At 44.4% G+C, this 144,179-nt stretch overlaps 1 protein-coding gene and 2 pseudogenes across 1 annotated transcript; all 3 read right to left on the reverse strand.

The window, feature by feature from the left end:
• Window positions 1–4,232: 4,232 nt before the first annotated feature.
• LOC125532925 (uncharacterized) lies at window positions 4,233–4,905 on the reverse strand (annotated as a pseudogene).
• A 17,347-nt stretch (window positions 4,906–22,252) lies between these two features.
• LOC125531390 (putative RNA-dependent RNA polymerase 2) lies at window positions 22,253–91,596 on the reverse strand (annotated as a pseudogene).
• LOC147991776 (uncharacterized) lies at window positions 39,767–43,285 on the reverse strand. The gene has a single exon (XM_087539211.1). It carries the CDS (start codon window positions 40,893–40,895, stop codon window positions 39,846–39,848), a length of 1,050 nt encoding a protein of 349 aa, XP_087395337.1. The 5' UTR covers window positions 40,896–43,285; the 3' UTR covers window positions 39,767–39,845.
• Window positions 91,597–144,179: the final 52,583 nt, after the last annotated feature.

Below are 144,179 nucleotides of genomic sequence, written 5' to 3' on the forward strand. Positions count from 1 at the left end.
GTGGTGTTAGTAGGTTTTTGCCCGGTGGTAGATCTTTCGATAGCGAGCATCTGCAGCGGGTTTCCTACTAATGCTCCAACTTGCCTATCCCCTTTCCCGCCCCTTCTCTTTTGGTTAGTTGTAATACCTGGATGGATGTACTGAATATTTCCGTTAAGCAATTAATGAAAAGGGGTGTGAGCCTGGTTGGAAAGAAAATGTTGATCTCAGGTTACTAGTGATCGATAAATGGCAAATTGGAAAAGTAGTAGGCAACCATGTAACTCATGAAGAAAGAACATGCGCTGATTAACGAAGCACAAACTGTCGCACTTCCATAGCTAGGAATTCTCGCATCTCTCCCTCCATGCACTCTATCTGGTTGGGAAAGTTATATTGGACTGATAGCCCACTTAATCTGAAAGTGGCGTTTCATTCGTGCAATCCAGATGATGCGGCATGGAGGAAGCATGGACAGACAGCTGCACCCACAAGGTTCAGACTTCAGAGTTCAGACATCACAACCGAGGGAACCTGCTACCTGCTCCCATTTAAACTTCTCGGTTCAGCAATTTCTCACAAGTCACAACCATGTGAAAGTTGCCAGTAGGTGCAAGGTTACAGGCAAGCACAAATATGTGTCTCATCAATTAAGCACAAGACATGCTCCCTCCATCAATTTTAATTTTAAATGGCACCGGTTGGGCATTCATTCATAGTGCTACCGTCCTAAATAAGATGTCAGGGGAATGTCACGTCGTTGTTTGGTGATAAGCATAGGTAGCAGCAACTGAGTAAGCCCGAGCTAGCTAGCTAAAAGATTCTTGGACGGTCATGCGTATGATGGGACATATATGTATCACCTGAGGGATATATATGTTGCTTATGATGGCACTTCTAGAAGTTCTTATGGGCAAGAAATAATACATTGCACTGCTCCCAAAATTAAAGTGGTAGATGCACTTTCTATTTCTAGATCCGGTGATGACACTTCTCCCAAAATTAAAGTGCTAAATGCACTTCTCCCAAACACCAAAAATTCTCTTCTACAAATCCACCGTCATGCAATCTTGCTGCCTCTTGTCGTGGTGATTTTTCCACACTTCCGTCCTGTATAAAACTTCCTTATGGTTAGACAAGTTCTACACACAATCGAGTCGAGTGAAGATTAAACGAAAGTCACATGAATTAGCAAGGCAGCAATGGAGGGGGGACGAGCTCGCAATATTGGGATCCTAGCTCCCATGAAAATACCCATGCACATCATAGAAATTATGTGATGTCTCCTCTGGAATCTAGATCGTCGCCTCCATCGTATCTCCTTCCCCCACTTGTATAATCTCCCTCCTCCTCCCTCCCTCCCCACACCAAACAACATGCCAGAAGTCCACCCCCAAACCGCCACCGCCCTAGAGGGAGTCTTCCTCCTCCATGCCCTGGAACTTCAGCGGTGTCGCCCGTACCTCCTTCCTCAATTTCGAGAGCTGAGTTTTAGGACCACGGCTCGGCCGCACCTACGGTCAACACCCTTGGATGTAGTATACCTCCCATTGGGATATGGGCCCTATTAGCATTCAAATTTTTGTGATTCAGTACTCTTTAAGTTAACCCATCATTTACGTTGGCATTCAAACAGTGAGTTTTTTTTCATATTGCTTGTAGGCCTTCTCAGGCTAGACTTCCAATGTGGCACGCCTTCCAATAACATTGTAGCTCACAAGCCCAAGAAAGAAAATTTAAAAATAGTCATGTTCAGGCTTCTCAATAATAATGTAGCTCAGGGTGATATGTATGCACGAAAAAAAACATAACAGAAAAGAAAAAATAAAGGAAAATAAACAAACAAAAAGAAGAAAAATGAAAAAAAAACGGAAAACAGAAGAATAGCAACAGTAGCAGCTACATTACCATGCTCAAGTTTTGATTCTCTCTGGAAACTATTGCTGCCTTTTTTTCTTTGCTCTGATGCATAGAAATTTGTCTAATTGAAACATTCAAAAACTGATTTAGCTTGATATACTATCTGCAGCGATTGTTCAGGCATCCATGCAAGTCTGGGCCCATAGCCATTGTGCATCATGAAGCAATAAAGAAAGTGTATGGACCAAACTTGATTATTTTAGCGATTATTTTATTCTAGCATGCAGTAGATCTTATTAGAATCTATAGGCCTGCTAACTATCTTTTGACCATTCCCGCCATGTTTTACCTTGGCCATTAGGCACAAATCCCAAGGATGGGGCCCAACAGATGTGTGGCTTTGAGCGTAGGTGCGGCTGCACCATGGTTCTATCCAACATTTTTGCTCAATTTCGGGCAGTGGCCGGCGAGGTAGGAGCAGCTTCCAGTACTCCGGTGGGTTGATTGCTTAGTCCCAGACCAACATCCTCAGATTCTGCTCGCTTTCTAGATCCGCCCCGGCTGCTGCTCTGCTATGAAGAAAAATCTTCGTTTTCCACAAACAAAAGCACTTCGTTGTTGCACGGTCGAGTACTAATAGCAATTTATTTTGGCAATAGCCAGGGGTTCAATTCAACGGATGCTCAGCTCGGCATGTGTTTTGTTGTCTATTACCCTCAACAAATTTTGCAGAACCTCATTTTCTGTCAGTTTGACTGAATTCCCCATGCTCTACATCCGGAGCCCCACCTTCTGTGGGCGGACTCGCCCGTCGCCGGCTAGCTAGGGAGTGTTTGGATTCGAATCATGCCGACGAATTCTGCCGTTTTACTAGTTGTTCCCGAGGGATCTGAGCTTTTGTAGCTATGATTCTTGTCCATGCTGAAGGTGGTTGTGTATTTATCCGAGTTTCTGTGTCTCCAGTTCTAGGGCAAAGTTTGAGCTCCATGTAGCTGTAATTCCAGCCACGCAGCATTTAGTTAGCTTAGTGATAGCCACAACAGCTTTGCAGCAGGGAAGTTTTAAATGTTGCATGTTTGTCATATATGTACAACTAAATAACTGAATATAATCCTTAGTAATTTTCGTTCTTTATTGCCTTACATCTTAACTAATAATGGCAATGTACGCAAATTAGTACATAGTTCATTATTGGTATTTACTAATATGAACATACCACGCACAGATGATGATGTTGTTAGCTGATATTCTAATTGTAGAATCGAAGCTCGCTAATTTACTACTTTGGCTGATAGTAATAGAGTTACAAGTTATAGCACCTTTTGGTTATTTGAAGTTTGTTCCGTACTGCACCTTCTGGTTTGATCTTGGGAAGGACTTTCACTTTAATTTTGGTCAATTCACTGAGAACTATAAGCTGAACTTGTATGTGTATGCACATTTTAGAACCTGTTAGTGCTATTGTGGAAGTTCACATTTAGTATCAAAACTTTACAACACCAGGCATAATCAAACTTATAGTGATCTTGAGATTTTATGAGGCATTTTGCACAAGCAATATAGAAAAGAAAAGTTTGGAATTTAACGTGTTACAGTACTTCTTTCATTCAAATTTAAGTTGCACGGAAGGTCTACCTAGTATAAATGCAAAAATGAGAACTTGCTTCACATATAAATCCATCAATAATATTTTAGTTTGGAATATACATAATTATTAAGGTTTTGATAACTCAAGGGTAAGCAAGTTGTTATGGAATCCACTTATGAATTCATGGGGTTGCAGGGACATAGAGTTTGTGCACTGGTTCTTATTAAACTGATTAAAGAAATTTGCCGGGTTAACAACTTTCTCTTCCTTCCCGTTTGCATGTTCCATAAGCTTCATTTGTTGTGATGCCATCCATGCTATGGTCTACATTCTTTATTCTGGCAGTATGTTGTAAATTGGCAGACTTATGCGCATTATTTCCAGGAATTGCAACTCCACCATTATTTCTAGAACCAATGTCACTTTTAGTTGATAGGTTTTAAAAAGGACGAGGTATGGAACCTTCAATTTATGTCATATTAGGGATGAAAATGGAGTGAAAACTTTCCGCTTTTCCGGAGAAAAATGAAACGGAGAGGAAATGTGAGAACAGAAATGGAAATTTGCAAAACGGAAATGGAAATGGAATTTTTTATGCGGAAACGAAAACAAAAATGAAACCGTGATTTCTGGTGGAATAGACGTGGAAATGGAACTTTCCGTTTCCGTGAATATGGAATTTTTGTTTTTACTATAGGCCTATGGCTGCATTGTAGCCCAACCACCAAACAACACACAATGACACATTGACGAGAATGAGCAGAATAGATAGTCTGAGGCCCAACTTCTACTACCACATACGTACTCAACTAGACCCTACACGCAATTGTCCAGCACTCCTAGAATACTATGCTAAGTTGCCGACGTAATCATATTATTTTGTAGCCATGATAACAATTCTTTAAATTTGTTTGTGTTGTGTGTATTTTTCTATGGTTCAAGGGGATTTTAACTTCCGGTAAACGACCACTTCTGTTTCCGGGTCCCCTTTGTATTCGCTCTATGTTTGTTTCCGGTATTATCCGTTTCCGGGGTTTCTATACTTGTTTTCTCTTTTCGATGCTGCCTGTCGATGATGTTGATCCCATCATAATACTGCGTCTCCACTACTCTTTCCCGTTCACATCCCCTCCGTCCAGCACATGCTTCTGTGCACAAGAACGCAACACGCTTACATCGATCGATTCAACAGTCAATCAAACATCAGAAATTTGAATTCCGGGAAAAAAGAGAAGAAGGCGTCAACCTGGGGCTTGGCCTCGAGATCGCGGAGCCTGCGGACCCCCGGCGGGTCATCTCCAGTGGCCACCTCGACAGTCCACACAGCCCGCGCCACCGTAGGACGGGTCGCTGCGTGGCGGCTTGACCGGGCATCTCAGGGCGACGCTATCGAAGTGCCTGCGCGCCTGGGCCTTCACCCGCGCCGCCTCCTCCAGCGGCAAGTGCGGTTCACTCCGCGCCGGCCACGTCGTCGCCATGGCTTCACTCCTCTCTCGTTGGCTCGCTCGGTGGTCACCTGGAGTCTTCGGTTCCAACCTGACCGAAAATGCCAAACGAAGGCCGAGCTCCGCAAACACAACGACTTTAATATTGCAAAATTTAAATTCATACTTGAAATTTTAAAATATACACATAATTAAAGACATAGCATACATATGTGCAAATTATCATGATGCAATACTTTAAAATGAGAGCTACACAAAAAATAGCTTTTCAGCACATGTATTCTTGATCCTCATAGTTCATAAAAAAATTGCGGCTTGCAATTCAAGATATTTCATCATAAAATTAGACACACATATACATTAAATCCTTGCATACTTGTATATTTTTTCAGAATTTTCTGAAACTTAAAGGTACAAAATTTTGAACTTTTCAAAATAAAGACCTCCATCACTACTGGAATTGAGTTATACACCGAGTGCCACGGACACTCAGCAAAGGGCCTATCCCCGCCGGCAAAGCCTTTGTCGAGTGCTGGACTCGGCAAAAGCCACCTGGCGTACACCTCTCAGGCAAACAGGAATTTGCCGGGAGCCAGGACATGGGCACTCGGCAAAGAGTTTGCTGAGAGTCAAACAATACAACTTGGCAAAAAAGAAGTGGCTAACGGACAACAGATGGGGACAGCGGTTGCCACGTGGCGCATCTTTGCCGACTTGGCTCTCGGTGAAGACCCTGACACCCAGGGTACATGAAAACTCCAGTAGTGCATGAAGCTCGGCCTCCAAAACACTCTACTTGTGATCGTTATCCTAATCTGCCCTTGTTATGCTGAGATTGGGACGGCTAACACGTGGTGAGCTCGGGAGGCGAGTGATTATTCACGTGGGTCGGTCGGTTCATCCAAAGACACTAGTAGAAAACAGGGTTTTAGTCCAGGCCGGGTCAGCCCATTAGTCCCGGTTCAGTCTAGAACCGGGACCAATGGGGGCATTGGACCCGGTTCGTGGGACCAGGGGGCCGGCCGGGCCACGTGGGCCATTGGTCCCGGTTGGTGGGACGAACTGGGACCAATGGGCCTCGCTCCTGGCCCACCACCATTGGTCCCGGTTGGTGGCTTGAACCGGGACCAAAGGCTCCCCTTTAGTCTCGGTTCATGCCACCAACCAGGACCAATGAGGTGCCTATATATACCCCCTCGCGTAAGAGTAGAGCACACTGCTTTGTTTTTTTCTAGCCGAGGGGGAGAGGGCTTGGTGGTGCTCTAGCTCACCTCCTATGCACACAAGGTGTTCGATGGAATGCCCGAGCCACACTACTTAAGATTTCTCCTCTCCAAGCTCGACCTCCAATCTCCATTTTCCTCAATATTTGTCTAGGTTTAGCGGTCCATCACGCCCCGTCCCCGTCTTCACCGCCGTCGATCACCCGCGCCGAGCTCATCGCCGGCACCACCGTGGTGAGCCTCTTGTTCTTATCTTTTTTCTAAAAGGAAAAATATTCTTACTTGTATGTTTACATAGATACTTGTATTATTTTCTTACTTTTATTATTGCATCTTATATAGTGCGATGGTTTTGGTATCCGCCCCCGTCGTCCCTCGTCCTGTGTATGATTCAGATGTGGTATGTATATTATCTTTATAACTATTGGTTCATTTATAGTTTATGAAAATTATGCCGACCAACGTGACATAGATTTTATTTATGTAGGATGTATGTGAATCGGAAATGCCAACCGACCCTATTGTCGAGAGGTTAAATTTAGTTGAAGAAGAAAACAATTTGTTGAAGGAAAAAATAAAAAAAATTGAGGAGGAGAAGATGATATTGGAGTTGCATGTTGCGGATGTCGTCGATGATCACAAGATCAAGATGGATGCAATGCGCTTGAAGATTAGAAAGATTAGAAAATATGCCATTCATACCGAGGCTTGGTATCATTATGCCATTGGATCAATTGTTACCTTGGTTGCGATTATGATCGCATTTGTTTTCGCATTAAAATGTTTTACATAGTTTCAATGTATGGTTTAATTAATTAGATGCTCTGGAGAGCTATATGTTGTTAGATGAGAACTATGTATGCACTTTGGTTTTAATGTGATGATGAACTTTTATTAATTTGGACACTTAATTATATATAATGCACGCAGATGAACCGGCAATGGATGTACGGTGACAGACACACCTCCGAGTACATTAAGGGCATGCATGAGTTTCTCGATGCGGCTGAGGCAAACAAGCAGAATGGTTTTATGTGTTGTCCATGCACTGAATGTGGGAATACGAGGTCTTACTCTAACCGGAAAATCCTTCACTCCCACCTGCTTTACAAGGGTTTCATGCCACACTATAATGTTTGGATGAGGCACGGAGAAATACGGGTTATGATGGAAGACGGCGAAGAAGAAGAGTACAATGACAACTATGTGCCCCTTGAATACGGCGATGCTGCAACGGGGGGAGCTGGTGAAGATGAAGAGGAACCAGACGATGTGCCCAATGATGCTACAACGGGTGAAGCTGCTGAAGATCAAGAGGAACCAAACGATGTGCCCGATGATGATGATCTCCGCCGGGTCATTGTCGATGCAAGGACGCAATGCGAAAGTCAAAAGGAGAAGCTGAAGTTCGATCGCATGTTAGAGGATCACAAAAAAGGGTTGTACCCCAATTGCGAAGATGGCAACACAAAGCTCGGTACCGTACTGAAATTGCTGCAGTGGAAGGCGGAGAATGCTGTGGCTGACAAAGGATTTGAGAAGCTACTGAAAATATTGAAGAAGAAGCTTCCAAAGGATAACGAATTGCCCGACAGTACATACACAGCAAAGAAGGTCGTATGCCCTCTAGGATTGGAGGTGGAGAAGATACATGCATGCCCTAATGACTGCATCCTCTACCGCGGTGCATACAAGGATCTGAACGCATGGCCGGTATGCGGTGCATTGCGGTATAAGATCAGACGAGATGACCCTGGTGATGTTGACGGTGAGCCCCCCAGGAAGAGGGTTCCTGCGAAGGTGATGTGGTATGCTCCTATAATACCATGGTTGAAACGTCTGTTCAGAAACGAAGAGCATGCCAAGTTGATGCGATGGCACAGTGAGGACCGGAAGAAAGACGGGAAGTTGAGAGCACCCGCTGACGGGTCGAAGTGGAGAAAAATCGAGAGAAAGTACTGGGATGAGTTTGCAAAGGACCCAAGGAATGTATGGTTTGCTTTAAGCGCGGATGACATTAATCCTTTCGGGGAGCAGAGCAGCAATCACAACACCTGGCCCGTGACTCTATGTATGTATAACCTTCCTCCTTGGATGTGCATGAAGAGGAAGTTCATTATGATGCCAGTTCTCATCCAAGGCCCTAAGCAACCCGGCAACGACATTGATGTGTACCTAAGGCCATTATTTGAAAAACTTTTACAGCTATGGAATGCAAACGGTGTACGTACGTGGGATGAGCACAGACAGGAGGAATTTAACCTAAAGGTGTTACTGTTCGTGACCATCAACGATTGGCCCGCTCTCAGTAACCTTTCAGGACAGACAAACAAAGGATACCACGCATGCATGCACTGTTTAGATGACACTGAAAGTATATACCTGGACAAATGCAGGAAGAATGTGAACCTGGGCCGTCGTCGATTTCTTCCGACCAACCATCAATGTCGAAAGAAAGGCAAGCATTTCAAAGGCGAGGCAGATCACCGGAAGAAGACCGCCATGCGTACCGGTGATCACGTACTTGCTAGGGTCAATGATTTACACGTAATCTTTAGAAAGGGTCCCGGCGGACTAGCTGTTTCGAATGACGCTGAGGGACACGCACCCATGTGGAAGAAGAAATCTATATTTTGGGACCTACCCTACTGGAAAGACCTAGAGGTCTGCTCTTCAATCGACGTGATGCACGTGACGAAGAACCTTTGAGTGAACCTGCTAGGCTTATTGGGCGTGTATGGGAAGACAAAAGATACACCTGAGGCACGGGAGGACCTGCAACATTTGCACGAAAAAGACGGCATGCCTCCGAAGCAGTATAAAGGTCCTGCCAGCTACGCTCTTACGAAAGAAGAGAAAGAAATCTTCTTTGAATGCCTGCTCACTATGAAGGTCATGACCGACTTCTCGTCGAATATAAAGGGAATCATAAATATGCCAGAGAAAAAGTTTCAGAACCTAAAGTCTCATGAATGCCACGTGATTATGACGCAACTGCTTCCGGTTGCATTGAGGGGGCTTCTACCGGAAAACGTCCGATTAGCCATTGTGAAGCTATGTGCATTCCTCAATGCAATCTCTCAGAAGGTGATCGATCCAGAAATCGTACCAAGGCTAAGGAGTGATGTGGCTCAATGTCTTGTCAGTTTCGAGCTGGTGTTCCCACCATCCTTCTTCAATATCATGACGCACGTCCTAGTTCATCTAGTCGAGGAGATTGTCATCCTGGGCCCGTATTTCTACACAATATGTTCCCCTTTGAGAGTTTCATGGGAGTCCTAAAGAAATATGTCTGTAACCGCGCTAGGACAGAAGGAAGCATCTCCATGGGCCATCAAACAGAGGATGTTATCGGGTTTTGTGTTGACTTCATTCCTGGCCTTAAGAAGAGATGTCTCCCTAAATCGCGGTATGAGGGGAGACTGACTGGAAAAGGCACTCTAGGAAGTGACTCAATAATATGGAGGGACGGATATTCTTGGTCTCAAGCACACTACACAGTTCTACAGAACTCTACCTTGGTGACCCCGTATGTCGATGAACACAAGAACAGTCTGCGCTCCAAACACCCGGAGCAGTGCGATGACTGGATTACATGTGAACACATCAGGACTTTCAGCAGTTGGTTGGAAACACGTCTCAGAGGTGACAACACTGTTTGTGATGAGCTGTACTTGTTGTCCAGGGGACCATCTTTGACTGTATTGACTTACAAAGGATACGAGATAAATGAGAATACATTTTACACGATCGCCCAAGATCAAAAGAGCACCAACCAAAACAGCGGTGTCCGCTTTGATGCAGCAACCGAGAGTGGAAATGACACATATTATGGTTACATAGTGGACATATGAGAACTTGACTACGGACATGATTTTAAGGTCCCTTTGTTTAAGTGCGAATGGGTCAATCTGTCAGGCGGCGGGGTACAGGTAGACCCACAGTACGGAATGACAACAGTGGATCTGAAAAATCTTGGGTACCCTGATGAACCATTAGTCCTAGCCAATGATGTGGTACAGGTTATCTATGTGAAGGACATGTCTACCAAACCGAGAAAGAGAAAAGATAAGGAAGCAAATACATCATACAATGAGCCAAAGCGCCACATAGTTCTTTCAGGAAAAAGGGATATCCTGGGAGTGGAGGGCAACACAGACATGTCTGAAGATTATGAAAAGTTTCATGAAATTCCTCCCTTCAATGTCAAGGCTGACCCAAGCATCCTAATAAACGATGAAGATTATCCATGGTTACGGCGCAATAAGCAAATGACACAAGCGAAGAAAAAGTGAAGACTTTCTCCTGCAACTATTATGATGATACCATGCCAACTTTGTAACACACGAGTATGCTATGCCAACTTTTTCAGAGTTCATTTGGAAATTATGAATTTAGGTCGAATTTTATCTATAGGTGCATCTATGTTCATTTTTTTAGTAAAGTTAATCACAAACTTGTGATTCACACAAATTTCAAAAAATTCAAATTTTAACTATTCAAATTTGAAAACTAATGGCACTAACAGAAAATTTATAATTTTTCTAAAACTAATTGCACTAACAGAAAGTTTATAATTTTGCTGACCTAAAAGCAAAAAGGATTTAAAAATAAAGCAAAAAACAAAAGAAAATAAATAATACAGAAAACAAAACAAAAAAACTGAAAAAAATAAAAATAGCAACATTAAGTATTTTGTTGTAAGTAGAAACAAAATAAAATAAATAAAGCAACAAAGAAAACTAAAAAACTAAAAAAAAAATTCAAATTTGAAAACTAATGGAACTAACACAAAGTTTATAATTTTTCTAAAACTAAAAGCAAAAAGAATTAAAAAATAAAGCAAAAAACAAAAGAAAATAAATAATGCAGAAAGTTTATAATTTTTGTGACCTAAAAGAAAAAAGAAATCACTAAAAAACTATAAGTATTTTGTTCTATAATATTTGTTATGACTAACTAAAATTACCAAATTGAGTATAATGATAAAACACAGTAATATTAAATATCAGGAAAAAGAATGACTCAAAAATCAATTTTTATAGTAAAGTTATTCATAAACTAGTGATTCACACAAATTTTAAAAAATTCAAATTTAAACTATTCAAATTTTAAAACTAATGGCACTAACAGAAAGTTTATAATTTTTGTGACCTAAAAGAAAAAAATCACTAAAAAACTATAAGTATTTAGTTCTAAGTAGAAATGAAAAAACAAATAGTAAAAAAATGCCACCTACTGGGCCACCACAGCCTGAATACGACTAGAAGCCCATCCATGGGCCAGGATTCAGGCCTGCAGAAGGCCCAGCAGGCCCACAGGCAGAGCGGTGTGAGATTAGGCCCAAAGGCCTGCAGTTCTGAGGAGTTCAATGAAGAGGGCGGGGCAGCGCTTATAAACAGGTGCGACCGCTCCTCAGCTAGCAAGGTGGGACTAAACATCCCATCGCACCGCGGCTTTGGCAGATGCAGGCCTTTGGTCCCGGTTGATGGCACCAACCGGGACTAAAGGGGGCATTGGTCACGGTTCGTGGCACAAACCGTGACCAATGCCCCCCCTTTAGTCCCGGTTGGTGCCACCAACCGGGACCAAAGGCCGCCGATTCCCGCCCTTTGGGCTGCTGAAAAGAGGCCTTTGGTCTCGGTTGGTGGCACCAACCGGGACTAAAGGTGGCATTGGTCCCGGTTGGTGCCACGAACCGGGACCAATGATCTTGGTATATAATCAGGATTTGTGAAAATTTCAGTTTCTCATCGACCATTTGCCCCCGACGACGCCGCCAGGCTGCCCTGGCGCCGTCCGCCGTCCCTGCAGTCGCCCCCGACCGCACCGTTGCCGTCGCCCGTGCCTCGCCGTCGGCCGTGCCCTCGCCCGACGCCGCTCGCCGCCCTGCCCCAACGCACGTCGCACGCCCCGGCCCGCCCATCGTCGTCGCCCTGCCCCGCCCATCACCGTCGCCCCGCCCCGCCCGTCGCCCCACCCCTGCCCCGCCCGTCGCCGTCGCCCAGCCCGCCCGTCGCCGTCGCCCTGCCCCTCCGTTGGTCCGGCCCCCTGTTTTTTTCATATATTATATGCTTGTGTATATTGTGTATATTGCTTCTTTGTGTATATTATGTATATATGTCAGTATATATATTGTGTATATTGCTTCTTTTCAGATTTTTTTCATATATATGTTTGTATTTTGTATTTTGCTTTTTTATAAAAATGTATATATGTTTGTATGTTCTCTGTGTATATATGTTCATATATGCAAAAGTTAGATTTAAATATTTAGAAAAGGATTATCTATATATGTTCTCTGATTTAGTACATTTTAGGTTAGTTTCATTTCTAGAAAAGTTTTATATATTTAGGAGAGGAAAAAGGAAAATAAGAAGACAAAAAAGGAGAAGAAGAGGAGAGGAAGAAAAGGAAGAGGAGAAGAAGAGGAGAGGAAGAAAAGGAAGAGGAGAAGAAGAAAGGAATAGAGGAGAAGAAGAAAAAATAGAAAATCTTTTTTTCTTCTTTTTTTTCTTCGATCTTCTCCTCTATTCCTTTCTTCTTCTCCTCTTTTTATTTCTTCTTCGTATTCTTATGTTTTATCGGATCTGTCGTCGTCGATATACCCCTCCCGATAACTTCAACACGAGGGAGGGGGGGTCGATATACCCCCTCCCGATAACTTCAACATGAGGGGGGGGGTCGATATACCCCCTCCCGATAACTTCAACACGAGGGGGTCGATATATATACCACCTCCCGATAACTTCAACATGAGGGGGGGTCGATATACCCTAAATAGCAAGTATCGTGGGTGTGAGAAACATGTGGCCGTTGGTGTCGGACACTACATCCACTTCCCACAATTGACGCGCGACCCGCGTCACCTATGGGAAGTGGATGTAGTGTTCGACACCGACGACCACATGTATCTCACACCCACGATACTTGCTATTTAGGGTTTCCTCTACCGCTCGGCGACCCTGACCCTCGACGACCCTCATTCCCGATAAAAAAAGAGGAAGAAGAAGAAAAAAAGAGAAGAAGAAAGAAAGAGAAAACCCTAAATAGCAAGTATCGTCGATGTGAGATACATGTGGCCGTCGGTGTCGGACACTACATCCACGTCCCACAAGTGACGCGGGCTTTGACGCCCACGTCACTTGTGGGACGTGGATGTAGTGTCCGACACCGACGACCACATGTATCTCACACCCACGATACTTGCTATTCAGGGTTTCCTCTACCGCTCGGCGACCCTCGACGACCCTCGTTTCCGCTAAAAAAAGAGGAAGAAGAAGAAAAAAAGAGGAGAAGAAAGAATAGAGGAGTTCTTACTCCTCTACTCTTTCTTCTCCTCTTTTTTTATTCTTCCTCTTCTTTTTTTATCCTTGAAGCATTGTCGTGGCCACCCCAAACCCTAGAGAAGCAGCGTCGAGGCCACCCCAAACCCTAGAGAAGCAGCGTCGAGGCCACTAATTAATATTACTTCTACGTTTGCCACTAATATATTCATCTATCATGTTTGAATAATAATTGCCATGTTGTAAATATTTGTAGAAACTATGGACACCGCCCGAGACGAAGTACAAGAAGAGTTGTTGGGGGACATAATCGCACGAGGAAGTGATGCCGTCTGCTCGTTGTTTCTCAACGACACCGATGGTCTGGAAGCAGCTGGCTATGATTATGATGGCTCCGGTGACCTAATGCCGGTGCAAGGAGACCGTGAGGACGGCTCCGGTGACCCAATGCCGGTGCAATAAGGAGACTGTGATGATGTCTCCGGTGACCGAACCGAGTCTGGCCAGGTATATATATTAGTTAAGCTTCTGCTGACTAGCTAATTGATGCATTCATTGTTTTGGTATGTACACATATTAATTAAGTCTTTATTCTTTTTTCTAGCCCTCCGGATCGAACACAACTTCGGTAAAGAGACGAGGCCCGAAGAAAAAGTTGAGCTCGGATGAGAAGTTTGAGATCATAGCAATCGCGCCCGACGGCCAACATATTGAACCCCTCTGGACAAAGAGCGCATTTGTTGCTCAGTGCGGGGTTTTGGTTAGGGACAAGATCCCGATCAGCATCCAGCAATGGTTAAAGCCGGCTAGAGAAGAGCCTGAGGTGTCTTATGTCAATGATATGCAGAAAAATGATCTTTGGACTGAGCTGAAGTCAAATTTCACCCTACCGCCAGAGGATGATCCAGAGAAGCCAATTAAGGAGCAATTAATCAAGTCTTTTGCTCTTAAGAAGATGGCAGAACTATTCAGGAGGTGGAAGAAAGAGCTGAATAAGTTTGTCGAAAATAAAGAGACACCAGAATTCAAGGGCAGATATGAGAAGATCAGAGATCACTGACCCGCATTTGTGGCCCACAAGACATCGGAAAATAGTAAGAAGATGTCGGCGACAAACAAGCAAAACGCTGCGAAGAAGAAGCATCACCATCGCACGGGGTCAGGTGGCTACCTCGTAGCCCGGCCTAAGTGGGCCAAGACTGAGAATGATCTGGTTGATAAAGGGATCGAACCAGAGACAATTAACTGGACAAACCATTGCCGGACTTGGTTCTTTGGGGCTGGCGGAACCTTGGACCCTGTATCAGGGAAGTGCATTTGGACGAATGATCAAATGGACATACCAGTCAAGAAGCTTCAGCAGTATATCGAAGCAGCGCAGCAAGGGACGTTTGTTCCACACAGAGAGAACGACGAGATCACAATGGTCCTCGGGAATCCTGAGCACCCTGGACGGACACGAGGCACGCCAGGCTCCATTACGTGGAAGGTTGGGTTTCCGGACGCAAGCGGTTACAAATGCCAGGAGAGGAGGAAAAAAGTGCAGCAGACCCAAATGCAGGCGCTGCAAGCAAGGGTACAAGCGATAGAGGAACGAGAAGCAAATCGCAGCAAACGAACTGCCGAAGCTTCCCCCGAAGCTACCCCGCCATCTCAGCGGAGAAGCAGCGTGGCTTCCACCGAGCTGCTTTAGCCGGAGCATGTCTTGACGGCTCCTTCCAGCTATCCCGTGGATGCTATCACGGAGTCTCAAAATTGCCACCTTATGACGCAATGGATTAATATGAAGGTCAAGGCGGCTGTTGGCTCTGTTTTTCCTACTGAACCCAGCGCAACTTTTCACTGCCGGCCGATTCCAGAAGGATATGCTAGGATGATGATGGATGAAATAACGGAGGGATTTGAGGACCTCCAGCTTGACCACCCTACCAGTGAAGGGGAGACTCGGCTGGGTTCTGCTCTGAAGACTCCATGCCTATGGCGGAAGGAGCTCATCAACCTTCCGAACTGGACGCCTCCACCTCCTCCTCCTCCTCCGGTGAGTTAGGGCACTCCGCCTCCTCCACCGCCTCCTCCTTCGAAAGTGACGATCAGGGCACTCGGTCGGCTCCTTCTCCGGTGCGTGGCGGCACTCCGCCTCCTTCTCCGCCTGCACCGGCGCGCCCGAGCAGCCAGCCTCCTCCTACTCCGCCTGGTCAGCAAGGGCAGAAGAGACCTGCCGCCACTCCGGCTGCTCCGGTGCGTCGTAGTCCTTCTCCTCCACTTCGTAAGCAAGTAAAGAAGACAACTGCTCCGTTTGCTCTGCCGGCGTCTTGCAGTACAGCCAGAGGCGGGAGGACATACAGATTCGGTCCTTCTCTGAAGACTCCAGATAAGTTACCATACGAGAGGACCCCGGAGGAGAACGCCGGGATCACGCGAGAAGAAGTGAGGAACTTCTTTGAAGGGGTGAAAGCAAAGAAACATCCACCTCCGGAGGAGAAGGTAGATCCGGTGAAAGCGAAGCGCACTCTGGCTTCCTGACAAAACCACCCAACACTAGTAGAAAAGGGGGCTTTGGTCCAGGCCGGGTAAGCCCATTAGTCCCGGTTCAGTCCAGAACCGGGACAAATGGGTGCATTTATCCCGGTTCGTGCGGCTAAGGCATTAGTCCCGGTTCACCTGGGCCCTTTAGTCCCGGTTCGTGCCATGAACCGGGACTAAAGGGTGCGATGCCCATTAGTCTCGGTTGGTGGCACCAACCGGGCCTAAAGGTCTAACCTTTAGCACCGGTTGGTGCCACCAACCGGGACTAATGGGCTTTGAGGCATTAGTACCGGTTCATGGCACGAGCCGGTACTAAAGGTCCCATTTTCAAACTCCCCCCCCCCCCCCCCCCCGTGGACCGCCTTTTCAGTTTTAGAAAAAACAAAAGAAAATGATGGAAATGTCAATAAAAATAAAATAAAATAAGTTTCACATGTGATATGTGGTCTAGTTGTTGGGAAAATTTACAAATATGAATTTCGACTTTATTTACAAAATCTCTCTGGAATTTGTAAAATGGGCATAACTTTTGCATACGAACTCGGATTAAAAAGTTTTTTATATGAAAAATCATCTACTCGAAAAGTTACATCCGATGGAGACGGCCTATGGCCGGTTTGCAAATTTCTAGAATCCTCAAATTCCAAAAGGAAAAAAAGTTATGCTCAAATTTCAGTTTTTTTAAATTTTCAGTAAATCTGGTCAAACTATGGTCAAACTACTTATTCAAGAAGTATTAGTGTTACTAAATAATTATTCAAGAATATTAGTGTTATTAAATAATTATTTCACCTTTTTTTTAATTTTGGTCAAATCTGGTCAAACTATGGTCAAACTGTGGTCAAACAATTGTCAAACTACTTATTCAAGAAATATTAGTGTTACTAAAAAATTATTGTTTTTTAGAACAATAGTTTTAAACTCAAACAGTGAAATATGTGACTTCATGCTCAAGCTAAATTCCTGAGGGTTAATAGGATTGACATCTTACTATTGTCAGGAAAACAACAAGTGCAGACTTGGAAACGAGGGAGAATAGAACCCGAAAGTTAAGCGTGCTCAGGCTGGAGTAGTGCGAGGATGGGTGATCGTTCGGGAAGTGAGATGATTTGGAACGATGAGGGATGATTAGAGATTAAATTGAGCAGTGATGAGGGGTGATTAGAGATTAGAGGTTAAAATAATTCAGAAATTTGAAAATAAAAAAAATTCAAAAAAAATTAAAAAATTCAAAAAAAATATTCAAAAAAAAATTAGGAAATTTCCTTTAGTACCGGTTGGTGTTACCAACCGGGACTAAAGGTGGACCGGCCACGTGGAGGGCCTTTAGTCCCGGTTCTGGATTGAACCGGGACTAAAGGGTCATGGCATTAGTACCGACACTTTAGTCCCGGTTCCAGAACCGGGACTAAAGGCCCTTACGAACCGGGACTAAAGGCCTTTTTTCTACCAGTGCAAGTCTCCGCCGAAAGGAAACTATGAGCGCATTATTGGAAAGGAATTTGCCGAAGCGGAGCGGTCGGGAAGTACTGTCAGTGATCAAAGGCTGAAAGAACGACGAGCTGGGAAACAAATTGCCCAGCTCGGCGAACAAGCGAAGCAATCGTGCCCCCCGCTCAAGGTGCCTAGCGACATCGTCGCTAATGATTCGAGGATGGTGCCCGGTTATAGCAATCTTGGCGATTACCTGCCCGACGATGTACATTATGATTTCATGGAGGTGCAGATACAAAGATACGAGTACGGGAAGCCTCTCGTCAAAGATGAAAGATGTCTATCAACGATGATACGAAGATTGCATGATTGGTACTTGAAAATCTACAGAGAGTCTGGGGGGAGGAGTACTTTGTATGTGAGAGTTAAAAAGGAGCATGACCTCGTTGGAATTGAACTATTGCCTGTTCCATTTGAGGAGTTCTTTCAGTTTTTCAATCAATTGGCCCTCGATAAAGCAACGGTCACCTGCTACTGTCTCTAAGTAGTACTACTTCTGTCATTAAGTCTCTCTATATAGCTCAGCTCTTTCATTGCATGTATTTATAATTATCCTCACTATATTATGTAGATTGAAGATCGCCGAATTGAAGAAAAGACAAGTCGGTGATATTGGGTTCATTAACACATATCTCATAGATGCAACTGAGGTTAAATTTCATGCTGCAGATACCGAGGCCAACTTGCTACGATCGTTGGTAATAAATGAAAACAAAGATATAATACTCTTTCCTTATAACTTCAAGTGAGTGTTACTGTCTTGTGCGTATTCGGTTTCCCTTATATATTAGTCAAGGTTATAGTAATGTAACTGATGAGTTATGCATGCGTGTGCAGTTTCCACTATATTCTCCTAGAGATTAAGCTTGAGCAGGGACTAGTAACCGTCTTAGACTCAAGACGAAAAGATCCCCAGGACTATGCGGACATGACTCAAATGCTCGAGAAGTAAGTTAAATCGATCATTATCCACCATATCAGCAACTTTGTTCATTTCCTGATATATCAAGTAATTGTTTTCTTTGTCTGGCAGGGTTTGGAAAAAATTCACCAAAAAAGCTCCAGGACTCCCGAAGAAGCTGCAATTTAGACACCCGAAAGTAAGTACTATAGTAGCATGTTCCGCGCATCTCCTATTGATTCAAGTGCTAGTTTCATCAATACCATTTGGCATTCTTGCTTATCAGTTTGATTGACCTCTATTTCTTGTAAAGTGGTTGTGGCAGGAACAAAGGAATGATTTCTTTGGATACTACGTTTGCGAGTCCATCCGCCACACGACCCGTGAGCGGGCTACTCTGACGAACAATATGAAGTACGTAAATAACAACATTCACAATTTTATTTTATTACCATCATTTGTGTTGAGTTTCATTCATTCATATATATATATATATATATATATATGTATTGACCCCCTTATTCAAATTAGATGTTTCGGAAGCGGGATGAACTCCTAGCACCAGCTCGCATGCGAGCAATTCAACAGGAATTGGCGGCATTCTTTCTTGACCACGTGATCGCTGAAGACGGAGAATACTATGTGGACCATGAGTCCGTATGTTAGGAGATTATATTTGTAAAAGATAATTATTGTATATATGTAGCCGGTAGTGTCGGATAGATATACGAGAACTTGTTGTTCGATCAATCTCTCGGAGAAGGAGAGGTGGTCGATATCACTTCTCTCTGTATGCATATATGTTCATGACGATCTTCTATTTCCTTCGTTTGCTTACTAGATAGCTAGCGTGTCTGGTCCTCTCTATACGTATGTATAGTACGTAGCATCGACCAAGCACGGACATAAGAAAGGACACTTCTCTCTATTAATTATAGCTAGCTAACACAATATATGAAACACCTAAATTAACCCCCCAAAACGCCCAAACCCCCCTCCCCCCTTTAAAAAAAACAAAAACTCCAGCCACAGAAATGCTGACGCGTGGATGCCTATTGGTCCCGGTTGGTGCCACCAACCGGGACCAAAGGCCCTCCTGCCTGGACTCCGTGCACAGGCCACGTGGAGGCCCATCTGTTCCGGTTCTAGATTGAATCGGGACTAAAGGGACAGGGCATTAGTACCGATCCTTTAGTCCCGGTTCAGGAACCGGGACAAAAGGCCCTTACGAACCGGGACAATAGGCCCTTTTTCTATTAGTGAGAGTTTCCTATTCAACCGTAGAGAAATATAAAAATAAAATGCTTAAAAAGAAGTAATGTTTGTTTTCCTGCCGGACAAAGTGCTTCGTCCAACCTTACACGCCCCCCTCCCTTTTCTATCCGTTTTGATTTCCCCCACCCTGGTGTTAACACAACCGACCGATATAGTGTTAGGACCATATCTCTCTTATCACGATTATGTGGATACATGATACAAATCTCACTAGAAATTGAAGGAGATATAGTTTAGGATGGGAGGAGCACAAAAAGGGGTAGGCAGCAGCGACAAAGAGGAGGGATCCACTCGTTTGGTCATGAGGCGACCGAGCAGAGCCGAGGAAGAAGACCATGCTTTTTTTTAGGGGTGCTTCTTCAGAAAGCTGCTCCTTTTTGTCCTGTTTCAGCATTCAAGGACCATTAGGGCATGTCTAATGCTGGGCGCTTCTGGAGGCGTCAGGATTGTTTTCCAATCGATATCCCGGTAAATTGGCACTTAAGGGTGACAAATCCTGGCATCGGACGCAACGGCGCGCAAAAAGCTGCGTCCGACGCTTCCTTCCTTTCCTTTCCGTATGCACCATATAGGCAGTTCAATTAACGCACAATTAGCACCTATAGTTAAGCACCTGGCGTTGGAGGGTTGTGCTCTTAGGTATTTTTAATTTAATAAAACTATTTCTTTCCTCTATAAGCGCCTACTCTGACGCCTAGCATTGTAGAGGAGCCCGAGCCAATTCATGCGTTCGCGGTGTATCGCTTTGCCACTTACCAGGCTACTAACACGATACCAGCGAAGGCCCATTTTCTGGCTTTCAGCAAAGGCACCCGCCAATAGACACTAAGCTGAACTGCTGAAGCTCAGAATATACCCAACAATCATGCCCCAGAGTTTTAGACTAGCCATAATGGGAGTAACTTCAACAACAACATCGAGTCCAACTCAGCAAAATTGCTTATGTGACAATGAGTTAATGATGAGAGAGATAGTTTAAGTAACTGAGCTACTCCCTCTCTCTCAGTTTACAGGGCGTGCGCGTACCCTTAGGTCATCAATTTGACCAACCTAATACAAGTCATATATTACAAAAAATATACCAATATAAACTTTAGATGTTATATTTTTAAAAGGGATAATTTTTGTGTTATATAGTTTATATTAGGGTGATAAAATTGATAACCTAGTCACTGTGACTAGTCTTACACTACATACATACATACACTAGTAGAAAAAGGGGTTTTGGTTCGGCCAGAAAAGAGTATTAATATCGGTTGCATTACGATTCGGGACATAAAAAAACTGCGGCAAGGGCACCGTACAGGCATTACTCCTGGTTCAAATTGGACCGGTACTAAAGGGTGCAATGCCCATTAGTACCGGTTCTTTAGTACCGGTTTGTGCCACGAACCAGTACTAATGGGGTTGAGACCTTTAGTACCGGTTCGTGCCACGAACCGGTACTAATGGTGCAATTTTCAAATCCTACCCCCCCCCCCTCGTGTATCGCCTTTTGCATACGATGTCAGGAAAAAACGTAGAACGAAAATCCGTATCCGATTTTGATAGGCTACAACCTGTTTGCAAATTTTTAGAATCCTCAAATTCCAAAAGGGAAAAAAATTATGCTCAAATTTTAGTTTTTTTTTTAATTTTCGTTAAATCTGGTCAAACTATGGTCAAACTACTTATTCAAGAAGTATTAGTGTTACTAAATAATTATTCAGGAATATTAGTGTTACTAAATAATTATTTCAGTGTTTTTGAATTTTGGTCAAATCTGGTCAAACTGTGATCAAACTATGATCAAACAATGGTCAAATTACTTATTCAATAAATATTAGTGTTACTAAATAATTATTGTTTTTTAGAACAATAGTTTCAAACTCAAACAGTGAAATGTGTGACTTCATGCTCAAGCTAAATTCCTGAGGGTTAATAGGATTGACATCTTACTATTGTCAGAAAAACAACAAGTGCAGACTTGGAAACGAGGGAGAATAGAACCCGAAAGTTAAGCGTGCTCAGGCTGGGGGAGTGAAACGATGGGTGACCGTTCGAGAAATTAGATGATTTGGAATGATGAGGGGTGATTAGAGATTAAATTGAGCAGTAATGAAGGGTAATTAGAGATTAGAGGTTAAATAATTCAAAATTTGGAAAATCAGGAAAAAAATTCAAAAAAATTCAATTTTTTTATTAAAAAATCCTTTAATACCGGTTGGTGTTACCAGCCAAGACTAAAGATGGACCTCCAGGCAGCAGCCACGTATACATACATACACATAGCAGCGGTGCAATCATCACACATATTGCCAGTGACATATGTGCGGTTACCACTTATTAAATCTTCTTGCCAACTCCCACTTACTTGGCCGGCCAACGCTGCAGCCCCTCAGGAGTCGGGACTGGGGCCCTGCCGCTGCCTGCGACGCTCATTGTATTTCATGATCTTCAGACTAACCACAATGGGTAGTAATATAGACTATAGTAACATGCTCATGTTACTAATCTATATTACTACCTCTATAGTGAGGAGTAATATATATATGGTAACATGAAGCACTTCATTTATTAGGCTATAGACACATCTTGCCATGATATGTATGATGTTACTCATACTAGTAATAACTAGCTATGTTATCACATTCATCTTTTTCTTCATTTATTACATGCCATATCATCTATTTAATCTAGATATGTGTGATGTTACTATCTATGTTACTCTTATTATGGGTAGTCTTCAGCAGCTTGTCACAGATGATCCGCGGGAAGCTCCAGAACTGCTGCTTTTCCAGCCAGCGGTGGTCCGGGCGATAGGTCACGTGGTACCAAGCCTACGCCCTCCTTGACACGTCCGCTTTTGGTTGGCTTGTGAACCAACCCCGTGCCTCCCTATGCAGGCCCTTGACAGAATCGATGATGCGGTCCTTCATCTCGATGTACCTCTTGTTGTCCTTCTTCAGGTACAGGAGCCTGCTCCGCATGTTGTCAGTCAGGATCTCGTCCTCGTGTTCTACACCGTAGTAGCGCATCAGGGTGGCCAGCGTACAGGTTGTAGCACTCTGCAGATTCCAGGAATTCCTCAAAGCTAGGGACCACCACGTCCTGATCGAATGCGGTGTTCGGTTGAGCAAGGACAAGAGAGCAGGAGAGCTCGACATACGACTCGGAGCTGCTCGGTACATCTTGCCGAGAGCTCCATTGGAGATATACATTGGTTTGTCCCACCGTTCCATGAAATCTGGGTACTCCCTTGGTCACAATGACCGGGGCATTTTAGCTGGAGCTCCTGACTTGGCCAAGCAGCTAGCTGGAGAGACCCAGGGCTCCGAACTTTCATTGGATGACGGTTCGCGTGGATCAAGTGAGCAGTTGAGATTGCACCGGGCGAGTCATTTATCATGTAATTGACAAAGAACTTCTGAATAGACAGTAGTTCATCAGATGTTTTGGTAAGATTTCAGGTATACACATGTCAGACGAGGAAAATACATATATGCTGAAGAGCGTTTTAAAGCTAAGACTGGTTTGCATAACTGAAATAAGCATTTCAAGGAAAATTATTGAAAAAAATCTCGAACGAAGGAAAGCTGCATATAATTGCATCAAGAAGAAATGTAGATACGGTACACACCCACACATACCACGACAACAGCTATAAACCTGACACACCACGAGCAATAAAAGAGACGACCCACACTCAACCCATGACCAAACTAAGACTCTTCCATGATCAGTCTGGCCAAGCCTTTGGCGCCAGCCACGAAAGTTATTAATTGTACATTGTGATCATATATTTGTTTCAAAGCATTCAAAGTTTTATGTTGGCTGTTATGCCATCCTGGCTGATTTCGACACTCGTAGGCAGTTCTCTTTGGTCATGTTGCTATATCGCATGTTTCATGAAGTGCGTGCACTTACCACCTAAGGCATTTTCTTAGTTTTTGCTCTGCAAAGGTTTTAGAAAGATGTGAGGGGCCTCAAGATAATAAATACTACTTTTTTTTGCGAGGAAAAGGGGTTTCATTCATCAAGCAGCAGCCAGATCTGTATTACATAGGTCCGGCACCTCGTCCGGACCGGATCGAAGCCACACCGCAGTGCGCTTATTTATTCTACCATAGTTCGCTAAATAATGGCTAACAACGTTTTGTTCTCTCCTTACATGCTTGACTAGATATTCCCCACGTTCCTGTAGAAGCCTAGTGATCTCACGAACCATCATCAGGTGCTCCGACCTGTTTACTCCACCTTCCTTCACCAGCTTGGCCACATCTAGGCAGTCCGTTTGAACAACAATTGGTAGTGCAGACCATTGAGAGGCTAGGGAAATGCCCTCCATACATGCTGCAAGTTCAGATTCCAGCAGGAACGCACACTGCCTTAACTCTCGGCTAGAAGAGAAGATTATAGCTCCATGTTCGTCTCGAAGAACCATACCCGCCCCAGCACTCCCGTCCTTGCCACAGAAGGAGCCGTCAACGTTAAGCGCTGCCCATCCTTCTGGCGGTGCCTCCCATCTTGGAGCCTGCTCCTTTGCCTGGCACGCATACGATATTGGTTTCCTCCTGACATGGTGGCCAGCCACCATCTTCCCTTTCACATGATCGCCAAGGGGGTCTGCCTGAAGGGCCAGCAAGGAGCTAATATAGCTAGACAGAAACCTTGTCGAGGCCTCCACTGGTGGTGGCCGTTTGTCGTGGACGATCTCATTCCTTACGTGCCAGCAGCGCCAAATCGTCATAAGCGTGTACATGCGCTCCTCCTCCGGCAGGTCAGCAGGCACATGGAGGAGCCACTCCGGTCCTGTGTGCACTAGCCGCCGGACGTCTGGGATGTTCCACTGCTGCGCCATTGACTACTATAGGGCGACCGCTTGGGGGCATCTACAGAGAGCATGGAAAGTGTCCTCCAGTTCCGTGGCACACACAGGGCAAAGATTAGACAGTTCAAGATTACGAGAATGTTTATTTGTCCAAGTGGGAAGACAGTTTGTAGCTACCCTCCAAGCAAACACACGCACCTTTGGAGGAGCAGGGCACCTCCATAAAAAAGATATTAAATACTATTGAAATGCTACAGTTGTAAAAACTGATATTTCGATTATATTTGCAAGTATAAAGATTGATATTAGTCAAATAAAACAATCTTCGGTAAAAATTAGCAGCAAAAACCTAGGCAGAGAAATTAAAACGAATAAACTGTCAAGAATATACCTCGAGTGTAACAACATGATCCATTATGGGTGGCCTTGCTCCAGTGTATTCCATAGGTGTATCAACCTTCTCTGGAATCAGTTTCTCATCCCAAGTGATAAAATAGAGATCCCTGTCCAAATCGCCTCCAGAGCATTCATTTGGATGAGGCCTGATTGTCAAAGATAAAAGTCTATATGGACAAGGCCTTTTGAACAACAAAGATTAATTTAATGAGAAAGCAATAATTAGCAACATCCATCTATTGGACTTGTATAAGTATGTAACATGGCTGGATGCCTGGATATCAATCTAACATGGAGACGAAGCTGAGAATATGAACTCTAGATGGCCGCCTTTCAGTTTCAGTATAACTTACGGTATTACCTTTCTCCTCGTTGAGGGAAGACAACACAATCAACCAGGTTCTTAGCTCCATGCTCATATACAGCTTCAAGTACTCTGATGTCACCAGGATGGAGACAAGGATTTTTCTTATATTGCAACTTTTCCAATAACAATTGTTGTTTTCTCTTTCCCATTAAGTATGACCTGACCATTTTCCTTCTGCTCTTTGCTGTTTTTTGTAATTCTTATGTACACTTGACCATATTCTAATCCGTCTGTTTCATCCAAACAACCAATAAGAACACGGCCTTTTCGGAACATGAATCTTACATCTACTTCTTATGTTGGTCAGCCTATTATCTTGATGGGCCTTAAAAATCATCAACGGGTATTCATAACCTTGCAGTAACATTTTAGATGATGTCTTCGTTTCGACACTACCAATTTTCGCCAGAATAGAGAGAGCAGATAGAGTAGCTTCTCTGTTCGTCCACATTTCAGCTAATTCATGCATGTCATCTTGTTGCAACTACTCAAATATCTCATCTCTTATTCCCAAAGTTGAAAGGAGAGAGATAATTTCACAATTCATATAGCATGGCTAGCTTTGCTCCAAGTTGTAATGTTAAAAATTGTGCTCTTAGATTCGAATTTCTTCATGCTAGGCCACAGAGAAAGATTACGAAAGGAATCGGAGTCGACAACAACAACTCCTTTGTAGCCACCATACCTTATTTGAAAAGCTGAAGGAGGGTTAGTACTGTCTACTCCAATTCGGTGAGCCATTTATTTGGCAAATCTCTCAGACATCTTCCCAATTCCATCAGAAAATATGTGCTTAGTGCCATCAGTTGTGACTTAAATATTTGGAATCTCTTCCACATCCCGTGGTAGGATTTCAATTGTTTGTCTGGAGGAGTTGAACAGCTGGCCCATTCTAGCCGCACACTTATGTATTGAACAAATTTCTTCAAAATGGTCCATCCACTTTCTTATATCCTCGGCCTTCAGGGAATCATTAGAAGCAAGCATCCAAACAGAACTTCCACGAAGTTGACTTGCTGAGAAGGCCAGGAATTCATACTTCTTTGGACCAATGGAAGATCCCAATTTCAGGATGGATAAAATGCGATAATACATGCCACTTTTCAAGGGTTGGGAAAAGAACCCTCATCCAGTTCTAGTAGAGGTAGCATCTAGAAAAAGCTTACTCCAGTCTTCGTCAACAAAAGTAACTCTAGCAAAGTTAGAAGCATACATTCCATGATGCTTGACCACATAATTTGAAACTTCTTTCTCAGGTCCCAAGTAGTATATTTTGGAAGGCGTAATGTGAAATCTGTAACACATCATTAATTTTCGTTCAACTTCAGTCCTACTGGACACCAAAGTATTGTGGCTCCTTTTCCTGCTATGAGCCTCCTCCTTTTTTTTCCGAAAAGGGGCCTGGATGAAGTGCAAATGTTCATAGCATGTAAACTCTAACTTGCTCATTTTCTCGAAAATCCTCCTTGAAATATGAACTGGTATTTCTTCAAGAGCTTTAAACAGATGAGCATTAACATGTTTGGCAACTATTATTCACCATGTGAACAAGAGAATTGAGACGAAAAGTAACTTCAGAAGGCACTGAGTAGCCACCCAGGCAGTCAACAAGAGGAACCAACGATGGGCCAACAGATTTCATTAATGATATGGAAAATTCCCCAATTCTCCTGACAAAGATAAGTTGTCGACAATAAATGACACTGGTATTGACTATGAGGGTCAGAGTTGAACACTTCCTGAAAGAGTGGTTAGGTGTAAAATCTAGTGCTCAGACCTAGGTAAACTTCGCATCCTCCGTGCATACATGAAAGCGGTCATCTGGGAACCTTGAATAAACTGCAGGCCCAGAAATTGTTGTACCTATTCTTGGTGCATACATGAGCTGATGCAAACATTAAATTGACATTGCTCAAGATGATATAGATTTTTACCAGCTTCAGAATTATAGAATGAATTATAAGAGTGTTGTGCCTGACCAACTAATAGTCTAAGAGGTATGACAATCGGTAAATTTAGAAAAAGTATCGGTGATGTGTATTCATCAGATAAGTTTTAAATTCGTATCTCTACTTACTTATAAAAGAGCAAACATAATCTTTTTTAAACTCACCCCACAAGACCTTTCTTGCACATAATGGTTTGGCATCAACTTAAATTTGAACAAAAAATACTGTAACACGTTAAATTCCAAACTTTTCTGGTCTATATTGCTGATGCAAAACGCCTCATAAAATCTCAAGATCAGGATGAGTTTGATTATGCATGCTATTCTGAAGTTTCAATACTAAATATGAACTTTCACAATAGCACTAACAGGTGCTACAAAGTGCCATACCCATACTATCTTCAGGTTATAGTTGTCAGTGAATTGACCGAATTTGAAGAGAATGTCCTTCCCAAGGTTAAAGCCAAGAAGTGCAGTTAGGAACAAACTTCAAATAACCAAAAGGCGCTATAACTTGGAACTATTACTATCAGCCAAAGTAGTAAAATTAGCGGGCTTTGCTTATATAATTAGAATATCAGCTAACGACATCATCACATGTGTGTGGTATCTTCATAAGTAAATACCAATAATGAACTATGTACTAATTTGCATCCATCTCCATCATTAATTGATATGGAAGGCAATAAATAACTAAAACTACCAAGGATCATACACTGTAGGCGATTATTTAGTTATACACGTATGACAAACCCTAGCAACAATTTACTACTTCCCTGTAGCAAAGCCGCGGCTATTACTAATAAGCTAACTAATGTTATTAACTATTTGCAGTTTGCAAAAAAGTAAGACATACTGGTAGCTTCATCTCAACACAAATTAAGCATAGCTAGACAAATGCAGCTTCATCTCAACACAAATTAAGCATATAGTTATACGAATATGATATACTTATGGCTACTAAGCTACTCCCATGGATTGCCGAAAATAAACACTGTATGAATGCATTGTCCATAGCCAAACCCAGGAGAATAATAAGTGCACTGCCTGTGCATGTTCAATTGGCCTGCATTCGGCAAAGGAAGTTCCTCCTTTTACTCTTTGCTAGGAACTCTTAACTTCTTAAGGGATCCTTGTATATCCCTCACCAGGTCAAGGAACTTGAGCCTAGAAATGCACATAGGGGGAGAGCCCAGAAATGGGCATAAGGGCCAAGCTGGAACAAGGCATATCTTAATTGCATAAGTGTTGGTGATTTCAAGATCTTTTCTTGTGGAGCTGCCTATTTGTCTCCATTCCATTTCAAGGCTAACTTTGTTGTCACGAAATGCCCCAAAGCCCAAGACAAAACAGATCATCAAGCGTTAGTGATTTGTGTTGTTAGGCTCATTTACACAGCGTTATATGCGACCTTTTTGGGTATCAAATGATAAGGGGTACTTGAGGAAATCCAATAAATGGGTTTTAATAAAATAATAAAAATATCATTGACATCAGTGTCCAATCAAACAGTAATGCTACGAAATGTGTGTAATGTGATATGGCCGTATGAGCCATCAAGCAACAAGTTATTTAATGTACAAAACATTTATAACATAAATCTGAATTGGGAATTGTAGCCCATGGAAACTCACTGTTTTATTCCTTTCAGATGCGAAGGATACAGAAGTGGTACGTACACATAGAACCCAAGTACCCAACCTTGTTCGATACATTAATCATACAAAACTTAGTCGTTCTATGTGTTCAACCTTTGGTCTGTGTTATGCGTTTTCCATGCGTGCATCTGACCGGAATCAATTAAGCAGCCAGCTTGTGCATGTGCGTACGTATATGGCGGCAAGAATACATCCAGCTGCTTGCTTCTGACTTGCCAGTTTTGTCGAAGATCAATCAACCTTGTACATAGCATGCACTTGTGCGTCGATTCCCAACAACCACATGAGCTCGAAAGGCCACCGTTTGCACCTCTACCGGTCGAAAAAACAAGGCCGTCAAGACTTCTCCTACAGTGATATCCAAACAATCACTATGTGTAGCTTGGTAGACACATACTGTACAACAATCACTTGATCTTGCACATGGGACCACATGGAGAAAGCATCAACACCGATATGCTTGATGAGGTCATTCTTCACAAGGTCACACGCAATACTAATATCACCTGCACTAGCTAACAAAAGAAGTCGGTGTAATGACCAAAACACCAAAATCCTCAAGCAACTACCATGGCCAAGTCACCTATATTGTCGAAAGAGCCATAGCTCACAACTCAACCTATGCCGCAACTTGTTTCTTAATCTTCTAGCCAATCAGAACCAGCAAGAAAAACACAATAAGAAGAAATCGATTGTCGATGTAAAGGATCACTGTCCAAATAGCTTTCGAATATGCATGAAGCTGTAACAAACTGGAGTGTGGAAAGAACCTCAAGGAGGCAGCTGTTAAACCCGAGTGGGAAACGAGACATGACTCTGGATGTGAACTATATATAGGAGATATCAGAACGAGTGAAAGCTAGATAGGCAAGACTCCCAACATGATGGCAATAGCTAATCTGGACATAAAGTGGCTCACCATCGGAAGCTCGAAGGTGGACATTGAGGTCCATTGCAGTCTTGGTAGCATCCTGAAGGGCAAGAGAAGCACAAGCAAGATGATCCTTGATGTAGGTAGTTCTTGTAGGTTATTTGTGTGTTTGAGAGCGTGTGAAGCATATCTCAAAAAATAGTGGAGTTTGAGTGATTCAATTCAAACACTTATTTCCTACAAATTCCTTAAAAAATTAAAAATGTCATCTTCATAAAAAAATTTGAAGACCTGGGGAAGAAGAAATATTGCCAGAACATTGAAATCTCCGTCGTTCGAGACGTTGTAAACCATCGAAATCTCTGTCGTTGTAGATGTTGTGGGACCCTCGTTCTTTTCTCAAAAATCCCCCGCGCACATGTGTCGACGCTGAGCATGACCTCCCACTCATGCCCATCAGGGTCTGGAGCGATCTCTAGGAGGTCAGCCTTGCTGAAGAATGGGCCCTGCAATGCAGTGTTCAAGCTGTGAAGCCCGCATAACTACCTCTCTCCTGTAGCTCATGCTACATCCCTATGTTTTGCCCCTCCTGTCCTTCATTGCTCCCATCGTTCTTCAACACAACTCTAGAGACTCTCTCCTTATCTCTTCTTGACTCAATTTTGTGAAGAACACATAGCCTGACCAAAGAGCCATTTTAGAGTGCAGGAGCATGGAAGGAATAGCGCTAGGAGATGTCCCGGGGTTAATCGAAGATTGGGAGGTACACTTGGGTAGCACCTGCTTGTGGTCTCTCTAGTGGAGGTGTGTGGCCGTTCAATGTTTTCCTTTCCTAGAGATGAACAAGAAAACATGAGTTTGGAGAGGATCTTGGGGGTTTGGAAGAAGTGCATCCAGCACACAATGTCATCATTGGACCTTGAAACTAATCTTGGCAACCAAGCTTTACAACACGAACACCGAGCAACACAGCCCATTCTTTCGCATGGCCAGCACAAACCTGCCACTCATGGTACAATATGTGTTGCTATACCTCCATTGAGAAATGCATCTACGGTACTCAAACTTGTCTCAAGGCTGCACTTTAGTCAATGTACACTGGAAACCTCAATTTACAGTCATCAAAGACGCTCGAAGGGCCCACCTATGGTCATCGCCACTCATATCGTACGTATTTTGTTGACATACAAACCATTGACCATTTCACTGCCCATGTAGGTATCTAGCATGACCTAGGCCCTCGGTTGTAGGTTTTCTTTTGCAATATAACCACTTAAATTAGCACCTACCCCATGACACTTCTTTTGAAGGAAAAAATTAGCGACAACTTGATGGTCCTCAAGTTGGTCCACTCCATCATCTTGCTTTCTGGCGATCCACGCTCACGACTATGTGTTGTCACCGACCATGCCGGTGGCCGCAACCCTACGTGGAACACCACGCCTTATTGTGTTGTCCCCACTTTGTGATGAGATCCCTTCACATCTTGCTTCGCCTTAAGTGTGCCCTCAATCACGCGACATTCGCGAGCTGATCTAGGCTGTGTGCTACACTAATAGTGCCGCCCTATTCACCGACATCCGCTACCTTTGCCTTGAAGGTACGATCTTCGCATTTCTCTCTAGCTTTGTAGATCCGCCATAATTCTACATCGTTTGTGGATACGGCCCGAAGCTAGATTCTGGAGTTAGTGATATGGGTTAGACGTCCAAAGTATAATTTGTTGAAAGATCCAACAAATTGTTTGCTTCGATTGATGTTTAGCAGGAAGCAGCGGGAGATAACATGGTGGCGGTCCAAAGGTCAAGGAATAACTAAAAGAAAACAACTAATAAAAGGCAACCCTATAGGCCAGTGAAAACTAAAAGTATCTCTCACGTTGGATCCCCAAAAGGGGGCTCAATGCATTTTGCTCCAGCTAGTCGCCATAACTCCATTGCTCGTCTGATGGTGGCAACAATCTCATTTTAGAAATCTTGCCCCTGAATGTGCACTTGTTCCTTTCTTGCCAAATCTCCCATAAGACCAACATGGTCAAAGATTCCACTCCCTTATGGCCTGGCACAACTATGTTGATGATGGCTTTGGACGCCAATGCTCAAGGTATTCATATGGCATGGCATCTTCACCCCCACGTCAGCAATGCCACCCAAGTTGGCTAGCACCTTATTGCACCTCACTATTCAACGGCACGGGTTGGTTAGGCGATAGCTCCAGTGTCATGAACTGCCACTGTCGCCAACACCTCCGCTGCTTGGAAGTAGTGTGCCCACATGTTCATGAGGTGTTGGATAGTGGTGTAACTCGTTAGTGGTCTGGTCACCAAAGTTAGTTCATGTTTGATTAGACCGGGAGGGGAGTAATTAAGTGATGCTACTTGCGATGGTGTGGGCTAGTGTATCTGTATCCGTTAGAGCTAGCCAAGTATGCATCAGAATTTGCTGTGGCTGGTACACGACGACCAACAAACTCACCTTTAGTGAAATGATCATCTTCAACAGCGTGGCTAGACAAACAGCTATTACTACCAGCTATGCCCGCAAACCCTCAAGACCGTGTGACACCTTTTCTGGTGTTGCCATGTCTCCTGGTTTGTTTGGTCCATGGTGACACAATGGAGTTGCTGCACCCCGCTCGGCTAGTTTGCATGGCAAACGATGCACTGCTCCACGGATATTGTCATGTGGAATAGAGTTCGGCACCTCATACCAATCAAGGCAATGTATTACCCTCACAACCAACTTCTCATCTTCTGCCTTGCCCTGGTCTCTTTCTTGCAATGTCTGCCACATAACCATCGGCACCTAACTTAAACCATTTGTTGATTCAAGAACATCAGAAACAACAACTGGCTCATCCTTTTCCCAATGCATCTAAAAGTGAATTAGGTCATCATCATGGAGACAAGTGGCTGCTGGACAATGTAGGTAGTTATCACTTGAGTCCTTATTTGCAGCCTTCTGTATCATCTTTACGTTAGTTCTTACCCTGCCCGAATGATCAAAGCAAGGGCACTGATCACTTCTACTGAATGTTGCTTTTACAAATATTTCACTCCTCACAACTTTGTCAGCCCTCTCTTCTAACTAGGCATGCATTTTCACCAAAAACATGCATTTGAGGTCCAAGACAAAATTACCACATCCCCCCATTTCCTTTGGTGGGTAACTTATGTCACCATCACTGTTTGCTCTCCACAGTTATAGAGGGTAAGGTTTGCTAACATCAGTAAGGGAATCCATCTTACTCCTCAAAGGGACACTACGATTCTCACCGTTTGAATGTAAATTCTTGCCGAAAATATAGTCCTTTCCTCTATTCTCATATTGCACGCTCTCCACATCTTCTCCTCCAAGGATCTAACCTTTAGAATCTCCCGGTAGAAAATGAGGCACGACAATAGGACTTGCGAGGGAGGCAAAGTGTGCCTCCTGATCTGACCCTAGTGCGACAAGGTTCTCTTGTCGGATATGGGCACCTAAATTGCCACCCAAAGAGAAAATACAAGGGGGCAACCCTCATGGCAGCGTGAGTCGCCTCTGCTTCTCTGGCCCTTAGAGATGTGAAGTCGAGGAATATGTCAGGGAAGGAGATTGAGCTTCTGACAATGTTGCCGGTGATGGTGAAGCACAGGCGCACTCCAACCATAGCCATTGGCTAACACCGTCATTACAGAGCCCGCAACTGTGTTGGACTCAACCTACAACTAGGGCAGTAGCGCGTATGTCGCATCAGGGTCGTGGCACCACAAGCTCGCCATGTTGGGGAAGGAGCCACACCCAAGCCAAGGTGTGCCGTGGAATCGCGACGCCAAGGCCCCATTGGCCCAAGTGCGTGATGCATGCGGTGCGACAGGGGAAAACATGAGCTCAACGCCATGGCAACTAATGGGGCTCCGGCCATGGTGACCACCACCATGCGTTGCCGCTTCTTTTCCAACCCCACACAGTGCACTTGCCGATGCCGTTTGAATCTTGCACATATATCGCCGTTGCAACCGCCACTGGCATCGTCGCCACTTGCCATGGGTGGGTAACCGCAATTGGCGCGAATGTGTGCGAATTGGAGTTGGCTGCTTACTAAAAAACATGTTAGTTCTTCTCTGCCATTGGTGAAATGTATGACAACTCAGTGAAATGCATGGGCTATCGAAACAAGTGATGGCAGATGGGCCTCAGGAATTGTGTCTTTAGTTATTATAACTTCAGGTTTTCAAAGTATAGTGACCAAACTGTGGGTACAACTCAAACTTCAAGTACCGTGAATGCATTCTACAGCCCTGCTCTTTCAATACAATTGTTGGGACTTCCTCAAGAATTTTCCTCAACTCGTTTGTGTGAAAACACATAACTCTAACCATAGGGCAGTTTTATGGAGAACGGAAGTTTGGTGCGCCGGGGGGGGGGGGGGGGGGGGGGGTGGCGCTGACCTACAAATAGCTTGACCCCTACTCTACCTTCTGAAATGTAACAAGAAGCCCAAGAACCAACATGGGCACCAAGTTCACCTTCCAGATTGCCATCAGTTATGCATCTTCAGCAAGTTTTCTTATTAATGTCCTGAAAATATCTGTATTCTCATTGAAAATTTCGCTCTACCAGATATCTAATGAAGAAATTCCAATGGGTTTAAACCATCTGCAAAAAGAATTTTTGATCACACTATATAAGTTTTAACCACCCAAGCATTCACCCGTCCCCTCAACACTGTCAATATTCAGTGATTTATGTCTAGTCCAGCTAGCACAAGCAGTTTGTTGTAGAAACCTTAACATGCTATCGTTACTTCCTGCATTAATCATCATCATCATTGGAGTTTAGAAATGGGTTGTTGCACCTTCTTTAGAAGATAACATCATCATCATTGAATTATCTTTAGAAATTTGTTGTTGCACCATCTTTAGAACATCACGAAAGACAATCTTAACTGCCATGATTGAAGTTTTGTTGATTGGTAGATTGTTCTGAATGAAATCTCATAAGAATTTGATAGATAATCAATCACCATAACACTTTAGATTTGGCATGGAATTTGGAATTAGCGCTATCTACAAAATGCTTGTTTGGCACCATGCAATGCCAGATGAACTTCATTAGCAAACTCCTCCTTGAGTAATGGTCTGAGAACAGATAGATATATGAAAGATACACACTTGCCCGTCATGTTTAAGAACTCATATAGTTGATGGCTTAAGCTAACTAGCATGGTGAACAATTGCTTACCGGTCCATGGTGCATCATGAGTGTGTATAGATTTATCTATTGATGGCTCTGGTGTTGGCAAAGAGTGAATGACCTAACATCTGAAGTTGTTGAAGTTCAGTTTTCTTCAGTAAGACCTCTCGAGCTTGTTAAGAAATACTCCCTCTGTCCGAAAATACTTGTCATCAAAACTAAAGTATTTTCGGACGAAGGGAATACACAACAGTTGGACATTCATGAGTTAATTTTTTTCTGAAAAGGGGGGACTCCCCGGCCTCTGCATCAGAACTATGCATACGACCAACTTTATAAATAAGCAAATAGGTTCAACAAGGTCTTACAGTCTGAAACAAAGTAACGGCAAGCTCACAAAGAGCCACAACGCCGAAAACACAAAAGCCAAGAGGCCACAACCGGCAGGAATAACAAAGATAGGAAAACTAATCGCCTATCCAAACCGGTTGAAGATATCTCATGCTACCATCTCCCACCCGATAGATCCAGTAACCAAACGTTCCCTGACCTCCGTCAGAGTGAGTAACGACCACATATGGATCAGCGCAGTGGCTCAGAATATAACCTACAAAACCTGAATATTTGTTGTTCTGTTAAAAGCCAAATCATTTCTGCAGTTCCAAATAGCCCACAACAAAGCACATACTCCTACGCGAATGTGTCTAGATATTTCGGACTCTATCCCAACAAGCCACGTTCCAAATAACGTACTGACAGAATTCAGAGGAGTAATGTTAAAGGCAATGTGTACCGTCTGCCACAAAACTTTGGCCAACGGGCAATCAAAAAAAGGTGCTTGATAGTTTCATCCCGATCACAAAAACTACACCTAGTAGATCTTGTCCAGTTGCGCTTTACCAAGTTATCATTTGTTAATATGACTTGTTTATGTACAAACCACATAAACACTTTAATTTTCAAAGGCACTTTGACTTTCCAAACATATTTGGAACTAGGACTGGTGCTAGAATTGATGACATCGATATACATCGATTTAACTGTGAACTCTCCAGACCTAGTAAGCTTCCAGCACAACTGATCGGGCTGATAAGATAGCTGAACCTCCATCAGTCTACTCACTAAATGAAGCCACGCTTCCCACCGGTTGCCAACAAGCGTTCTCCTAAAATGAATATTAAGGGGGATGGACTGCAGTATCGTTGCAACATAAGCATCACATCGTTGAACAATACTATATAGGGACGGATACTGAAGCGCCAGCGGCGTCTCTCCAAGCCAAGTATCCTCCCAGAGGCGCGTGGTAGTGCCATTACCGATTATAAACTTTGTCCTATTGAAGAAGGCTGCTTTTACTCTCATGAGCCCCTTCCAAAAAGGCGAGTCCATCTGTCTCACTGTCACCTGGGACAAAGTTTTGGACTGCAGATACTTACTACGAAGAATCTGCGCCCACGTGGCATCAATCTCAACTGATAACTTATGTAGCCACTTACTGAGAAGACATCTGTTCTTGACTTCAAAATTCTCAATGCCAAGGCCCCCCGGTCCCTTGGTCGATAGATGATATCCCATTTGGCGAGTCTGTATTTTCTTTTTAGTTCATCACTCTGTCAGAAGAATCTGGATCGATAAAGTCCAGCCTTTTTCCTAACACCAACTGGGACTTCGAAGAAAGACAAGAGAAATATAGACATACTTGTGAGCACCGAATTATTAAGAATCAATCGGCCTCCGTATGACATGAGTTTTCCCTTCCAGCAACTCAGTTTCTTCTCAAACCGATCCTCGATACACTTCCATTCTCTGTTTGTCAGCTTACGATGGTGAATGGGTATACCTAAGTACGTGAAAGGTAAAGTCCCCAATTTGCATCGAAACAATTGACTATAAGCCTCTTGTTCCTCATTGGCTCTAACAAAATAGAACAACTCGCTTTTATGAAAGTTAATCTTCAACCCAGTTAATTGTTCAAATAAGCATAACACGAGTTTCATATTTCTCGCTTTTGCCAAGTCGTGCTCCATAAAGATGATCGTATCATCAGCGTACTGTAGGATAGACACACCTCCATCAACTAGATGAGGCACCAAGCCACCCACCTGACCAGCCTCCTTTGCCCTACCTATCAAAATTGCCAACATACCAACCACAATGTTGAACAAAATAGGAGACATTGGATCACCTTGTCTCAGGCCCTTGTGTGTCTGGAAATAATGACCTATGTCATCATTCACTTTAATTCCAACACTCCCTTTTTGCGTGAAAGATTCTACCTGGCGTCGCCAGGCTTCATCAAAACCCTTCATGCGTAAGGCCTGTTGAAGGAAAGGCCATTTGACTTTATCATACGCTTTCTCGAAATCCATCTTGAAAACAACTCCATCTAGTTTTTTCGTGTGAATCTCGTGGAGCATTTCAGGAAGGACCACAACCCCTTCTAGGATGTTCCTGTCCGGCATGAAAGCAGTTTGGGAATGCTGCACCACAGAATGCGTAATCTACGTGAGCCTATTAGTCCCGACCTTGGTAAAGATTTTGAAACTAACATTAAGAAGACAAATGGGCCTGAATTGCTCAATTCTCACAGCCTCTGTTTTCTTAGGAAGCAGGGTTATCGTTCCAAAATTCAGTTGAAATAGCTGAAACTGTCCAGAGAATAAATCATGAAACAACAGCAACAAACCCCCCTTAATAATATGCCAGCACTTCTTATAGAACTCTACCGGAAATTCATCCGGGCCGGGAGCCTTATTATTTTTCATCTGTGATATGGCCTCAAACACCTCTTTCTCAAAAAAAGGAGCAGCCAAAATATCATTCTCAAAAGCACTAAGTTGAGGAACATCCAGAAGCCTAGACTCATCCAGAGAAACACAGTTATCCTCTGGTGGCCCAAACAACTGCTTGTAATATTTGGTTATGTACAATTTTAGGTTCTCCTGTCCTAAAATCATTCCTTCATCTTGCTCAAGCTGAAAAATCCGCTTTTTCTGTGGTTGCCATTGGCGATCGTGTGAAAGAATTGAGTGTTCGCGTCCCCCTGGACAACTCGTCGGACCTTGGCCCGCAGCGCCCACTTTAATTCCTCTTCACGAAGAAGCTCTTTCAATCTCATCTCCGCGTCAAGCTTGGCATGAAGCTCCGAGGCCGGCAGCACCCTGGATTCTGCTTTTACATCTAGGGACTGAATAAGGGTAAGGAGCCTTTCCTTTTCGACCTTGTAAATCCCACTAAGATGCTTAGCCCACCCACATAGGAAACTTCTCAAATGCATGATCTTATTCTGCCAACGCTCAAGCGCAGTCCTGCCTCCTACATCCTTAGCCCATTCCCTGGCTACGAGATCGAATAAGCCGTCTCGTTCAAACCAAGCCAGCTCGAACGAAAACGAGTTTTTGTTTCCCAAGTGGGTAGCCTCACCAGAGTCTAAAAATAAAGGCGTGTGGTTAGAAATACCACGGGAAAGTGCCTGAACTGTTACGAAGGGAAACTTCTGTTCCCATTCGACGCTAGCTAGTACTCGATCCAGCTTCCCAAACGTCGGATTTGGCAACGCGTTAGCCCATGTGAATTTTCTTCCCGAAAGTTCTATCTCTCTCAGATCCAAGCTTTCAATGCTAGTATTAAACATAAACGACCATATCCCATCGAAATTATCATTGTTTTTCTCCTCACGCCTTCTAATAATGTTGAAATCACCCCCACCAGGATTGGAAGCTGCTTAGAGCCGCAAATCCGAACCAGATCAACCACGAACTCAGGTTTGAGTTCAGGCTGTGGGGCACCATATACCGCCACCAGAGCCCAATTAAACCCATCGGCCTTCGACCGCACCCGAAACTTAACTGTAAAGTCTCCCATCACCACACTTCAGACTTCGAGCGAATCACATCTAACTCCGAGTAAGATCCCTCCCGATCTTCCTCTCGGAGGCAGACAATGCCAATCAAAATCAATACCTCCTGATAGAGTATTGAGAAACTGTGGCGAAAAATTATCTCTACCTGTTTCCGACAATGCGATAAAATCTAGATTATGCTCGAGAGACGCCTCTGCAAGAAACCTTCTTTTAGCCAAGTCTTTTAGACCTCTGCTATTCCAAAAGATTGCTTTCATATTTCGTCATGAAATTTTTTAGCAGTACGGATCCTAGCACTCCTATGCACTGCCGAAGCCAGGTAAATCTTCCGCTTCCACTTGCGTTTAGGTTTGTTTTGACCCTCCAGCCGGTCCTCACAACCAGGCTCAGTGAACCTAACCATAATAGTCTTAGATGTGTCATCCTCTTCATCAGACTCAGGGAGGGGTGGAACAAGATCCGCACAAAAAGTATCGAGCACCCTGACCCCCAAAGCATCAATATCAGAATCATTCATGGGTTTAACCGCTGCTAAGTTACGAATCATCTCTAAAGCCCGCTCCGCCTCTAAATCCAGGATATCATTGACGGAATTTGAAATTTCACTATCATTACTACCTAGTGAAACTCCTATTTGGTTTGCATTATTAATAATCTCATCATTAGAAAAATGCAAAATGTAATTAGAGGTATTGACCGACATACCAGTAGTGACCTCAACATCACGAAGCTTGGCCGCCCTCATGACGCACCGTTGCTGTATGTCGTCAACCTCCGGATGATCCTGGAGACGACAGCTCAACCGTCGCCCATAGAGACCGGATCCGGAATCCCTCCAAACGCAATAACCCCTTCCCGTGTGACACTACTCGGGGTGGGGCCTCCTGCCTCACCCCTAACACGCAGCCGGCCGGCCTCCATCGATGAAACTGCGGGAACGCCTGAAAGCGGTGGGGCGCTCCACGGCGCCGCCGGTGTCGGTCACGCCCCGCGGCCAAGAGTCAGAGACGTACCAGGGGAGGGGAGTACATGGGCCTCCTGCCTACACTCCCCACCCACCCCGGCCCTCTGGTAAGAGGGGCTCGCCGGCGCCACAGGAGGGGCAGCTACCCTAGGCGCCCCAGGGAAAGAGGGCGCCGAGGCCACCTGCCTCGAGCCCCCTCCAGAAGGCGGAGCCGCCAGCTACTGCTCCGGCACCGCGAGAGGAGAAGAGGGTGCCGAGGCCACCTGCTCCGAGCCCCCTCCCGAAGGTAGGACCTCCACCACCGAAACCGCGTCCTGAGCAGGAGAGGGAGTGGCCGCCTGCCTAGACTCCTCCTCATCTCCCCTGACCGAGGTCGGTGAACCCCCAAGAACGGGACTCACATCATCCTCAAAATCCAAGGTAGGTAACGTGTGCTCAAAAACCTCGTCTGACTCCATGCGGTCACTCCAAAGTCTCAGAGACGCAGAAGCAGGCTCGAACGACCCAAATCTCAGAGAGGTCATAGGCACCGAAGAGGGTGGTGCCGTCCCATCCCCGGGCGTCTGAGAAATGGGCCCCGGTCCATTGGACAACTCTCGTCCAGCATCATCGACAGGTGCCTCCTTAGCACCCGAGCTGTCATCTCCCTCGTGCTTGTCAACATCAGTCCCATTGGCAGCCTCGGCGAACATATCCTCATCCTCAAACTCAATCACGAGGTTAAAAATCTGGCCTTGATATGTCCACTTGACCACATCAGGCACGAACTCAATCTCCAAAACACTCACCAGCAGTCGGGCTACCCCGTGAGCTCTGGTAAAAGCCATATCCACTCTCAGAGTTTTCCCCACCATAATGCCCAAGCTAGCCACGACCCTAGCATCCTGCATCGGCTTCAAGGGAGCTCCGGAAAAACGCAGCCAAACTTGAGTAAGAGGCTTACCCTGGGGTTCGACTTTCTTCCACTCGCAAAACTCGAGGATGCATTCTGTGCCTGGCACTTTGCACATCCGAAAACTCAGAAGTCTCTGCAAATCCTCAACCGAAGGGAACTCAACCCTAAACATTTTTGCGTCGAGACTAACAAGCTCCCACTGGAAGTCACCTGGAGCTAACTCCTTCAGTCTTTGCACAATCTGGGTCTCAGAGACCTCTCCTTTGGTGACTTTGACAACCTCAGTGGTCAGACTCTGGGGCTCCTCAGGAGTCTCCCTCGTGCTAGGAGACTCAAAGAACGTGAGCTCAGCACAATACACTCCATACATCATGAGAGACGGTATCTGATCACGCAAAATCGGACATTCCTATGTATCATGTGCTGGCTTGCCACAAGTATCACAAAGTTCAGCCACACATTCAACAATAAAATGACCCTTCTCTCCACAAAGATAGCAAAATATTTTCTCCTTCTTGCGTGCCCACTTGGACGCTCTGTCCGAATCAACTCTGTCTGTCGCCTCCACTGACACTGACACCATGGTCTCATTCCCGGGTATCTTAGCATTAGCGAGCGTCGTCACCACATCCATAGCCTGACCGGATAGCACCGTCGCCTCGACGGTCCTGGCGGCGGCCGTCTGCTCAACGACTACACGCGGAGGAGGCTGCCGTTGACGGAACCGACCACCTCGACCACCACGATGACCGCGGTCACTGCCCCGCTGCCGATAACCTGGGCCAGACGCCCCCTCAACAAAACCACCCGGAGGACCGAGAAAAGGTCTCTCCACCGCACCGTCATTCTGCTAGGCATATCCACGGCCACCACCCGTCGACGATGAACCACGGTGTTGTCCATCCCCATATGCATTGTAACCATCATCTCCCCATTGACCCCGGGCGTTCCAGAAGCACCTCCAGCACCCGTGTTATGAGGAGGCGGCGGTGCATGCGTCTGCACCGGCCCATGCCTATTCTGCACCGGCTTCGTGATGTAATGAGGCGGTGGAGCCGGCCGAGGATGATGACCGGGCGTCACGCCCTGGTTCTCTGGTGGAGGTGGCCGCAGTGCACCATCCCGCCCCGCCATCTGAAGATCACCTCTAATGACACCAAACTTCGACCATCTAGGACATTTAATAGTTATTGGCTTAAGCTAACTAGCTCTCCATACTCAACACTTGATTGTGTAGGTTGTGGGACATATCCATACAAACAATCCCCATCAAAATCTCTCATAAAAGGCACACATCAGATTGAGTTGATTGAAACATCCGACTGAATTGGTAGTAATTTTGCAGCTAGTGCAACGAGTGTTAATCAAAGCTGAGCAGTGTGGTCTCGTGCTTCTTAGGCCTTGTACAATTAAAGGTGCTTAGGGGAGGTGCTTCAAGAAATAAACCAGTTTTTTTAAGCACCGGTGCTTATTTATACAAGGTAGATGCTTAATTAAGCACCCTATAAAGATAAGCATTGATGCTAAAGAAAAACTGGATTTATTTTACTAAGCAGCTCCCTAAGCGTCTTGCATTGTACAAAGCCTTATGTTGTGGTGTGCACGGTCACAAGTTCAGGAGAACTTTTTCAAAACTGTGTATTACACTTCGTTGCCCCAGGCCTAGAGTGTTGAATAGAGTCGTCGAGATCTTCGGAGCAGACGAGTGTTTCAAACAAGGCGAGATGGAAATCATGTACATAGATCTATCGCTCGGTAAAAGACGGTCCACCATCTGAAGATCAGCTCTAATCATCGCAACAACAACATCAACCGAATTAAACTGTTCACTAAATACCCTGTGGTTTCTTTCTTTCCAACGAAGGCAAGACTGGGAGATGACGGCGCTGCCTGTTCGAGGTATGGCAAGAGAGTTTCTTCCACCAACCAAGAGATACCCAATTCATAAAATTGGAAGAGATAGCAATGATCTAGCACATGAACTAGCGAAGATAACTAGAAAATTGCTTACTTGGTGGCAGAGCCACGCATCGACGGTGACGACCACCTTGGCGCTAGCCTCCGGTGGAGCGCCAACCTCGGCGCCGTCGTCGCTCCCCTCCAACCCGATGCCGTTCGTCCCCGAGGCGACGCATTCGGAGACAACACCCTCGCTCCCCTTGACGTGAGTCACGTGACGCCGTTCGTCCCCAGGAGACCAGGACAACGCCCTCCGGGGCGAAGACGTCGGCTGTGGCGCCGCTCCCCACCGGGGCGACAACCATGAACCATCTCCACACTAAAGCCTTTGGCATTCGTCTCCAGGGCGGCGCTCCTGGCCCCGTAGTGATCGCCGGTGTCCCTCCGCGGATCCAAATCTAGCGGGGTTTCCATCGACGATGCTGAGAAGGTTGGAGGGACATGGAGTTAGCAACATAGGTGATTCGCTCTGGACAAGGGAGTGCTCGGGAGATTGTTGTCTAAATGATAATCTGGAGCTGGAGCAAGGAGGAACTGTCCATTCTACGTGCTGTTGGGACGGGAAGGCGATGGAGACGAATTGGCAGCGAGGGGGAACTGTCCATTGGAGCTGGAGCGAGGATGAACTGTCGTTGATGGCTGGCGGCGCGCGTCCAATCAAAGCCAAAGTGGGAAGAAACGAAAGCCCCTAGTTAGTTATGACGGTTAGACCCTAAATATTTGAGCACCCCTCTCACGTGATGTTTCCCCTTTTCCCCGTTGTTCCAAATCTTCCCTCATCTCCTTGCCAGCCTTCAATTTCATTTTTTTGCCTTACAAGAAAATCAAATTTGTTCCCTAAGAAAGTCAAATTTGTACGTGTTGTGAAATTATGAAGCAGAATACACATGTAGATGTAGATGTAGATGTAGATGTGCTATACATATCTCAGGTACGTGGATGTGGGCTGCACGGTGTCCACTTGAAAGTCCACGTATCTTGCGTTTCTGGAAGTGGATTAAGTGGGTTGTCCTATATATGGGCGTCACATAGAACCCACATCCTCTTCCTCTATCCGGCCATTCCCTAAAAGAAAACCTCTCCTCGGTTGTTCGGACGATGCAGCAAGGGTTAGGGCACGCCGCCGTCAGGCACGTGCATGGCCATGAGGTCATAGTTGCTCTGCACACGGTGGCGTGACGCGGCGGTGCAACTCGAAGCCTAGCCAAGTGGCGGCACTGCTGCAAGGTGTGGCAACTGGTGTATGTGGGTTACCAGGTCCACATGGAACGCACATCATCTTCCTCTATCCGGTCGTTCCCTAAAGGAAAACTCTCCTAGTTGTTCGGACGATGCAGCGAGGGTTAGGGCATGCCGCGGTCCACCTCCATGGCCAGTGACGGCAGGCACACACATGGCGGTGGGGCCATGGCTGCTCACGCAGCGGCGAGCTCTTCACGCGGCAGTGCGGCTCGAAGCCTTGCCAGTCAGGCGTGGCGGTATTGTAGCAGTGTGTGGAACTGGTCATGTGCGGGCTCGCGTGACGATGCTCGTGGTGTCTGCACGATAGTAATTTTGCCACATCCAACTAAATTGGCAGTAATTTTGCAGATAGTGCAATGAGTGTTGATCACAATATTGTTACCCCCCCTCCATTCCTCCCCTGACAATTCGTGTGATTTCCTCTTAATCTCTCCTCAACTCGCTTGTGTGTAAAACACACAAATCCAACAATCATGTAGTTTTATAGAGGACGAAAGCATGGAAGAATCGCCACGACATGAGGTGCTAGGCTTGCATGATGATGGTTTTGGGAGGAGAATTATTGGAATTGGAGAAGTGCATTTAATACTTTAATTTGGGAAAAGTGTTGTCACCAATATGCTTTCTTGGTATACGACACCCACTTTGGCTACAATTGTGTTTTCTGAGTGATGTGCACTTAGTGGAGGTAGTGCTGAAAAAAACTACACTGAGCAGCCACTCAGGCAGTGAACAAGGGGAACCGAAGATGGGACAACAATTTCCATTAATAATACAACCAATTCCCCTAATTCTTTTGATGAAGGCTAAGCTGTTGACAATAAATGACACCATTGCACCTTCATCAAGTATGAGGGTGAGAGTTGAACACTTCACAAAGCATATCAATTATTTTATCCGCCTCACCTCACTTGCATGAATCTCATATATGAGATGTAAATGCATCTAACATTTGGGGCTTTCTACCTCGCCATGTAATCATAACGTCTAACTAATATTATGTAAAAAGGAAAGAAATAGAAGTATTAGAACAACACGGTGAGCAACTCACCTGTAGCAAGATGCCGCTAGGCCCAACGAAGTTGCACTTGTAGCAATTTCGGATGTGCCCAAAGAACACCTCAAGCTTGCATCTCTGGGAATCATGATTCAGGTACAAGTTGATGCGCAACTTCCCCGGGATGACTTCTACGCGGACGCTATCCCAAGAATTAGCCGCCTCAAATTTGTGCTCGGCAACGCGGTTGCCTACCCCAATGCATCTGAAAGTGTATTAGGTCATGATCATGGAGACAACTGGCGATTGGACAATATAGGTAGTTATCACTTGAGTCCTTCCTATTTGCAGCCTTCCTTACTGTCTTTATGTCAGTTCTTACCCTGCTCGAATGATCAAAGGAAGGACACTGATCACTTCTACTAAATGTTGCTTTTGCAAATACTTCACTCCTCAGTACTTTGTCAACACTCTCTTATGCATTTTCTCCGAAAACATGTATTTGAGATCCAAGACATAACCACCACAACCTCCCATTTCCTTTGGTGGGCAAGGTATGGCATCATCACTACTTGGTCTCCATAGTTGCAGAGGGCAAGGTTTGTTAACATCAGTAGGGGAGTCCATCTTCCTCCTCAAAGGGACACTATGATTCTCACCATTTGAATGCAAATTCTTGCCGAAAATATAGTCCTTTCCTCTATTCTCATGTTGCATGCTCTCCTCCTCTTCTCCTCCGGGGATCTAATCTTTTTGAAGCTCCCAACAACAGATGAGGCACGACTCTAGGGCTTGCAAGGGAAGCAAAGTGTGTCTCGTGATCTGACCCTAGTGCGACAAGGTTTTCCTGTCGAATATGGGCACATGAGGTGCCACCCCAATAGGTAATACAAGGGGGCAACTGCATGGCGACGCGATTCACCTTCACTTATGTGGCCATGCGCGGGGTGCGAGCAGTTGTTCGATATGTGACGTTGCAAGCGGAGACGAGGCTAGCGGTGGCATGACAACCGTCTGGGCTTGCATGGCGATGCTCGCGGCGTCTACGCGATAGTAATTTTGCAACATCCGACTGAAGTGGTAGTAACTTTGCAGATAGTGAAATGAGTATTGATCACAATATTGCTACCCGCTCCATTCCTCCCCTGATAATTTGTGTGACTTCCACTTGATCTCTCCTTGATCCCCTTGTGTGTAAAACACACAAATCCGTCTATCATGTAGTTTTATAGTGGATGGAAACGTGGAAGAATCACAACGACAAGAGGCGCTAGGCTTGCATGATGGTGGATTTGGGAGAGGAGGATGATTCGGATTGGAGAAGTTCATTTAATACTTTGATACCAGCCCCACTCTCTGGTATTGTGGCTCCTTTTCCTGCTATGAGCCTCCTACTGGATGAAATGCAAAGGTTCATAATATGTAAACTCTAACTTGCTCATTTTCCCGGAAATCCTCCTTGAAAGATGAAGTGGTATTTCTTAAAGAGATTTAAAAATATCAACAATAACATGTTTGGAGACTATCTTCCCAGTGGAACTAGAGAGTTGAGACAAAAATAACTTCAAAAGGCACTGAGCAGCCACTCGGCAGTTAACAAGGGGAACCAACAATGGGCCAACAGATTCCATTAATGATATGGCTAATTCCCTCAATTCTCCTGACAAAGGCACGTTGTTGACAATAAGTGACACAGGTGCTCCTTCATCAAGTATGAGGGTGAGAGTTGAACACTTACTGAAAGAGTGGTTAGGTGTAAAATCTAGTGCTCTGCCGAGGTAAACTCCGCATCCTCCATGCATGCATGAAAGCGGTCATCTGAGAACCTTGAATAAACTGCAGGCCCATAAACTGTAGTGCATATTCTTGGTGCATACATGAGCTGAAACAAACTAGCTTCAGAATTATAGAAATGAATTATAAGAGGTGACTAACCAACTAATAGTCTAAGAAGCATTACAAACAGTAATTTGGAAAAGTATCGGTGATGTGTATCCATCAGATGAGCTTCAAATCTGTATCACTCTAATTAAAAACCACCAACTGAGATATGTATAGGAGTGTAAATAAAAATAGCAGAGCAATCCATCTTACTTTATGGGCTCTAGCGCATAATTGCAAACCAGACCACTGTGATAGTTCACTCTAGTTTCCTAACTTGGGAATCTGCCAAATTTTTAGCCCACGCAAGTATTAAAGGAGGAAGTACAACTAGAGCTTCCTGTTTCAAAGTTAGAGCAAGATTTCCCACATTTGACATACTGGATACCACTAGATCCATATAACATCTTGCTTTAACATTTTCCCATATATAAATAGTTCACAAACTGCTAGCACTGTTGCACATCATCTATTTTTGCGATAGATGCCCTGGCCCCAAAAAATTGTCCAGCACATGCATTGGAAAGAAAAAGAAGGCACCTCCAATCCATTAACCCAACATGACATAATTTATTCATATAGCATGGGTGGGCTTTGCTCGAACTTGTAATGTTAAACATTGTGCTCTTAGATTCGAATTTCTTCATGTTAGGTCGCTCAGAAATATTACGAAAGGAATCATGGTCGACAACAACAACTCCTTTATAGCTACCACTACTATACCTTATTTGAAAAGCTCGAGGAGGATTAGTACAGTTTAATCCAATTTGATGAGCAATTTCTTTGGCAAATCTCTCAGTATCTTCCCAATAACATTAGAAAATATGAATTTACTGCCATCAATTGTGGCTTCAATATTTGGAATCTCTTCCTCATCCCGTGGCAGGTTTTCAACTGTTTTGTCTAGAGGAGCTGAACAGCTGGCCCATTCTAGCAAATTTCTTCAAAGTGGCCCATCCACTTTCTTATATCCTCGGCCTCAAGGGAATCATTAGAAGCAAACATATAAATAGAACTTCCAAGAAGTTGACCAGCTGAGAAGGCCAGGAATTCATACTTCTTTGGACAAATGGAAAGTCCTTTTAGTAGGATAGATAAAACGCGATAATACATCTAGTTTTCAAGGGTTCGGAAAAGAACGCTCATCTAGTTCTAGCAGAGATAACATCTGGAAAATGCTTACTGTAGTCTTCGTCAACAAAAGTAACTCTCTCAAAGTCAGAAACATAGTTTCTATGTGGGTTAACCACATAATTTGAAACTTCTTCCTCAGGTCCCAAAGTAGTATATTTTTGGATGGGGTAATGTGAATTCTGTAACACATCAATAATTTTCCTTCAACTTTGGTCCTAGTGGACAACAAAGTATTGCAGATCCTTTTCCTAGTATGAGCCTCCTGCTGGATAAAGTGCAAAGATTCATAGCATGTAAACTCTAACTTGCTCATTTTCTCAAATATCCTCCTTGAAATATGAACTGGTATTTCTTAAAGAGCATTAAACAGATCAGCATTAACATGTTTGGCAACTATCTTCCCCATGTGAACAAGAGAATTGATACGAAAATAACTTCAAAAGGCAATGAGCAGCCACTTGGGCAGTCAACAACGGGAACCAACGACATGCCAATAGATTCCATCAATGATACGACCAATTCCCCCAATTCTCCTGAGAAAGGTACGTTGTTGACAATAAGTGACTAATGTGTTTAGGCTCTAAATATACCATAACAAAAAATACTCTAGTTTTAGAAAAGTTTGAGAACAAATGCAAATTCAGTTACCACTCTATTCACATTTCACGAATACATTAGTGACCATACCACCGAGTTATGTCAAGGTATGCACACAAAGCATATCAAACTTTTTATCTGGCTCACCTCACTTGCATGAATCTCATATGTAAGATGTAAATGCATCTAAGATTTGGGGCTCTCTACCTCGCCATGTGCTCGTAAATTCTAACTAATATTATGTAAAAAGGAAATAAATATAAGTATTAGAGTAACACGATGAGGAGCTCACCTGCAGCAAGATGCCGCTAGGCCCAACAAAGTTGCACTTCCAGCAGTTTAGGGTATGCCCAAATAACACCTCAAGCTCTTGCATCTATGGGAATCATGATCCACGTACAGGTCTATGCGCCGCCTCCCCGGGATGACTTCTAGGCAAAGGCTATCCCAAGAATTAGCCGCCTCTAATTTGTGCTCGGCAACGCGGTTGCCTAGCACAAAGCATCTGAAAGTGAATTAGGTCATCATCATGGAGACAAGTAGCAACTGGACAATATAGGTAGTTATCGCTTGAGTCCTTCCTATTTGCAGCCTTCCATATTGTATTTAAGTCAGTTCTTACCTAGCCCGAATGATCAAAGCAAGGGCACTGATCACTTCTACAAGATGTTTATTTTGTAAATATTTTACTCCTCACAACTTTGTCAGCCCTCTCTTATGAATTTTCTGTGAAAACATGTATTTGAGAACCAAGACAGAACCACCACAACCCTCCATTTCCTTTGGTGGGCAAGGTATGTCATCATCACTATTTGCTCTCCATAGTTGCAGAGGGCAAGGTTTGTTAACATAAGTAGTGGAGTCCTTCTTCCTCCTCAAAGGGATACTATGATTCTCACCCTTTGAATGAAAATTCTTGCCGAAAATATAGTCCTTTCCTCTATTCTCATATTGGATGCTATCCACCTCTTCTCCTTCGGGGATCTAATCTTGATGAAGCTCCCAGTAGTAGACGAGGCACGACTCTAGGGCTTGCAAGGGAGGCAACGTGTGTTTCATGATCTGACCCTAGTGCGGCAAGGTTTTCCTGTTGGCTATTGGGCACATGAGGTGCCACCCCAGTAGGTAATACAATGGGGAAAATGCCCAGCGACATGAGTCACCTTCACTTGCGTGGCCATGCGCGGGGTGCGAGTAGTTGTGCGACATGTGGCGTTGCATGCTGCGGCGAGTCCAGCGGTGGCATGACAGCCGTCTTGGCTCGCGTGGCGATGTTCGCGGCGCATGCACGATACTAATTTTGCAACATCCGACTTAACTGGTAGTAACTTCGTAGATACTGCAATGAGTATTGATCACAATATTGCTATCCCTCTTCGTTCGTCCCATAACAATTTGTGACACTTCCACTTGATCTCTCCTTGATCCTCTTGTGTGTAAAACACAAAATCCGTCTATCATGTAGTTTTATAGAGGATGGAAACGTGGAAGAATCACGACGACAAGAGGCGCTAGGCTTGCCTGATGGTGGATTTGGGAGAGGAGAATGATTGGGATTGGAACAGTTCATTTAATACTTTGATCCTAGCCCCACTCTCTGGTATTATGGCTCATTTTCCTGCTATGAGCCTCCTACTGGATGAAATGCAAAGGTTCCTAGCATGTAAACTCTAACTTGCTCATTTTCTCAAAGATCCTCCTTTAAATATGAAGTGGTATTTCTTCAAGAGCTTTAAACATATCAATAATAACATGTTTGGAGACTATCTTCCCCGTGGAACTAGAGAGTTGAGACAAAAAATAACTTCAAAAGGCACTAAACAACCACTTGGCAGTCAACAAGTGGAACCAACGATGGGCCAACAGATTCCATTAATGATATGGCCAATTCCCTCAATTCTCCTGGGAAAGGCACGTTGTTGACAATAAGTAACACGGGTGCTCCTTCATCAAGTATGAGGGTGAGAGTTGAACACTTACTGAAAGAGTGGTTAGGTATAATATCTAGTGCTCTGCCCAGGTAAAATCCGCATCCTCCATGCATGCATGAAAGCGGTCATCTAAGAACCTTGAATAAACTGCAGGTCCATAAATTTTAGTGCATATTTTGGTGCATACATGAGCTGAAATAAACATTAAATTGACGTTACTCAAGATGATATATATATATACCATCTTCAGAATTATAGAATGAATTATAGGAGGCGATTGACCAACTAATAGTCTAAGAAGCATTACAATCAGTAATTTAGAAATGTATCGGTGATGTGTATTCATTAGAAGAGCTTCAAATCCGTATCACTCTAATTAAAAACCACCAACTGAGATATGAATAGGAGTGTAAACAAAAATGGCAGAGCTATCCATCTTACTTTATGGGCTCTAGCGCATAATTGCAAACAAGACGTGATAGTTCACTCTAGTTACCTAACTTGGGAATTTGCTAGAATTTTAGCCCACGCAAGTATTAAGGAAGGAAGTACATCTAGAGCTACCTGTTGCAAAGTTCAAGCAAGATATTCCCACATTTGACATATTGGATACCACTAGATCCATATAACATCTTGCAGTAACATTTTCCCATATATAAATAGTTAGCAACCTACTAGCACCGGTGCACATCATCTATTTTTGCAATAGAAGCCCCTGCCCCAAAAAATTGTCGAGCACATGCATTAGAAATAAGAAGAAGGCACATCCAATCCATTAACCCAACATGACATAATTTATTCATATAGCATGTCTAGGCTTTGCTCCAACTTGTAATGTTAAACATTGCGCTCTTAGATTCAAATTTATTCATGTTAGGTCGCGGAGAAATATTACGAAAGGAATCATGGTCGACAACAACAACCACAACTCCTTTGTAGCTACCACTACCATACCCTATGTGAAAAGCTAAAGGAGGATTAGTACGGTTTAATCCAATTCGGTGAGCAATTTCTTGGGGAAATCCCTCAGTATCTTCGCAATACCATCAGAAAATAGGTATTTAGTTCCATCAATTGTGACTTCAATATCTGGAATCTCTTCCACATCCCGTGGCAGGATTTCAATTGTTTGTCTGGAGGAGCTGAACAGCTGGTCCATTCTAGTGAATTTCTTCGAAGTGGCCCATCCACTTTCTTATATACTCGGCCTTAAGGGAATCATTAGAAGCAAACATCCAAATAGAACTTCCACGAAGTTGCATCTGAGATGGAAAGGAATTATACTTCTTTGGACCAACGGAAAATCCATTTAGGATAGATAAAATGCGATAATACAACCAGTTTTCAAGGGTTGGGAAAATAACCCTCATCTAGTTCTAGCGGCGATAACATCTGGAAAAAGTTTACTGTAGTCTTCGTCAACAAAAGTAACTCTGTCAAAATGAAAAAGCATACTTTCTATGAGGGTTGACCACATAATTTGAAACTTCTTCCTTAGGTCCCAAGCAGTATATTTTTGGATGGAGTAATGTGAATTTTCTTTCTACTTCGGCCCTACTAGACATCAAAGTATTGCGACTCATTTTCCTAGTATGAGCCTCGTGCTGGATGAAGTGAAAAGATTCATAGCATGTAAACTCTAACTTGCTCATTTTCTCAAAAATCCTCCTTCAAATATGAACTGGTATTTCTTAAAGAGCTTTAAATAGATTAGCATTAACATGTTTGGCTACTATCCTCCCCATGTTAACAAGAGAATTTAGATGAAAATAACTTCACAAGGCAATGAGCAGCCACTCGGGCAGTCAACAAGGGGAACCAACAATGTGCCAACAGATTCCATTAATGATATGACCTATTCCCCCAATTCTCCTGACAAAGGTAAGCTGTAGACAATAAGTGTCAAATGTGTTTAGGATCTAAATATACCATAACAAAAAATACTCTAGTTTTACTAAAGTTTGAGAATAAATGCAAATTCAGTTACCACTCTACTCACATTTCATGAATATAGTAGCAAACCGTACCACCAGGTTATACCAAGGTATGCACACAATGCATATCAAACTTTTTATCCGCCTCACCTCACTTCCACGAATCTCATATGTGAGATGTAAATGCATGTAACATTTGGGGCTTTCTACCTCGCCATGTGATTGTAACATCTAACTAATATTATTTAAAAAGGAAAGCAATAGAAGTATTAGAGCAACACGGTGAGCAACTCATCACCTGCAGCAACATGCCGCAAGGCCCAACAAAGCTACACTTTTAGCAGTTTTGGACGTGCTCAAAGAACACCTTAAGCTTGCACCTCTGGGAATCATGATTTAGGTACAGGTCTATGCGCCACTTTCCCGGGATGACTTCTATGCGGATGCTATCCCAAGAATTAGTCACCTTAAATTTGTGCTCGGCGACGCGGTTTCCTAGCCCAATGCATCTGAAAGTGAATTAGGTCATCATCATAGAGACAAGTGGCGTTTGGACAATATAGGTAGTTATCAGTTGAGTGCTTCCTATTGCAGCCTTCCGTACTGTCTTTACATCAGTTCTTACCCTGCTTGAATGATCAAAGCAAGGGCACTAATCACTTATACTAAATGTTGCTCTTGCAAATATTTCACTCCTCACAACTTTTTCAGCCCTCTCTTATGCAATTTATCCGAAAACATCCATTTGAGATCCAAGACAGAACCACCACAACCCCCCATTTCCTTTGGTGGGCAAGGATTTCATCATCATTAGTTTCTCTCCATAGTTGCAGAGGGCAAGGTTTGGTAACACCAGTAGGGGAGGCCATCTTCCTCCTCAAAGGGACACTATGATTCTCACCCTTTGAATGAAATTCTTGCCGAAAATATAGTCCTTTCCTCTATTCTCATACTGCATGCTCTCCACCTCTTCTCTTCCGGGGATCTAATCTTTATGAAGCTCCGAGCAGTAGATGAGGCACGACTCTAGGGCTTGCAAGGGAGGCAAAGTGTGTCTCGTGATCTGACTCTAGTGTTACAAGGTTTTCCTGTCGAATTTGGACACATGAGGTGCCACCCCAAGAGGTAATACAAGGGGGCAACCACACGGCGACACGAGTCACCTCACTTTTGTGGCTATGCACAGGGTGCGAGCAATTGTGCGACATGTAGCGCCCCGCACCGCGGCGAGGCCAGCAGTGGCATGACAACCATCGGGGCTCGCTGGCGATGCTCGTGGCACTACACGATAGTAATTTTGCAACATCCGACTGAACTGGTAGTAACTTTGCAGATAGTGAAATGACTGTTGATCACAATATTGTTATCCCCCTCCATTCCTTCTCTAACAATTTGTGTGACTTCCACTTGATCTCTCCTTGACCCGCTTGTGTGTAAAACACACAAATCCCTCTATCATGTAGTTTTATAGAGGATGGAAACGTGGAAGAATCACCACGACAATTACAAGAGGCGGTAGGCTTGCATGATGGTGGATATCAGAGAGGAGAATTATTGATATTGGAGAAGTTCATTTAATACATTGATCACAGCCCCACCCCTGGTATTGTGCCCCTTTTCCTGCTATGAGCCTCCTACTGGATGAAATGCAAAGGTCCACAACTTGTAAACTTTGACTTGCTCATTTTCTCGGAAAACCTCCTTGAAATATGAAGTGGTATTTCTTCAGGAGCTTTAAACATATCAGCAATAACATGTTTGGCGGCTATCTTCCCCATGGAACAAGAGAGTTCATACAAAAAATAACTTCAAAAGGCACTGAGTAGCCACTCGTCACTCAATAAGGGGAACCAATGATGGGCCAACAGATTCCATTAATGATATGGCTAATTCCCTAAATTCTCCCGACAAAGGTACGTTGTTGACAATAAGTGACACGGGTGCACCATCATCAAGTATGAGGGTGAGAGTTGAACACGTACTGAAAGAGTGGTTAGGTGTAAAATCTAGTGCCTTGACCCAAGTAAACTTTGCATCCTCCATGCATGCATGAAAGCAGTCATCTGAGAACCTTGAATAAACTGCAGGCCCAGAAATTGTAGTGCATATTCTTGGTGCATACATGAGCTAAAACAAACATCAAATTGGCATTACTGAAGATGATATATATTTTAACTAGCTTCAGAATTATAGAATGAATTATAAGAGGCGCCTGACCAACTAATAGTCTAAGAAGCATTACATTTAGTAATTTAGAAAATTATCGGTGGTGTATTCACCAGATGAGCTTCAAATCCATATCACTCTAATCAGAAACCACCAAGTGAGATATGTATATGAGTGTAAATAAAAATAGCAGAGCTATCCATCTTACTTTATGGGCTCTAACGCATAATTGCAAACCAGACCACTATAATAGTTCACTCTAGTTTCCTGACATGGGGATTTGCCAAATTTTTAGCCCACGCAAGTATTAAGGGAGGAAGTACATCTAGAGCTTCATGTTTGAATGTTCCAGCAAGATGTTCCCACATTTGACATACTGGATACCACTAGATCCAAAGAACATCTTGCTGTAACATTTGCCCATATATAAATAGTTAACAAACTGCTAGCACTGTTGCACATCATCTATTTTTGCAATAGATGCCCTTGCCCCAAAAAATTATTCAGCACGTGCATTGGTGAGAAAAAGAAGGCACATCCAAACCATTACCCCAACATGACATAATTTCATGATTCATACATCATGGTTGGGCTTTGCTCCAACTTGTAACTTATAATGTTAAACATTGTGCTCTAAGATTCGAATTTCTCTTTGTAGGCTGCGGATAAATATTATGAAAGGAATCATGGTCGACAACCAACTCCTTTGTAGCTAACACTACCATACCTTATTTGAAAAGCTGAAGAAGGGTTAGTATGGTCTAATCCAATTTGGTGATCAATTTCTTTGGCAAATCTCTCAGTATCTTCCCAATACCATTAGAAAATATGTATTTAGTGCCATCAATTGTGACTTAAAATTTTTGAATCTCTTCCACATCCCGTGGAAGGATTTCAAATGTTTGTCTGGAGGAGCTCAACGGCTGGCCCATTCTAGTGAATTTCATCAAAGTGGCCCACTCACTTTCTTATATCCTCGGCCTTAAGGGAATCATTAGAAGCAAACATCCAAACAGAACTTCCATGAAGTTGACCTGCTGAGAAGGGTAGGAATTCATACTTCTTTGGACTAATGGGAAGTCCTTCTTTCAGGATAGATAAAATGCGATAATAAAACCAGTTTTCAAGGGTTGGGAAAAGAACCCGCATCCAATTCTAGTAGAGATAACATCTGGAAAAAGCTTACTACAGTCTTCGTCAACAAAAGTAACTTTAGCAAAGTCAGAAGCATACTTTATATGAGGGTTAACCACATAATTTGAGACTTCTTCCTCAGGTCCCAAGTAGTATATTTTTGGATGGACTAATGTGAATTGTGTAACACATCATTAATTTTCCTTCAACTTCGGTCCTACTGGACATCAAAGTATTGCGGCTCCTTTTCCTAGTATGAGCCTCCTGCTTGATGAAGTGCAAAGATTCATAGCATGTAAACTCTAACTTGCTCGTTTTCTAAAATATCCTCATGAAATATGAACTGGTATTTCTTAAAGAGCTTTAAAAAGATCAACATTAACATGTTTGGCAACTATCTTCCCCATTTGAAAAAGAGAATTGTGACGAAAATAACTTCAAAATGTGACGAGGAGCCACTCAGGCAGTCAACAAGGGGAACCAACGATGGGACAACAGATTCCATTAGTGGTACGACCAATTCCCCAATTCTCCTGACAAAGGTAAGCTGTTGACAATAAGTGACAAATGTGTTTAGGCTCTAAATATATCATAACAAAAAATACTCTAGTTTTACTAAAGTTTGAGAACAAGTGCAAATTCAGTTACTACTCTACTCAATTTTCACGAATACAATAGTGAACCATACCACCAAGTTATACCAAGGTATGCACACAATGCCTATCAAACTTTTTATCCGCCTCACCTCACTTGCATGAATCTCATATGTGAGATGTAAATGCATCTAACATTTAGGGATTTCTACCTCGCCATGTGATCGTAACGTCTAACTAATATTATGTAAAAAGGAAAGAAATAGAAGTATTAGAGCAAAACGGTGAGCAGCTCACCTGCAGCAAGAAGCCGCTAGGCCCAACAAAGTTGCACTTGTAGCAGTTCCGGATGTGCTCAAAGAACATCTCAAGCATGCACCTCTAGGAATCATGATTCAGGTACAGGTCTATGCGCCACTTCCCCGTGATGACTTCTACGTGGACGCTATACGAAGAATTAGTCGCCTTAAATTTGCGCTCGGCGACGCGGTTGCCTAGCCCAATGCATTTGGAAGTGAATTAGGTCATCATCATGGAGACAAGTGGCGACTGGACAATATAGGTAGGGATCACTTGAGTCCTTCCTATTTGTAGCCTTCCATACTGTCTTTATGTCAGTTCTTACCCTGCCCGAGTGATTAAAGGAAGGGCACTGATCACTTCTAGAAAATGTTGCTTTTGCAAATATTTCACTCCTCACAACTTTGTAAGACCTCTCTTATGCATTTTCTCCGAAAACATGCATTTGAGATCCAAGATAGAACCACCACGACTCCCATTTCCTTTGGTCGGCAAGGTATGCCATCATCACTATTTGCTCTCCATAGTTGTAGAGGACAAGGTTTGCAAACATCAGTACGGGAGTCCATCTTCCTCCTCAAAGGAACATTATGATTCTCACCCTTTGAATGAAAATTCTTGCCGAAAATATAGTCCTTTCCTCTATTCTCATACTGCATGCTCTCCACCTCTTCTCCATGGATCTAATCTTTATGAAGCCCCTGGCAGTAGATTAGATACGACTATAGGGCTTGCAAGGGAGGCAAAGTGTGTCTCGTTTTCTGACCCAAGTGCGACTAGGTTTTCCTGTCGGATATGGGCACATGAGGTGCCACCCCAAGAGGTAGTACAAGGGGGGAAACGCACGACAATGCGAGTCACCTACGCCTTTGTGGCCATGGGCGGGGTGCGAGCAGTTGTCCGACATGCGATGTTGCGTGCTGCGGCGAGGCCAGCGGTGGCATGAAAGTCGTTGGGGCTCACAAGGCGATGCTTGCAGCGTCTACATGATAGTAATTTTGCAACACCCGATTGAACTGGTAGTAACTTTGCAGCTAGTGTAATGAGTATTGATGACAATATTGTTATCCCCCTTCATCCCTCCAACATTTTGTGTGATTTCCACTTGATCTCTCCTCGACCCACTTGTGTAAAACACACAAATCTGTCTATCATGTAGTTTTATAGAGGATGGAAACATGGAAGAATCACCATGATAAGAGGCGCTAGGCTTGCAGGATGGTGGATTTGGGAGAGGAGAATTATTAAGATCGGAGAAGTTCATTTAATCTTTGATCCCAGCCCCACTCTCTGGTATTGTGGCTCCTTTTCCTGCTATGAGCCTCCTACTGGATGAAATGCAAAGGTTCATAGCATGTAAACTCTAACTTGCCCATTTTCTCGAAATCCTCCTTGAAATATGAAGTGGTATTCTTCACGAGCTTTAAGCATATTTAGCATTAATGTGTTTGGCGACTATCTTCCCAATGAAACTAGAGAGTTGAGACGAAAAATAACTTCAAAATGCATTAAGTAGCCACTCGGCAGTAAACTAGGGGAACCAACGATGGGCCAATAGATTCCATTACTGATATGGCCAATTCACTCAATCTCCTGACAAAGCTATGTTGTTGACAATAAGTGACACTGTGCACCTTCATCAAGTATGAGGGTGAGAGTTGAACACTTTCTGAAAGAGTGGTCAGGTGTAAAATCTAGTGCTCTGACCCAGGTAAACTTCGCATCCTCCGTGCATGCATGAAAGCGGTCGTCTGAGAACATTGAATAAACTGCAGGCCCAGAAACTGTATTTCATATTCTTGGTGCATACATGAGGTGAAACAACCATTAAATTGACATTAGTTAAGATGATATATGTTTTTACCATCATTGGAATCATAGATTGAATTATAAGAGGCGCCTGACGAACTAGTAGTCTAAGAAGCATTAAAATCAGTAATTTAGAAAAGTGTCTAAAGAAAAATAGCAGAGCTATCCATATTACTTTATGGGCTCTAGCGCATAATTGCAAACAAGACCAGTGTGATAGTTCACTCTAGTTTCCTAACTTGGGAATTTGCCAAAGTTTTAGCTCACGCAAGTATTAAGGGAGGAAATACATCTACAGCTTCGTGTTTCAAAGTTCAAGCAATATGTTCCCACAATTTACATACTGGATACCACTAGATCTATACAACATCTTGTTGTGACATTTGCCGATATACAAATAGTTAACAAACTGCTAGCACTTGTGCACATCATCTATTTTTGCAATAGATGCCCCTACCCCAAAAAATTGTCCAGCACATGCAATGGAAAGAAAAAGTAGGCACATCCAATCCAGTAACCCAACATGATATAATTTCATAAACTGTTGTTAACAAAAGCAAGAGTCTTATTTGTATGAGTCAATATTTTGAAAAGCCATTAACTAAATTTAATTATGTAAAAACAAGCGACTATTTGGATAGTTAGGATAGCACTTAGTGAAACAAGCTTTATGTGTTTAGGCTCTAAATATGTCATAATAAAAAATACTCTAGTTTTATTAAAGTCTGAGAGCAAACAAATGCAAATTCAATTACCACTCCAATCACATTTCCTGAATACAATAGCGAACCATACCACCGAGTTATACCAAGGTATGCACACAATGCATATCAAACTTTTTATCTACCTCACCTCACTTGCATGAATCTCATATGTGAGGTGTAAACACATCTAAAATTTGGGGTTCACTACCTCGCCATATGATCGTAACATCTAACTAATATTATGTAAAAAGGAAAGAAATGGAAGTATCAGAGCAACATGGTGAGCAGCTCACGTGCAACAAGATGCCGCTAGACCCAACAAAGTTGCACTTGTAGAAGTTCCGGATGTCCTCAAAGTACACGTCAAGCTTGTACCTATGGGAATCATGATTCAGGTACATGTCTATGTGCCGCTTCCTCGGGATGACTTCTACGCGGATGCCATCCCAAGAATTAGCCGCCTCAAATTTGTGCTTGGCGACGTGGTTGCCTACCCCAATGCATCTGAAAGTGAATGAGGTCATCATCTTGGACACAAGTTACGACTGGACAATATAGGTAGTTATTACTTGAGTCCTTCCTATTTGCAGCCTTCCATACTGTCTTTATGTCGGTTCTTTCCCTGCCCAAATGATCAAAGCAAGGGCACTATCTTTATGTCGGTTCTTCACTCACAACTTTGTCAGCCCTCTCTTATGCATTTTCTTCGACAACATGCATTTGAGATCCAAGACAGAACCACCACAGCCCCCCATTTCCTTTGGTGGGCAAGGTATGCCATCATCACTATTTGCTGTCCACATTTGCAGAGGGCAAGGATTGCTAACATCGGTAGGGGAGTTCATCTTCCTCCTCAAAGGGACACTACGATTCTCACCCTTTGAATGGAAACTCTTGTTGAAAGTATAGTCCTTTCCTCTATTCTCACATTGCACACTAGGGCTTGGGAGGGTGGCAAAGTGTGTCTCCTGATATGACCCTAGTGCGACAAGGTTTTACAGTCAGATATGGGCACCAGAGGTGCCACCCACAGAGGTAATACAAGGGAGCAACCACACGGCGACGTGAGTCACCTCCACTTCTATGGCCATGTGCGGGGTGCGACCAGTTATGCGACATGTAGCGTTGCATGCTGCGACGAGGCCAGCGGTGGCATGACAGCCGTCATGGCTTGGAGCTTCTGCACGATAGTAATTTTGCAACGTCTGACTGAACTAGTAGTAATTTTGCAGATAGTACAATGAGTATTGATCACGAGATTGCTATCCCTCTCGATTCCACCCCTGACAACTCTCTTCAACTCGGTTGTGTGTAAAACGCACAAATCCGACTATCATGGAGTTTTATAGAAGATGGAAACGTGGAAGAATCACCACGACAAGAGGTGCTAGGCTTCCATGTTGATGGATTTGGGAGAGGAGGATTATTGGGATTGGAGAAGTTCATTTTATACTTTGATCCCAACTTCACTCTCCTGTATTGTGACTCCTTTTCCTTCTATGAGCCTCCTACTGGATGAAGTGCAAAGGTTCATAGCATGTAAACTCTAACTTGCTCATTTTCTTGGAAATCCTCTTTGATATATGAACTTGTATTTATTCAAGATCTTTAAACAGATCAGCATTAACATGTTTGGTAACTATCTTCCCCATGTGAACAAGAGAATTGAGACGAAAAATAACCTCAAAACGCACTGAGCAGTCGGGGAACCAACGTGGGCCAACAGATTCCATTAATGATATGGCCAATTCCCTCAATTCTCCTCATAAAGGTAACCCACGTGCACTCACTACTAGGGAAAAGCCTACCAGCAGCGAGGGTTTTGGGCCTCTCAGTAGCGCGGGCACCGGCGCTACTAATAAGGCGCTACAGCTAACGTATAGCAGTAGCGCTCTTTGGGAAAGGGTGCTACTGATATTATCTGCAGCGCTGTTTGCTGGGACGCGCTACTAACAATGCGGCGCTACTGCTAAATTTCCCCCCTCGCTACTACTAGTTTATTTATTAGTTTTTTTCCTGAATATTTGTTTTGTATTTGTTTTGTATTTGAATAGGCTTTATACAATAATCTTTAGCATATCATACACGTACAAATGTAATCATAGCATATACATACAATTAGTCTCATCAAATCATGTCATCATCATAATCATCATCCAACACAAAGTGGTCTCTCGTCATCATCTCAAAAATAGCGATACAAGTCTCGAATGATATGCAAATACATCGTCATCGATCTAAACAATGATATGCGCGAGAAGAGCTATCACTTTGAGAACATGAGTTCGTATCCCTCTTTCGCATTAGCTTGAACCTCTAAACTAACTACTGCCTGTCGCTCGGAAACCGGAAGGGCCTGACACTCCGGCCACTTGTCGTATATATACTCCTGGCATAGCACTTCTTCGCCATCTATGATCTATGCACCTGCATCATCACATGAGTCGATGATATGCAACATATATAGTTGAGCAACAGAAAGAGACAGACTTGGCAAAAATAAAAACAACATATCATAAGCATAAATAACAAAGTTCATCATACCCCAAAATGCCCTAACTAGAGTGATTTTCGCTAGTCGAGGAGGAGGACGGTTTAATTACATCACAAATAAAGTTTCACCGTGAATAACTCAAAGTTTTGTCATACAGAAAGTATGGACTAAACGGACACATTGTCATATATCGACAATCACTCCAACATGTCGTTCCATCCATCCAAGTCAGGGAGATAGTCCCCGAGCCTAGTGAAAGGCTTCAGGTCGAGACGCTGAGAGGCTATCCTTGTTCGGACGTCTTCCCGTGACATTTGTCCGTCTCCGTAGAACATCCCTGTTTTTCCGACGACCTCCTTCATGATGATTTGGGCAAGTTCGCGCTGGATGTTATAGAACTCAGCTCGAAGTCGATGATCCTCGATATCTCCTATGTCCTTTGCCCATTGCAGAATATGGGCATCGCCGGACCTAGGTGACATGCGAAGGTTCTGGTGATCCCGTCTGTACTCCAGCATGTGGTGTAGGACATAGAATCCATCATTAAGAGAATCGTTCGGTTGCTGGATGCAGCAGAAGTCGGTCTTATGGCCGAAGGCGACCCTGCCGCCCCTTCTCTTCTTGTCCCTGACCTCTCCACCCCTTGCTTGGTAGTAAAACATAGCACTGTCGAGAACATCCTTGATGTGGGTGTAATCCTTTTTGTGAATGTTCTTCGACGAGTCCAAGTAAAGAGCGTGGGAGAATCGGGGGTAGAGGATGATGAGGACGGCGCGCCTGCCGCTGCGCAAAATAAGTCCTCAAATTAATTAGCCTCCACCGTGCAAATGAATGATTGAAATCGAAGGAAGGATAGCAGCGCGGATGACTTACACGGGATGATAAGGCACGAGAATCGCCCCCTTGTCCTTATTGGTGAGCATGAAACTGACGCTGTAATCCCTCGCGTATTCACGGTGATTTGCGCAGACTCCCAAGAAGCCCTCGTGCATGTAGTACGGGTCAGCGACACAGATATGAGATATCTTCTCAACCCCGATGATGTAGTTCATGTGCAAGGCATAAAGGCGGACAAACGTAAAATCCAGCTTCTTCACGTGAAACATGTGGAATATGTAATCGAATCGGAGGAAGAAATTATCCATGGGGAAGCTGTCGACGTACGACATTTGCCGCGGAACGTTAACCACGTAGAGTGGGTATCCTGGATCTTTCGAGGCGATGAGGTCTTTCTCTACCCGCAGCACATCGTCATGAAGTCTCTTTAGATCGCCGAATCTGGCCCGTAGCGCTGTTGCAGGTAGGATTGGTTGACCGGGGATATGCCATTTATCCACACCGGGGATATCTATACGGTCCTGAAGCCGAGGCTGCTGAGGCGGCTGGATCATAGAAACAGTTTTTTTGCCTTTCCTCGCTCTCTTCCTAAACTTCTTTACTACCGGAAGGTCATCCATAATATGTTGAGACGGCAATTCAGGCACCGACTCATGACGCTCAAACCCTGAGGAGGCGCTAGTATAGACATACTGTTCAGCAGCGCCATCGCCGTCCTCATCCTCATCCATGGCGATGTCATCAACGACTAATGGAGCCTCCACCTTACCCCGTCCGCTATCACCCAACCCGACACCCGACGATAATTGGGTAGGTGGGGTGTTGATGTTCATACCTTGCTGAGGCTGTGTGCTCGTGGGTGTGCTCCCGGCCGCCTCTAGACGAAGCAGACTCTTTGGCCACAACATGACCCACCCAGCATTGCAACAATCACCAAGCCACCACGGTGTCTCGTTGTCATCCCCCAGTAGTACTGGAGGAGGCAAATTCTCGTGGCCCGGTTTGACACTGGCCACAGAAACCTTGAAGACGTTCGGGGGGATCGGCCGGCTGTGGAACAATGGTTCCTTCGGCTCCATTATTGTCGCCTTCCCCACGTCCACCTTCTGGTCGCCGATGGTGTATAATATGGTGCACGGGGTTTCGTCGTCCTGCAAAGAAAAGTATGCGACGTGAGACATCCGAAGTCAGCAGGTGTAGCTGCAGGTGCTGGTGCAACGCTAGTCGAGCCGCTCCCCGCCAAGAAGTCAGCAAGGGGAAAGTCCGCTGCATATTTTTTTGGATTTTGCCTGGTCCAATTGAAAACGGCCGGAACCAAGGTAGTAGAAATATCTAAAGCCACCTATTTTGCGGCAGCTACCGCTATTGCGACTGTCTCAGTTGATTTCTTCTCAACCGCAATCTCAACCCTCTTGTCGATGTTTTCTTCATTTAACCTCCATCTTTCCTTTCTCTCCTCCGTGGTCTCACGGTAGTACTTCTTCCACGTGGCGCCGTCTCCGACACCGTGCACGCGTCCATACGACGGTCGAGTATCCACCGGTTGTTGTTTCAATATGTTCAACGCCCGGTTGAATGGAGTGTCCCACTTGGGCCTCGCCAATGCCTCAGACGGCGAGTCGCTTTCGGCCGCAATCCTGTGCTGCTCTCTCTACAAAAGGCACAACGATCGTTTACAAATATGACTAACGTGTGCAGTCGAATTGATCAGAAACTAGAATTACCAGCAGTCTCATGAACTCTGTAATGACCAGTGTTGTCTCATAAACCTTTTTCACTGGGTCCCAACGGTGCCGGACCCTGAGGACGTCACGCTCCTGTGGGATGGTGAACTCCGCCAAGGGGTCTGGGATTCCCAGACTCGTGGCTTCCACGTCCTCCTTGGCCCATTTGGACCTCTTTCCGCCGTAACCACGGCTTCCGAGGTGGTGGCTCCCAATGTTCCTCTCTTGAAGCCCCTTCATGTACTTAGACTTTTTTTTGGCATCTTCGGCCTCGCAAGCCTCCTTGAATATTTGAAACTGCTCTTCTGTGATTATCGTTTACAATCTCGGAGTAGGGTTCCTTCTTGTCGATGATCCTTGCTTTCACTCGATTTTTCCAGGCGGCCAACGCGTCGCTAAACTTGGTCATGGCGTGTTTGTTTATCTTCTTCATTGCCGGGTCCTCATCTGGATCTTTATAATCCTTCTCATTCCGGGCTCGGGAACAAGAATATCTGGTGAAACTTCTTTAGGAGGGAGCTCCTCATATTTTCTATCTTCTGTAGTTTCTCATCGTTGATGGTGGCGGTTGTCCGTATGATGCATCCTATTTGATTGCCGTAGCATCGATGCGCTTCCTCGGGCGCCGTTGGCTCAAATTTGCCGTCCACCTCCGTGACCACCACTCTAGTAGTCCTGAGTTTGTTAGGAACGCGTTGCCTCTTTGCTTTCGGTTCTACATCGGCTCCGCTCCCTGAGGCGGCGCCCATCTCAGTCTCAGCGCTGGTCTCGATGCGGTCTGAGTCTGAGCGCCGGTCTCAGTCTCAGCACCGGTCTGCGTGTCGGTCTCAGTCCCCGATGCCACCGGTGGGCCTAGCAATAACATCGGTTGATCATCGGTAAGGCTAAAAAATTCGTCTGCCGCCCGATAGGCGTCGTCGCAATCACCAGAACCCTGTCCTTCATCGTTGCTAGCCATGTTTCCTATGATTAAATCTAGTCAATTAATTCTAGACCTAATAAAATGAATAATGACATAAAAAAGGCCTATTGTTTTGCAGGAATGTTGACTCCTTCCTGGTGCGGCAAATCACGGGCACTCGATATGTCCAAGTTTGTAGCACAAGTCATGCCGAAATTCACGGAAAATTTCGGCATGAGCTTTGCTAAAAAGTGGACAAATCGAGAACCTGAAATTTGCTGGAAAAGAAATGAATCAACATTCCGGCAAAACATAGGCCACTAAGCATCATTCCCTGCAAACAGTGTCCAAATATACACGAGCAACCACATGTTCAAATAGTGTAGAAGAAAATTCATTTAACTACTAATAGAACAAAATTCAATTAACTTTAGTGCTCTATAATGATGAAAGGAAAAAAAATTCAGTTAACTACTAATTTCATTCATTTAGGTTATTCATTTAACATCACCTAATTAACCTACTGTACCAATACTACTAGCAGCACTACTAACCTAATTAACCTAGCAAAACTCTAGTGCCCTAACTGAAAAAAATCTAATTAACATCTAATTTTTTCTCTAAAATACAGAGAGAGATGAGTGAGGGGGAGGGGTGGGGGACTTACAGAGAGGGGAGAGACGGTGGCGGGGAGGTGCTCGGTGACGGAGGCAGGGGCGGAGAGGGCGGGCTCGGGCACGGGCAAGGGCGGTCCTGGCGGGCTCGGGCGGCGGTGAGGTGGAGGGCGCCGATGGTGACGTGGAGGGCGGCCTTGGGCGGAGGCTGTGAGGCTGAGGGCGGCCTCGGGCGGCGGCGGTGAGGCTGAGGGCGGCCTCGTGCGGTGGCGGTGAGGCTGAGGGCGGCCTCGGGTGGCGGCGGTGAGGAGACGACGGCGAGGGCGAGGGACGATTTGGGGAAGAATTGGTGGCCGGGGGGCGGGGTGGGGGGAAACCGCTGTTTAAGTGAAACGTAACGGTAGCGCGTTTCCGGAAACGCGCTATAGCTAAGTTAGCTATAGCGCGTTTACTGAAACCCGCTACTGCTATTCCTTTCTCCTTTTTTCCCTTTTTTCTTTACATTTTATTTTTTCCCTTTCTCCTCTTTCTATTTCTTTCATTTTCATTAACTTTTCTACTTGTTTTTCACTTTATTTTATTTCCGTTAGCAGCAGCGCTTTTCACGTAAGCGCGCTGCAGCTAAGGAGATTAGCAGTAGCGCTGGGCCATTATACGCGCTACTGCTAGGTTGGGCTAGCCATGTGCGCCCAGTTCGAACGTAACAGCAGCGCTTTTCGCTAGTACGCGCTACTGCTAAAGTCATAGCAGTAGCGCGGTTTATTCACGCGCGCTGCTACTAAGTAGCAGCAGCGCTTGATTTTGTACAGCGCTACTGGTAAAATTCTGTGTATAGGCTTTTCCCTAGTAGTGGTACTAGTAGAAAAGGGGGCAACGGTCCAGGCCGGGTCAGCCCATTAGTCCCGGTTCAGTCTAGAACCGGGACCCATGGGGGCATTGGACCCGGTTCGTGAGCCCAGGGGGCGGGCCAGGCCACGTGGGCCATTGGTCCCGGTTCGTCTGGACCTTTTGGTCCCGGTTGGTGGGACGAACCGGGACCAATGGCCTCGCTCCTGGCCCACCACCATTGGTCCCGGTTGGTGGCATGAACCGGGTCCAAAGGCTCCCCTTTAGTCCCGGTTCATGCCACCAATTGGTACCAATGAGGTGCCTATATATACCCCCTCGCGTAAGAGCAGAGCACACTGCTCTGTTTTTTTCTGGCCGAGGGGGAGAGGGCTTGGTGGTGCTCTAGCTCACCTCCTATGCACACAAGGTGTTCGATGGAATGCCTGAGCCACACTACTTAAGCTTTCTCCTCTCCAAGCTCGACCTTCAAGCTCCATTTTCCTCAATATTTTTCTAGGTCTAGCGGTCCGTCACGCCCCGTCCCCTTCTTCACCGCCGTCGATCACCCGCGCCGAGCTCACCGCCGGCACCACCGTGGTGAGCCTCTTGTTCTTATCTTCTTTTTGAAAGGAAAAAAATATTCTTACTTGTATGTTTACATAGATACTTGTATTATTTTCTTACTTTTATTATTGCATCTTATATAGTGCGATTGTTTTGGTATCCGCCCCCGTCGGCCCTCGTCCTATCTATGATTCGGATGTGGTATATATATTATATTTATAACTATTGGTTCATTTATTGTTTATGAAAATTAGGCCGACCAACGTGACATAGATTTTATTTATGTAGGATGTATGTGAATCGGAAATGCCAACCGACCCTATTGTCGAGAGGTTAAATTTAGTTGAAGAAAAAACAATTTGTTGAAGGAAAAAATAAAAAAAATTGAGGAGGAGAAGATGATATTGGAGTTGCATGTTGCGGATGCCGTCGATGATCACAAGATCAAGATGGATGCAATGCGCTTGAAGATTAGAAAGATTAGAAAATATGCCATTCATACCGAGGCTTGGTATCATTATGCCGTTGGATCAATTATTACCTTGGTTGCGATTATGATCGCATTTGTTTTCGCATTGAAATGCTTTACATAGTTTCAATGTAGGGTTTAATTAATTAGATGCTCTGGAGAGCTATATGTTGTTAGATGAGAACTATGTATGTACTTTGGTTTTAATGTGATGATGAACTTCTATTAATTTGGACACTTAATTATATATAACACACACAGATGAACCGGCAATGGATGTACAGTGACAGACACACCTCCGAGTACATTAAGGGCGTGCATGAGTTTCTCGATGCGGCTGAGGAAAACAAGCAGAATGGTTTTATGTGTTGTCCATGCCCTGAATGTGGGAATACGAGGTCTTACTCTAACCGGAAAATCCTTCACTCCCACCTGCTTTACTTGGGTTTCATGCCACACTATAATGTTTGGACGAGGCACGGAGAAATAGGGTTTATGATGGAAGACGGCAAAGAAGAAGAGTACGATGACAACTATGTGCCCCCTGAATACGGTGATGCTGCAACGGGGGGAGCTGGGGAAGATCAAGAGGAACCAGACGATGTGCCCAATGATGCTGCAACGGGTGAAGCTGCTGAAGATCAAGAGGAACCAGACGATGTGCCCGATGATGATGATCTCCGCCGGGTCATTGTCGATGCAAGGATGCAATGCAAAAGAGAAAAGGAGAAGCTGAAGTTCGATCGCATGTTAGAGGATCACAAAAAAGGGTTGTACCCCAATTGCGAAGATGGAAACACAAAGCTCGGTACCGTACTGGAATTGCTGCAGTGGAAGGCAGAGAATGCTGTGGCTGACAAAGGATTTGAGAAGCTACTGAAAATATTGAAGAAGAAGCTTCTAAAGGATAACGAATTGGCAGACGGTACATACGCAGCAAAGAAGGTCGTATGCCCTCTAGGATTGGAGGTGGAGAAGATACATGCATGCCCTAATAATTGCATCCTCTACCGCGGTGCATACAAGGATCTGAACGCATGCCCGATATGCGGTGCATTGCGGTATAAGATCAGATGAGATGACCCTGGTGATGTTGACGGCGAGCCCCCCAGGAAGAGGGTTCCTGCGAAGGTGATGTGGTATGCTCCTATAATACCACGGTTGAAACGTCTGTTCAGAAACGAAGAGCATGCCAAATTGATGCGATGGCACAGTGAGGACCGGAAGAAAGACGGGAAGTTGAGAGCACCCGCTGACGGGTCGCAATGGAGAAAAATCTAGAGAAAGTACTAGGATGAGTTTGCAAAGGACCCAAGGAATGTATGGTTTGCTTTAAGCACGGATGGCATTAATCCTTTTGGGGAGCAGAGCAGCAATCACAGCACCTGGCCCGTGACTCTATGTGTGTATAACCTTCCTCCTTGGATGTGCATGAAGCGGAAGTTCATTATGATGCCACTTCTCATCTAAGGCCCTAAGCAACCCGGCAAGGACATTGATGTGTACCTAAGGCCATTAGTTGAAGAACTTTTACAGCCGTGGAATGGAAACGATGTACGTATGTGTGATGAGCACAGAAAGGAGGAATTTAACCTAAAGGCGTTGCTGTTCGTGACCATCAACGATTGGCCCGCTCTCAGTAACCTTTTCAGGACAGACAAACAAAGGAAACCACACATGCACACACTGTTTAGATGACACTGAAAGTATATACCTGGACAAATGCAGGAAGAATGTGTACCTGGGCCATCATCAATTTCTTCCGACCAACCATCAATGTCGAAAGAAAGGCAAGCATTTCAAAGGCGAGGCAGATCACCGGAAGAAGCGCGCCATGCGTACCGGTGATCACGTACTTGATATGGTCAATGGTTTACACATAATCTTTGGAAAGGGTCCCGGCGGACTAGCTGTTCTGAATGACGCTGAGGGACACACACCCATGTGGAAGAAGAAATCTATATTTTGGGACCTACCCTACTGGAGAGACCTAGAGGTCCGCTCTTCAATCGATGTGATGCACGTGACGAAGAACCTTTGCGTGAACCTACTAGGCTTCTTGGGCGTGTATGGCAAGACAAAAGATACACCTGAGGCACGGGAGGACCTGCAACGTTTGCACGAAAAAGATGGCATGCCTCCGAAGCAGTATAAAGGTCCTGCCAGCTACGCTCTTACGAAAGAAGAGAAAGAAATCTTCTTTGAATGCCTGCTCAGTATGAAGGTCACGACTGGCTTCTCGTCAAATATAAAGGGAATAGTAAATATGCCAGAGAAAAAGTTTCAGAACCTAAAGTCTCATGACTGCCACGTGATAATGACGCGACTGCTTCCAGTTGCATTGAGGGGGCTTCTACTGGAAAACGTCCGATTAGCCATTGTGAAGCTATGTGCATTCCTCAATGCAATCTCTCAGAAGGGGATCGATCCAGAAATCGTACCAAGGCTAAGGAGTGATGTGGCGCAATGTCTTGTCAGTTTCAAGCTGGTGTTCCCACCATCCTTCTTCAATATCATGACGCACGTCCTAGTTCATCTAATCGACGAGATTGTCATCTTGGGGCCCATATTTCTACACAATATGTTCCCCTTTGAGAGGTTCATGGGAGTCCTAAAGAAATATGTCCATAACCGCGCTAGGCCAGAAGGAAGCATCTCTATGGGCCATCAAACAAAGGATGTTATCGGGTTTTGTGTTGACTTCATTCCTGGCCTTAAGAAGATAGGTCTCCCTAAATTGTGGTATGAAGGGAGACTGACTGAAAAAGGCACTCTTGGAAGTGACTCAATAATATGCAGGGACGGATATTCTTGGTCTCAAGCACACTACACAGTTCTACCCCGTATGTCGATGAACACAAGAACAGTCTGCGCTCCAAACACCTGGAGGAGTGCGATGACTGGATTACATGTGAACACATCATGACTTTCAGCAGTTGGTTGGAAACACGTCTCAGAGGTGACAACACTGTTTGTGATGAGCTGTACTTGTTGTCCAGGGGACCATCTTTGACTGTATTGACTTACAAAGGATACGAGATAAACGGGAATACATTTTACATGATCGCCCAAGATCAAAAGAGCACCAACCAAAACAGTGGTGTCCACTATGATGCAGCAACTGAGAGCGGAAAGGACACATATTATGGTTACATAGTGGACATATGGGAACTTGACTACGGACATGATTTTAAGGTCCCTTTGTTTAAGTGCAAATGGGTCAATCTGTCAGGAGGCGGGGTACAGGTAGACCCACAATACGGAATGACAATAGTAGATCTGAAAAATCTTGGGTACACCGACGAACCGTTCGTCCTAGCCAATGATGTGGCACAGGTTATCTATGTGAAGGACATGCCTACCAAACCGAGAAAAAGAAAAGATAAGGAAGCGAATACATCATACGATGAGCCAAAGCGCCACATAGTTCTTTCAGGAAAAAGGGATATCCTGGGAGTGGAGGGCAAGACAGACATGTCTGAAGATTATGAAAAGTTTCATGAAATTCCTCCCTTCAATGTCAAGGCTGACCCAAGCATCCTGATAAACGATGAAGATTATCCATGGTTACGACACAATAAGCAAATGACACAAGCGAAGAAAAAGTGAAGACTTTCTCCCGCAACTATTATGATGATACCATGCTAACTTTTTAACACACGAGTATGCTATGCCAACTTTTTCATAGTTCATTTGAAAACTATGAATTTAGGTCGAATGTTCTCTATAGGTGCATCTATGTTCATTTTTTTAGTAAAGTTAATCACAAACTTGTGATTCTCACAAATTTCAAAGAATTCAAATTTTAACTATTCAAATTTGAAAACTAATGGCACTAATAGAAAGTTTATAATTTTTCTAAAACTAATGGCACTAACAGAAAGTTTATAATTTTGCAGACCTAAAAGCAAAAAGAATTAAAAAATAAAGCAAAAAATAAAAGAAAATAAATAATACAGAAAACAAAACAAAAAAACTGAAAAAAATAAAAATAGCAACAATAAGTATTTTGTTGTAAGTAGAAAGAAAATAAAATAAATAAAGCAACAAAGAAAACTAAAAAACTAAAAAAGTGTTTTCAAATTTGAAAACTAATGGCACTAACAGAAAGTTTATAATTTTTCTAAAACTAAAAGCAAAAAGAATTAAAAAATAAAGCAAAAAAACAAAGAAAATAAATAATGCAGAAAACAAAACAAAAAATTGGAAAAAAAATTAAAAATAGCAACAATAAGTAAAGAAAACAAAAAAACAAAAAAATGTTTTCAAATTTGATAACTAATGGCACTAACAGAAAGTTTATAATTTTTCATAAACTAAAAGCAAAAAGAATTAAAAAATAAAGCAAAAAACAAAAGAAAATAAATAATGCAGAAAACAAAACAAAAAACTAGAAAAAAATTAAAAATAGCAACAATAAGTAAAGAAAACAAAAAAGTGCCTCCTACTGAGCCCCCACGGCCTGAATACGACTAGAAACCCTACCATGGGCCAAGATTCAGGCCCGTAGGAGACTCACACTTGTGTAGAACCGGCAATAGCACCGGTTCGTAAGGCCCTTTAGTGCCAGTTTGGTAACCGGCTCTAAAGTGTAGGCACTAAAGCCCGCCCCCCCTTTAGTACCGGTTCAGCATGAGCTAGCTTCGGGGGCAGGGAGCCCTTTAGTACCGGTTGGTGTCACCAACCGGTATTAAAAGATTTGGGGGTTTTGGGTTTATGATTTCTTTTTCATTTAATTTTGTGTTTCCCATATAATTCTTTCTCGTTTACTGGTATTTTACGATACTACATATTGTACACGTTATGCATATATATAAATAGAATTTCTAGTAGAACCGATCATTATATACATCGAACGTCTCACAACCACCATTAATTAATTCACACATATATACACACATGTATGTATATATATATATATATACAATTTCTCCTAATTGGTGCATTCGGAGCACGATAACAATTGGATGTGGTTCATGGGAGCGGTAGCGGGTAATAGTATTCTCCTTTGGGATCTATGACCTGGTCGAGCAAAAATCCCGCTATTTCCTCTTGAATTTCTTGCATGCGCTCCGTTGGTAGGAGCTGCTCCCGCACCTCTTTGAACTCTTAAGAAGGAGATCAATATGCATGTGTATTAGTTGTGTGACTAGATATCGATAATGGTGTAAAAATTGTGAATAGTGTTCTGACAAACTTACCCACTCCTGTCTTTGAGATTTGCTCCTTTCGGATGCCATCATGCGAATGTTCTCGCAAACGTAGTATGCACACAGATTATTCCCCGGCGCCTGCTTGAGGGCCTTTACGAGAATGGAATTTGATCAGATAATAATTAATCAAGCATGATAATTAAAGAGATGGCAGCTAGCTAGTACTACTTAATTACTTACCTGGGGTCGAAACCATTTCAGATCTTGTTTCCATGGGCCTGGAGTGGCCCTGATGAACTTTGCCCAAGCCCTGCCCGCCGACAAAGAAAATGAATAAATGGGTTATTAAATAGTTGTTATCAGGAAATGATGAACTAATTACATAGGCCGAGATATAGTTAATAATGATTGAAATTACCTATTGACTATCCCCTTCACGATGGTGTGGTCACTTGCTTTCTTAAGTAGTGAGTCTAGTACTTCAACTGTTCCTTCATCAACTTTAATGATTAACAAGATCCAGTGAAATCTGCATGCACACACGTTTGCATGTCTTAATTAAGCGGGCATATGTAAGCAAAAACATGTAGCTAGCTAGTAGGCAAAAACAGAATTTGTAGTACAAGACAGTGTGACTCACTTGAAGTTGTAAGAAGTAGTATATCTTCATTGTATTTGAGATGCTTGAAGAACTCTAGCATGCTTTCCTCTACACTTTTTTCGTAATATGGATCTAATTTCCATGTGTATTCATTAATGGTATTTGGGTCAACGAAACCAATGCCATAGCGTCCACCTTTTTTCATTTCATAAATCATCATCCTGCATAATACCACAGAAAATAATATAGTGAGGATAATTACAGGTAATGATTGATCAAAATGATCACTACAGCTAGCTTGAGACTTAAATTACAGAAAGAAATTACTTACAGACAATAGCAACTGACGATAGATTTGTCGAGTGCGTCTTGATTGTATAACTGAAACAGTTCTGAATACTCAACGGCTAGAGCTTTCTCATGGTAGTAATGCTCCTCCTTGACATTCACCATGAGGGACTCTCAATTGGAAATCTTAGTAATGTCCATGTACCATCGATGCAACTCATACATTCCCGTTGGGAGGTTCTTAACCTCGTCTGGCTCGACCAAAGGTTGGCCCCGGACATATTTCCGTTTTATTTCCTCCTCTCTAGTCGGAGACATGGGCTCGATATCGAGGAGTTGTCCAACAGTGATCCCGATCATTTCAGCCTGCGCAATATGCTCCTCGGTTATTACCACATCGCCCACCCCGGGAACGTTAACGGTTTGCCCACAATAATATTGGGCACGCCTACTCTCATGTGTTGTTGGCACAACAAGCGGGGGGATTGATTGTGCCGCCTGTTCTCCCAGCTGGGGAACGGTTTTACCGCTCCTTTTGCCAGCTGATTTGCTCGAGCTCGAGCTCGCCTCTTTCTATAGACGTGATCGATTTAACTTCTTGATGTGGCGCTCATAGTCTGTGTCAACAGGCTTGGGAGCTGGTGCTCTAGCCATACGAATGAAGTGGTCAATCTTTTCCACAGGCACTTTCTCCCTTGGCGGCGATGGAGGTTTCGGTGCAAAATGGGCTTCCACCTCGGCCTTCGATATGGCTACGTTTTCCTCCTCGGACTTGTCATAAGGCCTCTGCGGATGAGGCGCGAGGCTTGGACCATATTGAAATCGCTTGCCTCCGCCTGTACCTCCAGTACTACCTCGACTTGTACCGCTACGCACCATAGCTGAGGCGGCTCTCTTCCGTGATTGCTGAGGCCGCGAAGACGGCTGATGTGGCTGAGTTGGAGGAGGAGGAGTGGCCTGAAGCTGTGCCGGACTTGGAGGAGGAGTGGCCTGACGCTTTGCCGGACTTGGAGGATGAGGAGTGGCCTGAAGCTGTGCCGGACTTGGAGGAGGAGTGGCCTGACGCGTTGGTGGACTTGGAGGAGCGGGAGTCTGCTAACTCGGTGGCGGACTTCGACGAGGAGTCGGATGACGTGGTGTCGGTGGCCTTCAAAAGATGATGCAATTATGATGGTTGGCCTCTCCCAGTGTATGCTCATCGTCACCTCCAGGAATGTCATGCTCTAGCCCCGAATATTGGTCCACCACCTCATCAACCAAGACACGAGCATAGCCCGCTGGAACCGGGTTGCAATGGAAGGTTGCCTCGGGGGGATTTGTAAAAGCAAGGGCGTCCGCCACCTTCATGGATATGTTCTTCATTTTGAAGTGTAGCTCGCAGTTAGTGTTCTCCATGATGTCATCTACTGGGTAGCTATCCAGCAATGTGTCGCCCGGGGCAGAACCCACGCTGCTTCTCGGCATGGATGGGGCGGTGCTATCCAATGGTGGATCATCCGCTAGCTGCTGAGACCCCCTTTGCTGGCTAAGTGAGTCGATCTGCTCCTGCTGCCGTTGGAATTTGACTGCCAAGTCCGCGTTCCTTAATTCTAGGCCATGAAGGCGTTCATAGTCTAGCTTCCTCTGCTCCTCCTCCATCTTCCTCTTCTTCTCCTCCGCAATCTTCTTTCTCGCACGGGTTCTGTAGTCGGCGTTCCAGTCCGAAAACCCCTCATACCACGGAATAGCGCCCATGCCTCGTGTTCTTCCCGGGTGTTTAGGATTTTCCAGGGCATGCGTAAGCTCGTCGTTCTCTTTGTTGGGCTCGAACACCCCCGATCGAGCCTCTTCTATTGCAACAAGTAGCTTACCTTCGGCTCCGTCCAGACATGCCTTCTTCGAAACTTTGCCTGTCTTTGGGTCCAACTCCCCCCAATGCGGATAGAACCAAGTCCTGCACCTGGGGGGGCAGCTCAATGTTTCTGGAGTGACACCTGCATCCAGCATCTTTTTCTCAGACTTATCCCACTTAGGCATTCCCACTGCATAGCCACCTAGCCCCAGCTTATGGAACTTATCCTTTTTTGCGGCATTGGCCTTGTTTATTCTCGACCGTTCCTTAGATAATTCCGAATCCTTGAATTTGATGAAATCGTCCCAATGAGCACTTTGCTTCTCTAGTGTTCCATCGAATACTGGAGTCTTCCTTCCTTCCTTGACGTACTTGAACCATTCACGATTCTTGTGGTTTTCGAATGCAACCGCCATCTTCCTAAGAGCAGCGTCCTTGACTTTCTCCACATCTGCATCTGTGAAATGATCTGGTAGGGTGAAATGTTCCATGAGCGTTTCCCAAAGCAGAAGTTTTTGTCTGTCGTCGACAAAAGTAACTCCTGGATGTGGCTTTGCTAGCTGTCTCCATTCTTGAAGGGAGATCGGGAGTAGGTCCTTCACAAGAACTCCGCACTGACGAACGAACTTGTCCGCAATCTTCTTAGGCGCTAATGGTTCGCCATTAGGTCTGGTGGCCTCGATATTGTACTTTACGTCCTCCTTCAACTTTTTGTTCGGGCCTCATTTCCTGTTGCCTGAAGATTTGCTCGATCCGGATGGCTGAAAGAAGAAAGATCGATTCGTTAATATATCTTCAAGTCATTTAAAACATGTGATGATCACCAGATGCCTGCTTATATAAATATATATACCTCGCCGGTCTTTGTTGTTTCAAGATCAACATTTTCTTCGTCATGTTCATAGTTCATCAGTTCATCAATTCGGTCGTCGCGATCGAATATCATATCACCCTCCCAGGTGTTGTTTAGATATTCGGAGCCGTCATAATCTTCTTCATTCTGATCATCATCTGGCCCGCGAGGATTGCGTATGATATTGAACAGGGCCTCTTCTCCCTCTCTGCCGGTATTGTCCGCCATAGGTTTTATTTAACTAATCCAAAAGAAATATATTCAAATTACAATGCATGGATGCAATCAATTAATAAGGAAAAACTGAATCAATCATAGTACATAATATGCATCATCGAACATAATCTCGAATACATCGTCTCGAATAATAGATATAATCTCGAATACATCATCTCGAATAATAGATATAATCTCGAATACATCGTCTCGAATAATAGATATAATATCGAACACATCACTAGCTAGCTAGCTAGCAAGCTAATAAAGATCGAATAGTATAGAGTAACCTAGGCCACTCGCGGTTCCTGAGGTGCGGGCGGTGGATACCCAAAGAGAAGGAACCATCATTGGATCATAGCTAGGGTGATATCCCAAAAGAACCTGCCAGGTATTGGAGAACCTGACGTCCATAGCAGCCATGTAGCGATGGACGTGCTCATCCTCCTCCCTGACACGACGACGTACCACCTCCGACGGGGCCGGCTCCCTCCGCACCGAAAGTGGCCCACGCGAACGCCACCAAAGGAGATGAGGGTCGACGACGGGACCCGGAGCCGGGTTCCTCACCAAGCGTCGCGCCCCTGAAGGTAGCACCTCCCAGTGCCAGCCCGATGGAGCCCAGTCCCGGACATGGGTCCTCTAAAGCAGGACGTCGTCGCAAATGGGTCGACGGCGAGGATGCGGGCCGGGCATGGTCGACAACAAATACTATATGCCGCAAAAGTAAAGTAACATTTTTTACATGATGGATTGTGATTTCATATATGCAAATTCTAAATTTTATAACTAAAAATATAAGAAACTAAAAAAACATCGATCATCGTCTAACAATTTGAAATTAATCTAATTCATCTAGCTAAAACTAACATTTCCAAAATTTCTAACATTTCTGTAACATTTGTATAAAAAACAGAAAAAACCTTTGACATTATATATATTATAAGTAACATTTCTATATACTATCTGACATTAATCTAATCTAATTAATAAATTCATCTCAAACTTTGTCTGAAAAACAGAAAAACTAAAAAAACTAAAAACTAAAAATAGAAAAATTGTGTGTGTGCGCGTGTAGTGTGTGTGTGTGCATGTAGTGTGTGTGTGTGTGTGCGCACGCGCGTGTGTGCGCTATGGCCGACGTCGGCGCACGGTGGCTTTGATCGATTGGAGGGAGGAGAGGGGCCGGGGGAGGGGCTCACCGCGCGCGGGCGCGGTCGAGGCGACAGCGAGGCGAGGTCGCGATCCAAGGCGACGGCGGTGAGGCGAGGGGACGGCGACGGGGGCGCCGCGGAGTGGACGGAGACGATGCGACGAGGACGCGGGCGTCGCGGAGTCGACGGGGACGGCGCGATAGGGGCGGCAACGGCGCGGGACGGGGCGGCGGCAGAGAGAAGTGAGATGAGAAACTAAAAATTTTCGGAGTGTTTGTTATATAGGGGACATCTTTAGTACCGGTTGGAGCCACCAACCGGTACTAAAGGTCTGTTTTGGCCAGGCCAAGCGGCGGGAACCGCACCCCCTTTAGTACCGGGTCGTGACACCAACCGGTACTAAAGGCCCCCCTTTAGTACCGGTTGGAGCCACGACCCGGTACTAAAGGTTGTCCGCTGCCAGGAGAGGGGCGCAGAAGTTTAGTCCCACCTCGCTAGCCGAGCGGCACTCGCACCTGCTTATAAGCCCCGCCGTCGCTGCTGTCTCGAGCTCCTCTCTTAAGCAGGCCTTCTGGGCCTACCTCTGCTGCGATGCCCTGTTGGGCCTACTGGGCTAGCGGGCCTGCATCCTGGCCCAACTAGAATTTGGGTTTCTAGTCGTATGCAGGCCACTGTGGCCTAGTAGGTGGGCTTTTTTTCTTATTTTTTTGCTTTATTTATTTTTGAGTTATTTTTTGCTGTATTTAGAGTTTCTTTGTGAATATTTTTGCTTTAGGTACAAAAAATTACAATCTTTCTGTTAGCACCGGTAGTTTACAAATTTGAATAGTTTAAATTTTGAATTATTTGAAATTTGTGTGAATCACTAGTTTGTGAATAACTTAACTTTGAAAATATATTTTTCAGTGATTCTTTTTTCTTATGTTTAATATTAGTGTGTTTTATCATTATATTCAATTTGGTAATGCTTAGGTTATTTAGAAAATGAAATGCCTTTGTAACGGATGAGTTTTTGTCCGAAACCCTGATACTTCGAAAGAGATAGTCCATTTTGTACACGAAGTGCATCCAGTTTTTGCGGTAACCCTCTTGACTTTTTTGCACATGCTATGTGGGTGAAATTATGATACCATGCCAACTTTCATCCTTTTCTGAGTTCATTTGAAATGCTTTTCAATTTCAGGGACATTTAGCTGAAAAAATCAGTAAAGGCATGAAAGAATTTGTTTGCACATAAAATTTCTTCGCGTTTCAAATGCCAAAACACATAACTACCCTAACTATTACAGAGATTCTCTCCTGGGTGTGAAACACAGAAGAAAGTGATGATAGTGAAGCCGATCACATCCCAGATCTTTGGGTGTGAAACTTTTTCTTCGCGTGTGTCCCTTTGCGCCGTAACCATGGAAAATCTTCATCATTTAACGGGATGCTCAGGTCAATATTCACTGTGAATGGAGCAATTTCATCAAACTTTTCATAATCTTCTGACATGTCTATCTTGTCATCCACTCCCATGACGTTTCTCTTCCCAGAAAGAACTATGTGCCGCTTTGGCTCATCGTACGATGCATTCGCTTCCTTATCTTTCCTTTTTCTCTGCTTGGTAGACATGTCCTTCACATAGAAAACCTGTGCCACATCATTGGCTAGGACGAATGGTTCGTCTTCATACACAAGATTGTTGAGATCCACTGTTGTCATTCCATACTGCAGGTCTTCCGTTACCCCGCCTCGTGTCATATTGACCCATTTGCACCGAAACAAAGGGACATTCAAACCACGTTGATAGTCAAGTTTCCATATGTCCTGTATATAACCATAATATGTTTCTTTCCCGTCTTGGTTTCTGCATCAAAGTGGACACCACTGTTTTGGTTGGTGCTCTTCTTATCTTGGGCGATCGTGTAAAATGTATTACCATTTATCTCGTACCCTTTGAAAGTCATTATATTCGAAGATGGTAACTGGGACAGCAAGTACAAGTCATCTTCAATAGAGGCGTCATGCATGGTATGTGTGTGCAACCAGCTGGCGAAACTCCTGGTTTGTTCACGTGTAATCCAGTCATCAGACCGCTCCGGGTGTTTGGAGCGTAGCAAATTCTTGTGTTCATCCATATACGGAGCCATCAAGGCGGAATTCTGTAGAACTGTGTAGTGTGCTTCAGTGAGAGAATGTCTGTCCATACATATTATTTGTTCCCCTCCTAGCGTGCCTTTTCCATCCAGTCTGCCCTTATGCCGCGATTCAGGAACACCAATCAACTTAAGGTTAGGAATAAAGTCAATACAAAACTCAATGACCTCCTCATTTTCATGGCCCTTGGAGATGCTTCCTTCTGGCCTAGCACGGTTATGAACATATTTATTTAAGACTCCCATGAACCTCTCAAAGGGGAACATATTATGTATAAATACAGGACCCAAAACGTTAATCTCTTCACATAGGTGAACTAGGACGTGCGTCATGATGTTGAAGAAGGATGGTGGGAACACCAACTCGAAACTGACAAGACATTGCACCAAATAATTCTCTAACCTTGGTATGATTTCTGGATCGATTACCTTCTGAGAGATTGCATTGAGGAATGCACATAGCTTCACAATGGCTAATCGAACGTTTTCCGGTAGAAGCCCCCTCAATGCAACCGGAAGCAGTTGGGTCGTAATCACGTGGCAGTCATGAGACTTTAGGTTCTGGAACCTTTTCTCTTCCATGTTTATTATTCCCTTTATATTCGACGAGAAGCCAGACGGTACCTTAATACTGAGCATGCATTCAACGAAGATTTCCTTCTCTTCTTTGGTAAGAGCGTAGCTTGCATGACCCTGATGTATGCCGTATTTTCCATGCATACGTTGCTGGTCCTCCCGTGCCTCAGGTGTATCTTTTGTCTTCCCATACACGCCCAAGAAGCCAAGCAGGGTCACACAAAGATTCTTTGTCATGTGCATCACGTCGATTGCGGAGCGGACCTCTAGGTCTTTCCAATAGGGCAGGTCCCAAAATATAGATTTCTTCTTCCACATGGGTGCGCGTCCGTCAGCGTCATTCGGAACAGGTTGTCCACCAGGACCCTTTCCAAAGACCACCTTCAAATCCTTGACCATATCATGTACATCAGCACCAGTACGGTGGCGAGGCTTTGCCCGGTGATCCGCCTCACCTTTGAAATGCTTGCCTTTCTTTCTTACGGGATGCCTGCTCGGAAGAAATCGACGATGTCCCAGGTACACATTCTTCTTACAATTAGCCAAATATATACTGTCAGTATCGTCCAAACAGTGCGTGCATGCGCGGTATCCCTTGTTTGTTTGTCCTGAAAGGTTACTAAGAGCAGGCCAAATATTGATGGTCACGAACAGCAGCGCCTTTAGGTTAAATTCTTCCCCCATGTGCTCATCCCATGCACGTACACCTATTCCATTCCATAGTTGTAAGAGTTCTTCAACTAATGGCCTTAGGTAGACATCAATGTCGTTGCCGGGTTGCTTAGGGCCTTGGATGAGCACTGGCATCATAATGAACTTCCGCTTCATCACAACCAAGGAGGAAGGTTATACAAACATAGAGTCACAGGCCAGGTGCTATGGTTGCTACTCTGCTCCCCAAAAGGATTAATGCCATCTGCGCTTAGACCAAACCATACGTTCCTTGCGTCATCTGCAAAGTCCTTCCCGTACTTTCTTTCGATTTTTCTCCACTGCGACCCGTCAGCGGGTACTCTCAACTTTCCGTCTTTCTTACGGTCTTCTCTGTGACATCGCATCGCCTTGGCATGCTCTTTGTTTTTGAACAAACATTTCAACCGTGGTATTATAGGAGCATATACCATATCACCTTGGCAGGAATCTTCTTCCTGGGGCGCTCGCCCTCGACATCACCAGGGTCATCGCGGCTGATCTTATAGCGCAATGCACCGCATACTGGGAAAGCGTTCAAATCCTCATACTCACCGCGGTATAGGATGCAATCATTAGGGCATGCATGTATCTTCTGCACCTCTAACCCTAGAGGGCAGACAGCCTTCTTTGCTTCGTACGTACTCTCGGGCAATTCGTTGTCCTTTGGAAGCATATTCTTTATCATTACCAGCAACTTTCCAAATCCCTTGTCAGATACACCATTCTCTGCCTTCCATTGTAGCAATTCCAGTGTGGTGCCCAGCTTTTTCTTGTCACCTACGCAATTCGGGTACAACAATTTTTTGTGATCCTCTAACATGCGCTGCAACTTCTTCTTCTCCAAATCACTTGTGTAGTTTCTCTTTGCATCGGCAATGGCGCAACCTAGATCATCAACGTGCTCATCCGATGCCTCTTCTTCAGCTTCTTCCCGCATTGCCGGCTCAGCTTCTTCCCGCATTACCGGCTCAGCTTCTTCCCTCATTGTTATATCATTGTATTCAGGGAACCCATTGTAACACCCTCGATGTGACTATAGCTCCCACGTGTCGAGGCACGACTTAGAGACATAATCGCATTGAAGGCATACGTCGCAAGTCAGGCAATCGTCACAAACATCCCATGTAATATAGATAATAAAAGGGATAACATAGTTGGCTTACACTCGTCACGTCAATCAAGTACATAAATAGCATACATCATCCAAACACTCATGGCCCGACTACGGCGCCAAAATAAAAGACAACCCAACATGCGACATGGTCCCGATCACCCCCAACTGGGCACCACTACTGATCATCAGGAAAGGAAACATAGTATCACTGAGAGTCCTCGTCGAACTCCCACTTGAGCTCGAGCGCGTCACCTGGAGCGGAATCATCAGGACCTGCATCTGGTGTAATAGTAATCTGTGAGCCACAGGGACTCAGCAATCTCGCACCCTCGCGATCAATACTATTTAAGCTTAATAGGTAGGGTAAGGTAAATATATGTGAGCTGCAGCAAGCGACTAGCATATAAGGTGGCTAACCTATTCGCACAAGAGAGCGAGAAGAGGAGGCAAAGCGCGAGCCTGAAAATAGAGGACAACCTGCGCAAACATTGGTATCAGAGCATAAAACATTGGTATCAGGGAACCCATGGCCAGGATAGCTGTCGCCGTCCTCTTCTTCTTCATTGCCTTCCATCATAACCCCTCTTTCTCCATGCTTTGTCCAAACATTATAGTGGGGCATGAAACCGGACTCAAACAGGTGGACGTGAATGGTTCTTGACGTAGAGTAATTGTGACCATTCTTACAGCCAGCACATGGACAAGGCATAAAACCATCCGCCCGCTTGTTTGCCTCAGCCACAAGCAGAAAAGTACGCACGCCATTAATGAACTCGGGAGAGCATCAGTCATCGTACATCCATTGCCGGCTCATCTTCAATACACAGCACCGATAACACCAAATTAATAAAATACATAAAGTTCATACATAAAGATCATACAACACTTAAATGCAACAAACAAAGGACTCTCTAGCTAAATAATTTAAATGCAACAACAATTGCGATCAAGATCGCAACTAAGGTAACCATTGATCCAACAACATAATGATACCAAGCCTCACTATGAATGGCATATTTTCTAATCTTTCTAATCTTCAAGCGCATTTTCTCCATCTTAATCTTTTGATCATTGACGACATCGGCAACAAGAAACTCCAATTCCATCTTCTCCCCCTCAATTCTTTTCAATTTTTCCTTCAAATCTTCGTTTTCTCTTTCAACTAAATTTAACCTCTCGACAATAGGGTCGGTTGGAATTTCCGGTTCAACTACCTCCTACATGCAAATATCTATGTCAACTTGATGGGCATAATTTGTCATAAACATGAAATGCAATGAATAGTTTTAAAAGAGAATATACCACATCCGAATCATAACCCGGACGAGGGCCGACGGGGATGGATATCAAAACCATGGCACTATGTATAACAAACAACGTATGGGTAAGATAATTATACGAGTAACTATATATCCAAATCACACAAACATCAATTTTTTATATAAAACTTCATGAACAAGAGGCTCACCACAAGGTGGTGCCGGCGACGGGACGTTGCGAGCGATCGACGGTGGTTACGACGGAGATTTAGAAGGTACTAAGTAAACCACACCTACATATGCAAACTAAGTGTTATTTTTGACCTCAAATTGCATATAAATCAAATACTAGCACATATATATAATTCCTCCCAAATTACTAAACTCAAAAATCAATCACTATATAAAGCATTGCACGAGCTAATCTAGCAATAAGAGATGAAAGGTAAAAGTTGCTAACCTTTGTGATCATTTGAATGAATGGGGGCCTTCAAATCTTGACAAATTTTGGGCAAAATGTGTGATGATCTTGAGAGGAAGAGGTAAAAGAACAGAGAGGAGAGGGTAAAGGGGAAGAACAGAGCGAGCTCGGGTGGATGAAGGGTCTATGTAGGACGACCTTTAGTACCGGTTCGTGATACGACCCGGTACTAAAGGTGCTGGAGGGGCCCGGACTGACAACATCCTGCCACCACTCACATTAGTACCGGTTTGTGGCACGAACCGGTGCTAAAGGTTCGCCACGAACCAGTACTAATGAGAGCGGCCGGCTAGTCGTTGGAACCGGCACTAATGCACACATTAGTGCCGCCTCAAATTCAAACCGGCACTAATGTGATTCACGTTTGACCCTTTTTCTACTAGTGCCAGTAGGCCCACAGGCACAGAGAGTGGATTTAGGCCCGTAAGCCTGCAGTAGAGAGGAGCTCGAAGTGGTCGGCTCGGCAAAGCTTATAAACCACTCCAAGCCCCTCTCGACTAGCAAGGTGGGACTAAACATCCCACCGCACTGCGCCAGTTCTAGCACACAACCTTTGGTCCCGGTTGGTGCCACCAACCGGGACTAAAGGGGTGCATTGGTCACGGTTCGTGGCACCAACCGGGACCAATGCCCCCCTTTAGTCCCGGTTGGTGGCACCAACCGGGACCAAAGGCCGCCGCTTCCCGCCCTTTGGGCTGCTAAAAAGAGGCCTTTGGTCCCGGTTGGTGGCACCAACCGGGACTAAAGGGGGCATTGGTCCCGGTTTGTGCCACGAAACGGGACCAAAGCCTTTGCTATATAAGCAACACTTGGGAAATTTTCAGATTTCCCTCGCCAGTTGCCCCCGACGACGCCGACCTCCTCGACGCCGCCAGGCTGCCCGTGCTCACAGTCACCGTCGCCCCGCGCCCCTGCCCGTGCTCGCCGTCGCCGCCCGCTCCTCATCGCCGTCGCCCTGCCCCTGCCCCGTCCCGCCCCCGCGCGCTGGCGCGCTCGCCGCCCCCGCCGTCGCCTCGAGCTCCCCTGCTCGCGCGCGCCGCCCCGGCGCCCCGAGCCCCTGCCTCTTCACCGTCACTGTCGCCGCCCGCTCCTCGTCGCCGTCGCCGCCCTGCCCCCGCGCGCCGGCGCCCTCTCCTGCCCCCGCGCTGTGAGCCGCTGCCCGGCTCTATTTTTTTATTAGTTTAATTTTTTTTCATATATATATAATGTATATGTGTATGTATGTGGATATATGTTTTTTATTTTTATTAGTTTAATTTTTGTTCATTCGAGGGGGTCGACGGTCGCCGATGGGTCGAGGGTCGAGAGGGGGTCTAGGGTCGCCGAGGGGTCGAGGGTCTAGAGGGGGTCGACGGTCGCCGAGGTGTCGAGGGTCGAGAGGGGGTCTAGGGTCGCCGAGGGGTCGAGGGTCGTCGAACATGAGAGGAAGAAGAGGATAAAAAAGAAGAGGAAGAAGACAAAAAAGAGGAGAAGAAAGAATAGAGGAGTTCTTCTCCTCTATTCTTTCTTCTCCTCTTTTTTTCTTCTTCTTCCTCTTTCTTTTATCGGGAACGAGGGTCGAGAGGGGGTCTAGGGTTGCCGAGGGGTCGAGGGTCGTCGAACATGAGAGGAAGAAGAGGATAAAAAAAGAAGGGGAAGAAGAAAAAAAAGGGGAGAAGAAACAATAGAGGAGTTATTCTCCTCTATTCTTTCTTCTCCTCTTTTTTTCTTCTTCTTCCTCTTTTTTTATCGGGAACGAGGGTCGAGAGGGGGTCTAGGGTCTAGAGGGGGTCGATGGTCGCCGAGGTGTCAAGGGTCGAGAGGGGGTCTAGGGTCGCCGAGGGGTCGAGGGTCGTCGAACATGAGAGGAAGAAGAGGATAAAAAAAGAAGATGAAGAAGAAAAAAAAAGAGGAGAAGAAAGAACAGAGGAGTTCTTCTCCTCTATTCTTTCTTCTCCTCTTTTTTTCTTCTTCTTCCTCTTTTTTTATCGGGAACGAGGGTCGTCCAGGGTCGCCGAGCGGTAGAGGAAACCCTAAATAGCAAGTATCGTGGGTGTGAGATACATGTGGCCGTCGGTGTCGGACACTACATCCACGACACCGACGGCCACATGTATCTCACACCCACGATACTTGCTATTTAGGGTTTCCTCTACCGCTTGGCGACCCTGACCCTCTTTCTTCTCCTCTTTTTTTCTTCTTCTTCCTCTTTTTTTTATCGGGAACGAGGGTTGTCGAGGGTCAGGGTCGCCGAGCGGTAGAGGAAACCCTAAATAGCAAGTATCGTCGATGTGAGATACATGTGGCCGTCGGTGTCAGACACTACATCCACGTCCCACAAGTGACACGGGCTTCTACGCCCACGTCACTTGTGGGACGTGGATGTAGTGTCCGACACCGACGGCCACATGTATCTCACACCCACGATACTTGCTATTTAGGGTTTCCTCTACCGCTCGGCGACCCTCAGCGACCCTCGTTCCCAATAAAAGAAGAGCAAGAAGAAGAAAAAAGAGAGGAGAAGAAAGAATAGAGGAGTCTCCTCTATTCTTTCTTCTCCTCTTTTTTTTCTTCTTCCTCTTCTTTTTTTATCCTTGATGTGTTGTCGAGGTCACCCCAACCCCTAGAGAAGCAGCGTCGAGGCCACCCCAAACCCTAGAGAAGCAGCGTCGTGGCCACTAATTAATATTAGTTCTACGTTTGCCACTAATATATCCATTTGTCATGTTTGAATAATAATTGCCATGTTGTAAATATTTGTAGAAACTATGGACACCGCCCGAGACGAAGTACAAGAAGAGTTGTTGGGGGACATAATCGCACGAGGAAGTGATGCCGTCTGCTCGTTGTTTCTCAATGACACCGATGGTCTGGAAGCAGCTGGCTATGATTATGATGGCTCCGGTGACCTAATGCCGGTGCAAGAAGGAGCCCGTGAGGATGGCTCTAGGGACCCAATGCCGGTGCAAGAAGGAGACCGTGATGACTTCTCCGGTGATCGAACCGAGTCCGGCCAGGTATATATATTAGTTAAGCTTGTGCTGATAGCTAATTGATGCATTCATTATTTTGGTATGTACACATATTAATTAAGTCTTTATTCCTTTTTCTAGCCCTCCGGATCAAGCACAACTTCGGTAAAGAGACGAGGCCCGAAGAAAAAGTTGAGCTCGGATGAAAAGTTTGAGATCATAGCAATCGCGCCCGACGGCCAACCGATTGAACCCCTCCGGACAAAGAGCGCATTTGTTGCTCAGTGCGGAGTTATTTTAGTTTTTCAATCAATTGGCCCTCGATAAAGCAACGGTAACCTGCTACTGTCTGTGACCGTTGCTTTATCGAGGGCCAATTGATTGAAAAACTGAAAGAACTCCTCAAATGGAACATGCAACAGTTCAATTCCAATGAGGTCATGCTCCTTTTTAACTCTCACATACAAAGTACTCCTCCCCCAGACTCTCTGCAGATTTTCAAGTACCAATCATGCAATCTTCGCATCATCGTTGATAGAGATCTTTCATCTTTGACGAGAGGCTTCCCGTACTCGTATCTTTGTATCTGCACCTCCATGAAATCATAATGTACATCGTCGGGCAGGTAATCGCCAATATTGCTATAATCGGGCACCATCCTCGGATCATTAGCGATAATGTCGCTAGGCACCTTGAGCGGGGGGCACGATTGCTTCGCTTGTTTGCCGAGCTGGGCAATTTGTTTCCCAGCTCGTCGTTCTTTCAGCCTTTGATCACTGACAGTACTTCCCGACCGCTCCGCTTCGGCAAATACCTTTCCAATAATGCGCTCATAGTTTCCTTTCGGCGGAGACTTGGGTGGTTTTGTCAGGGCAGCCAGAGTGCGCTTCGCTTTCACCGGATCTACCTTCACCTTCGGAGGTGGATGTTTCTTTGCTTTCACCCCTTCAGAGAAGTTCCTCACTTCTTCTCGCGCGATCTCGGCGTTCTCCTACGTGTAAATCATTGACCATAGCAAGTACGTGATCACCGATACGCATGGTGGGCTTCTTCCGGTGATCTGCCTCGCCTTTGAAATGCTTGCCTATCTTTCGACATTGATGGTTGATCAGAAGAAATCGACGATGGCCCAGGTACACATTCTTCCTGCATTTGTCCAGGTATATACTTTCAGTGTCATCTAAACAGTGCATGCATGCGTGGTATCCTTTGTTTGTCTGTCCTGAAAGGTTACTGAGAGCGGGCCAATCGTTGATGGTCACGAACAGCAACGCCTTTAGGTTAAATTCCTCCTGTCTGTGCTCATCCCACGTACGTACACCGTTTCCATTCCACAACTGTAAAAGTTCTTCAACTAATGGCCTTAGGTACACATCAATGTCGTTGCCGGGTTGCTTAGGGCCTTGGATGAGAACTGGCATCATAATGAACTTCCGCTTCATGCACATCCAAGGAGGAAGGTTATACATACATAGAGTCACATGCCAGGTGCTGTGATTGCTGCTCTGCTCCCCGAAAGGATTAATGCCATCCACACTTAAATCAAACCATACATTCCTTGGGTCCTTTGCAAACTCATCTCAGTACTTTCTCTCGATTTTTCTCCACTGCGACCCATCAGCGGGTGCTCTCAACTTCTCGTCTTTCTTCCGGTCCTCACTGTGCCATCGCATCAATTTGGCATGCTCTTCGTTTCTGAACAGACGTTTCAACCGTGGTATTATAGGAGCATACCACATCACCTTCGCAGGAACCCTCTTCCTGGGGGGCTCGCCGTCAACATCACCAGGGTCATCTCGTCTGATCTTATACCGCAATGCAACGCATACCGGGCATGCATTCAGATCCTTGTATGCACCGCGGTAGAGGATGCAGTCATTAGGGCATGCATGTATCTTCTCCACCTCCAATCCTAGAGGGCATACGACCTTCTTTGCTGCGTATGTACTGTCGGGCAATTCGTTATCCTTTGGAAGCTTCTTCTTCAATATTTTCTGTAGCTTTTCAAATCCTTTGTCAGCCACAGCATTCTCTGCCATCCACTGCAGCAATTCCAGTACGGTATGAGTTTTGTGTTGCCATCTTCGCAATTGGGGTACAACCCTTTTTTGTGATCCTCTAACATGCGATCGAACTTCAGCTTCTCCTTTTGACTTTCGCATTGCGTCCTTGCATCGACAATGACCCGGCGGAGATCATCATCATCGGGCACATTGTCTGGTTCCTCTTGATCTTCAGCAGCTTCATCCGTTGCCACATCATTGGGCACATCGTCTGGTTCCTCTTCATCTTCACCAGCTCCCCCCGTTGCAGCATGACCGTATTCAGGGGGCACATAGTTGCCATCGTACTCTTCTTCTTCGCCGTCTTCCATCATAACCCCTATTTCTCCGTGCCTCGTCCAAACATTATAGTGTGGCATGAAACCCTTGTAAAGAAGGTGGGAGTGAAGGATTTTCCGGTTAGAGTAAGACCTCGTATTCCCATATTCAGTGCATGGACAACACATAAAACCATTCTGCTTGTTTGCCTCAGCCGCATTGAGAAACTCATGCACGCCCTTAATGTACTCGAAGGTGTGTCTGTGACCGTACATCCATTACCGGTTCATATGCGTGCATTATATATAATTAAGTGTCCAAATTAATTGAAGTTCATCATCACATTAAAACCAAAGTGCATACATAGTTCTCATCTAACAACATATAGCTCTCCAGAGCATCTAATTAATTAAACCATACATTTAAACTATGTAAAACATTTCAATGCGAAAACAAATGCGATCATAATCGCAACCAAGGTAACAATTGATCCAACAGCATAATGATACCAAGCCTTGGTATGAATGGCATATTTTCTAATCTTTCTAATCTTCAAGCGCATTGCATCCATCTTGATCTTGTGATCATCGATGACATCCGCAACATGCAACTCTAATATCATCTTCTCCTCCTTAATTTTTTTTATTTTTTCCTTCAACAAATTGTTTTTTCTTCAACTAAATTTAACCTCTCGACAATAGGGTCGGTTGGCATTTCCGATTCACATACATCCTACATAAATAAAATCTATGTCATGTTGGTCGGCATAATTTTCATAAACAATAAATGAACCAATAGTTATAAAGATAATATATATACCACATCCGAATCATAGACAGGACGAGGGCCGACGGGGGCGGATACCAAAACCATCGCACTATATAGGATGCAATAATAAAAGTAAGAAAATAATACAACTATCTATGTAAACATACAAGTAAGAATATTTTTCCTTTCAGAAAGAAGATAAGAACAAGTGGCTCACCACGGTGGTGCCGGCGATGAGCTCGGCGCGGGTGATCGACGGCGGTGAAGACGGGGACGGGGCGTGACGGACCGCTAAACCTAGACAAATATTAAGGAAAATGGAGATTGGAGGTCGAGCTTGGAGAGGAGAAAGCTTAAGTAGTGTGGCTCGGGCATTCCATCGAACACCTTGTGTGCATAGGAGGTGGGCTAGAGCACCACCAAGCCCTCTCCCCCTCGGCCAGAAAAAAACAGAGCTGTGTGCTCTGCTCTTACGCGAGGGGGTATATATAGGCACCTCATTGGTCCCGGTTGGTGGCATGAACCGGGACTAAAGGGGAGCCTTTGGTCCCGGTTCAAGCCACTAACTGGGACCAATGGTGGTAGGCCAGGAGCGAGGCCCATTGGTCCCGGTTCGTCCCACCAATCGGGACCAAAAGGTCCAGATGAACCGGGACCAATGGCCCACGTGGCCCGGCCGGCCCTCTGGTCTCACGAACCGGGTCCAATGCCCCCATTGGTCCCGGTTCTGGACTGAACCGGGACTAATGGGCTGACCCGGCCTGGACCAAAGCCCTGTTTTCTACTAGTGAGGGGATCCGGCTCCATGCATTTGGAAAGAAAAAGAAGGCACATCCAATCCATTAACCCAGCACCGACATAATTTTGTAAACTGTTGTTGTCAAAAGCAAGAGTCTTATTCGTATGAGTCAAGATTCTGAAATCCCATTAACTAAATGTAATTATGTCTAAAAACAAGCAACCTTTTGGATAGTTAAGATAGCACTTAGTGAAACAAGGTTTATGTGTTTAGGCTCTAAATATACCATAACAAAAAATAATCTACTTTTACTAAAGTTTAGAGAACAAACAAATGCAAATTCAGTTACCACTCTAATCACATTTCACGAAGTCCAGTATTGAACCATACCACCGAGTTAAACCAAGATATGTACACGATCCATATCAAAGATATTGTCTGCCTCACTTCACTTGCACGAATCTCAGATGTGGCATGTAAATGCATCTAACATTTGGGGCTTTCTACCTCGCCATGCGACCGCAACGTCTGACTAATATTATGTAAAAAAAGGAAAAATAGAAGTATCAGAGCAAAACGGTGAACAACTCACCTGCAGCAAGATGCCGTTGGCCCTATCAAAGCTGCAGTTGTAGCATTTCATGTTGTCCTCAAAGAACACCTCAAGCTTGTACCTCCGGGAATCATGATTCAGGTACAGTTCTATGAGCCGCTTCCCTGGGATGATCTCTACACGGATGCTGTCTCAAGAATTAGCCACCTCGAATTTGCGCTCAGCGTCGCAGTTGCCTACAAGGAGGTGTGCATTGGCTGCATGGTGAGATACGTCGGGCGCGCGGGGAAGACGGTTCTCCGGGGCAGGGGAGACGGAGAGGAGGGAGCCAAGGAAGCAGGGTAGGCGAGTTCGGCAGCGAGGGCTGCGGTGGCATTGGAATCGAACTGAACGGCACCTTTGCCTCGACTTAGCTAGCCGCGTTGGGCCGCGGCGACCTCGCAGGCGTACGCTTAGCCAGCAGCGGCAACGGTGGAATTGAAGGCTAGAAGCTCCCTAGTGACGGCGGAGGGTGAGATATTACAGACTCACACCATGGCCGTGTGGAGGCGGGCCCAGCACTGCTGGCGCCATTGCTAAGGAGCTGTGAGGAGCTGAGTAAAGCTCTCAATGGTAATGCACTTTTCATTCACCACATTTGTGCTTCCCTTGCTGCCATCATTCTCCACTTAAAACTTGGGGCTGTACATGATCATTTTTCTTTCTTCATTGGCAATGAAAGTTCAACTAATTAGTGTATTAATAAGTGGCATCATTTTTTGGTTATTATCTCCAGATTAGAATATATACCTTTGCTTCATTCCTGGTTGAAACAGCAGATTCAGTTGCCTTGCTCTTTCCCTTGTGCAACTTATCAAGCCAAGTTTTCTTTCTCTTTGAATTTTTGGATTGACAAGGTTGCACAACCTTAACTAATATTGTAGATGCAAAATTGAAAGAATTACCAGTGTGAAAAAATTACTACAGCTTGCACAACCATGTACTGTACTTCTGAATATCTGTTGTGTGATCTGAACTTGCACAACCATGTATTTAATCTGGTGTGTGTGTGATGTGAACTAGTGAAAGAATTACTATAACTTGCACTTGATTGAATTATATATGTGATCTGAACTTGTGAATATCTAGCTGTATACTATATAATGTATGGCACAACTCTTTTGCCAGCTCTGTATTGTACTGTACTTAATTACAAAATGCCTCATCCCTATTTCTGAACATTTAGGCGCAGTTGCTCGCGCAGGGGTGTGTGTGTGTTCTGAATGCATGGGCATGTTTTTCTCTTTTTGTTTATATTTTAAAAACAGATACAAATACATATATTATGAAAAACATTGTTCATATTTTGAGAAGTCTTCGCCCGAGTGGCAGGGGCATGCCGTCTATCGCCTGCAGGAAGCCAGTACTGGGTCCAGGACAGTAACCACGTGGTCTCGTATTCTGACATCACACATGTTTTTTCTTTTTGTTTATATTTTGAAAACAAATACAATTAGTTAATAAGAAGTGTTAATCGCACATTTCAATGCAGTGTAACAAAATGTTCGCTCAACTTTTTTAAAAGATGTTTTTACCATTCAAAAAAATATGTATATGGGACGCATTTCAAAAAAGTGTACATGACATTTCTTTAAATGTGATAGAATATAAATAAACAAACGTTTCAAATAAAATGTTTGTGATTTAAAAAATATTTAGCCAATGTGTAAAAATGTTCTAATAGTTCAGAAATAACGATTTGTATCATAAAAAATGTTTCAACGTGTATCAAAAAATAGTCAAAACAAGTATCTTCAAAAAATTAATCATGTATTTAAAAATTTAAATCTATACAAGAAAAGGTTTAGATGTATACCAAAAATGTACAATATGAATAAAAATTCTTAAAACATATATTTGAAGGAATGTTAATCATGTATTCAAAATTGTTAAACATGTACTAAAAAATTCTAACATATACAAAAAATGTACAATGTTCATGAAATAATATGTATATGTTGAAAAAAAAGGAAAAGAAAGATAAAAGGAAACCATTGAAAGATGGACTCACGCTTGGCTACATTGTTACCCAATGGCCGTCGTACTGTTGGTGATTGCTAATAGGAATCCCATTGTTAGAACCACGCAAGAAATGAGGCCTTCTTAGGGCACTTTGCACTCTGGACCGTCCGATCACGTGTCCAAAGTACTTCCAGCCGTTCAATTTCTTGATGAAATGATCCTGGCCGTTGGATCGAGAGTGATGTGACAATCAATGAATAATGCTGTGCTCATTTCTAACTTCGGGATATTGGTCTACCTAACTGGTGTCTGGTGGGTCGCGCGGTAGGCGGGCCGTTACTGTCAGTGACTGCGAGGCCGGGTTGCGACCGACGCTGGTTCTTATGGGCGCGGGGGTCGTGGCCCCGCCTGTAAATTTGGGTGCCCATCGTAAGGTATTTGCGGATTTCATGTGGGCTGATGCCACGTGGCCTTTTCCAACTCATTGGTACCTCCCCAATCAGTGAGACGGTCGCGGTCGCGTCGTCCTCCACTCCTCTCCTCACGCTTCCCCTCCACTCCCCACTCTTCACTCCCCTAACCCTGGCCCTTCCTCTACAACGCTGCCGCCGCCATCCATCTTCCAGTCCCCTCGAGTCGCCGATTCTCTCCTCAGATCATGGCCAACTCCGGCCGCCTCCCCCTCTGCCACCTATTGGTGCGAGCTCGCCTTGGTCTTGATCCCCACCTCCTACATGCTCGACATGAGTGCAGATTGCCAGCGCACTACACATGGCGGGGCTGCTCCCACGCCCCGCTTTCTCCTTTGCCCGGCGACCAAGCCCTTCGCCACCGAGCTCCTCTATGCCACCATCACCGCCCTTCCTATTCCCTTCCCGTTCTTCCCCTCCCTAACTCTAGAAACGGATGAGGAGGCTGATTCACCACCAGCCATCGGAGCCTCTTGCTTGACCACATTGAGGGAACGCCTTCGGCTGTCGAGCCCTTTTGCTTGACCGCGGAGAGGTTGAAAAATGGCTGGAGGCCTCATCCCATCTTGCAATCCGCCACCAAATCACATTTTTCCTGCTGCCATTGCCGACATCGCACCATGGGTGAGGTTCTTGATTCTTTGGTTGCTCTTTTGTTTCTACTAGATTTGTGATGTTCTACTGCTGATTTAGGTCACGTGTTACTGTTTTAGCCTTGTTTAGACTTATTGTCCTTTTGCTCATCTAGGTTTAGTTCTTTGTGATGTGCAGGATATGGTTAGGGCTGGTAGTTATTCGTTAGTTTTGTCGTTGCTGGTTGCACTTTGCTGGTGCTCTTAACCGTTGGATTGCTAGGATGTTCCAGTTGTTGGAAGAAGATGGACGGTTCTCCTTTTGGCCTACATTCACGTTGCAGGTGATATTTTTACATGTTTCTTTGTTTAATATCCTTTTGTTGCATTATTTAACTTATAAACTGCTTCTCATGTATTGATTGTGACTTATTAAATCGTGAGCTTACTTCTATTTTATGTGATATTGGTAGGAACATGACGCGCCTCCATTTCAGAGGTGTTGTTGTTGCTGCGCGTTGGTGCTTGGGGTTCGCAACAGTTTCTCCACGCACAGGATCATCTCTTAATCATACTAGCTTAGTTGCAGTGTTAAATCGTGAGCATTTTTAGGTTGCTGTGTACCTATGAATAGTTCGTTGGTGCCTATGTTCTATGGTTCATATGTACCATCTGTAGGAAGGAGATTCTTTTTATTTTTTATTCTTTCGAAAAGGGGGGTTCGCCCCAGCCTCTGCATCAGAATGATGCATACGGCCATGATTATTAATAAGCAAAAGATCCAACACAAGTTTCCATGTCTCGAACAAAAACCAAAAGAAGGCTCACGAAGAGCAACACAATGGTAGAAAAGCCACAACCGGCTGGCAAAAAAAGATAGTAACACTAAATGACTATCCTATTACATGACCGCCATCCAAACCGGTTAAAAATATCCTGTGCTACCATCTCCCATCGGATAGATCCAGTAACCAAATGCTCCCTAGGTTCCGTCGAAGTGAGTAGCGACCACATACGGATCAACGCAGTGGCTCGGAAGATAACCTGAAAAAAATGAATTTTTTGTTGTTCTGTTAAAGACCAAATCATTTCTTCAATTCCAGATTGCCCATAATAAAGCACAAACACCTACATGAATGTGTCTCGCCGTGTCAAAATCTATCCCATCAAGCCACATCCCAAATAACATGGTGATGGAATTCGGAGGAGTAATGTTAAATGCTATGTGGACCGTCCGCCACATAATTTTTGCCAGAGGGCAATCGAGAAAGAGGTATTTGATTGATTCTTGTTGGTCACAAAAGCTACATCTCGTAGACCCTGTCCAATTGCATTTTGCCAAATTTTCCTTGGTTAAGATAACTTGTTTATGTACAAACCACATAAACACTTTGATTTTCAAAGGAACTTTGACTTTCCAAACATGTTTCGATTGGGGAATCGCGCTAGAGTTGATAACATCAAAGTACATGGATTTAACCGAAAACTCTCCATTCTTAGTTAGTTTCCAGCACAGCTTATCGGGCTGTTGAGACAACTGGACATCCATCAATCTTCTCACAAGATTGAGCCAGGCTTCCCAACTGCTCCTTACTAGCGTCCTCCTAAATTGAATATTGAGCAGAGTAGAATGCAGCACCGTTGCAAAGTAAGCGTCTCTACGCTGAGCAGTGCTATAGAGATGGATATTGGAGTGCTAGGGGCGTCTCCCCTGGCCATGTATCCTCCCAGAATCTCGTAGCGGTACCATTTCCAACTATGAATCTTGTTCTATTGGAAAAGAGTGATCTAACTCTCATCAACCCTTTCCAAAAAGGCAAGTTAGTCGGCCTCACTGTCACCTGGGACAAGGTTCTAAAGTGGAGATACTTGTTACATGAGATCTGAGCCCAAGTGGCCTCCGTCTCGACGGAAAGCTTAAACAACCACTTGCTAAGAAGACATATGTTGTTCACCTCCAGGTTTTCAATGCCTAGACCCCCTTGGTCTTTCGGCCTACAGATTATATCCCATTTAGGAAGTCTGTACTTTCGTTTTAGCTCATCACTCTGCCAGAAGAAATGAGATCGATAGAAGTCTAGCCTCTTCCGGACTCCCACAGGAATCTCAAAAAAGGAAAGAAGAAACATAGGCATACTCGTGAGGACCAAGTTAATAAGAATTAGTCAGCCTCCGTATGACATTAGCTTGCCTTTCCAGCAGCTCAGTTTCTTCTCAAATCGATCCTCAGTATACTTCCATTCTCTTTTGGTCAGCTTACGATGGTGAATTAGTATACCTAAATACGTAAAAGGTAAAGCCCCCAACTCATACCCGAACAATTTTTTGTACGCATCTTGGTCATCATTAGCTCTTCCAAAACAGAACAATTCGCTCTTGTGGAATTTAATCTTTAACCCGGTCAATTGTTCGAATAAGCATAACACTAGCTTCATATTTCTCGCTTTTACCAAGTCATGCTTCATGAAGATGATAGTATCATTAGCGTACTACAGGATGGATACACCTCCGTCAACTAAGTGCGGGACAAGGCCTCCTACCTGGCCCGCCTCCTTAGCCCTTCCTATAAGGATTGCCAACATATCGACCACTATGTTGAAAAGAATAGGCAACATCGGATCTCCTTGCCTCAGTCCTTTGTGTGTTTGGAAGTAATGACCTATGTCATCATTCACTTTAATACCAACACTCCCTTTTTGTGTGGAAGAGTCTACCTGGCTTCTCCAGGCCTGGTCAAAACCCTTCATACGCAAAGCCTGTTGAAGGAAAGACCATTTGACCTTATCATACGCTTTCTCAAAGTCCACTTTGAAAAAAACTCCGTCTAGTTTTTTCGTGTGGATTTCATGGAGCGTTCCATGTAGTACCACAACCGCTTCTACGATGTTTCTGTCCAGCATGAAGGCAGTTTGGGATGGGTGCACCACAGAGTGCGCAATCTGCGTAAGCCTGTTCATCCGGACCTTGGTGAAAATTTTGAAACTTACATTAAGAAGACAGATAGGCCTGAACTGCTCGATATGAACAACCTCTGTTTCCTTAGGAAGTAAAGTTATCATTCCAAAATTTAATTGAAACAACTGAAGCTGTCCAGAGAATAAATCATGGAACATCATGAGCAAATCTCCTTTGATAATATGCTAGCACTTTTTATAAAACTCCGCCGGAAAACCATCCGGCCCTGGAGCCTTATTGTTTTTCATTTGTGCAATGGACTCAAACACCTCTTTCTCCGTAAATGGGGCGGTCAGACTATCATTCTCATGTGTGGCAAGTTGAGGGACATCCTCAACCGTGGACTCATCTAAGAATACAAAATTATCCTCCAGAGGTCCAAACAACTGCTTATAGTAATTAGTTATATAAACTTTAAGGTTCTCTTGTCCTAGAATCGTCCTCTCGTCTTGCTCAAGCTGAAATATACTCTTCTTCGGTGCTTGCCATTTGCAATAATATGAAAGAATTGAGTGTTGTCATCCCCTTGGATGATTTTGCGAACTTTAGCTCGCAATGCCCACTTCAATTCCCCTTCTCGAAGGAGTTCTTTCAGTCTCAACTCCGCTTCCACTTTAGTTTCCATCTCTCTGGTATCTAAAATAGTGGATTCAGCTTTTATATCGAGGGATTGAATAAGTAGAAGGAGCCTTTCCTTCTCAGCCTTATAAATCCCATGCGTATGCTTTGCCCATACACGAAGGAATCTTCGTAGATGCCTAATCTTATTCTGGCATCTTTCAACAGGAGACCTCCCTCCTAAATCTTTAGCCCATTCCCTTGCTATCAGCTCCAGGAACCCTTCTCTTTCAAACCATGATAATTCGAAGGAAAAATAGTTTTTTTTATTAGATGAGTTTTTTTTACTAGAATAGCAAGGTACTTTAACTTGTAGTTCTAGGTTATTTGATTAGATCAAGGTTCTAGTTGCATTTTTTATTTTATATGCTCAACTAAAAGAAATAATTTGTTTGGCACCAGATGTATGTAGGCATGGTCATGGCGTCGATGCGGAGAAGATCAATGACAATGGAATACCACTCTCCATTTTCACATTGGATAGGGTAGTATCGATCTTTATGCGTAAGTATGCACTGCACATACTCGTCTTAAAGGCATATTCGGAGGAGGAAGTGAAATGAGGTCAGCCATTTTCCGGGAAGGGAAATGAGGGGGAGCCAGGCGACGCCCGTGGCGGTCGTCGCGAACTGGACGGCGGCTTCCGCCGGCCCTGGACGTGGGCACGTCGGCTGTCGGTTTTAGGTGCTCGCGAGTCAGACGATGAGGATGACAACGACGAGAACTGCGCCGGCGACTCGCCAGAGTTGTATTCGCTGACGCCATCGGATGTGATCTATGAAGTGTTCAATCCCAGATATTCGGAGGAGGAAGTGGCCATGATTGTGGATGATGTCGTGCCGCGTAACGATCCAGCGCGGGAGGGACTGAACCTCGAGGACAAGGTGGAGCTAGTTTGATGGATTGTTTACCGGAGGACGGTAGCCTCCGTGATCCGGCCATGGAAAGGACTAATACCCAAGGTATGTATCAAGCCTATCACTTTGTCGGATTTCCTCTTGCCGGATTCCTGGATGGGTGTGACCAGAAAGAAGAATAGGAAGGGCCGGCCGGTGGCGGTGCAGTCGGCGCCGCCGACCAGCACGGCGGCTTAGATCCGAGCGACCAGGGAGAAGCGTTTCAATCAGCTTCTGGGCTCTCCCGGGCCTGTGGCTATGTGGGCTGACGCTAACATGTCTGGGTATGTGGCCCAGCATGTCAGCCGAGAGGCAAGGCGGATCGGACTGGACGTTCCTGGGTATGAGGCCCAGGTAACACCGATTGTTTCTACGGAGTACGTAGCCGCATGCACATCGCCGGTATGTTGTTCTCCTGATCACTCCCCCTTGTCGCCTACGCCTAGTGTTCGTCAGACTCGCGCAGTACCCGGGTTTCCTAGGTGTGGGCCTAGCCGTGCTGCCCGTATTCCCCATCTCGCGGCCATGGCGGGGCGTGGAGGTGGTCCACCAGGACCGAAACCCCTTACCGGGAAGTGCCGGTCGGCCATGGTGGCGGCGCGCCGCCAGGACAGAAGACCCCGGTGGCCGCTGGGACCGGGCCGGCTGTTGTAGGTCGCGGTGGCAGCGCGCCGGGTCAGAGAGCTCAGGCGGCCGCTCGGACCGGGCCGACCGCTGCGGGTCGTGGCAGTGGCACTTTGGGGCTTAAACCGCCTACTCCTGGGTCGGCCGGTACGGCGTCCGCCCTTGCTGCTGCGGGGCATGGAAACGCGCAGGGGCCTTGACCGTCAATGCTAGGGACGGCAGCGGTGGTGCCTCGCAATCAGTTGCAGGCGTATGGGCAGCAGCCCTGGGCTTGTTGGAAATATGCCCTAGAGGCAATAATAAATTGGTTATTATTATATTTCCTTGTTCATGATAATCGTTTATTATCCATGCTAGAATTGTATTGATAGGAAACTCACATACATGTGTGGATACATAGACAACACCATGTCCCTAGTAAGCCTCTAGTTGACTAGCTCGTTGATCAATAGATGGTTACGGTTTCCTAACCATGGACATTGGATGTCGTTGATAACGGGATCACATCATTAGGAGAATGATGTGATGGACGAGACCCAATCCTAAGCATAGCACTAGATCGTGTAGTTCGTATGCTAAAGCTTTTCTAATGACAAGTATCATTTCCTTAGACCATGAGATTGTGCAACTCCCGGATACCGTAGGAGTGCTTTGGGTGTATCAAACGTCACAACGTAACTGGGTGACTATAAAGGTGCGCTACAGGTATCTCCGAAAGTGTCTGTTGGGTTGGCACGAATCGAGACTGGGATTTGTCACTCCGTGTAAGCGGAGAGGTATCTCTGGGCCCACTCGGTAGGACATCATCATAATGTGCACAATGTGATCAAGGAGTTGATCACGGGATGATGTGTTACGGAACGAGTAAAGAGACTTGCCAGTAACGAGATTGAACAAGGTATCGATATACCGATGATCGAATCTCGGGCAAGTATCGTACCGCTAGATAAAGGGAATTGAATACGAGATTGATTAAGTCCTTGACATCGTGGTTCATCCGATGAGATCATCGTGGAACATGTGGGAGCCAACATGGCTATCCAGATCCCGCTGTTGGTTATTGACCGGAGAACGTCTCGGTCATGTCTGCATGTCTCCCGAACCCGTAGGGTCTACACACTTAAGGTTCGATGATGCTAGGGTTATAAAGGAATCTTGTATGTGGTTACCGAATGTTGTTCGGAGTCTCGGATGAGATCTCGGATGTCACGAGGAGTTCCGGAATGGTCCGGAGGTAAAGATTTATATATAGGAAGTCCTATTTCGGCCATCGGGACAAGTTTCGGGGTCATCGGTATTGTACCGGGACCACCGGAAGGGTCCCGGGGGCCCACCGGGTGGGGCCACCTATCCCGGAGGGTCCCATGGGCTGAAGTGAGAAGGGATCCAGCCCAAAGTGGGCTGGGGCGCCACTTCCCCTAGGGCCCATGCGCCTAGGGTGAAAGGGGAACCCTAAGGAAGAGTCCCAAGGAGGGAAGGTACCTCCTAGGTGCCATGGGGGGGGAGGGAAACCTCCCCTGGCTGCCGCCCCCTAGGAGATTGGATCTCCTAGGGCTGGCGCACCCCCCCCCCCTTGGGCTCCCTATATATAGTGGGGGTAGGAGGGCCTGTAGAGACACCGCTTATGCCTTTGGTGCAGCCCCTCCCTCTCTCCCAAGTTCTTCTCCTCTCCCGTGGTGCTTGGCGAAGACCTGCAGGATTGCCACGCTCCTCCACCACCACCACGCCGTTGTGCTGCTGCTGGATGGAGTCTTCCTCAACCTCTCCCTCTCTCCTTGCTGGATCAAGGCATGGGAGACGTCACCGGGCTGTACGTGTGTTGAACGCGGAGGTGCCGTGCGTTCGGCACTTGATCATCGGTGATTTGGATCACGACGAGTACGACTCCATCAACCCCGTTCACTTGAACGCTTCCGCTTAGCGATCTACAAGGGTATGTAGATGCACTCTCCTTCCCCTCGTTGCTGGTCTCTCCATAGATAGATCTTGGTGACACGTAGGAAATTTTTGAATTTCTGCTACGTTCCCCAACAGGGCTACGCCGCCGCCTCACTTTGTTGCGAGGCCGCCGCAACAACGGTCCGGGCCGGTGCAGATGCATGAACCGCCGCCTCAACCTGAGCATGTGGGTGATGGAGGCGCGAAACACGCTCGGTTCCCGGTTAACCGTGGTGGTAATGGACCACCCCGGGGACAGTGGGGCGACGATGGATACAACACTTATGGTGAGGGCCAACATCGTGGCTCGTTGTCGATGGGCGGCGGGCGTGGTTATGCATGGCAGAGTGATGGAATAACAGAAAGACCATTTTACGGCCCCCCGGGAGGCTTTGTTGAGGGGGCTGTCGGTGTCAAAACCGGAGGATCTCGGGTAGGGGGTCCCGAACTGTGCGTCTAAGGTTGATGGTAACAGGAGATAGGGGACACGATGTTTACCCAGGTTCGGGCGCTCTTGATGGATGTAAAACCCTATGTCCTGCTTGATTAATATTGATGAGTATAGGGGTTACAAGAGTTGATCTACCACGAGATCGTAATGGCTAAAACCCTAGATGTCTAGCCTATGTGTTTATCATTGTCCCTATGAACTAAACTCTCCGGTTTATATAGACACGGAGACTAAGGTTATACAAAGTCGGTTACAGAGAAAGGAATCTTCATATCCGAACGCCAAGCTTGCCAAACTCGCCAAGGAGAGTCTCATCCAGACACGGGTGAGAGTCTTCGGTCTTGTATCTTTGTAGCTCATCAGTCCGGCCCATGTCCAACAGGCCGTACGCCTGAGGACCTCTTAGTCAGGACTCCCTCAGTAGCCCCTGAACCAGGGTTCAATGACGAGGTGTCCGACGCGTAGATCATCTTCGGCATTGCAAGGCGGGTTCCTCCTTCGAATACTCCGACATAGTCTTCGAAAATAGAGATCGTGTCCGGATCTACAAAACAAGTACCACACACCAATGCAGAGAATATCATATTTGACGAGTCCAATCCGCCGACAACTTTTTGCAATGTGACACTACATCAGCCCCGGTCATTATTTCGAACCATTTTTCAGCCTACCGCTCCATATTTCGAGACGCGGCTTTATTGGCACGTCTTGTCAAGGCAGAGATCATGTCCCCCTATTGCGGGATTCTCGTCAATACATGTATGGGTAATCCAACCGTGCCATTAGCACGGCCCTTGGGGAATATGCAAGTTTTATGGTGAGTGGGGAGGCACTTGATATTCACCACCTTTATAAGGAGATAAGGCATCACATCTTTCACCCACGCCTTCTCTCTTCCCATCTACCCACTCTCGAGCTCCAACGCCCAAGTTCTCATCCTTTCCACCTCAAAAAAGCACTCCAACCATGTCCAGAGCGCAGGGCAAGTGGATGGCCTCCACCGTCAAGGAGAAGGATATCGTCCAACTTCGGGAGGCCGGATATTTAGCCAGGGAAATCGCCCATCGGCTTCCTGCTAAGGGATACATCATGCCCACTCCGGAGCCCCATGAGAGGGTCGTGTTCATCCCTCACTTCGTCCGCGGGCTGGGATTTCCTCTCCACCCATTCGTCCGCGGACTCATGTTCTACTATGGGCTGGATTTCCATGATCTGGCCCCCAATTCCTTCCTCACCATCTCTGTGTTTATCATTGTGTGTGAGGCCTTCCTCCGCACCCCCCCACTTTGGACTGTGGCTGAAGACCTTCAATGTGAAGCCGAAGGTGGTGGGAGGCGAACACGCAGAATGCGAAGGCACCATGGTGAGCAAAATGTCCAATGTCCCGTGGCCCAAAGGCACCTTCGTGAAGTGATGTCTACTACACAACCTTCTTCTTGTAGACATTGTTGGGCCTCCAAGCGCAGAGGTTTGTAGGACAGTAGAAAATTTCCCTCAAGTGGATGACCTAAGATTTATCAATCCGTGGGAGGCGTAGGATGAAGATGGTCTCTCTCAAACAACCCTGCAACCAAATAACAAAGAGTCTCTTGTGTCCACAACACACCCAATACAATGGTAAATTGTATAGGTGCACTAGTTCGACGAATAGATGGTGATACAAGTGCAATATGGATAGTAGATAATGGTTTTTGTAATCTGAAAATATTAAAAACAGCAAGGTAACTAATGATAAAAGTGGCATAAACGGTATTGCAATGCTAGGAAACAAGTCCTAGGGTTCATACTTTCACTAGTGCAAGTTCTCTCAACAATAATAACATAATTGGATCATATAACTATCCCTCAACATGCAACAAAGAGTCAGTCCAAAGTCACTAATAGCGGAGAACAAACAAAGAGATTATTGTAGGGTACGAAACCACCTCGAAATTATCCTTTCTGATCGATCTATGCAAGAGTTCGTAGTAAAAAACATGAAGCTATTCTTTCAGTTCAATCTATCATAGAGTTCGTACTAGAATAACACCTTAAGACACAAATCAACCAAAACGGTAATGTCACCTAGATACTCCAATGTCACCTCAAGTATCCGTGGGTATGATTATAGGATATGCATCACACAATCTCAGATTCATCTATTCAACCAACACAAAGTACTTCAAAGAGTGCCCCAAAGTTTCTTTCGGAGAGTCAAGACGAAAACGTGTGCCAACCCCTATGCATGGGTTCATGGGCGGAACCCACAAGTTGATCACCAACACATACATCAAGTGGATCACGTGATATCCCATTGTCACCACAGATAAGCACGGCAAGACATACATCAAGTGTTCTCAAATCCTTAAAGACTCAATGCGATAAGATAACTTCAAAGGGAAAAATCAATCCAATACAAGAGACTAGAGGGGGAGAAACATCATAAGATCCAACTATAATAGCAAAGATCACGATACATCAAGATCGTACCACCTCAAGAACACGAGAGAGAGAGAGATCAAACACATAGCTACTGGTACATACCCTCAGCCCCGAGGGTGGACTACTCCCACCTCGTCATGGAGAGCGCCGGGATGATGAAGATGGCCACTGGAGAGGGATTCCCCCCTCCGGCAGGGTGCCGAAACGGGTCTAGATTGGTTTTCGGTGGCTACGGAGGCTTCTAGCGGCGGAACCCCCGATCTATTCTGCTCCCTGAAGTTTTTAGGATATATGGATATATATATAGGAGGAAGAAGTACGTCGGTGGATCTTTGGGCTGTCCATGAGGCAGGGGGCGCGCCCCCACCCTCGTGGGCAGCCCAAGACTCTTGTGGTTCATCTCTGATACTCTGTGGGCTTCTTCTGGTCGAAAAATAAGTTCCATGAAGTTTCAGGTCAATTGGACTCCATTCGATTTTCCTTTTCTGTGATACTCTAAAACAAGGAAAAAACAGAAACTGGCACTGGGCTCTAGGTTAATAGGTTAGTCCCAAAAATCATATAAAATAGCATATTAATGCATATAAAACATCCAAGGTTGATAGTATAATAACATGGAACAATCAAAAATTATAGATACGTTGGAGACGTATCATGGAGACCATCAAGGGGTGGCAGAAGTTGTGGTTCTACGTCACTGAACCCCACGACGTTGCCTGGGCCGTGGCTCCCGAATTCAAATCTGGGGCCCTAATGCGGCTTACCTCCTGGCAGGAGAAGGTCCTGGATTGCTCTTCGTCGAACGAGATGACGACACTTCAAACGCGCATCGGGAGCATGATGGACAAGAACGTCAAGCTCATCGATGTGATTCAGGTGATGCTAATCCGCCGGATCCTTCGATGCCAGAACTGGGCTTGCCATCTATGGGAGTTCAATCCGGCCAAGCACAAGACCTTGCGACAATTCTTCAGAACTACGCACGAAGACATCTGGAAGGTGCTCTTCAAGGCCAACAAAACATGGCCGGAGACAACTGAGGACTATGGGCACGATCTGGCCCATCGCGCCAGTTTGTCAAGTTTTTCGTGCTTCAAGGCGTGTCCCTTTCTTGCTTGCTCAAGGAGGATGTCCCAACTTCCCTATTTTGCCTTTTCAGGGTTGGACAAAGAAGGCGGTGCAGATTCGGTGTTCGGCTCCGCTGCCCGAGGAACCAGCCATCCCGCTTTTGACAAAGATCCTGGTTCCGGCGCCCTATGTGGCACCGGAGAAGAAGGCCAAGGGGACCAGAGGAGGCCTCCGTCCCAAAGGTACTTCGAACATGGCATCCGAAGATGCCCAAACTCACTCCGCCGCCGAAGACGATGAGGAGGAGGAAGAGGAGGAAGAAAGAAACTTCCCCCTCCCCAGGGGGAAAGAAGAGGGCGGCCTCCACAGATTTGGAAGCAGAGGCGTCCAAGAAGGGAAATGATTCCTTCGCGGATAGCTCCGCATGGGATGTCGATAGCAGCCCAGAGCGGCGCCCTCGAAACAAGCCCCTGGCCGGATCGTGAGTATCCAAAGACCATAATGCATTCATATATCCTCCTCTTTCACTTCATAATTCTAATATGTTGAATCATGCATTTGCAGTCTGGCTCGTTCCGCCATCGAGCGATCCTCGTCTTTGGGGAACTCGATGGACCCGAAGGTGATGGACAACGGGTCCCTTCCAACGGCCTCCTCTCCCAAGGCCATGGACGACGCCGTGGTGTTGGCCTGAAGGACCCACGGCCAGGGAGAGATTCAGGAGGCGGTCAGGTGGCACCAGAGGGCGAGACCTATACGGCTCTGGAATCCGGCAAGCAGCCTCCTGATGTGATGGACAAGACCCAATCCTAAGCCTAGCACAAAGATCGTGTAGTTCGTATGCTAAAGCTTTTCTAATGTCAAGTATCATTTCCTTAGACCATGAGATTGTGCAACTCCCAGATACCGTAGGAATGCTTTGGGTGTGCCAAACATCACAACGTAACTGGGTGGCTATAAAGGTACACTACAGGTATCTCCGAAAGTGTCTATTGGGCTGGCACGAATCGAGACTGGGATTTGTCACTCCGTGTAAACGGAGAGCTATCTCTGGGCCCACTCGGTAGGACATCATCATAATGTGCACAATGTGATCAAGGAGTTGATCACGGGATGATGTGTTACAGAACGAGTAAAGAGACTTGCCGGTAACGTGATTGAACAAGGTATCGGGATACCGACGATCGAATCTCGGGCAACTATCGTACCGCTAGACAAAGGGAATTGTATACGGGATTGATTAAGTCCTTGACATCGTGGTTCATCCGATGAGATCATCGTGGAGCATGTGGGAGCCAACATGGGTATCCAGATCCCGTTGTTGGTTATTGATCGGATAGTTGTCTCGGCCATGTCTGCATGACTCCCGAACCCGTAGGGTCTACACACTTAACGTTCGATGACACTAGGGTTATACAGGAAGTATGTACACGGTTACCGAATGTTGTTAGGAGTCTCGGATGAGATCCCGTACATCACGAGGAGTTCCGGAATGGTCCGGAGGTAAAGATTTATATATGGGAAGTCCTGTTTTGGTCGCCAGAAAAGTTTCGGGTTTTATCGGTAATGTACCGGGACCACCGGGAGGGTCCCGGTGGTCCACCAAGTGGGGCCACCAGCCCCGGAGGGCTGCATGGGCCAAGTGTGGGAAGGGACCAGCCCCAGGTGGGATGGTGCGCCCCCCCACCAAGGCCCAAGGCGCAAGGGAGAGTGGAAGGGGGCAAACCCTAGGCTCAGATGGGCCTAAGGCCCACCTAGTGGTGCGCCCCCCTCTCTCCCCCCTTGGCCGCCCCCCTAGATGGGATCTAGGGCTGGCCGCCACCCCTAGGGGTGGAAACCTAGGTGGGGGCGCAGCCCCTCCCCTCGCCCTATATATACTTGAGGTTTTGGGCTGCCATAGATACGATTCAATCTCCTTCTTGGCGCAGCCCTACCCCTCTCCCTCCTCGTCTCTTGCGGTGCTTGTTGAAGCCCTGCTGGAGTACCACGCTCCTCCACCACCACCACGCCGTCGTGCAGCTGCTGGATGGAGTCTTCCCCAACCTCTCCTTCTCCCCTTGCTGGATCAAGGCATAGGAGACGTCACCAGGCTGTACGTGTGTTGAACACGGAGGTGCCGTCCGTTCGGAACTAGGATCTTCGGTGATTTGGATCACGACGAGTACGACTCCATCAACCCCGTTCACTTGAACGCTTCCGCTTAGCGATCTACAAGGGTATGTAGATGCACTCTCCTTCCCTCGTTGCTAGATTACTCCATAGATTGATCTTGGTGACGCGTAGAAAAGTTTGAATTTCTGCTACGTTCCCCAACAGTGGCATCATGAGCTAGGTCTATGCGTAGTTTCTATGCACGAGTAGAACACAAAGTAGTTGTGGGCGTCGATTTTGTCAATTTACTTGCCGTTACTAGTCTTATCTTGATTCGGCGTCATTGTGGGATGAAGCGGCCCGGACCAACCTTACACGTACGCTTACGTGAGACCGGTTCCACCGACTGACATGCACTAGTTGCATAAGGTGGCTGGTGGGTGTCTGTCTCTCCCACTTAAGTCGGATCGGATTCGATGAACAGGGTCCTTATGAAGGGTAAATAGAAATTGGCAATTCACGTTGTGGTTTTGGCGTAGGAAAGAAACGTTCTTGCTAGCAACCTATAGCAGCCACGTAAAAAACTTGCAACAACAATTAGAGGACGTCTAACATGTTTTTGGAGCAAGTGTTTTGTGATGTTATATGGCCAAAGGATGTGATGAATGATATATGTGATGTATGAGATGATCATGTTCTTGTAATAGGAATCACGACTTGCATGTCGATGAGTATGACAACCGGCAGGAGCCATAGGAGTTGTCTTAATAGTTCAATAGTTCAATAGTTCTAAGATTGCGAATCCTCTAACGATGAGCTCAATAGTTCTAAGATTGCGAATCATGTCAATATCTTCATCTAGGGTAGGATTCAAAGGATCAATATGAGGTGCACAAGGGCTAGCAATATAATTGTTCAAATGATACTGATTGAAGATTACAAGCATCTCATTCTTCCACTCATGAAAATATTCTCCATCAAGAATAGGCACTCTATGTCTAAGACTACCTAAGATGGTGATTAAACCAAGGCAATGGAGACCAAAGCTCTAATACCACTTGTAGGACCTTGAAGTAGATGTGTCTAGAGGGGGGTGATTAGACACTTCATCCTAAAGTTGCAATTTTTAAGCTTTTTCGGTTTAAGTGGAGTTTAGGCATAATTTCAACATTCACAATACATATCAAGCAAGTATGCAAAGAGTGTATAGGCAGGGGAAAGTAAAGCATGCAACTTGCAAGAATGTAAAGGGAAGGGTTTGGAGAATTCAAACGCAATTGGAGACACGGATGTTTTTCCCGTGGTTCGGATAGGTGGTGCTATCCTACATCCACGTTGATGGAGACTTCAACCCACGAAGGGTAACGGTTGCGCGAGTCCACGGAGGGCTCCACCCATGAAGGGTCCACGAAGAAGCAACCTTGTCTATCCCACCATGGCCGTCGCCCATGAAGGACTTGCCTCACTAGCGGTAGATCTTCACGAAGTAGGCGATCTCCTTGCCCTTACAAACTCCTTGGTTCAACTCCACAATCTTGTCAGAGGCTCCCAAGTGACACCTAGCCAATCTAGGAGAGACCACTCTCCAAGAAGTAACAAATGGTGTGTTGATGATGAACTCCTTGCTCTTGTGCTTCAAATGATAGTCTCCCCAACACTCAACTCTCTCTCATAGGATTTGGATCTGGTGGAAATAAAGTTTGAGTGGAAAGCAACTTGGGGAAGGCTAGAGATCAAGATTCAAATGGTAGGAATGGAATATCTTGATCTCAACACATGAGTAGGTAGTTCTCTCTCAGAACATGTGAGTTGGAAGTGTAGATGTGTTCTGATGGCTCTCTCCACGAATGAAGAAGAGGTGGAGGGGTATATATAGCCTCCACACAAAATCCAACCGTTACACACAATTTACCAATCTCGGTGGGACCGAATCAACAAACTCGGTCGGACCGAAAAGGTAAACCTAGTGACCGTTAGAGATTTTCGGTGGGACCGACATGCAACTCGGTGGGACCGATGTGCTAGGGTTAGGGTAAATCCAAAACTCGGTTTGACCTATTACTCAAACTCGGTGGGACCGATTTGGGTAATAAGCGAAACAGAGAGTTGGCCAAGCAAACTCGGTGGGGCCGATTGCATATCTCGGTGGGACCGAAAATATTTGAACAGGTAACACAGAGTTTGCAAGCCCATCTCGGTGAGACCGAGATCCCATCGGTATGGCCGAACTGATTAGGGTTTCTGGCAGTGGCTATGACAAGTGAAACTCGGTGGCGCCGGATAGAAATAATCGGTAGGTCCGAGTTTGGCTTTGGGTTTAGATCATATGTGGAAGTGGGAAAGTAGTTGAGGGTTTTGGAGCATATCATTAAGCACATGAAGCAAGAGGCTCATTAAGCAACACCTCATCCCTCCTTGATAGTATTGGCTTTTCCTAAAGACTCAATGTCATCTTGGATCACTAAAATATAAAATGAAGAGTCTTGAGCTTTAAGCTTTAGCCAATCCTTTGTCCTTAGCATCTTGGAGAACTTCCCACAACCTTTAGTCCATGCCACTCCATTGTTGAACTTATCTGAAACATACTAGATAGAAACATTAGTCCAACAAGAGATATGTTGTCATTAATTACCAAAACCACCTGGGGAGCACTTGTGCTTTCAATCTCCCCCTTTTTGGTAATTGATGGCAACATACATCAAAGCTTTAGATAAAGATATAAAGAACAGCAAGTAAAGCTTTGGAAGGACATGTAACAACCATAGGCTCCCCCTACATGTATGCACTCATGTGAATATGAAATATAGAGGCATGTGAGAGCATAACCATGACAGAGTAGGCAATCTGTTACATGTATCTTGGTCATATGCATCAGAGCAAAAGATTATCAAGGAAAATACCTTCATCCTTGAGTATTCTCTCCCCCCTAGAAATCTCTTTCTCCCCCTTAATACTTTCTCTCTTGTAGGTTTGGTCCTTGAGACTTTCTCTCCCCCTTGAGCTTTGATGTGATCTCTCTCTCCCCCTTTACATCAATTTCCAAGAAGGGCTTTCTGGAATCCGTCGTTTAGGTTTGGTCCTTGAGACTCAGCACAAAGCACTGGATAAAACTGTGATGCTTGTAGAGGACAAGATTCATTGAGTAGAGCTGGATCAGAAGAAAGACAGAACAAGTGGCAAACTATTTTTCCTGTTGCGAAGTCGGTGGCACCGAGTGGCATTTTTCGGTGGTACCGAAAAGATTTGGTTGGACCAAAAATTACAAGTCGGTGAAACCGAGTTCACACTGAGAAAAACACTTGTCACCTCAGCTCACTAGACATGTAGGATCTCACAAAGATTTGCAATGAATTTCCTAAAGGATTTGCAAGGAATTGAATGCAGAAAATGCAGAACAAAAACAAAAAGAAAAAAGAAGAAACTGAAAGATCAAGATGAAGTTTTTTTTTATTTTGAAAAAGAGAAAGAAAATAAACATGCATGAGACAAATGCAATAACACACAAGAGAACTTCATCTAGAGTTGGGCGGTGACATAGTCACCTATGTTAGAGTATATTGACTTAGGAGTCAAGTGAGAACACTTGATCATAGGTCATACTCATCATTTAAGCTCAAAATGGGGTTACCATTTTTCGTTTAAGCATTTTGATGTATTCACATCTTGTTGAGTTGCTTTGACTCATGTCTTGGAGTAAAGCTTCTCTAAGATGGAATAACATACCTTGGGTGGTGGTGTGGTTCTTGCTCATGTAGTTGAACTTGTGTGGGTGCTCAAGGTTGATGTAGCTCACCAAGAGTTTGAGTTCATCTACCTAAATGGGTTAGTTTTTGCAAGGAAGAGCACTTGTGTATCCAAAAATGACAATCATGAAGCTTCAACATAAAATTTGTCAAAGGATATGTTTGAATGTTTTTGTGCTTCCTTGTCTTCAACCACCATTGTGTAGAGACTTGGTGATGTAGAGATTGCTAAAGATGTGAGTGAGTCGTAATCTCATGGAATTAGATTCAAGCAAGCACCTACATGGGTTAGACAACATGCAAGGTACAAATATATCCAAGACATAAGATAGTCATCATAAGAGATATATCATGGATTAGTCATAAGGTCATGTCTTGCATGTATCCAATGGAGTTCCTACTCCAAGTTCGAAGCATCAATAATGTTCAATTCACCTCTCAACCTACAAAATACTTTCTCATCAAGAGGTTTAGTAAATATATCTGCTAATTGCTTATCGGTGCGAACATGCTTAAGATCAATGTCACCCTTAGCAACATGGTCTCGAATGAAATGATGACGAACTTCAATATGCTTAGTTCGAGAATGTTGTACAGGATTATGACCAATTTTGATAGCACTTTCATTGTCACAAAGTAGTGGAACATGTTTCACATAGATCCCATAACCTTTAAGAGTTTGGGTCATCCAAAGTAATTGAGCACAACATGAACCAGCGGCAATGTATTCCGCTTCGGCAGTGGATAAGGATACCGAGTTTTGTTTCTTGGAAGACCAAGACACAAGAGATCTACCAAGAAATTGACAAGTACCCAAAGTGGACTTTCTATCAACCTTGTCTCCGGCATAATCCGAGTCGGAATAGCCAACAAGATCAAAAGAAGACCTCTTAGGATACCAAATGCCAAAGTTTGGTGTATGAATTAAGTATCTCACTATCCTTTTCACGGCCTTAAGATGACATTCTTTAGGAGCAGCTTGATATCGTGCACACATGCACACACTTAGCATAATGTCGGGACGTGAAGCACATAGGTATAGCAATGAACCAATCATAGAGCGATAAACCTTTTGATCAACCGGTTCACCATCCTTGGTCAAATCATTATGTCCACTAGTAGGCATGGGTGTAGACATACCTTTGCATTCTTGCATATTGAACTTCTTGAATAAGTCCTTGGTGTACTTCGTTTGAGAGACAAATGTACCTTCCTTAGTTTGCTTTATTTGCGAACCGAGAAAGAATTTGAGTTCACTCATCATAGACATCTCAAACTTCTCTGACATTAGCTTTCCAAACTTTTCACTAAAGAGAGGGTTAGTTGAACCAAATATGATATCATCAACATAAATTTGGCATACAAATAGTTCTCCATTAACCCTTTTAGTAAAAAGCGTAGAATCAATTTTACCAATTTCAAAACCACTTGCAATAAGGAACTTGGTCAAGCATTTATACCATGCTCTAGGAGCTTGTTGAAGACCGTAAAGAGCTTTGTGAAGTTTGTAAACATGATTTGGTTTCTTAGGATTGGTAAAGCCGGGAGGTTGTTTGACATAAACTTCCTCCTCTATTTCACAATTTAGAAAAGCACTTTTAATGTCCATTTGGTACAAGGTGATATTATGGTGATTAGCATAGGCAAGTAAGATGCGAATGGACTCAAGTCTAGCAACGGGAGCATATGTCTCACCATAGTCCATACCTTTGACTTGTGTGTACCCTTGGGCGACGAGACATGCTTTGTTGTGAACCACTTGTCCATCTTCATCTTGCTTGTTGCGAAACACCCATTTGGTACCAATGATGTTGTGGTTGTTGTCGGGCTTCTCAACCAATGTCCAAACTTGGTTTCTCTCAAAGTTGTGTAGCTCTTCATGCATAGCGTTTATCCAATCCGGATCTTCCAATGCTTCTTCAACCTTCATAGGTTCAATTCTAGAGATGAATGAATAGTTTTCACAAAAGTTAGCTAAACGAGTCTTTGAGCGAGTGATTCTCCCGGTTTGTATATCATTGAAGATTTGCTCGACGGGATGATCTTTGGCAATTCTTGCTCGAACTCGTGAGAGCTTTTGCTTGGGTCTTCGTTGAACATCTTCTTCATCTTGTTCTTCTTCTTGGCCTTCTTCATTGTTGACATTGTCGTTCTCTTGTCATGGTGGAGAAGGAGGTTGTTTATATTCGTCTTGATGTACTTCCTCGTCTTCTTCATATTGGTGTGTCCCACTTGTGGATGCTTCCGTATCAATTCTTGGTTCACCTTGTCGTGAAGTAGAAGCTTCCACTTGGATGGACGAGGTACTCTCCTTCACCTCCGTTGGACGAATTTTGCCAATAGACAAGTCTTGGATTGCTTCTGAAGGGTCTTTCTCTCCTACATCAATTGGCAATTGCTTTACTTGCGAGCCATTAGATTCATCAAACTTCACATCTACCGTCTCTTCAACCTTTCAAGTGAAATTGTTGTAGACACGGTAAGTGTGAGAGTTTGAGCCGTAACCAAGTAGAAAACCTTCATGAGATTTAGGAGCAAACTTCGAACGACGATGCTTGTCAATAATGTAGCACTTTGAGCCGAATACTCGAAAGTATCCAACTTGGGGTTTGTTACCGAGTAGCTTGTGAAGATACAAGCGATTTTTTGCATGACAAGCTGTCTCAATTGCTTCTGCCCAAAAGTGCTTCGGCGTCTTGTATTCATCAAGCATCATTCTTGCCATTTCGATGAGCGTCCGGTTCTTCCTCTCAACAACTCCATTTTGTTGAGGTGTGTACGTAGCCGAGAACTCGTGTGAAATCCCTTCTTCGTCAAGAAAGGTGTCCACATTTGCGTTCTTGAACTCCGTTCCATTGTCACTCCGAACCTTCTTGATCTTCACGTCAAACTGATTTTGGGCCTTCCTAGCGAAGTTTTTGAAGATCTTCTGGACCTGCGACTTGTCATTAAGAAAGAACACCCACGTAAATCTTGAAAATTCATCAACTATAACTAGACCAAAAGAATTTCCACCGAGACTCTTTTAGGCGTTGGGACCAAAAAGATCCATATGAAGTAGCTCGAGTGGCCTCCTTGTGGTCATGATGTTCTTCACGGGATGCCTGCCCCTAACCTGTTTACCTGCTTGACAAGCACTGCAAAGTCTATCCTTATCAAATATGACATCGCTAACTCCAAGGATATGATTTCCTTTAATAAGCTTGTCAAGGTTTCTCATGCCAACGTGACCTAGTCGTCTATGCCACAACCAACCTTTTGAGGATTTAGCAATAAAGGAAGTTTTAGGTTGTGCCTTTTTAGAGAAATCGACAATGTAAAGATCACCTCTACGCATACCGGTAAAGACCATTTTATGATTGTCTCGACGAAATACTTGGCAATCTACCTCAGTAAATAGGACATTTAAACCGAAATCAGCAAGTCTAGATACTGAAAGTAAGTTGTAGCCGAGAGATTCAACGAGCATGACATTTTGAATGGAACTATCATGTGAGATGGCCACCTTACCAAGGCCAACCACTTTACCCTTTGAATTATCACCAAAGGTGACATATTTTCGAGGGCCGTCATTTTCAGCAAGTTCACGGAACATCTCTTCATCTCCGGTCATATGATCAGTATATCCACTATCAAGAACCCATTCCTTTCCTCCTGACACATATCCCCGAAGATTTGCCGTAAGACTAAAATGTCTCATTGCTTCATCAAGATCGAAGTCACGATCATCATCATCATCATTGTATCCATGTTCACCATGATCTTGTGACTCATCATTTCCTAGAGAGGGTAATTCATTAGATAAATGATCATAAAAGTGGTCACTTTTATGAATTCTTATAGCTTCGAATATAATATCACTAATGATTCCACCATCTCCTTTAGCTCGCTTGAGATTAGCAAGCTCAAATAGACAATCATCAAAACTAGGATCACTAGAGTTCATCTTACTCAAGGCAATAGATTTATGGAGAATTTCATCCAAATTTTTCAAGGAATGATCGGGAAATCGTTCCTCAAGAAATTTCCATATAGTATAGGCACAATTAAGAGTAGGCAAACTAGTAATCAAATTTTTGGGCAATCCTCTAACGATGAGCTCAATAGTTCTAAGATTGCGAATCATGTCAATATCTTCATCTAGGGTAGGATGCATAGGATCAATATGAGGTGCACAAGGGCTAGCAATATAATTGTTCAGATGATACTGATTGAAGATTACAATCATCTCATTCTTCCACTCATGAAAATATTCTCCATCAAGAATAGGCACTCTATGTCTAAGACTCCCTAAGATAGACACATCCATCTTCCTCCAATGGTGATTAAACCAAGGCAATGGAGACCAAAGCTCTAATACCACTTGTAGGACCTTGAAGTAGATGTGTCTAGAGGGGGGTGATTAGACACTTCATCCTAAAGTTGCAATTTTTAAGCTTTTTCGGTTTAAGTGGAGTTTAGGCATAATTTCAACATTCACAATACATATCAAGCAAGTATGCAAAGAGTGTATAGGCAGCGGAAAGTAAAGCATGCAACTTGCAAGAATGTAAAGGGAAGGGTTTGGAGAATTCAAACGCAATTGGAGACACGGATGTTTTTCCCGTGGTTCGGATAGGTGGTGCTATCCTACATCCACGTTGATGGAGACTTCAACCCACGAAGGGTAACGGTTGCGCGAGTCCACGGAGGGCTCCACCCACGAAGGGTCCACGAAGAAGCAACCTTGTCTATCCCACCATGGCCGTCGCCCACGAAGGACTTGCCTCACTAGCGGTAGATCTTCACGAAGTAGGCGATCTCCTTGCCCTTACAAACTCCTTGGTTCAACTCCACAATCTTGTCGGAGGCTCCCAAGTGACACCTAGCCAATCTAGGAGACACCACTCTCCAAGAAGTAACAAATGGTGTGTTGATGATGAACTCCTTGCTCTTGTGCTTCAAATGATAGTCTCCCCAACACTCAACTCTCTCTCATAGGATTTGGATCTGGTGGAAAGAAGGTTTGAGTGGAAAGCAACTTGGGGAAGGCTAGAGATCAAGATTCAAAAGGTAGGAATGGAATATCTTGGTCTCAACACATGAGTAGGTAGTTCTCTCTCAGAACATGTGAGTAGGAAGTGTAGATGTGTTTTGATGGCTCTCTCCACGAATGAAGAGGAGGTGGAGGGGTATATATAGCCTCCACACAAAATCCAACCGTTACACACAATTTACCAATCTCGGTGGGACCGAATCAACAAACTCGGTCGGACCGAAAAGGTAAACGTAGTGACCGTTAGAGATTTTCGGTGGGACCGACATGCAACTCGGTGGGACCGATGTGCTAGGGTTAGGGTAAATCCAAAACTCGGTTTGACCGATTACTCAAACTCGGTGGGACCGATTTGGGTAATAAGCGAAACAGAGAGTTGGCGAAGCAAACTCGGTGGGGCCGATTGCATATCTCGGTGGGACCGAAAATATTTGAACAGGTAACACAGAGTTTGCAAGCCCATCTCGGTGAGACCGAGATCCCATCGGTGAGACCGAATTGATAAGGGTTTCTGGCAGTGGCTATGACAAGTGAAACTCGGTGGCGCCGGATAGAAATAATCGGTAGGTCCGAGTTTGGCTTTGGGTTTAGATCATATGTGGAAGTGGGAAAGTAGTTGAGGGTTTTGGAGCATATCATTAAGCACATGAAGCAAGAGGCTCATTAAGCAACACCTCATCCCTCCTTGATAGTATTGGCTTTTCCTAAAGACTCAATGTGATCTTGGATCACTAAATTATAAAATGAAGAGTCTTGAGCTTTAAGCTTTAGCCAATCCTTTGTCCTTCGCATCTTGGAGAACTTCCCACAACCCTTAGTCCATGCCACTCCATTGTTGAACTTATCTGAAACATACTAGATAGAAACGTTAGTCCAACAAGAGATATGTTGTCATTAATTACCAAAACCACCTGGGGAGCACTTGTGCTTTCAATGCCGGTGACAACGATGATCATGGAGCCCCGAAGATGGAGATCAAAAGGAGCAAAATTATATTGGCCATATCATGTCACTTTTTGATTGCATGTGATGTTTATCATGTTTTGGCATCTTATTTTCTTAGAACGACGGTAGTAAATAAGATGATCCCTCATTAAAATTTCAAGAAAGTGTTCCCCCTAACTATGCACCGTTGCGAAAGTTCGTCGTTTCGAAGCACCACGTGATGATCGGGTGTGATAGATTCTAACGTTCACATACAACAGGTGTAAGGCAGATTTACACACGCGAAACACTTAGGTTGACTTGACGAGCCTAGCATGTACAGACATGGCCTCGGAACACAAGAGACCGAAAGGTCGAGCATGAGTTGTATGGTAGATACGATCAACATGAAGATGTTCACCGATGATGACTAGTCCGTCTCACGTGTTGATGGGACACGGCCTAGTTGACTCGGATCATGTAATCACTTAGATGACTAGAGGGATGTCTATCTGAGTGGGAGTTCATAAGATGAACTTAATTATCCTGAACATAGTCAAACGGTCTTCGCAAATTATGTCGTAGCTCGTGCTTCAGTTCTACTGTTTAGATATGTTCCTAGAGAAAATTTAGTTGAAAGATGATAGTAGCAATTATGTGGACTAGGTCCGTAAACTGAGGATTGTCCTCATTGCTTCATAGAAGGCTTATGTCCTTAATGCACCGCTCAGTGTGCTGAACCTCGAATGTCGTCTCTAGATGTTGCGAACATCTGACATACACATTTTGATAACTACGTGATAGTTCAGTTAAACGGTTTAGAGTTGAGGCATCGAAGACGTTTTGAAACGTCGCGAAACATATGAGATGTTTCGAGGGCTAAAATTGGGATTTCAGGCTTGTGCCCACGTCAAGAGGTATAAGACCTCCGACGATTTTCTTAACCTGCAAACTAAGGGGGAAAAGCTCAATTGTTGAGCTTGTGCTCAGATTGTCTGAGTACAACAATCATTTGAATCGAGTGGGAGTTGATCTTCCAGATGAGATAGTGATGTTTCTCCGAAGTCATTACCACCAAGCTGCTAGAGCTTCGTGATCAACTATGATATATCAGGGACATATATGATGATCCTTGAGATATTCACGATGTTTGACACCATAAAAGTAGAAATCAAGAAGGAGCATCAATTGTTGATGGTTGGTGAAACCACTAGTTTCAAGAAGGGCAAGGGCAAGGGCAAGAAGGGATACTTCATGAAACGGCAATTCAGCTGCTGCTCTAGTGAAGAAACCCAAGGTTGAACCCAAACCCGAGACTAAGTGCTTCTGTAATAAGAGGAACAGCCACAGGAGCAGAATTGCCCTAGATACTTGGTAGATGAGAAGGCTAGCAAGGTCGATAGAAGTACATTGGATATACATTGTGTTAATGTGTACTTTACTAGTACTCCTAGTAGCACCATGGTATTAGATACCAGTTCGGTTGCTAAGTGTTAGTAAACTCGAAATAAAAGGCTGCGGAGTAAACGGAGACTAGCTAAAGGTGAGCTGGCGATGTGTGTTGGAAGTTTTTCCAAGCTTGATGTGATCAAGCATCACACGCTCCCTCTACCATCGAGATTGGTGTTTGCGTTGAGCATAGACATGATTGGATTATGTCTATCGCAATACGGTTATTCATTTAAGGAGAATAATGGTTACTCTGTTTATTTGAATAATACCTTCAATGGTCTTGCACCTAAAATGAATGGTTGATTAAATCTCGATCGTAGTGATACACATGATTCATGCCAAAAGATATAAGATAGTAATGATAGTACCACCTACTTGTGGCACTGCCACGTAAGTCATATCGGTATAAAACGCATGAAGAAGCTCCATGTTGATGGATATTTGGGCTCACTCGTTTTTGAAAAGTTTGAGACATGCGAACCATGTCCATTGGTGTATATGCATGAAGAAACTCCATGCAAATGGACCGTTAGGACTCACTTGATTTTGAATCACTTGAGACATGCAAATCATACCACATGGGCAAGATGACTGAAAGCCTCGTTTTCAGTAAAATGGAACTAGAAAGCAACTTGTTGGAAGTAATACATTTTGATGTGTGCAGTCGAATGAGTGCTGAGGCATGTAGTGGATATCGTTATGTTCTTACTTCACAGATGATTTGAGTAGATGTTGAGTACATTTACTTGATGAATCATGAGTCTGAATTATTGAAAGGTTCAAGTAATTTCAGGGTGAAGGTGAGAGATCGTCGTGACAAGAGGATAAAATATCTATGATATGATCATAGAGATGAATATCTGAATTACGAGTTTGGCACAGAATTAAGACATTGTGGAAATTGTTTCACAACTAATACAGCCTGGAACACCATAGTGTGATGGTGTGTCCGAACATCATAACTGCACCCTATTGGATATGATGCATACCATGATGTCTCTTATCGAATTACCACGATAGTTTATGGGTTAGGCATTATAGACAACCACATTCACTTTAAATAGGGCACCACGTAATTCCAATGAGATGACACCGTATGAACTATGGTTTAGAGAAACCTAAGGTGTCATTTCTTAAAAGTTTGGGGCTGCGACGTTTATGTGAAAAAGTTTCAGGCTGATAAGCTCGAACCCAAAGCGGATAAATGCATCTTCATAGGACACCCAAAACAGTTGGGTATACCTCCTGTCTCAGATCCGAAAGCAATAAGGGATTGTTTCTAGAATTGGGTCCTTTCTCGAGGAAAAGTTTCTCTCTAAAGAATTGAGTGGGAGGATGGTGGAGACTTGATGAGGTTATTGAACCGTCTCTTCAACTAGTGTGTGGCAGGGCACAGGGAGTTGTTCCTGTGGCACCTACACCAATTGAAGTGGAAGCTTATGATAGTGATCATGAAACTTCAGATCAAGTCACTACCAAACCTCGTGGGATGACAAGGATGCGTACTACTTCAGAGTGGTACGTAATCCTGTCTTGGAAGTCATGTTGCTAGACAACAATGAACCTACGAGCTATGGAGAAGCGATGGTGGGCCTGGATTCCAAAATGGCGCGAGGCCATATAATCCGAGAGAGGATCCATATATGAAAACAAAGTGTAGACTTTGGAAGAATTACTTGATGGTCGTAAGGCTGTTAGGTACATATGGATTTTAAAAGGAAGACGAACAATGATGGTAAGTATCACCATTAACAAAGCTCGACTTGTCATTAAGATGTTTTCCGACAAGTTCAAGGAGTTGACTACGATGATACTTTCTCACTCGTAGCAATGCTAAGAGTCTATTGGAATTATATTAGCGATTACTGCATTATTTATGAAATCTTGCAGATAGGATGTCAAAAACATTGTTTCCTCGACGATTTTCTTGAGGAAAGGTTGTATGTGATACAACCGGAAGGTTTTGTCAATCCTGAAAGATGCTAACAAGTATGCAAAGCTCCAGCAATCCTTCTAAGGACTAGAGTAAGCATCTCGGAGTTGGAATGTATGCTTTGATGAGATGATCAAAGATTTTGGGTGTATACAAAGTTTATGAGAAACTTGTATTTCCAAGGAAGTGAGTGGGAGCACTATAGAATTTCTGATGAGTATATGTTGTTGACATATTGTTGATCAGAAATGATGTAGAATTTCTGGAAAGCATATAGGGTTATTTGTCAAGTGTTTTTCAATGGAAAGCCTGGATTAAGCTACTTGAACATTGAGCATCAAGATCTATAAGGATAGATCAAAACGCTTAATGGTACTTTCAAATGAGCACATACCTTGACATGATCTTGAAGGTGTTCAAGATGGATCAGTCAAAGAAGGAGTTCTTGCCTGAGTTGTAAGGTATGAAGTTAAGACTTAAAGGTCGACCACGGCAGAAGAAAGGGGAAGGACGAAGGTCGTCCCCTATGCTTTTGTCATAGGCTCTATACGGTATGCCATGCTGAGTACCGCACCTGATGTGTGCCTTGCCACATATCTGGCAAGAGGGTACAAAGGTAATCTAGGAGTAGATCACCAGATAGCGGTCTAAATTATCCTTAGAGGAATAAGGATATGTTTCTCGGTTATGGAGGTGATAAAGATTTTGACGTAAAGAGTTACGTCGATGCAAGCTTAACACCTATCCGGATAGCTCTGAGTAGAGATACCGGATATGTATAATGGAGCAACAATTTAGAATAGCTGCAAGTAGAACAGTTATTTGAAATGGCTCCAAATGTAACGTAGTAGTTGCATCTACAAGATGACATAGAAATTTGCGAAGTACATACGGATCTGAATGTTGCAGACCCGTTGACTGAAACCTCTCTCACAAGCATAACATGATCAAACCCAGAACTCTTTGGGTGTTAGTCACATGGGGATGTGACCTTGAGTGTTAATCACATATCGATGTGAACTGGATTATTGACTCTAGTGCAAGTGGGAGACTGTTGGAAATATGCCCTAGAGGCAATAATAAATTGGTTATTATTATATTTCCTTGTTCATGATAATCGTTTATTATCCATGCTAGAATTGTATTGATAGGAAACTCAGATACATGTGTGGATACATAGACAACACCATGTCCCTAGTAAGCCTATAGTTGACTAGCTCGTTGATCAATAGATGGTTACGGTTTCCTGACCATGGACATTGGATGTCATTGATAACGGGATCACATCATGAGGAGAATGATGTGATGGACAAGACCCAATCCTAAGCCTAGCACAAAGATCGTGTAGTTCGTATGCTAAAGCTTTTCTAATGTCAAGTATCATTTCCTTAGACCATGAGATTGTGCAACTCCCACATACCGTAGGAATGCTTTGGGTGTGCCAAACGTCACAACGTAATTGGGTGGCTATAAAGGTACACTACAGGTATCTCCGAAAGTGTCTGTTGGGTTGGCACGAATCGAGACTGGGATTTGTTACTCCGTGTAAACGGAGAGGTATCTCTGGGCCCACTCGGTAGGACATCATCATAATGTGGACAATGTGATCAAGGAGTTGATCACGGGATGATGTGTTACGGAACGAGTAAAAAGACTTGCCCGTAACGAGATTGAACAAGGTATCGGGATACCGACGATCGAATCTCGGGCAAGTATCGTACCGCTAGACAAAGGGAATTGTATACGGGATTGATTATGTCCTCGACATTTTGGTTCATCCAATGAGATCATCGTGGAGCATGTGGGAGCCAACATGGGTATCCAGATCCCGCTGTTGGTTATTGACCGGATAGTTGTCTCGGCCATGTCTGCATGACTCCCGAACCCGTAGGGTCTACACACTTAAGGTTCGATGACGCTAGGGTTATAGGGAAAGTATGTACACGGTTACCGAATTTTGTTCAGAGTCCCGGATGAGATCCCAGACATCACGAGGAGTTCCGGAATGGTCCGGAGGTAAAGATTTATATATGGGAAGTCCTGTTTTGGTCACCGGAAAAGTTTCGGGTTTTATCGGTAATGTACCGGGACCACCGGGAGGGTCCCGGTGGTCCACCAAGTGGGGCCACCAGGCCCGGAGGGCTGCATGGGCCAAGTGTGGGAGGGTACCGGCCCCAGGTGGGCTGGTGCGCCCCCCCACCAAGGCCCAAGGCGCAAGGGAGAGTGGAAGGGGGCAAACCCTAGGCTCAGATGGGCCTAAGGCCCACCTAGTGGTGCGCCCCCCTCTGTCCCCCCTTGGCCGCCCCCCTAGATGGGATCTAGGGCTGGCCGCCACCCCTAGGGGTGGAAACCTAGGTGGGGGCGCAGCCCCTCCCCTCCCCCTATATATACTTGAGGTTTTGGGCTGCCATAGATACGATTCAATCTCCTTCTTGGCGTAGCCCTACCCCTCTCCCTCCTCGTCTCTTGCGGTGCTTGGCGAAGCCCTGCTGGAGTACCACGCTCCTCCACCACCACCACGCCGTCGTGCTGCTGTTGGATGGAGTCTTCCCCAACCTCTCCTTCTGCCCTTGCTGGATCAAGGCGTAGGAGACGTCACCGGGCTGTACGTGTGTTGAACACGGAGGTGCCGTCCGTTCGGCACTAGGATCTTTGGTGATTTGGATCATGAAGAGTACAACTCCATCAACCCCGTTCACTTGAACGCTTCCGCTTAGCGATCTACAAGGGTATGTAGATGCACTCTCCTTCCCTCGTTGCTAGATTACTCCATAGATTGATCTTGGTGATGCGTAGAAAGTTTTGAATTTCTGCTACGTTCCCCAACACTTCATCCTGACCAGTAGAGCAAAGAGTTTCTCCTCAACCTACTGAACCTACTGAAAATGTTTACTTTGAAATTCCTTCGGGTATGATAGAGAAACTGCTAGCTAAGCCTTTTACAGGAGATGTTACATTGCATCCCGATCTATGTGGATGAAGTTTGTGGATTATTTAAGCTTGCAGGTATGCCTGAGGATGTTATCAAGAAGAAGGTCTTCCCTTTATCTTTGAAGGGAAAGGCATTGACATGGTTTAGGCTATGTGATGATATGGGATCATGGAACTACAACCGATTGAAATTGGAATTTCATCAGAAGTTTTATCTTATGCATCTTGTTCATCGTGATCGTAATTATATATATAATTTTTGGCCTTGCGAAGGAGAAAGCATCGCTCAAGCTTGGGGGAGGCTTAAATCAATGTTATATTAATGCCCAAATCATGATCTCTCAAGAGAAATTATTATTCAAAATTTTGATGCTCGACTTTCTCTCAATAATCGCTCCATGCTCGATACTTCTTGTACTAGTTCTTTTATGATGAAGACTATTGAATTCAAATGGTATTTATTGGAGAAAATTAAACGCAACTCTGAAGATTGGAATCTCGACGAAGGTAAGGACTCAGGTATAACCCCAAAGTTTGATTGTGTTAAATCTTTTATGGATACCGATGCTTTCCATGAATTTAGCACTAAATATGGACTTGACTCTGAGATAGTAGCTTCTTTCTGTGAATCGTTTGCTACTCATGTTGATCTCCCTAAGGAGAAGTGGTTTAAATATAATCCTCCCATTGAAGTAAAAGTAGTTGCACCTATTAAACTTGAAGAAAAGGCTATCACTTATAATGATTCTTTTGTTCCTACTGCTTATATTGAGAAACCACCTTTACCTGTTAGGATGAAGGATCATGCTAAAGCTTCAACTGTGGTTCGTAAGAGTAATACTAGATCGCCTACACCCTCTGAGAAAATTAAAGTTGAACCTAGTGTCTCTATGGTTCAAGATCTCTTGGCTGATAATATTGATGGGCATGTTATTTACTTTTGTGATGAAGCTGCTAGAATTGCTAAACCTGATACTAAAATAAACATAGACCTGTTGTAGGCATGCCTGTTATTTCCATTAAAATAGGAGATCATTGCTATCATGGATTATGTGATATGGGTGCTAGTGCAAGTGCAATAGCTCATTCCTTATATAAAGAAATTATGCATGATATTGCACCTACTGAGATAGAGGAAATTGATGTTACAATTAAGCTTGCGAATAGAGACACTATTTCACCAGTTGGGATTGTTAGAGATGTTGAAGTCTTGTGTGGGAAAGTTAAATATCCTTCTGATTTTCTTGTTCTTGGTTGCCCACAAGATAACTTTTGTCCCATTATATTTGGTAGACCCTTCTTGAATATTGTTAATGCTCGGATAGATTGCAAAAAGGATGTTGTTACTATTGGTTTGGGGGATATGTCTCATGAGTTTAATTTTGCTAAATTTTGTAGACAACCCCATGATAAAGAATTGCCAAGTAAAGATGAAATTATTGATCTTGCTTCTATTGCCGTGCCTCCTAATGATCCTTTAGAACAATATTTGCTCGACCATGAAAATGATATGTTTATGAATGAAAGAAGGGAAATAGATGAAGTATTATTTAAAAAGGGTCCTATTTTGAAACACAACTTACCTGTTGAAATCCTAGGGGATCCTCCTCCACCTAAGGGTGATCCCGTGTTTGAGCTTAAACCTTTACCTGATACTCTTAAATATGCTTATCTTGATGAGAAAGAGATATATCCTGTTATTATTAGTGCTAACCTTTCAGAGCATGAAGAAAACAAATTATTGAAAACTCTGAAGAAGCAGCGTGCGGCTATTGGATATACTCTTGATGATCTTAAGGGCATTAGTCCCACTCTATGCCAGCACAAAATAAAATTAGATAAAGACGCGAAACCGGTTGTTGATCACCAACGACGGTTAAATCCTAAGATGAAAGAAGTGGTAAGAAAAGAAATACTAAAGCTTCTGGAGGCAGGTATAATTTATCCTGTTACTGATAGTCAGTGGGTAAGTCATGTCCATTGTGTCCCTAAGAAGGGAGGTATTACTATTCTTCCTAATGATAAAGATGAATTGATCCCACAAAGAATTGTTACAGGTTATAGAATGGTAATTGATTTCCGCAAAATAAATAAAGCTGCTAAAAAGGATCATTACCCTTTACCTTTTATTGATCTAATGCTAGAAAGACTATCCAAACATACACACTTTTGCTTTCTAGATGGTTATTCTGGTTTCTCACAAATACCTGTGTCAAAAGAGGATCAAGAAATGACAACTTTTACTTGCCCTTTCGGTACCTTTTCTTGTAGACGTATGCCTTTTGGTTTATGCAATGCACCTACTACCTTTCAAAGATGTATGACTGCTATATTTTCTGACTTTTGTTAAAATATTGTTGAGGTTTTCATGGATGATTTCTCCGTATATGGAACTTCTTTTGATGATTGCTTAAGCTACCTTGATCGAGTTTTGCAGAGATGTGAAGAAACTAATCTTGTCTTGAATTGGGAGAAATGGCACTTTATGGTTAATGAAGGTATTGTCTTGGGGCATAAATTTTTCGAAAGAGGTATTGAAGTCGATAAAGCTAAAGTTTATGCTATTGAAAAGATGTCGTGTCCTAAGGAAATTAAAGGTATAAGAAGTTTCCTTGGTGATGCCGGTTTTTATAGGAGGTTCATTAAAGACTTCTCGAAAATTTCCAGGCCTCTGACTAATCTTTTACAAAAAGATGTCCCTTTTGTCTTTGATGATGACTATGTAGAAGCATTTGAAATACTTAAGAAAGCTTTGATGTCTGCACCTATTGTTCAGCCACCTGATTGGAATTACCCTTTGAAATTATGTGTGATGCTAGTGATTATGTTGTAGGGGCTGTTTTAGGACAAAGGGTTGATAAGAAATTAAATGTTATCCAATATGCTAGTAAGACTCTGGACAATGCCCAGAGAAATTATGCTACTACCGAAAAAGAATTTTTAGCGGTTGTATTTGCTTGTGATAAGTTCAGATCTTATATTGTTGATTCTAAAGTAACTGTTCACACTGATCATGCTGCTATCAAATATTTTATGGAAAAGAAAGATGCTAAACCTAGACTTATTAGATGGTTTCTCTTGCTTCAAGAATTTGATTTGCATATTATTGATAGAAAGGGAGCTGAGAACCCCGTTGCAGACAACTTTTCTAGGTTAGAGAATGTTCTGGATGACCCACTACCTATTGATGATAGCTTTCCTGATGAACAATTAGCTGTCATAAATGCTTCTCGTACCGCTCCATGGTATGCTGATTATGCTAATTATATTGTTGCTAAATTTATACCACCTAGTTTCACATACCAGCAAAAGAAAAAGTTCTTCTATGACTTAAGAAATTACTTTTGGGATGACCCACACCTTTATAAAGAAGGAGTAGATGGTGTTATTAGACGTTGTTAACAGATCCTACGCAAGTGTCACTCTAAGGCTTATGGAGGACACCATGCTGGAGATAGAACTGGACATAAGGTATTGCAATCCAGTTTTTATTGGCCTACTCTCTTCAAAGATGCCCGTAAGTTTGTCTTGTCTTGTGATGAATGTCAAAGAATTGGTGATATTAGTAGACGTCAAGAAATGCCTATGAATTATTCACTTGTTATTGAACCATTTGATGTTTGGTGCTTTGATTATATGGGTTTGTTTCCTTCCTCTAATGGATATACACATATTTTAGTTGTTGTTGATTACGTTACTAAGTGGGTAGAAGCTATTCCAACTAGTAGTGATGATCATAACACCTCTATTAAGATGCTTATAGAAGTTATTTTTGCGAGGTTTGGAGTCCCTAGATACTTAATGACTGATGGTGGTTCACATTTTATTCATGGTGCCTTTTGTAAAATGCTTGCTAAGTATGATGTTAATCATAGAATTGCATCTCCATATCACCCACAGTCTAGTGGTCAAGTAGAATTGAGTAATAGAGAGCTTAAATTAATTTTGCAAAAGACTATTAATAGATCTAGAAAGAATTGGTCCAAGAAACTTGATGATGCATTATGGGCTTATAGAACTGCATACAAAAATCCTATGGGTATGTCTCCATATAAAATGGTTTATGGAAAAGCATGTCACTTACCTCTTGAACTAGAACATAAGGCATATTGGGCCTTTAAAGAGCTCCATTATGATTTCAAACTTGCTGGTGAGAAGAGGCTTTTTGACATTAGCTCACTTGATGAATGGAGAACCCAGGCCTATGAGAATGCCAAACTGTTTAAAGAAAAAGTTAAAAGATGGCATGACAAAAGGATACAAAAATGTGAGTTTAATGTAGGTGATATGTATTGTTATACAACTCTCGTTTAAGATTTTTTGCAGGCAAACTCCTTTCTAAATGGGAAGGTCCTTACGTCATTGAGGAGGTCTATCGTTCCGGTGCCATAAAAATCAACAACTTCGAAGCCACAAATCCGCGGGTGGTGAATGGTCAAAGAATAAAACATTATATCTCATGGTAATCCTATAAATGTTGAAACTAATGTTATTGAAACAGTAACCCCAGAGTAATACATAAGGGACACTTTCCAGAACATTTCAGACTCCGAAAAGGAAGAGGTATGAGGTACGGTAAGTAAACCGACTCCAAAACAGTTCTAATAGCAATTTTTCTCCGTTTTGGATTATTTAAGAAAATAGGAAAATAAGAAGTAGTCTGGGAAGGACACGAGGCGTCCACGAGGGTGGAGGGCGCGCCCCCTGCCTTGTGGGCACCTCATGTGCTCTCCGGACTCTGTTTTCTTGCACGACACTTCTTTTGGTCGGTAAAAATTTATTATATAATCTGCCAAAGGTATTGAGCACCGTATCACGCAAATATCTTTTGTCTTTGTTTCGAGCTGTTTTTCTGACAGATCTAGATCGCCATGATGTCTTCAAGTGGCCCCAAGGACAAGTTCTTCGAGAAGATCATCAAACCCTACCTCGCGGAGGTGCTGCAACACCCTCAAACCATTGAGATGCGTGAGGGGTTGCTGCACATCCGCAATGTTGAGGGACCAAGGAGGACCGGAAGCGTGGAGACAAGACTCGAAGCATTGGAGCAAAAAGTTTTCAAGTGCCAGGAGATGGTGGAACATGGAATCGATATCACGGAGTTCACCAACACCGCCAAGCTAGATGCCAGAAACATCGGAGAGACCATCTTCAAGCTTCACGAGAAAATCGAGCATCTCCAAGCCCAGATCTGTGACCTGCAAAACCAAAACTGTGAGTATGAATATAGATTCAAGATGATGAGTTTGGCTGCAGATTTGAGGATCCCGAAGACTCGATCATCCTTCTATGATGGTGAGCCTATGCCTTGGAAGATGGACGACAAGCCTACATTATCAACAACTCGATCATCACCACCTCCGAGGAAGGAGACATAAACACATGGGTATGGGCACTCCTCTTGGAAACTGCCAAGCTTGGGGAGTGCACCAGTATCATATCACCATCACACTTTTATCTTCACCGTTTTTCTTAGTTCGATCCTTTTGGTAATATCTTGATCTAGTAGAATAAAGTTTTAGTATGATCTAGTTTTGAGTTTTTTGCTTTATGATCCTTCTTTGTAATCGAGTCCGTGAGCTATATATAATAAATATTATTGTTGAGTCAACGGCTTGATTATCTTGCCATGATCTTGAGGGAATAAAAATAAAAGAGATAAAAAAAGAAAGAAAGAGATCATATTGATCTTATGGATAGTAATGACTTCACATATAAAGAGTATGATGAATAAAAGTTGTTGAGAGTTGACAAACATAGTTTTGGTCATAGTTGCAATTAATAGGAAGTAATAAAGAAAGAGAGGTTTTCACATATAAATATACTATCTTGGACATCTTTTATGATGGTGAGCACTCATTAAAATATGACATGCTACTGTTTAACCCTCAAAAAATTGCAGTAGGGCCTTTCCTACTGTTTAACCCTCAAAAAAATATGACATGCTAAAGGGTTGACGTTGGACAAGGAAGACAACGTAATGGGTTATGTTTTCTTACATCTGAAATAAATTATATTGTCATGGATCATCCAACATGTTGAGCTTTCCTTTCCCTCTCATGCTATCCAAATTCTTTGCACCAAGTAGAGATACTACTTGTGCTTCCAAATATCCTTAAACCCAGTTTTGCCATGAGAGTCCACCATATCTACCTGTGGATTGAGGCAGATCCTTTAAGTAAGTTGTCATTGTTGCAAGCAATAAAAATTGCTCTCTAAATATGTATGATTTATTAGTGTGGAGAAAATAAGCTTTATACGATCTTGTGATATCGAAGCAATAAAAGTGACGGACTGCATAATAAAGGTCCATATCACAAGTGGCAATATAAAGTGACGTTCTTTTGCATTAAGATTTTTTGCATCCAACCATGAAAAGAACATGACAACCTCTGCTTCCCTCTGAGAATGGCGTATCTTTTATTCTTGTCTTATACTTCATACAAGAGTCATGGTGATCTTCACCTTTCCTTTTTACATTTTATCCTTTGGCAAGCACATTGTGTTGGAAAGATATATATATATATACCCAGTTGGATGTAAGTTATCATGAACTATTATTGTTGACATTACCCTTGACGTAAAAGGTTGGGAGGCAAAACTATAAGCCCCTATCTTTCCCTGTGTCCGACTAAAACTGCATAACCATAAATATTGCGTGAGTGTTAGCAACTGTGAAAGACTAAATGATGGTTGAGTGTGCACTTGCTGAAAAGCTCTTATATTGACTCTTTCCTATGTTATGATAAATTGCAATTGCTTCAATGACTGAGATTATAGTTTGTTGGTTCTCAATGAAGTTTCTGATTCATACTTGGAATTGTGAATGAATTGTTACTTTAGCATAAGAAATTATATGACAATATATATGTTGCTGTTCTAAGAATGATCATGATGCCCTCATGTCCGTATTTTATTTTATCGACACCTCTATCTCTAAACATGTGGACATATTTTTCGATATTGGCTTTCTCTTAAGGACAAGCGAGGTCTAAGCTTGGGGGAGTTGATACGTCCATCTTGCATCATGCTTTTATATTGATATTTATTGCATTATGGGTTGTTATTGCACGTTATGTCACAATACTTATGCCTATTATCTCTTATTTTACAAGGTTTACATGAAGAGGGAGAATGCCGACGACTGGAATTCTGGGCTGGAAAAGGAGAAAATATTAGAGACCTATTCTCCACAACTCCAAAAGTCCTGAAACTTCACGGGAGAATGTTTTAGAATATATAAAAAATATTGGGCAAAGAAAGAACCAGAGGGGGGCCACCCACCATCCTAGAGGGTGGGGGCGCGCCCTACCCCCTGGGCGCGGCCCCTGCCTCGTGGGCCCCCTGGCAGGCCTACGGTGCCCATCTTCTGCTATATGAAGTCCTTTACCCTGGAAAAAAAATCATAAGATAGCTCACGGGACAAAACTCCACCGCCACGAGGCGGAACCTTGGTGGAACCAATCTATGGCTCTGGCGGAGCTGTTCTGCCAGGGAAACTTCCCTCCAGGAGGGGGAAATCATCACCATCGATCTTCTCATCGGGAGGGGGTCAAACTGCATCAACATCTTCACCAGCACCATCTCATCTCAAACCCTAGTTCATCTCTTGTATCCGATCTTTGTCTCAAAACCTCAGATTGGTACCTGTGGGTTGCTAGTAGTGTTGATTACTCCTTGTAGTTGATGCTAGTTGGTTTATTTGGTGGAAGATCATGTGTTCAGATCCTTTATGCATACTAGCACATATGCCCATGCGTTGCAATATGAAAAATTGATGTTTTGTGCAAGTATAATGTCCCACAGCACCAGATTCACTATGACAAAAATGCTTCAACGCTCCTTCTTCAAAATGAACATAAAAAATACGATGCAATTTAGCCGTGTTCATATTTTCTTTGTTGGGCATAATCTCCCACTGATTCCATCTAAGTATAATCCTTCCTTTAGTTACCATGACGTCCTCACCCGTTTTAGTCGGGAATCAAATCCTTCCTTCTCTAATTTAATATCCCCAACACATTGAAGCATACATAGCCTTATTTTTAACTATCCTACCTTTTTACCTCAAGTCCTTCCTTTAATTAGCCTCATCTATTTGAAAATTCTATTTATTAAGACCACAATCATTCTTTTAGTTAGTCCACCAGTTTATCCATAGTCCTTTTTTTAATTAACCACATCCATTTAAACATTTTATTTAAGTCCACAATTCTTTCTTTAATTAGCTCATTTGCTTAAACACGAGGACCGCCACTGAAAGTGCGTTATATCGACTAGAGCGGGGGTGAATAGGCGATTTTTATGAAAGTCTTCAAAACGTGGAAGTTATGAAGACAAACAGTAGAGATATGCCTATTACTATGCAGCGGAACGTAGACTACACTAAGCAAGCCATGGTCAAGTATTCAATAGAGTGAAAGCACAATGACAAATAGCTGCAGTGTAATAAGGATCAGGTAGGAAGATATTATGAAGCCAAACAGATCATACAGTCACGTTGTGAAGACAAAAGATAGAGCGAGCATGCAATGACTTCACAATGAGTAACAGTAAGTAAAAGGAAGTGAAGATGAAACCAGTGACTCGTTGAAGACAATGATTTGTTGGACCAGTTCCAGTTGCTGTGACAACTGTACGTCTGGTTAGGGCGGCTAGGTATTTAAACCAAAGGACACACAGTCCCGGACACCCAGTCCTGAACACGCAGCTCAGGACACCCAGTCCTCACCGTATTCCCCTTGAGCTAAGGTCACACAGATCTCGCCCAATCACTCTGGTAAGTCTTCAAGGTAGACTCCCAAACCTTCACAGACTTCGTTCACCGGCAATCCACAATGTCTCTTGGATGCTCAGAACGCGACGCCTAACCGGCTAGAGGATGCACAGTCCTCAAGTGTAATAAGTCTTCAGATCACTCAGACAAGAAGACTTAGGTGATGCCCAATTCTCTCTGGCTCTGGGTGGTTAGGGCTTTTTCCTCGCAAGGAATTTTCTCTCTCAAAGGCTTCGAGGTGGGTTGCTCTCAAACGACAAAAGTCGTGCACTAAATCTGAGCAGCCAACCGTTTATGGTTGTAGGGGGTGGGCTATTTATAGCCACTTGGCAACCTGACCTGATTTGTCCGAAATGACCCTGGGTCACAAAGGAACTGACATGTGTTCCAACGGTCAGATTTCAAACTCACACGGCAACTTTACTTGGGCTACAAGCAAAGCTGACTTGTCCGACTCTGGACAAGATTTGCTCTCATAGTCTTCACTCGAAGACATAGGTTTTTGAATTAGGCATCACATCAGTCATTCTGACTGGTTCTCTTGGACCCCACTTAGCAGTACGGTGGTTCCTATGACTCAACACAAACGAAAAAGAACTACGAAATATCTAAGTCTTCGAGTTCCATAGGCTTCACTTGGTGTCTTCTCTTGTCATAGTCTTCAATGTGAATATCTTCATATACCACCATTGACTTCAATGTCTTCGTACATTTTAGGGGTCATCTCTGGTAGTAAAACCGAATCAATGAGGGACTTCTACTTGTGTTATCCTGCAATTCTCACAAACACATTAGTCCCTCAACTAGGTTTGTCGTCAATACTCCAAAACCAACTAGGGGTGGCACTAGATGCACTTACAATCTCCCCCTTTTTGGTGATTGATGACAAACTAGTTGAAGTTTTCAACGGGGAATATAATCTGTGAAATTGTAAAGGATAAGGAACTGTCTTCATAAGTTGAAAGGGCTCCCCCTGAAGATGTGCATATAAGTAATTTGCTTTTGGAATGCAAATGCTCATGGCAGGTTGTACTTGTGGAGATCCACTTCAACTTATGATGACAATCCACTATGCATGTAAAAGTATATGAAGATAATGACATCATAATGAAAAATGGACGTCTGCAGAATGATCTAAGTGCGGAATTTATCGTCGCACACGCAGAATTTATCTTCGCAAAACAAGGTGGCAAACAAGTAGCAGACGACCATCGAGTTTAAGTGTTACAACTCAAAGAACCAAATGAAGCAAAACGAGAGTTGTAAGAAGGAAGCAAAATATAGCAAAATATAAAGCACCCGCCCATATTGACCCGCTTGAAGACTATCAACCTCATATGCTTCTCCCCCTTTTGTCATTGAGGAACAAAAAGGTTTGAAGACATAGAGTTTTCTACTCGTTCCCATGAGCAGCAGGGTCGTTGGTGGTGTTTGGCGGTGCTGAAGAGCTTGGTGCAGAGTTGACGCGTGCTGAAGGAGGTGGAGGTGATGTAGCATCGTCTTCATCCTCGATGATTCTTGCAGTCACTGTGGCAGCAGATGAAGAGAATTCTGAGTCTTCAAGTGATGGAGTTTCTCGCAGCACAGCCCTTCGAGGAGGTGTGGAGTCAAACTTGAATCGCTCTTTGAAGCCATCCTCTTGAAGATCAGCTTCAGAACATATCATCGTGAGTCCTTTCCAGGTGCGGCGACAGGTTTCATGTGCAACGAATGCATTCTTGGTGGCAAGATTTCGAAAGTGATTTACATCCACCAAGAGGCTTTTCATCTGTCTCTTCAGCCAGTCATGATGCCTATCCTGCTTTTGATGAAGGGCCACAAGAAGCTCTCGGTCATTGAGAACACGAGCGCGCTTCTTGGGTCTTGGAGCTGTTGTGCTGTCAGTGGCTTCAGTGGAAGCAGGGCGTGGTGCACGTGTAGGGCCAGCCAACGGATACACCCTGGAGATGGCTTCAACTCCTTCAATGTTTTGAGTGAAGCTCTGGTGTTCTACATTCTGAAGACTTAGAGGTTGCTTGGCAGGTTCAGGATAGATGGCTTCAGCAGAGATATCCACATCTGGCAAGAAGATCCGATGGTTGCGGGCTGAGGGCTGATACAAGATAGCAGAGTGAAGTTTGATCAGCCGCATGACCCAAGGGGTGTAGAACTTCAAACCAAAGAGATCTGAGCCTGATGCAGCAAGTTGGCGTATGAAGAAGTCCTGTGCGTTGAAGCATTTTCCATGAAGGATACAGAATATCAGAGTCTTCATTGCACCCTCGATCTTGGCATTTGGAGAGTGCCCTTTGATAGGCCAAAGAGTCCGCCTGATGATGTGATAGATGGTTCTAGGCAGGTACTCAAGGTCTTCAATGAAGAACTCTGTGGGATACGCAGCATCTTGAGGCAATGGCTTCATCATGCTAAGCATTTGACTCGTATTGGGTTCAGGCCGCTGAAAGATGCTTTCAATAGCTTCAGTGTGTAGCTGACAGCCTTGCTCGAAGAATTCGCCAGGAGTGGGCAGTCCAGTGAGCTCAATGATATCAAATGCATTGGCTTCGTGATGAACATTGCCGGTCATCCACTCCAGGACCCAAGTCTTCGGATCTCTGTTGTATCCTTTGATGTGAAGTGTGGCATAGAATTGTAGCAGCAGCTCTTCATTCCAATGCTCTTCATCGGTAACAAACTGCAGCAGACCCACTTGCTTGAAGCAATCCAACACTTCTTCTAGACAGGGCAGACCAGCAATAGCTTCAACGTCAAGGCGCTTGTGTGGGAAGATGCAACCTTGGTTGTACAGTATGCATGAGTAGTAGCTGTGCTGAGGATAGCTCCAGAACCGATCTGATGAAATCCTTTCCCTTGAGTAGGGGTTCTTGGAGCTATTGAAGAATGTATTATCTGCCCTGAAGCCATTGATGTTGAAGGAACCAGGTGCTGATGCAGGACCTGGGAACCTTGGCAGTCTTGGGATCGGCTTTTGTACCTGAGGCCTGTGCTCAACATGGTAATCAAATTGGGGACCGGCAGCAGACTCAGGAACAGAAGTATCATGATCAGTGGCTTCGCTGTCATCTGAAGCTTTTGATGGGGAGGGCTCCACATTAGCTTCAGTGTTGGTTGTGGCAGCCTCAATATTTTCATCCTCCACTTGACTAGCTAGAGGGTCGGACACAGGCAAGTTCTCCTGGAGAACTGCTTCTTGGTGAGACGAGGTGACTTGTGGTACATCTTCTTCTTCGGCTGATGCAGCTGGAATGTCTTCAGTAGAGACTTGAGGCCTTGGACCTTTGCGAAGCCGGCGTAACGCAGACGATGCCTTGGGAGCTGGAGTGGGCTGGGCCTCATTGTCTTCTTCCTCTTGTGGGCGATCCGCCCATGAAGCATCATGTGCAATTGGCGTCAATGGACGACCAATGCTGATGAGTTCGCTGTTTTCAAGCTGAGGAAGGACTGCACCATCGTCCACATTGTCACGATGACCAATGACTTCAGCAGCGATGGGATCGGCTGCTGGAATGTCTTCAGCTTCAGGAGCCTCTGTGGAAGCAGGCTCATGAACTGTCAGTTGACGTTCTGCGTCAGGATGAACCATAGAGATGGGTTCAACTATCAAGGGCTCTGTGGGAGCAGCCCGAGCTTTCTTGATCTTTCTCTTTTTCTAGGTGGGGGCAGAAGGAGAGGCTTCAGAGTGTTTCCTCTTCCTGGCTTCAGCCTCAGCAGTTCTTGTCTTCTTGAGCTCTGAAGCGGTTGACCGACTCTTTGGCTTCGAGCCAGTCATTGCAGTTGGGAAGACAATCGGAACTACTTCCTGCCTTGGTGCATCTGGTTCAGCTGTAGCAGGCTTCTTCTTCTTCTTCGCGGCCATCCTGGGGTCGATGCCAGGACGCCCAAGTGCTTTGCGCTTCTCAGCCTCATTAAAGGCTTGCACGCATCTGTCAGCCAGAGTCTTCATCCGCTCACGTGAACCCTAAGCTTCTGCACGCTTCTTCAGAAAGTTTTCCTTTAGCTTGTGCATCATGATCTTGAAGTTCTTCACTTCTTGCACGCTGAGCTTGGCCATATGCTTCTTGAACTGAGCCTTTTCATGGTCAATCTTCTGCTTCAGTTCAACAATGCGCTGGGCAATAGCAAGTTTTGAAGCAATAGCGCCTTGGAAGGCGACGCTGAGGCCAATGGGCAGCTGCAGATCTTCAAAGCTGATGTTTGGCGTGCGAAACCACTCGTCAATGAAGTTGTGGATGATGGCGACATCAAAGAGAGGCAGATTGTTGAAGATTTCTACTTCTTCTTTGCTCTTGATGAGCTGCTCAAGAGCGTCATCTGCAAGATCTTCATCACTTGACAGATCAATGGCGTCGTTGCGCAGAATGGCAGCAGCTGTTAGCTCTTCGCCAGTGTGAGGCAGAGGCAACTTGGCCTTCTGGGGCTTGGAGACGCGTGATAAGTCTTCAGACTGCACACTGTCTTCAGGAGGTGCAGTTGCCAATGGCTTCGCCCTTGAGATTTTTGGTGATGGGGCCGGCTTTGAAGCTTTTGGTTTCCTCATCTGCTTTGGCTTCAGCACTGGTTGGCGAAGGGACCGATGACATTGGGTTCTGCATGTCGTGTGCCATCTGCCCTTGGTGCTGAGGGACCAGGGTTGAAGTCTAGCCCAAACTTCTTCTTGTTCTGCTTCGCTGAGTTTTGGGCAAACTGAAAGTTGCGCTTGAACAGATTGTCGTCACGACACCATAGCAGTGATGACGAGTGTGCATCAGCAGGTTGTGGTCCACGGACCATGCATGGATAGAAGCCTTGAGCAATGGCTTCATCTCTGGACCTGGGTAGAAGATTTTTGAATAGGATGTCTCCCCACGGTCTCTTGATGGTGTTTTTCTCAGCATACTCTTGGGTTGTGAAGCGGTATTTGAACCATTGCTCTGCCCAATAGCGTCGAATCCATTGGATTCGGGTCTTGCGCTGACCGTAACTCTCTTTAGGATCTGTTTTATACATTTCTGCAAGTTCATCAGGCAGATCTCTGGATGTTCCGCCACGACGCTGTCTGCCCTCCTTCCTTGCTGCTGTTTCCGAAGCCATAAACTTTAACTTGAAAGGCTTCAAGATGTTCAAAGGCTTCAAAGGCTTTCTCTTGCTGGAACTGGCTTCAGGAGAATTTATGTGATGCTTTAAGAACTCTGCAAATGAATGCAGACTATGAGAACCAAAGGATTCTCCCAAAGACATGTACCTGTGACAGCATTAAGGTGTGAGGGAAGGGGAAGAGGTCATATGCATTCTTAGAAGGTTTTGAAGATAAATCAGTTTAGAAGACATTGACCTCATCGTGTGAAGACATTCACTCACAGATAAGAAGTTGGTTCCAGATTTGTACGAACCCACAGATCAGTACAAGTGAGGAATCTAACTACTTTGTGAAGCACAAGTGAATATACTAGGCATGTTATGAGATGCAGTATGAGGGAGATCTAACTTGTGTGAAAAGAAACTTCTTATGGTAGAAAGTGACAAAGCCATAGGATCAAAAGAGGCTGTAAAAAGAAGTTTTATTTACCACACTGGGAACTACTAGAGGGAGAGGGAGATGAGGCCGAGAAGTTCAATCTTCCGTGCCCTAACTTGGCGACGGAAGACACCTACGGCAACGGCGGAGAGGACGATGTCCGTGATCGGCGTGAAGACGGTGTCGGAGAGGTTGCGGCAGCGAAGCTCTTCGTCACCGGCGTCGTCGAGGGCTAGCGGTGGCGCTAGGGTTCGTGCGAGGGAGGAAGAAGGAGATAATGACTGCTGTGAGTGTGTATTTATAGGTACAGGGGCGGCACTGCACTATTACACAGGTGCCCCTGGCGATTCGCATCTGAGTGACGCGTGGCCATCATGTTGAATTTTGGGGTTTGTTCCACATCCCATGCACGCCTGGATTGTCGGGTGGTCGTTCCTACTTCTCCGGATTTCATGTGGATGAATGAACATTGAAAACAGACTTAAAGGTTGACTCTGTGTCTTCTACTGACAAGGGCGCAGAGAAGACATTCGACAGTTTCAATAGAATTCATATGACTTGGAGAGATAGAACTTGAGATAGAGAGCATAGAGAGGTTAGGGTCCGATCACATTCACTTAGTTCAAAAGATTCAAACAAGAAGACATAGTTATAAGTGAATGATGTAGAGGACAGAACACTAGTATATATATATATATCTATATAATCAACATAGTGAAGATAATCTTGAAGACATGTTGAGATTGAAGTCAAACCAAATGTGAAGACATTGCAAGGTAACGCCATGAGTGAAACACTTCAAAATAGAACCTTTGGTGGTGGCGTTACCCACCGTATAGGAAGTATTAGACCCAGACACGGCGCACAATTATCGTGGCGCTTCGAAGTCAAATTCCACATTAATGTATTCACACTTAGAATGTATGTCTTCATTGATTGAAGATATACGTTACTTCGTGTGTTGCACATCTAAGTCATCAATATGCATAAGGGTTAGGATGTGTGCCTGATCACAGGACATTTGAGGATTCCAGCATATTTAGCTCACACCGTAACTTGCAAAATCTCTTCTCATCCAAGGGCTTGGTGAAGATATCTGCCAATTGCTCTTCAGTGTTGACGTGTATGATATCAATATCTTCCTTCGCAACATGATCTCTGAGAAAGTGATGATGAATTTCAATGTGCTTTGTCTTCGAGTGCTGAACTGGGTTGTTGGCGATCTTGATGGCGCTTTCATTGTCGCAGTAAAGTGGCACTTGCTTCAGATGAATGCCATAGTCCTTGAGAGTTTGCTTCATCCACAGAAGCTGAGCGCAGCAAGATCCAGCAGCAATGTATTCAGATTCAGCAGTGGAGAGGGATACACAGTTCTGCTTCTTTGAAGACCAACATACAAGTGATCATCCCAGAAAATGGCATGTGCCTGATGTAAACTTGCGATCAACTTTGTCACCAGCATAATCAGCATCCAAGAATCCAACCAGATCAAACACTGAGCCCTTTGGATACCATAATCCTAGAGTTGGGGTGTGAGCCAAATATCGAAGAATTCGCTTCACAGCTAAGTGATGCGACTGCTTTGGTGCCGCTTGAAATCGAGCACACATGCAAACACTAAGCATAATATCTGGCCTAGATGCACATAAATAAAGCAAAGAACCAATCATGGAGCGGTATACCTTTTGATCGAACTCTTTACCATTGTCGTCGGGACCCAGATGATGTTTGGCTGGCATTGGTGTTGTGAAGCCTTTGCAGTCTTGCATACCGAACTTCTTCAGGCAATCTTTGAGATACTTCTCTTGAGATATGAAGATGCCATTGCGTTGTTGTCGTATTTGAAGACCAAGGAAGAACTTCAGCTCCCCCATCATGGACATCTGATATTGCTCTTGCATCATATATCCAAACTCTTCACTGTACTTCTGATTGGTGCAGCCGAAGATAATGTCATCCGCATATATTTGGCACACAAATAGTTCAGCATCATATGTCTTCGTGAAAAGAGTGGGATCTAGGGAACCAGGTATGAAGCCTTTGCTCTTCAGGAAGTATATGAGTGTGTCATACCAGGCCCGAGGGGCTTGTTTGAGGCCATACAGTGCCTTGTTGAGCTTGTATACCATGTCAGGATGCTTTGGATTTTCAAAGCCAGGCGGTTGTGCAACATACACTTCTTCTTCAATCTTGCCATTGAGAAAGGCACTCTTCACATCCATTTGATAGAAGTATGTTATGATGATTTGCATAGGCCAGCAGTATGCGTATGGCTTCAAGTCTAGCCACAGGAGCAAATGTTTCATCGAAGTCAATGCCTTCCACTTGAGTATATCCTTGAGCAACGAGACGAGCTTTGTTTCTGATAACTTGACCATGCTCATCTTGCTTGTTGCGGTATATCCATTTGGTGCCTATTATATTGTGCTTCCGTGGATCAGGACGCTTAACCAGTTCCCATACATTATTCAGCTCAAACTGTTGAAGCTCTTCTTGCATAGCTTGAATCCATTCAGGTTCCATGAAGGCTTCTTCAACTTTCTTGGGTTCTGCTATTGAGACGAATGCAAAGTGCCCACAGAAATTCGCTAGCTGAGTTGCCCTTGAACGAGTGAGTGGACCAGGTGCATTGATGCTGTCAATTATTCTCTCAATCTGCACTTCATTGGCAACACGAGGATGTACAGGGCGAAGACTTTGCTCTTGCTGATCTGTGTTATTGTTGAGAGGAATGTCTTCAGGCTGAGCATTGTCTTCATGTGGATCAGGTGCTGAGATGATAAGTTCTTCTTCAGGATGAGCTTCAGAAGGTATAATCTCTCCAGTTCCCATTAGCTTGATTGATTCACTAGATGGAACTTCATCTAGCACATTTGGCAGTAGCTCTCTTTGTGAACCATTGGTCTCATCGAACCGCACATCCACTGTTTCAACCACTTTGTAATGAAGGAGATTGAAGACTCTGTAGGAGTGCGAGTCCTTTCCATATCCAAGCATAAAACCCTCATGTGCTTTAGGTGCAAACTTTGAGGTGTGATGTGGGTCCTTAATCCAGCACCTTGCGCCAAATACTCTGAAGTAACTGACATTTGGCTTCTTGCCAGTTAGGAGTTCATAAGATGTCTTGTTCAGAAGCTTGTGAAGATAAACACGATTGATTGTATGGCATGCAGTGTCAATGGCTTCAGGCCAGAATTTTCTTGGAGTCTTGTATTCATCTAGCATCGTTCTGGACATCTCAATGAGTGTTCTGTTCTTGCGTTCGACGATGCCATTCTGCTGTGGCGTGTACGGGGCTGAGAATTCATGTGTGATGCCCAAGGTATCAAGATATGTATCAAGTCCAGTGTTCTTGAATTCAGTGCCATTGTCACTTCTGATGTGCTTTATCTTGGCGCCATAGTTGTTCATTGCTCGATTGGCGAAGCGTCGGAAGACATCCTGCACTTCAGTCTTGTAAAGGATTATATGCACCCAAGTATATCTAGAGTAATCATCAACAATGACGAAGCCATATAAGCAAGCAGTAGTGGTAAAAGTTGAGTAGTGAGTGGGACCAAAAAGATCCATGTGAAGCAGTTCGAAGGGTCGAGTAGTGGTCATGATTATCTTCGAGGGATGTTTGGCCCTCATCATCTTCCCTGCTTCACAGGCACCGCATAAGTGATCTTTCTTGAACTTGACGCCTTCGATGCCTATGACATGCTTCTTCTTCGCAAGGGTGTGGAGATTCCTCATGCCAGCATGCCCAAGCCTCCGATGCCAAAGCCAGCATTCTGAAGCCTTTGCTAGAAGACATACTGCAAGCTGTGGCCCTGCTGAGAAATCTACCACCTACAAATCATCTTTTCGATACCCTTCAAACACCAGAGACTTGTCAGATTCCATTAGTACAAGGCAACGATATTTTCCAAACATTACGATCATGTTCAAATCGCAAAGCATTAAGACAGACATCAAGTTGAAGCCAAGGGATTCAACAAGCATGACTTTATCCATGTGTTGATCCCTTGATATTGCAACTCTACCTAGACCCAATACCTTACTTTTACCAGTGTCAGCAAATGTGATGTGGCTCTTGTCGGATGGACGTAATGTTGAGTCCATAAGAAGACTTCTTTTGCCAGTCATGTGATTTGTACACGCACTGTCAATAATCCATTCTGAAGACGCTGGTGTCGTACCCTACAGTGCAGTTAGGGGGATAGGCTTCACCAAGAGCATTGTGAAGCAAAAATATTTGATGAACCAGTGGGTTATGAAAACTTAGATCTAGATTAGGACTAATAGGGAGAGTAGCATGTGATTCAGGAACAAAGTGCATAATGATGCCATTCGGGCATTTTATCTTGCGCCCTACAAGATGTTTAAGGTCTCCAGCAATAGCGTCAGAAGATTTTGGTTTTCTGCTGGAGACCTTTCCCTGCAAAAGAGAGTTAAGCTTTCTTAGCCACCCACATCTTCAAGGGTGGCTTAGAAGCAATAAGTCTAAGTGCAGCATCTGAGAATTTTGGCTTTGGAGCCCTAGCAAACAGTCTAGCAGGCGGACAATAGTACTCATAAGAATAGGCAGAATAGTTCTTGGTCATATGAACATGGCCGTTTGATGAACCGTTCTCACATTCATATGACTGAGTGTGGTTTCCCTGCAAAACATTTGCGTTAGTGCGACTTAGGTGAGTCCTCTGTCTGTATGAAGCCTTTGGACCGTATGAAACCTTTGGTTTGAGGTTTTTTTTCTTCATGTGAGGTGTCATGAAGACATTCACAGGAAGATTTTCCAGACACGTTTTCGGAACCCAGATCTTCTTCATAGGTGGTCCTTTCCTGCAGTTAGTACCAATGTACCTGGCAAACACTTCACCATTCTGATTCTTAAACAGTACATAGTTTGCATCAAAGGATTTATCAATAATAATGGGGTTAGCACAAGTGAAGCCAGATAAATTGGATGGATCTGCTGAAGGTTCCTTTGCAGCAACCCACATGGTTTTGGGGTACTGCTCAGGTTTCCAGTAAGAGCCATCTGCATTCGTTTTCCTAACGAACCCAACACCCTCTTTCCTAGGGTTTCGGTTCAGAATCTGCTTCTTGAGGACATCACATAATGTCTGATGTCCTTTGAGACTTTTGTACATCCCTGTTTCAAGCAATGTCTTCAATCTAGCATTCTCATCAGCAATAGCAGTGGTATCCTCAACAGAGGGGTTAGTTACCACTTCAACAGTTAAAGATATTGCAACAGCAGTAGCAGTGGAACATTCAGCAATAGAAGTAGCATTATCACGCTCAATGCATTTAAGACATGGTGGTTCAAATCCTTCCTGAGCGGAACTGATATGTTCGGCGCGAAGTGACTCGTTTTCCTTTTGAAGATCTTCATGAGCCGCTCTCAATTTCTCAAGATCTTGCTTCCTTTGAAGATAATCATAGGAAAGCTTTTCATGAGTTGTTGAGAGAGTATCATGACGATCTTCAAGTTCCTGATACTTAACATGAAGATTTTTTATGTCTTCAATTAAGGATTCAGATCGAGTCATTTCAGCACCCAATAGATCATCGCTTCTGTCTAACAGTTTTTGAATATGTTTCATGGCTTTCTGTTGTTCAGTTGCAATTTTAGCAAGCGTTTTGTAACTGGGTTTTGAATCACAATCAGAGTCATCGTCACTAGATATTTGATAGTGAGTAGTGCGTTTGTTTACCTTGGCACCGCGTGCCATGAAGCAGTAGGTAGGAGTGGAGTAGTCCTTGTCATTTGCATCGGTGTCGGTGATGAAGTCATTGTCTTCAGTATTGAAGATGGACTTGGCGACGTATGCTGTAGCCAGACTTGCAATGCCAGAATCAGACTCCTCCTCAGACTCCACCTCTGCCTCCTCAGAAGCGGACTCCTCCTCTGAATCCATTTCCTTGCCAACAAACGCACGTGCCTTGCCAGATGAGCTCTTCTTGTGTGATGAAGACTTTGAGGAAGACTTGGAAGAAGACTTTGAGTATTTCTTCTTCTTCTTGTCGTCAGAGTCATATTCCTTGCTCTTCTTCTTCTTTCTATTCTCATTGTCCCACTGTGGACACTTAGAGATGAAGTGTCCAGTTTTCTTGCACTTGTGGCATGTTTTCTTCTTGTAGTCATGAGCAGAAGCTTCATCATTCCTTGAGCTTGATCGTGAAGACTTTCTGAAGCATTTCTTCTTGGTGAATTTTTGGAACCTCTTCACTAGCATTGCAAGTTCCCTTCCAATGTCTTCAGGATTATCATAACTGCTGTCAGATTCTTCTTCAGATGAGGAAACAGCTTTTGCCTTCAAGGCATGAGTTCGCCCATAGTTTGGACCGTAGATATCTCTTTTCTCAGAAAGCTGAAACTCATGTGTGTTGAGCCTCTCAAGTATGTCAGACGGATCGAGTGTCTTGAAATCAGGACGTTCTTGAATCATCAGGGCTAGGGTGTCAAATGAACTATCAAGTGATCTCAGCAGCGTCTTGACGAATTCATGTTTGGTGATCTCAGTGGCGCCGAGGGCTTGAAGCTCATTTGTGATGTCAGTGAGTCGATCAAATTGTGTGCTGGACATTCTCATTGTCATTTTGCTTGAAGCGGTTGAAGAGGTTGCGAAGAACACTTATTCTCTGATCTCTCTGGGTTGAGATGCCTTCATTGACCTTGGAGAGCCAGTCCCAGACCAGCTTGGATGTCTTCAAAGCACTCACACGGCCATACTGTCCTTTGGTCAGATGACCACAGATGATATTCTTGGCA

The sequence above is a fragment of the Triticum urartu genome, chromosome 1A, assembly GCF_056163025.1.
Source record: "Triticum urartu cultivar PI428250 chromosome 1A, HENAU_Tu73, whole genome shotgun sequence".
Lineage (NCBI taxonomy): Eukaryota > Viridiplantae > Streptophyta > Magnoliopsida > Poales > Poaceae > Triticum > Triticum urartu.

Bases quoted from the DNA above. Each gene is read 5' to 3' on its own strand.
- LOC147991776 (XM_087539211.1), bottom strand. From the start codon at position 40,895: ATGATGTATGGAGTGTATTGTGCTGAGCTCACGTTCTTTGAGTCTCCT.